Source organism: Calonectris borealis, chromosome 2, assembly GCF_964195595.1.
Source record: "Calonectris borealis chromosome 2, bCalBor7.hap1.2, whole genome shotgun sequence".
NCBI classification, from domain to species: Eukaryota; Metazoa; Chordata; class Aves; order Procellariiformes; family Procellariidae; genus Calonectris; species Calonectris borealis.
Genome location: NC_134313.1, coordinates 9,135,214 through 9,279,392, shown reverse-complemented (window position 1 = coordinate 9,279,392; position 144,179 = coordinate 9,135,214). Strand labels below are relative to the sequence as shown.

The 144,179-nt window shown below is 44.8% G+C and overlaps 1 protein-coding gene across 5 annotated transcripts; it reads right to left on the bottom strand.

Annotated features, from left to right (window-relative positions):
• Positions 1-35,239: 35,239 nt before the first annotated feature.
• Positions 35,240-116,712, bottom strand: ST3GAL1 (ST3 beta-galactoside alpha-2,3-sialyltransferase 1). Of its 5 annotated transcripts, XM_075141131.1 has the most exons (8): positions 116,486-116,543; positions 99,602-99,831; positions 61,406-62,241; positions 48,721-48,917; positions 45,387-45,566; positions 40,875-40,920; positions 38,242-38,361; positions 35,240-36,369 (listed from the first exon to the last, which is right to left on the bottom strand). In XM_075141131.1, the coding sequence occupies exons 3-8, from the start codon at positions 61,715-61,717 to the stop codon at positions 36,196-36,198; spliced, it is 1,029 nt and encodes a 342-aa protein (XP_074997232.1). In that variant the 5' UTR covers positions 61,718-62,241; positions 99,602-99,831; positions 116,486-116,543; the 3' UTR covers positions 35,240-36,195. The 5 variants fall into 5 exon arrangements, with proteins under 5 accessions (XP_074997232.1, XP_074997230.1, XP_074997234.1 ...); XM_075141129.1 differs by lacking the exon at positions 99,602-99,831 and having other exon boundaries at positions 116,486-116,712; XM_075141133.1 differs by lacking the exons at positions 99,602-99,831; positions 116,486-116,543 and adding an exon at positions 112,256-112,532.
• Positions 116,713-144,179: the final 27,467 nt, after the last annotated feature.

Here is a 144,179-nt window from a genome sequence, read left to right as displayed (position 1 = left end):
TCCTTTAGCCACTCTCAGAGCACATATAATGCAGCAAGTCTCCCACCAAATACGATTGGGGATACCCTTCTTGGTGGGGGTGGTGTCTTCATTTTCACCAGAACAGTGAATAATCCCTTTTGTTGGAGTGCATTGACCACATGAGTTAGACGTGCTCCTGGCACTCTGTCCTGTGACATTAGGACTCTGTCTCGATGTGTTGTCCCATGTTGTCTTGGCATTTGCTGGCTTGAACCATCCAAGGTCAAGCCTCAGTGGGGACTTGTGAGCCCCCATTTCTTGGGCAAATGCTTTAACCATTGAGTGTTATGTACAAGGTGGACACGAAGAGCATCAGTAATCACTTTTTAAAAGGAGTGGCCATACTTTGATTTTGAGAGGGGCCTGATTTTTCCAGGATGATGAAGGTGTAGCCTGGCACACAAAGTGGAGCAGGACCCTCAGGGAACTGAGCTGGTGCCCAACATAGTTTCAAGACTGAGCGAAGGTGGGGGAATAGGTACCTGATTGCTTGGGCAGGGCAGCTGAGCTGAGCGCATGTGCAGAAGCTGATCGGTACACTGTTTAACTGAGTGGTGCTCAAGGATTATTGAACTTCTACAGTTACTGAAGTCCTGGTTTATATGCCTTGATCCTTTTTTGCCAAAGGGTCATGCAAAAATTTTAGGGGCAGTGTTTTGAGTGTATCCATGAAGCAGTCCAAGCCTAAAAGGAGAGTATGGCAGAGCTTAAGGCCAGAATTGATTGACCAGGACACGCAAAAATAATTCATTTGGGTGTCTGAATGCTGCACAAAAATACAAGGAGTAAACAATTTGCACTGGAAGATTAAGATGACCCAAGGCTCCAATAAATGCCTGACAAGATTAGGTTTGATTTTTCTTTCCTGAGGTCAAGCTGTTCTTTGTTCTGGCAAATTTATGTAACCATATTAACCTCCTCAGAGATATATTTTATGTACAGTTCCCATACACTGCAGCTAAGCCCTGGTCATCCTTTAATATTGTATCATGAATGAATCTCCTTGTTTGACCAGTGAGTGACTTCCCACTCCACCCCAAATAAGTATGAAGTTTTCATCTCTGTGGCAGAAGTTACTATTATTAGTGCCTTAAAAGTATTGCTTTTGTTGTATATTTACATAGGGGTATAGGCAGAAGGGTGTGAGCAGGTATGTGTGCGTACACATGTGTGTGCATGCAAGAGAATTCTGTTAAAATTAATTGCCTTGGCTCACAAACCCTTCTGGATCTGTTTACATTCCTGAGGCAAATTCCTTAATATATCTGTACTTAAACTGTTCCACGGCCTCTAAATGCACGGCTTTGGTATGCTACCCACCTTCCCTGCGCAGGGAATCACTGAGAACATTTAGTGCCTGCTGAGAATAAACGTGCCCCTGATACAAACACAGCAGCAAGGTGTTAATATGCACTGCTAATGCTACTTAATCCTGAGGATAATGTGCTGGATTTTCTGTATATGATCTTAATATAGCATGGGAACGGGAAATTGCTTGGTTTGGAGGGTGGAGAGGTGTGCAGGAGGAGGAGGAGGAGGAGGAGAAGGAGAAGGAGGAGGAGGAGGAGGAGAAGGAGAAGGAGGAGGAGGAGGGAACAGCGTGGAAAGTGTTTAAATAGCTTCAGTAATGACCTCGGTGCTGATGGGGGACTCCCACTCACATGAGGAGTTATGTCGAGTGTTTGAATTGAGCAAGATTTGGCCCAGCGTGTCAGATAATTTGCGTTATGGACTGGGCAGTGCTCATTCAAATTAGCGGTAAGAAGCGGTTGCACTCCTACAGAACAGATGGGAGGTTCCTTCTCCAGCTTTGAGGCCATATCAGTGCCATTCCCAGGGACCTTTCAAGGCCAAAAGTATTAGCTGAAATATAAAGGTTTGGAAAATAGCAACCAGCCTTGCTCATGCATCCCCAACTTTCTCCCAGCAACCTGAGAGCTGACCCTCTTCCACATGGGTTTGCAAATCAGGACAGGGCAGTCCCATGGGGGCCATGCTCTCCTACGGCCTTAGATAACTGAAATGGGGACCTCCATCTGCATGGCTGGTATGTGTGCAGCACAGGGCAAAGGTGCTTATGGGTTCTCCTGGCTCTGCTGTATAAGAAAAAAAGAAAGGTCTGGAGAAGATGAAGGAGAAGCAGATCTACAGAAGAAGAGAGCTCCAAACACAGTGGCTCAAAGAAAACGCAGGAGACAGATGCTTTTGGGCAGAGTGCTGGGCTGGAAGTGCAAACACAGGTCTGCACCCCTTCTTTTCTGACTTCTCTTACTTTGATATGTAGGATCACCTCTGAGGAATACCTTGTTCCATCATCAATGTGATGGAGCACATCCCCCATTTGGCCAAACCTCTCAGGTAAAACCAGCAGCAACATGTTACAGCCTCTCAACAGAATATATGTATATATCTGTTTTCTTTTCCAAAATAATCCCATCAAAAGTCAGTTATGCAAGAGATATTTTAAATGGAGTAGCAAGGTACTGCTGCAAATTATCTTATTCAACTTACCAGGCTTCCTGGTGTTGGAGGCTAGTATCTGGGAATGTGATGTTCACCAAGATGGTGAGTCACTGGAGTTTATGCAAGTGCTTTACATAACGCCTTGCCTGTTTTTTTTAATGCAAGGTAAAGAAACGAAGCAATTGCTTCAGCATTATGGAAGTATATATTTGTTTTGGGAGAAAAGTTCACTTATATCTGGGGTTCTTTTTGTTTTGAGCATTTGTAAGACTAAACACTTTTTTACTTGGTGTTGGTTATTTTTGTACTGGCAGAGCTCAGAAGCTCCCATGCTGCTGAGGGCTCCAGGGCGCAGACTGCAGGGAGGGCTCTACAGTATCTCTCCACTCCTTTCTGGTTGCTCCACTCATCATTGCAAATCCATAGTCCCATCTTCACAAGCAGCAGCAGCCACTGGGGCTTTCACATATGGTTACAGCTCCAGTCTGCTTCCAGCAGCTCCCCATGCCTCCTTGACCCCAGCCTGGTGCTCCTTCCACTGCATCATGATGAAAATGAAGACAGATTGAACATTACGTGTTTACGGTGATCGCAGCTTGGAATAGCACCATAGGGAGAGTGGTGAGTCATAGAAAAAATGCCACACAAGGAAAACAAGACACCTGGCCTTCATCAATGATGAAAATCAACAGAACTGATGGACCCTAAATGTATCCCATGCATATAGGGGAGGAAAGCTTCTCTTTCACAAGATGTATGTTTGTAGCCACAACTCAAAGGACCTGAGCAAAAGGAATAGGAGTTGACTGAGATCATGAACAAACCTGTGAAGGAGACAATGCTAACTACAGACTTGAGCCTCCTCCTTTTGGGACCAATGTCTGCTGAATTGACCTTGCACATCTCCAGAATTAGAGCTGCCATCTTCATACCAACCAGGAGGCAAACTACTGTTCCTGCTACTGTTCAGGAGACACTGTTTACTAGCACACTTGGACTCACTTTCTTGCATGTGTTTATTCAGAACAGTCATGTGCTTGAGCAAAGATCAGTAATGATTTGTGATGTCTGCTGAAAGCCCCTTGAAAATCAGTTATTGATTAAATTCTCATTATCGTTTGTAATAGATTACTGTGCTATGGGACCTCTCGGGTACACTCGATGCGATTTGCCTGGGGATATGGCAAAGCTTGGTCAACACCATCCTGAAGTTAAGTACTGCTTTATTGTACTTTGCTTTCTGCTCAGCAGGGGTTTGTGAGAGTTCAAAATGTAAACATGAAAATTTGACTTCAGATAAGAAGATCTATCCAGAAATACGTGATAACTACTCAGCCGTTTGTGTGCATCTGCCGTCCTGTTCCTTTGACACTTTGAAACATAGATCTTTATCTCTCCTTTATGTTTTAATAGTGGCCATAATAGTAACCACACAGCTTTCTGCAAATAGCTGTGTGCAGGGAGCACGTTGTTCAGTGCTGAAACACACCTGGTTGTGCAACTGCAACACTGAGAAGGATGAACAAGATAGCAGAACATTAAAAATGGAGGATGGATTTAAATTGCCACAACTCAGCTGCCGGTCCTGCAACTTGGCCCTATCACCCCAGGACCCAAGCTGGAAAGGGGCAAGGGAGAAAACAAGGTCAGATGGACTCCAATCCGAGCAGAAGCTAGGTTTGCATTGGTCAGTGTCCCTGCCCCAATGCAAACAAATATCAGCCTGTAGTCGAAAGCTCGCATCGCTTACCCAACCAAACTGCTCAACTGCACCCTTTACTGGGCCAGTGCTGCCTCCGGGGGCTCCACCGTCCTGTCCAAACTGTCAAAGATAACCTTTCCTGAAGGACAGTAGTGTTTTGAAACTTCAGACAGCTGCTTGGTCTGCCTGCTGACCTTTGCTGAGGGGTCTGTTGAGAACGGGGACACATTTATTGGGACCTTGCACTGCATTTCTCAGAAGCTGAAATGTCCTGTAACACGATTCACCATTCTTTTAAAAAAGCTGCCTCAGGCTGCCTCAGTTAAGGGGAAGTATTACTTCCCCCATGTTATTTTTAACCAAAACAATGAACATTATTGTGCCCTTTGTTGGGTCTGGTAAGTGTAAGCGGGAGAAAGCAAGTCACAAGTTTTACTTACTAGAACGGATTGTTTGATTGTCTCTTAAAAACACCCCTAAAGGTAGGACAGCAAAGCTGCAGCCACAGCTGTCTTTCAAGTTTTGCATTCCTCCAGAAGAGGAATTATCACTTGCACTGATGGACAGATGGATGGGTCATCCCTGGGTCCTGGAGGAAACCCCTTTTGCCTTGTTTCCCACAAAGGCACAGGACCAGCAGTATGCTTTATGTTTTAAAGTATGCCTCTGCCATTTGATTTTTCAGGAATATGTTAGAGTTTAGAAAGACAAAAATAAATAAATGAATAAATAAATAAATAAAAACAGAATGGGGGAAGCAAACAAACCAGCTGAAGACTTCACATGTGGCCATGCTGCAGTGTTCATTGCTAGGTAAAGAATGTGCTTTTAGGAATTTCTGTGGCTACAAATGTCAGAATGTCATTTCAGAAATGACGTGACATTCGTGCAGGTCTTTGAACATGAGTGAGACAAAGTCTGTATGAAGAGGTAATATTTCCACCTGCTGCAGTTGGGTAAACCATACCACCCTGGAGAAGGGCTTGCAGTCCAGAAGCACCCTCTGCCTTTTCCAGCTGCGTTAACTAACCTGATAAAGGCCATGTCCTCTTATATTCTTATCTCATAGCCTAGTTGTGTTGTTCCAGCATCCTTTAAACACAGCTGCAAGGCTGATCTTCTCTGTATCCTGATCCCTGTCCTGCCTGCCCTTTCCCACCATCTCTCATCCCATCTTCATGCTTCTACCCAGAGATGTCCTGCTCCACAGGGCAGGGTGCTCCACCAGAGGCAGTCCTGACTCTGCTCCTCCTCCAGCTCCACACCAATTGCCTGTTCACTCATGCTTGTCCCACATTAACTGCAAAACGCTTCCCTTCCTCTCCTTTCTGACACAGTTTCCACTCAGAGGTCCCCCAGGTTGGAAAGTCCCTGCTAAAGTCTCAGTGCCAAGACATCGGTTAAAATTCAGCAGGGGAAAAGGACCCTGAGACCTGGGTCTCTTGATCTTTGAGGGCTGCTTCCTGGGATGCACAAAGCAACCCCAGCTCCACCAAACAACTCTGAATTATGAAAGAAAAGGCAATTTGGAACTGGGTATCCTGATTTTTTTATTGGAAAAGCAAACAAAACTTCTCATTTGAGGTGATGTTTAAGGCTTTTTTTCTTGGCACTTCTGTCTGAAATGACAAATTCTTTAATCACTCTTTCCTAGGATACATTTTGAATTTATTTGCATCTGCATTTTCCCATGAAAGATGAAGATTTCTCAGAAGATTACCAGCAGGCTGTAATCACAACCACACAGTACTTGAGGTCTGTTGCATGTGCAGAGACACAGCGTGTGTACAGACACACACACACTACCCTCTCCACCACCACCACTCCAAAAAGGATATTTCTCCTATAGACTGCAAAGAAAGAGATTATCAATATTAATTTATTATTAATTAACAAGAATTAATATTTAATGCCATGTCCTTGGTAGACTGCTTGTGGTAGGCTGGATTAGGAGTCTATGCTAGCGGACACATCCCACCCTAACGGGATTCATGGGGAGCAGTCACTGGAGGGAGGCATTACCCTCGGTAAATGGCACCAGCAGCATCTTCCTGGCTGCTCTCAAAGAGCAGGAAATCCCAGATCAGGTGTGGGAGGAGAGCACTGGCTCCTCCCTACAGATACCATGCCAGATAACACTGGAATCCTTTACATATTCAAGCAGGACGGACCCCAGGATAAGTTTGATCCACCCAACAAGTATTTCAGGAATGCACTTGGGATCCTGCAGGGAATAGCCCAGCCCTCAGCAGGTGAGGCCCAACCTGCTTTTAATGGGAAAAATCCTGAGACAGAGTCCCTGGGTGGGAGGCCAAGGCGCTGGAGCCTGAAGAAAACATTGCCCTGAATTGCAAAGGATTGCTCTCGGCAAATAAATCCTCTAAGGTCTGATGGAAAATTATAGACCTGAAAGGAGGTTTTGAAATGTCTTCTAGGAATTTACCATCTTGCTATATATTTCACGAAAAGCTGGATAAGGTACTGCATTCTTGCCTTGTTGCAGAGAACCAAAAGCTCTTGAAGTCTCTTGGATTTTTGTCAGGAAGGGTGAAAAGACAGAATTTCATATCACAGCATCATTTTTAGTGCAGTATGCAGTGTCCCCAGAAGTGACTTGTTCCATCACAGGTGGGGATGGTTGGATGCTCCATGCTAGAAGAGGTGGTAGGACCTGCTTGGCTGAACTCAGCACCCACAGTGCATGGTGCTGAGCTGGACGGGGATGTGGAGGACTCCCAAGAGCCTGGATGGAAGGCAATCCTGCAGAGAAGGGTGGGGAAGAAGGATTTCTTCTTCTCCTGACACAGCTTTTCAGTTTCTTCGGGTGGAGCTCTTAGGAGGGATGAAAACAGCATGGCTGCCAGAAAACTTGTGAGAAAGCCTGCTGTAGGCTAGATTTATTTGCTAGATAACATCTAGTGCAGGTAACCTGCAGCCTTCCTTACACTGAAGGTTAAACTTTGCTCTGTCACTGAAATTCAATTTACAGGAACGCTAATTAATCCTAGCTGGGACTTTCAATGCAAACTGAGAGACTTGGGGCCATATTTTATATCTTTCATCCTCCCAGAGATTATTTACATTGCAAAAAGGTCAGGCTTCTAACAACTAACACTGGGAAGCTTTGCATTTCTGAAGGATTTGAATAGTGCTATTCTAGCCCATTTGCTGCAGGTTTTGTTTCCACAAAAATGACATAATCATCATAAATAGCGTTTTTTGTATGGTATTGTGCATGCCGTGGATTCATATGGTAATTCTCTGAAGCATCTGTTCCTCCATATTCATAGGTCCTTTACAGGATCCCAGTCTACATTATAGATTTTTGCATCCTAATATTTCCTGAATTCTGCCATAGATGAAGAGTATATTTCTCATATGCATGTAGGTGAAATATGGAATATATTAAAGACACCTCAGCTAGACATTCTCTGAAAGATCTTCCTAATTCTGTCCTCTTGAAAGGACTTTTTGGAGGACGGGGTAGAAGGAGTAAAGTACTTTGTAAGGAGCTAGGTGGTATTAAGTCTGCAGCTGTCTTGGGAAAATCTGGCATCCAGAAGCAGGGTTGGCAATGCTGACATAGAGTGATGCTCTCCAAAACCTGGTTAAGTGTTTTTCCCCTCCAACAAACCTTTTTCAGGCATAATTTAGACTGAAATTACTCGCATATTTAAAAGAAATCAGACTGCTGTGTAACAGTGCCTTTTCCGACACCGGCTTCCAGAGCAACTGCTGATTTACAGCCTTTGGTGGGGTTTGTCTGGTCGGGGAGCCGGTCTGAGCTGGGCTCTGCAGTGCTTTAGCGAAGAAACAAAAGGAAAGAAAACACTTGGCAACTGATAAGCTCCTCAGACATCAGTTGTTAAAACAGAAGTTTTATGCCAATAGCTGAACTAATACAATCTGTTGTCCTGGGCTTTACTGAGCTTAGCTCTTCTTCAATGGAGTTGGTGCTATATTTATGTGTTTGGGCACTTGTATATCAAAGGGGAAAGCTGGGCTTCAGCCTGGGCTCCACTGACTGCTATTCAGTTTTATATTGTCATTTCTGAATTGCAGTAACATCCAGTTACTCAACGAGTCTGGTCACAAGGCCAAGACTTCCCATCCCAACTCACACAGGACCTCTGCTTTTCAGTAAAAAAGATTTTTAGTGCAGGCCAGCAGCAAGAGTGGTAATAACATGAGTTTCACCTGGAGAACATCTGTTTTCCTTTCAGCATACAAAGATGTAGAGCTGGAGATGTGAGAACAGACACATCCTCTTGCTCCATGTCTGGAGCGTCAATAATTTTGTTATGCTCTGTTTAGGGATGGAGCATATTTGAGATTTGGAGAAGCTGAGAAGACATTTTCTTGGTATGGGGAATCACAGCTGATCCACTCCAAACTCAGAGAGCCCCACTCAATCTAAAATCAAATCTACAATGTGTTACTAATTCCTCAAGCTCTTCAGAAATCCCTTACTCCTCTGCAATACTCAGTCTCCCTGCTGCTAAAGCAAGACCCTCCTCCTAGTTACGACCCATCAGAAAGCACTGTCTGGGTGGGGGTTTCATGTCTTCCCTCACCATTATCTTCTGTTTGCTGTTCTGTGAAGATGGTGCCAAACAGAACATTTCAGGTTATTCAGTTTTGCTCAACTGTTTTTCTACCAAGTGATCAACCGTAATTCTTTGATGTGAACCCACAGCAGGGATTTCCCCTTCAAATCCTGGGCAGGTCCAAGCTTAGCTTCTAATAGCAAGAGTGTTCAGACCATTAAAGATAAGCTTTTCTTTCATTTTTTGGATGTTATAAATAGCAGCAAAAGAGGAGATGGTACTACTTATGTGTGAAGGGTGGTACTCTGTTTGCTACTGGCACCTGTACAATCCCTATGTGGCTAAGAGCCTATATCCTGGTCCACACTCATTTCCTTAAGAAGATCATCACCTCTGTTCCCCTTTGTGATGTGCTCAGACAGATTTTTTTTTTCTCCTGACCCCAAGCCTGCAGACTTCAAGGAAGGGATTTTCAGAAGTGACTTAAAAGAGTTTATGTCTTGAATAATCCCAGCTCTCTTAATCTCTTAGCTCTGAATTGTGGCGTGCTGTGCTGTTTTGAGTATCGGTATCTGTGCACCACATAGATTATAGGCATGGTTCTGGTATGAGGAAGCTGATGTGTAAATTAAGATTTTTCTCCGTAGCCACCCTTGACGACAAAAGAGTGTCTCGCCTTAGCTAGAGGAGCAAGGTGAGTCATCGAATGTGATGACTTCATTCTACCCACACACGAGGCAGTGTGAAGTTATCACATGCCTTTTCCTTTCCTTGTGTGCTGGAAGGCAGTTTGGAGAGTGAAAGATCTCCCACATGAGTTCAGGAGAGTACAGGAGTTTTAAAACAGAAGAGAGAAGGAACCTACAGAGATTCATAGGAACCACTTAGCAGGAGGGGGAAGAGATGGACATTGCTTTGTCAAGACGAAGAACTAATATTAGAGAAAGTGAAAGGCACCTGGGAATTCAGAGAACTGTCATGGAGGACATGACCTGAAGCCCCCCCCAAGTTTTTATTTCCTTTGGGTCTTAGTTTGTGGTTTTCATCATACTGATACATGAGGAGAAGCAATGACTTAGAAACCTAGTGTGAAAGCCCTGTGTGTTGATGCGTGTCCATGTGTGTGTTGCATGCTCCCCCTGTGCACCTCCCGGAATGGCAATGGTGGTAAAAGCTATACTGATGTACAGGGCAATCTGAGGGCTCCTCACCAGGCACAGGACATGGTGTATGTACAACTACCAAGATTATATTAGGCCTTTGCAAGTGTGCTTTGAGTCCAAGGCAAGGCTAACGCTGAATTTCTGCCGAGAATCCACTTTGGCTTAAATCAAACTGAGGCTTGGGGGTGCCTGGGGTCTTGTGGGTGTCTGATCTGGGGAAGAGGATGAAAACTGGACGTAGAAATGCCCTTCAGGTGGTTATCAGGAGCAGTCATCTCCTGCTTTTGGACTCCTAGTCTTTGTAGGTGTAAACACACAGTTGGGAAGTTCCGTGTCTGGCATTGTCAGGAACTGGAAACTTGTTGCTTGACTGGTCAGTTTTCCCCACATCTGGTTTCAGCTTTCCAGAAATAAAGCAATGATTAGTAGCACAGGAAAGGAAGCAAGGAGAAAAGTGCAGGCAAAGTTGAAGGTTAGCAGATTATAAACCTTGCTAGGCTTGGTGAGGTCCAGGCTAAGCTGTGTAGTGTTAGGAAAGTAAAGTAAAATTTTAACCCAGACAAAAATCCCAGTGGTGAATCAGCAACCGATTCTCTAAAATCACGTCCCTGCAAGCACGTCCATCTAAAATGTCCCTGCAAGCACGTCCATCATGTCTCAGAAGAGTGGGTAATACCCTTTCCTGGGACACACACCTTTCATGTGATGTTTCCAGGTTCATTGCTAAAAGAAGAACAATGCTGCCTGGCGTGTTTTGACCTGCAGCAGCTCTGAGCACATCATTGCCTCTGAAGAACTGTTCTCTTTCATCCTCCCTCTTCCCTTCTTGTTTTTGAGAACTAAGGTCTATGGCCATAAAAAGCGTGATTTGTTTCCATGCGAACATATTCATATGTTCCTGGAAGAGAATGCCTTTTCTTGAAATACACATAAAAAGAACACCTATTTTCAGGCAAGGCAAGCTATGAAGCAAAACTTCCCAAACACAGCAGATTAGCTTTCCTGATTTGCAGGTAATGTGTGCTTATAACACCTGTTTCTGCCATAAACACTGTTTATCAGAACATGTTACAGTGTAAGGACATCTATTTGGGAAAACTTAGGGGGAAATTAGTGGGAAACTAAGCCACATGGAATTTACTGTCTTAACCCTTGGCTGTTGCAGCCATCCAGCCATTCTCCTACCTCCACTGACAGCGTACGGTCTGTATGTGCTTATCTCACACGCGATCACTTAACTGAAGGTACCCACCAGAAATAATGACATATCAGCAGTTGAGGAGAAAAGATGAATTGGTTGCACAAGCACTAGCTGAATATGGATAGAAACGTACAAAGTCATTACTAGCTTGTTAACGATCACTAAATAGGGCAACATGTTGATGGTTTAACCATTAGCCTTTCCCAGCCATCAGCAAGGCTGATGCTACCTGCTGTGGGTCTGGGCATCTGGAGGGTCCCCATAGTTACAGCCTGGAGTTTCTCTGTGCCTCAGGCCAGGTTGTCCCCTCACTGCTGCTCCTCTCATTTTCTCCTGAAGGTTTTACTATGGGAAAGGAGAATGAGTGATCGGTTCTCCACCATCCCTGCACAGAAATGCAGCCTCCCCTTCTCCATCCAAGCCCCTGAGGAGCAAGTAAACTGCAGGACTGTGAGGGTGGCTTGTGCACCACCACCCTCTCTTCAGATGCTCTGCAGATTTCCTTGCAGTGATCTCTAGCTTGGAAAAGGGCAGACCTGGGAGCCTCCATAGCAAACACACCACCAGCAGCAGCCGCTTGGGATGTGGGCTGCAAGCAGCCTATATTGGGGTGTAGGCAGGCACCTGTGACTTCCTGAGAGCCTCAGCTTCTGCTGCCAAACAACTTCTGTTGTCGCAGGAATGAGGTGACTGACCCAAACAGGTCAGTGGGCTACCTCCCAGCCTACTCCCAGGAGTGCTTGTTGGCCTTTGGTCCTGTCTTGCATTCACCACACCTCATTTTCCAGGGGCCAGTCCAAAGTGGCAGGCAGTCACTTGCACCACCATAGTGAGGCAAGAGATCTGCTTTTCGGCGTGTTTTTGGACACATGCAAACAATAAGGTAATTGCCAATTCAAGCCTGGATGCCTCAGTTCAGTGAGGTGCCACCTGGGTATAGAATTAGAAAACAGAGTTGAGCTATGTAAGAAACTTTGTGGTGCTGTCAATGCAAAATACTGCACTTTGGCTAAATGTGCATGCACTCATTGTTGTCTCTTACCACAATAAATTCAAATCTGTTGGTAAATATGTGAAGACAGAGCAAAGTTTTTAAGATTTAACACTTTGGAGAGCCCATGCAGAGTTTTACACCTGGATGATGCCTCAGCAGAGACTACGGTGTTTTACAGTTGAGCACTTTGCACCTGCCGAAGGCTGGCTCCCTTGATTGCCTGACCCTTAGGGAAAATGCGGAAGAAAACTTTGCATCCAGGGATGACTTTGGCTTTCACATGAAGCTTGTTTTTTCTGAGACCAAAGCTCTTCAGCCTGACCAGTGACTTTGTACGGCATTTGGGGGCTCAACAGGAGACACGCTAAGGAAGATCAATCCATGCAACACAATTAGCCTCTCACTGTGGTCAAAGGTTTTCTTGGCACATTCTGTGGAGACTGATTTCTGTTCATGCTGCAGAGCATGGACCTTTGCTTATTCTTTATTGTTCTGTTGTCTGTGACCAAGTTACTACTCTACCTCCAGCAAATGACAAATGGAAATTCCTGACCTCCCTTTTTGGTGGGATCTCTCCCTCTTGGTTACTCTTTCCTTTTGCCTCCTTCACCTCACTGCATATAACTGATAGAGTTAATAAAAAAATGATAACATATAACAATATTGTTCCCTTTTGTCTCACTGAGGAGCTGGGGCTTTTCAGGCAGCTTAGTAAATAGTACTATGAACCTAGGGCTGTTTTTGCAATAGGTGGCTTTAATTAGTGTTTAATTTAGGCTGGAAAGAGAGAGGGAAATTTCAGAATCAATGCTAGGAAGAGAATAACATCACTGCCAGGTCAAGAGAGTTTCTTCTCTCAAAAGCAACCATGAAATTTGCCCTGCAGAGTTCCAGATTTGTTGTTTCTGGCTGTCTGTGGTCAGATTTTTTCAGTTTACAGGAAGAATATGTCTGTCAATCCATCCTTCCTTTCCCAGTACCACTCCTTTAAACTCTGCCTGGGCTTTTGGATCCAGCTGTGTGCTTTCAGGCTCAGCCAACATCACCAGGAGTAAAGACTGCAGAAGCATTGCTGCCCTCATTTACTTTTATGCCCCTGGCTTTTATTTTGAGTATGCTCAGGCCCATGTTCACAGCCTACTTCTCTGCTGGAGGCGATGCGGGTGAGTGGGGGCTTTGGGGCAACGACAGCCCTAACCAGGAAGATGGAAGTTAAAGAGAGCAGCTGTAGCACTTCTGCTGGGCAAAAAGGAGTTAAACCTGGTAAAACATGTCATTATCAGTAGCGAGAAGAGTGGATTATGAATATGCATGGAGCTTTGACACCATGAACTTTTTTAATAGTTGCTTTAAGAGCTGTATTTTGAACTCACACAGAGAAAAGCAACAAAACACAGTGAGGACTGGGGGAGAAATGAAATACAAGGAGGAATCAGAGCAATAGGGTGGGAAGGGACACATAGAGGTCAGCACATCCCTTGTACAAGAAGAATTGCATAAAAAGATAGTAATATTTTATATTGCCTTAATAACACTTTTTTATAGATGTCCAAAAAGTTAATACTCAGCTGATTTACCATTGCGGTGCTCACAGACCACATTGCTTCAGGTTACACGTGAACAGGCAGAGTTGTTGACTCGCTCACGTTCACACAGGTAGCAATGACAAAACTGGGAACAACAGCCCTGAGTCCTTCCCTATAGAACGTACTTAATCCAAAATTCACTCTACAACAAGATTTGTTCACCTCCTGCTCCTCTCCCAATAAATGGAAGCACTGGCGTAGAGCAGAGGGAAAATATATGGACTAAACCTCCAGAGATCCCTCTGCTCCAAATTTTTCTGTGGTTCTATGTGAACAGGAGGGAGGGAAGGGACAACAGGAGCTGTTGAGAGAGCATACAAGGGGCAAAGTCATACCAGGGTGTACATGGAGACACGTGCCTGCAGAACAGCACTGAAGCTGGGAACATGCCAGACTAGGCTGTGGGAGTGACCAGTCTGTACTGAAGGGCCTGAATTCTTTTTCTGTAGAAATATTTGAATTTTCCTTTCTATGTGTCAATGAATGTGGGATACAGCTACTTACAGTCAAAATGGCCACCATTGAAAAGTTCCAATATGTTGAGAGAACAGGTGTATTTAATCCCCTTCCCAGTAGTTACTCATTAAATGAAGGTAAAAAAAAAAAACAAACAGGCAGGTATTGCAAGGGAGGAATAAATAGTTAAACATGCAGGTGATAGACATCTGAGTTACTGATTAACTCCTGGCTTTTGTAACACCAGCAGTTCTTAAGTTGGTTTACTAGGAGACCAAAACACAGACCTGTGCCAAAAAGGCCTCAACCTTTAATAACAAATATTACACTTTATCTCTCCTTGTAACACGTGTCCCTGGGCTGTGACAGTGAGGACAGCACTGCCCTCTATTGATGGGAAGAATTCAGACCTGTTTCAATACCTGCAACGTTGAAGTATAAAGTCAAAAAAGCAAGAGAAATCCATGTAGGACAGGGCGGATTGAAATATAAGCTCTTCCTTGGTGTGTCGACTGCCAGAGGTTGAGAGAGAAGAGAAGGGATAATGGACTTGCTCTGTGTGCAGATCCTCAAGGATCTTCTCCAGGACATTCATTACAGATGGGATGCCGGGGCAGCTGAGCCTTCGGTCCAACCCACTATGGCCGGGTTTATGATCTCAGAGTAAAATCTGGGCTGGAAAGGAAAGGGGAGACTTAGATGTTTCAGGAGCAATCACAGTTAGTGAAAGCAACGCAGCATGCTTGACAGGATGGAAAACAGGCTGATGCTCATCTGTGAGTAAGAAAAGGGTGATTTCACATGTTGTCTTCGGCTTCTTCCAGCTGGAACAGCTTGCTTGCCCTCCTGCACCCAACCAGCTCCCTCCAGTCTGGATTGTCGCCTCAAGCAATATCTCTCCCTCACTGTCGTTCTTGGTGGTGTCACTTGTTATTGCAGCCTGTCACTTGGTTTAACTGAGAACATGCTGGTTGCCACCTGCAGGAAAGTAAGGTGGCAATATCACTGCAATTAGGGGTTCAGCTGAGCCACCTCAGAAGCTGGTTCTCCCTTATGATGGCTGACTGGAGCATCCTGAGCTCTTGCAGGGATGTGAGGAAACCCCTGAAGATGTGTGCTCCTGAAGAGGGACAGCTCTGCCTTGTGGTGCAGAGGAAGTCTTTGAAAAGTTTAATAACTGTGTTTTTAACTAATATAGCTTGCGCTTAAGCAAAGTTACTCTGGCAAGGAACTGATCTTGCAACACCCCGATCTTTGCTTCACTCAGAGAAGGTAAATTTGAAGAAATGAGCAGAAGCCCTCAGCACCATCAGTATGGATGGACCCAGGCTCGCTGGATGAGCAGGATGCCCAGCGCTGGTGGGTGCCAGGGGCCCAGCAGACTGGAAGTGGATGATAGACCAGGGTGATCTGGGCCAAGGAGGGCCTAACTGTGTCTCTGGGGATAAAGGCTGCCCTGTGAATGGAGCCTGAAAGGATGCAAGTCTTGTTTGGGATTTGTCTTTTGTTCAGTCTCTAATAATACCCCTCATTACTAAGCCAAAAACAACAGCCATTAAAAAATACCAACTCTTGTTCATCACCATCAGCTGTCACAGAAGGCAAAAAATGCCCATTTGCTGGAACCAGCTCATTCTGCTGCTTGACCTGCCTTTGCTATGCTCAGCTTTAATTTTTTTCTTTAACAATTTCACAGTAAGGCTCTATTTTCCAGGTCCCAAACAAACAGCAGGGTGCACGCTGAACAATAGTGAAGAGTTTGGCAGCATGCAGGTTCCTCGTCTGTGCCAGAAAAGCTTCTCTGATGGCCCTGAGTTCCTCTTTACCCCCCTCTGCCAGGGGCTGACATCAGGGAAAGAGAAAATACAATTGAAAGCCATCAAGAGTAATGTCCTGTTTATTTTCCTGCTAACAGAATTATTTTCAGGACATCTCAGAAATCAGAAACGGGAGTGAGGGGAGGGGCGGGAAAATCAGAATGAGCACACATTGGGACTTGGTTAGCTGTTAGCAGAGAAGAGGCTAGAATCAGGACCAAAATGCAGGTCAGGGACAGGATAAATGAAGCTGTACATATGCCATGTGTCCTTGTTTACCCTTCTGGGAGAAGACTATAAAGAGCTGGAGAGTTTTCTGTGCCAGAAGCAGGACGATGTAATCTGTTAATTATGTTTGTGACCATACTCCAGTTGAGTTATTGCTGGCCCCTATAGCTGCATGGGATGGCCACTCCAGAGCAGCGCGAGCCCCAGCATGGATTTACCAGGGAAAAAAAGGAGATTTAGGCTCCTCATGAGCAGTGGCCGCTGCTGTTTGCCCTTCTGTCAAACGGTGTGGTTGTGCAGCTGCACAGCCTCTTCCTTGCTATTAGGGTGAAGTTACAGAAAATGGGGGAGCCACTCTGGCATCTCCTGGCTGCTGAAAGAGGCAGGTCTCGCTCCCTCTCTTTTCACCTCTCCTCCTTCCCTGCCCATCGTTGCAGCAGTGCAGTCCTGCTCTCTTGCACCAGCTCTGCCTCCGCTTGCATGTGAAGAGGCAAAAATAAGCCTCAGTGCAATCTCTAATGAGGGCTCTACCAGCTTCTGTAAAAAAAATTTCTTTTTTTGTTCAGTAAGACTTCTGGGTTTAAACCTGCTTCTTTAGCTCTTAACAGTGAGGATCCTAGACTGTTCTTGTTCAGTAAAACTGTTTGGACTTAAAATCTGCTTCTTTACTCCTTAAAAGAGAGGATCTTAGGATGCTGAGCTTTCTTATCCAGCACAGAGCAGCAGGACACATGGACTACCCAGCTCATCTCAGGGTTACTGAGGTGCACTCTGTGACACGGTCTTCTTGTGTTAGCAAGGTCTTCTTGTCCAAATGCTATGTGGCTGTCAGAGATGCTCAGTCCTGCCTTCCAGGCTTTTGGTCAGTCCTCGGGAGTTCAAGGGTTCTCTCTGTTTTGTGCTGGCCAGGAGAAATGAGACGGGACACCCATGTGCTGAGGTGCGGGGGAAGAAAATGGGTGGCCTCTGTCCAGGCATGCTTGCGAAGTGGAAATCAGAGGCCAAGTATGCTGCTGCTGACCATGCAGTCTCTGGACCACCTCTGCCCACTCCTGCGTGGGAGACGTGCCTCTTCTGGTAACCACCACCCCAGGGTAGCAGGTTACGCTGTTCCCACTGCTCTAATTGCAACTCCCATCTCTGCAATTACAACTGCTGTAAGTGACGTGGATCAATAACAAACTGATGAGCAAGAGCCTTTCCTGAGGCTATGGCATGGAGCAGGGATAAGGAACGGAGCAGGGGGCTTTCCAGCTTTTCAGCTTTTCCTCCTATCTAGCCAAAGTCAGTGAAGACCCAAAATCAGACACAGCCAAGGGCTGACTCAGCTGGGATCTCAGCTCAGGGACCTCCTGCTAGGGTTGCTGCCTGCTTCCCTCTGAGCCTGGCAGATGATGGGGAAGAGAAGATATGGGGAGGGGATGGTGGACCTGTCACCTCCTCCTGATGTCAGGCCGATAATGGCCATGGACTTAATTGGGGGTGGGGTCATGGATAGGGTGGGGGACTTGACCTCTCTCTCTCCCTTCCCCAGAGCAGTTCAGGGATGTCTTACCACAGCTAAACGTGCTACGAAATGAACAGACAATTTTCCGAGAGAAGTAGTCCTTTCCATAGCGAAGAGTGAATGAAGCCAGGAAATGTAATTTCTGTCCTTTAATACAGCATCAAGACCCACACCTCAACTAACCTTTTAACCCAGACAAGTTACTTTACTAATCTGTGTACTGTGAACTCCCTTCCCTTACCCATTCCCATTTTGGTAGCGACTGTATTTGTGGTATCTTTTTCTTTCTACAACTATTTTCCAGCATAAACCAGTTTCCATTGTTCCAATCCAACCACCCAGTGGAAAAGCAAACATGCATGGGCTTTGATTTTCATCTCTCTTGCTGGTGAAGGAGAAATGCAAAACCTGGTCTCTGAGCCAAAGCTAACAGTAGATGGCCAACACCTGCTCTGCAGCGGGGAGGAATGGTGATGGTGATGGCAAAGAACATGGGGGAGGCTTTACCTGCCCCTGGCAGAGTGGCCTTTCCCACTGCGCAGGAGTACATTGGTGGGATTTGGGTTTGAGCTGCCTCAGGTTGGGCCCATACTGATAAATAAAACAAAGGACAGACTGAAACCCTGTCCCACAGTTGTCCCTTCTGCTTAGTTGCTTGCACATTTGCTGGCCTGGTTTTGGGGGCCATTCCCGTGAGGCAACATGTGGTACGCAGCTGGCTGGGTGGATGTGAGCTGTCTCGTAGCACCAACACCAGAGAAAGGTCCGTGACTTCTGTTCTCTGGCATGGACATCACCTGCAGTGCTAATCCAAACCCACTAAAGAAAATGGAAAATCTCCCAGTGACTTCAGTAGTCTCTGTGTCATGACCTAAACTGGGTTCAGGCCAACACGGGATCAGACCAACTTCACATAAGGAGCTTTAGACTGATGCCAGCAGAGCTCTTGATATGAATTTTCAATAGCGGGGTTAGTGTTGCGGGGTGAGGGCTTCCTGAAAGCCAAGTCTACACGTCTTATGTCAGGTATACGAATTTATAACTGAGCGAATTTATAACAGCCCAGTCAAGGTAAGTTTTAGAAATGTGGCCTGGATAATGGTTAATGACTGACCTACAGAGCAAGAATAAATTATTGTAGCGTGAAATCTGTTAACCCCATGCTTAAAGCACCTTTGCTGTTCTCTCCCTCCGCAGATGAGGATTTTTTCAAAAGGGAATGAGACTTCATAAATCATTAATTTGTCCAAGGAAAATTTTCACTTTGATCCAGTGCTTTTTGCTACATTGTAAAAGCAGGTGCTTCTTATTTTTCTCCAACTTTCAAAATTCTTCCACAACTCCTAAAAATTTGGAAGGGGGAAAAAAAGATTGTGACAACGTATTAAAAAAAAAAAATTCAAGCCCAAAGGATAGGTGGACATTTACGTGTAAATACATGTATATGTCTATATGTCTCACTCTATATATACATATACATTAGGTGTAAGATAACTTTGGAAATTATCTTGTCATAAATGCCATTTCTTGATTGTTCTTGGTAACGCAGTGGCCATATTAAATACTTACCTACCCTGTATATCTTGGGGATAGGAATCATTTTTTGTTCTGAGTTTGTACATCTGGTACTGAGGGCAGACACTATATTACTGAAGCTCCTGGACACTTGGGCTACAGCAACAAAGACTCACCATGTCACTACCATTTTAGTGACAACTTGTGACCCTGCTGGACGGTATTAAGTGATTTTTAGGAACCTGTTGAGATGCAGCAAAAAGTTTTACCGGCAGACAGGTTTTTTTTGCTGGGCATTTTTTTTTCATGGCTACTGAGCAGACCAAAAATCTCTGATCAAAGCCCAGACCCTCCTGTGCTAAGCACTATACAGAGGTGTGACAAAAGACAAGCTCAAAGCGTTGAAGGGAAAGGATGCCAGGGTATGGCATATCTATAAATGCCATATGTCATTTCCATAAATCCAAAACATAAGATCCAGGAAGTTAAATTCACAGAGAGAGTGTTCAGGTGATGACAAAAATGGCAATTTTTTTTTTTTTTCCTTTTTTTTTTCTTCTGGGATGTAATGGAAAATCCTGCTGACTGGTGTAAATTGATATAGCTTTGACCCCTGGGAAGTGGAGCTGATCTACATCCACTAAGAACAGGGCCAAGTAATAACATGCTGCCTTGAGCTCTGCACTAAGCAGGTTTGCAGAGCTGATGAGTTTGGTTTGTTTAGGGAGTTGGTTTGGGTGTGCTGTATGATTGCACAGGAGAGGAGGGTCTGAAGGGCACTGGTACCAAAGGAAGCAAATACCTGAAACACAAAGAGCTAAAGCTGTTCTCTACCAGCCATGAGGCAAACCCTTGCTGTTGTAAGCACAGTAACATTTCTGTCCTTCCTGCAAAATACAGCCTCTCCCAAAACAGCTGGATGCCAGGGAATCTTTGCTGATGGGTTTAAAGAAATCTTTCTGTCTTCTTTTCAAAACTCTGCAATTTCAGCTGGTTCACCAGAGCCATTCCACTCCCAGAGAGACACGCTGCCCAGACATAACCCCAGCCTTGCAAATCAACAGAAAATATGCTGCAGATCTGCAGTTCACCAGAGATTCCTAGAAGCTTTGGCTGAAAGGGCTCTCTGAAGGTCTCAATTCAAGTGGGAAGCCCCAGTGCTGGATCAGATCAGCCATGGCTTTGTCTAGCCAAGTCTTGACGTCTTCCAAGGACAGAGGTCCCACTTCTTCTCTTGGCTGATTTATCATCTTCTCACCCTCCTAGTGAGAAAGACATTTTTCTTAATGTCCAGTCTGAACCTCCTAAGCTGCAGTGCATGGCCATTGTTGCTTCTACTGCCATTTGGCACTGCTGAAATGAGCTTGTCTTGGCCATCTTCACCTCTCCTTGACACAAGGGCAAGGACATCAAAGCCAGACAAGTACATCTCAGCATCTTTATACATTGCTTGCTCTTATTGTAGAAAAGAAGGCACAGGGTATACATGCAGTCTAGGGACTAACTACAACCAAGCTGTGTCCTGAGATCGTCCATACTGTTTAGTCCGTAGTCTGTTCCCTGGCACTGTTTTAGCCCATGGCTTCTCATCGCCTCCCAGAGAATGCCCAGGCTCAGCCTGGGGCACAGCATGAGCCAAGGACTGTTCCCAAAAGGCAGTATAGATGAAGCCATCCAGTATTTTTAAGACATGGAGGTTTAGATGTACAGGCATACATCTGTGCCCTCGGTCACAAGAATGGGACTTGACCTATTTTATTATATCCTATTTATTTTTATGTTTATATATGTAGATATATACACATCTCTCAAAACACGCCTATTTTTAAATGCCAGCTGCCAGCTCACCCTTTGCACTCTCCAGCACTCCCTTCATGCCACCTCTGGGAACGCAACAGAAACATTCAGTTTTGTGTCATAGAAATCCCACTCTGATGGGATAAATAAAAACTCCACAGCTTGAAATGATGAGTGGACTATGGAAGTAATCAGCAGAAGAGGTGAAGTAGAACAATTGTTCACTATACTGATATCACAGTATTGAAAACCCAGGGGCCTAATGAAGTATTTGGTTAGGAAATTTAAAACTGAAGGCAGTAGCTGTTCAAATAGCACAATTTTAAAGTGGGGGGTTACTGCCACAGGCCCCGGGAAGGGCCCAGCATCGCCATGGGAGGTACATCTTTCCCATGCGGGCTGAGTGCGCTGCAGCAGGTCGGTCTGGTTTGTGGGTCTCTCGGGATCGGCACAAGCATCTCCTCCCATGAGGTGGGTGGGAGGCAGCTCTGCATCCATGTCAGGGGGTACGATGGGCGATGCCAGTGCACCCCAGCCAGCGCCAACCCTGGGACTGCCCGGGATGGGTGCCCTTTCCCCTGCAGCAGACAGGCAATGGGACGTGGTGTCACCCAGCAGAGCCATCCCGGAGCCCAAGGCAGGAGCCAGGACCCTGGGGTCCCTGCCCAGCGTTTGCCAAGTGCTCCCCACTGGTCCCCCTGGGACCTCTGCCTCGGCTGTGAGGCACAGCTGAGTCATGAGCATACGCACTGCTGGCAGTCAGCAGCCAGAGAGGGCTTCTGCTTTCATTGAACCCTGCTAATTAATTTGCAGCATTGATTGCTTTTTACAATATATCTGCCCCTCATTTAACATCTGGGTGCTACAGCTGAGAACAAACAAATCCAAAACTATACAAGTTGATTATATTGGTAGCATAACATACAAGTCCTGTTAGAAACAACTGAGTTGCCTTTATGGTCCACAAAGGACATTTTGATCTGCTATAACTAAAGCCTTTTACATCCCCAACTAAAAAGATTTGAGCATTACCACATAGCCAGGAGTCCCAAATATTTGTCCCTGGTCAGGGAATTAAGTTTCAAAGGAAGAATAACATAATAATATTCTTTTTTCTTTTTTTTTTTTTTTTTTCTTTTTTCAATTATGAGCATTTTTAAAGGGTCTGTACAAAAGACAACACACACATATCTGGGAGCGTCATCCCCTTTCAAAGCAGGAAAGGAAAACTGCACGGGTAACAGCACTGATGTAAACCCTCAGGGTGTGAAGCTTTGCAGGACTTTTCCTATCTCATGCTCCCCCATCCCTTTCATGGCCAGCGGGCTCCTGCATTCAGCTCTCATCCAGAGGCCAAAATACATAGATTTAGCAAATAAATCCCAAGCCTTATAGCTGTGAAGATAGAAATGTCAGGAGGGAACGAGCTCTGAACCCATGCTGTGACACACACTGGTGTGAGAGCTGTGTGCTCCAGAAGCCACCGGATAACTCATGGGAATGGGAAAAGAGCACGCTCTAGTGGGGAAATTATTAAAACCTATTAGAAAACAAATCACTGCACTGAATGCTCCATGTGAAAGCAACTGTTGCTTCGTATCTCTGTCCAGTGTTTCTTCTCCCTTCCCTCTGCATCTCCGGTCACTTGTTGCCCCTCATACCCATTAGCCCGGGGAGGGGGACGGTACCTCCAAGGCTGTCCCATACAGCCTGGACTGATTTCTTTTTCAGGAGCCAGAGCTGGGTCCTCTCCCTCTGGCTTGCTGAGTCGCTCGACACATCACACATGTGCCCATGCCAAGGTGGCAGGGCCAGTTACAAGGGGGCAGGGAGGACAGTCGGGTCAGTGATGGCGATGGCGAGGTGCCCTGTTAGCACAATAATTAGAGGGCTCCTTCCCTCTCTCTCCCTTTCACCATCACCCAGTGGAAAACTCCGTCTCCATTAAGAAGGAGAACTCATTACTGGTGAAAAGAGACACTAATCAGGTATTAGTTGTAACCATTAATGAAAAAGCTAATGAGGTGCTGAGATCCCCAGCGCTGACTGAAATGAGTTAATCACATCTCACTGCTCAGAGACCCATTAATCTGCGTGCATGCTGATGGTTCCCATTCCTTTGTTTATTGTAGGAAATAAAAACATCGTTCCAGCTTCGTTTACTTGCGTCTGCTGGATCTCTCTGCTAAGCTGTGAAGTCATGTAGCTGTGAGCCAGACTTGCAACGGGTGACAAGCAGCGAAGTTTCCTTGGCCCCTCAGGAAGCCACCACGGAGAGGACTATCGCTGGTGGAATGGCCCACACCTTCAGGGAAGGAAGCTGACCCAGGGAGGGAAGCAAACACCATGCACACAGCCACATAAAACAGTGATTTCTCATTGCCCCTGGCTGTTGGTTTAAAATATTATTCCAGGTCCTACAGAAACAAGAATTGAACTGCCACCCGTGCCCCTGGCTGCACTCCTCCTGAAGCAGCTCCTAGTTTTTTCAGTTTGGATCATGTCATTCCTGCTAGTGGTGAGTAGCAAACTCACCTGATTCCAGTGGGTTATCTGTGGGATGGGTGAGTAATTGGGGACAACTAGTAACTGAGGTAGTTTGGTGTAAATTTGACCTGAAGTTTTATCTCAGGTGTTGTTGGAATTACCTTCTCGCAGACTTCAGGAAAGGTCTTAGCACCCTCTGAATCCATAGGCTTGTTTAAGTCTCTAGTTTATTTTAGTTAACTTTCTTCGTAGCAGCCCATATAGTGGTGTCTTTTGGATTGGTGGCTAAAACACTGTTGATAACACACCAAAATTTTGGCTGTTGCTGAACAGTGTTTGCACGGTGTCAAGGCCTTCTCTGTTTCTCACTCTGCCCCCCCAGCAACTCAGCTGGGGTGAACAAGGGGTTAGGAGGGGACACAACCAGGACAGCTGACCCGAATTGCCCAGAGGGTTATTCCATCCCATGTAACGTCAGCCTTGGAAATAAACTGGGATGGAGGGAGAAGGAGATGGGGGGTTGTCTTCCAAAGTAGCAGTTGCTCAGACACTGGCTGGGCATTGGTCTGCTGGTGGGAGGTGGTGAGTGACTGATTGCCTTTACATAGCTTGTTTTTTCTTCTTCCTTTACTGATGAAACTGTATCTCGACCCACGAGTTTTCTTGCTTTTGCTCTGTCCCGTGGAGGGGAGCAGGGGGGCAGTGAGCGAGCGGCTGTGTGGGTGCTTGGCTGCTGGCCGGGGTCAAATTGCAACAGCATTGCCCAAAAGCATCACCAGCCTAATTCACTCCTGGCCCACCTACTTTGACGGACCAAACAAATGGTTAAAACACTACTTTGTTTCCAAAGGTTTTCTAGAAGCTCTATTGACTTTATTTTTATTTAGCCTGTCTTGCCTTTACTTCTGTTTATTTGTTTCCTTACCTACGTATTCAAATCAAACCCTCAAATGACAGAGCCTGTCAGCTTGCAGAACTTCTCCCCACAGCCAACTCCTTGATGTCCCCAGCGATGAACGATGCATCATCAGTTGCCCCCATGACTCTGCCTGTGACTCCACCACTACAGGCAGAAGCTCGGTGCCTCATCAGCGTCTTGGGGAACTCGTTCACACATACCCACCCTGAATGTGAGGATGTGTAATACAAAATCCTCCAACACTCAAAGGAGAAATAGGAGTGGAAATCACTCTTTCCATTATTTTCTACCATACGAAACCCACTCAGGCATGTGCGCAGGCTGAAAACATGATGTGGCTGCAAACTGGACGTGCTTCAAAGCACAGCTCAAGTCCGAACACCCAGCCCCAGACTGCGGGTTTGGGCTGGGACTGGGGGAGCAATGTGCAGCTCCCCTGGATGGTGACAGCTCTTTGGGGCCAGCCCCAGGAAAGCAAGGAGGGGAAAACACAAATCCACATGGGGAGAAACCACCGTAAGGGGCTCCTTGATGTAACGCTTGATTTGGAGGCTTGGTTGGGGCATGCTTGGAGGAACATCATGGTGCTGCAGGATGCAGCTTTAGTGCCATAGGCCAGGGTGCTTTTTGGACTGATTTAGTGTCCGGGTGGACAGGGAGGCAGCTGGTAGTTGCTGTGTAACTCTGGAGTCTCTGATTATGTGGAAAAAATAACTATTCTGGGAAATGTCCTGTCTTAGTAGGAGTGTGAATGTAACAGGTCCAAACAAATTCCTATATGGATATATTTATATTCTGCCAGCCAAAGGTTACCTTAGAAACTAAGGAGTAAAGCAACATGGTGAATTTCCTGTAGGAGAAAATTAAACGGAAAACACAGAGATTTACCTCTGCATAAAAGTACCTAACCTTGGAGAACTTTTCACTGTGAACCACATTTTATTTCACATTGCCTGAAGATAGCAAAATGTAATGAGATCTGCTCCCTGAAAGTCTGTAGGAAAGACAAGTGAAAACAGAGATTTTTAAAGGTGGCAAGGGACTCCCTTGCCTTTTCATTTGTTGGGTTTAATTGCTATCCTGAATGTGAGCCATCAAAGGAACCCATGCCATGAACTGAAGCCATATTGTTCCCTTATGGGTACTTTCTTTCTTCATTTGATGGTATAAGCAAAGTCCTTTGTCCAACTCCTGTGGTCGGTCCATCTGTCTGGATGTTGCTGTTGTCGCTGCTGCATGTCTTACTGGTCTCAGGGGGTCTTCAGATGGTAATTTTATGCAAAATACTTTCCTAACAAAATAATTTCAGACCTGGAAGCATGTTCTTCTTGTGAGTGGACATGAAGCAAAATGCAAAATGATTTTCAAGAGCAAGCTGTTCCCCAGTATTATTTTGCTTTGCTGAGGACAACAGAGGAGCAAATGCTTTGCATCTCCTCTGCACAGTGGCAAGTATGAAGATACAGAGCCACTGTGAAGGACAGTCCAGTTTGATAGCCATCCCAGGTTAACACTCCTACTTCCTCTGTTTGGAACAGCCCTGTGACCAGACTGGTTATAGAAGCTCTGGGCAGAAACCAGGCTTCAGGACCTGAAGTGACTGGGATAGCTCCTCAGACTTCTGTGCCTCTACTTCCCACTCATTTTCAACACGTGTGATGCTGGCTGGGCTGTATCCATTAACGGTGGTTAATATCTCACTCATGCAGCGTGTCTAGAGCCTGGGTTGAAAAGCAAAATGTGAAGCAGCTCCCAAGAACTTGGTCCTCTGAAGGTTCCACTGGAAAGCAGCTCTTACTGTGACCGTCAGACACTGCCTATATCTGAACAGGAGCTTCCTGAGCTGCCCTGTGATGACTTCTTGAGCTTCTACCACTGAGCAACCAGGTTGACTGCATTTCAGTGGGCAACTTGCATCGCTGCTGGGCCATCTACCCTACTCACTCCCTTAAACAATGAATGGAAATGGTGCACAAGGAAACTGAGCGGCTTATGAGGTCCACAAGAAATAGTTAATGTGGAGTCTCCCCGTGTAAAGCCATGGTCATGCAGATGAGGTGGTGTAGCATGCTGAAGTGATACCTGATCAAAGATGTCCATCTCCTAGATGGGATTTTTCTAATAGATAGCCTAGGCCATCCATGACTAAAGTGCTTGTGTGATCATAGCAGCTAAATTAGGCACTTAAAATAGGGACCGGGGGTGGATCCTCAGCATCTCTCCTATGGAGGGAGCCAGGTCTGTCAGCCCCAGAAAACAGGTGAGTTGAATCTCTTCTCAAGTCACTGATTTCTGAATCTACCTTAATTTCCCTTATTTATTTCCTAAATACAGGATAGATCCATCAGGAGACCACAGGCATATACAGTTTGTTTTTTCCCCAGAGCGGTCTAGCGCTGCCATAAGCTGAGCAGTGTGATGCTCACGACCACAAGCTTTCCGGCAGCCTGAAGCATGCATTCCTCTGCCGATGTCACCCGAGGGATGGGTGGGAGGGAAGTAGAATAAGGCTTCATTACACTGTTATGTGACAGAGGAGGGTCTAGGAACTAATGGAAATATTGTGGGAAGAAGAAGAGTGCATAGAGAGAAACACTTTTGATTTGATTACAATAAAAAATTTATTTTGATTCATATCATACTGAAAAATTAAATAAATAAAATGTCAAAGAATGATTGAGTGAGACTCCCCACCATCAGAGAAAAAAAAATATTGTTATCATAATCGATCATGTAGTCAAAGAAAAATAGGAAGAAAATCTGGGCATGGGAGAAAAAAAGTGCTCAAGAGATTTGGCTTTGGTAAAAAACATAACACACACTTAAGGAGTGCTTCAGAGACTTTGCAGTGGTGGCAAAAACAGTCCAAAAGTTTGAAGCCTTGACATGTTGCTAAATGTTTTCCTTTGTTGTTCTTTTAAACAAAATAAACCCAGAACACTTCTAGCAGGAACACAGACAGTCTTCGACATTGGCAGTGGGAATTAATTCTTCCCTCAACATCATCTCCTTATTCTGAAGGCATTTGAAAGAGCAGGAAAATTGTGGAGAAACTGAGACACAACAGTCAGTTGCCTAAAAGACTCTAGAAAAAGTTCCTCTGGAATAGAAATGTGATGGCACAGACTATCCCTCATCCTACAGCTAGAAAGGTCCACTCTCTGCTCTCCTCATGCCCTGAAAAAAGAACATCAGTGGTACACAGTTACTGCTTGCTGTCGGCAAGAAAATTAAATGGGAATTGCAGCTTGTTCCATGATGAAGACACTAATCAATCCACAATAGTATGAGCCACGATGTTTCATATGTGCTGTCAGAGGCAGAATATTCAGGGGAAATTTGGAAATTTAGTTTGGACAGCAAAGGGAAACTTTCAGAACAACACAGACTAGAAGACAGCTGATTTTTTTTTACCACTTTCTTTGATCTCAAACTGCCACCTGTGATAAAAAAAATCAAGGGGAATTGAGTACCAAACCACCATGAGTTTTCTTCCAAGTCTTTCTAAAAATGACTGAAACAGCAATGAAGGGTTTCTAAATTACTGACATCTGCCCATGAGAAAAAATAATTAAAATATTTGAAGTTCATGATGAAAAAAGTATCTCCAAAATCCAGCCACAGGGTGAAGATACCATTGGGGTGTTCCATGGAGTCTTTTTCCTCTTAAAGTTGCTTTGCTTGTATTACTGTGACATCTCACCAGAAGCATATTGTTTAACAACAATTTAAACAGTGGGAATGCTTAAAACAAACAAACATGGTTCAGATAGAAATGTTCCATACTTTTACAAAGGACATGTAGAAGACAGTAAGCCCATTGAACATTGCGCCTGTGACATGCAGGTGAGTTTTGCTGGCCACCATGCTAGGATGGCCACCATCTATAAGGATCATGAACAGGTCTCAGCATGAGAATTTGAAAATCCTGCCCTTTCCATATTGTTAAACTGAAGGGTCATGTGTGTACAGCAAAGGGAGCTCCTTCCCCGCACAGACGTTTGGCATCCTTGTCTCTTTATACACTGTCAGTCCAGTAACACTCATGTGGGTAAAGCAGTTCATGCTGGCAAGTGGTGCTGTGGCCCAAAATACGTACATCCCAGCTGACCGTGCCGCTGTGCTGTGAATTGCTGCCTTGGAGGGGAGCTCACTGTTAACAACTGGCACGGAAAGACAAGGGGATAAATCTTGGACTGAAGCACATCACTGGTCGAAGGGCTAGGCTTTGGCTGCGATCACATACTCATCCTCTTGGACAAGCTGCCACAACTGGTGCATGAAAGGTGAGTCATTTAGACGATTTCTAAATTGCCACAAACCCCAACCATCATAATCCATTAAAAAATATGCCATTTTTTCCAAGCCTGATCTAAAGTCCCTTGAAGTCTGTGGCAAGAAGTCCACTGGCTTCACCAGAGCTGAAAATGGGTCAATAATCCATGAATCCTATTTTCATGATATCGGGAAGAAAAAAAACACTGTTTCCCATTCTTCACTACCTGAACTTTATTCTTGGATTCATACTTTATCTGTTCTTGAGGATTAAACGCGTTGATTCCAGCAAAAATCTGTGGATATAAAATATCCACTGTCACTTCCCTCCTTTCACTGTCTAGAGGTACTGACATTAATACACTCATTCCTCCAAAGATGCACATGATTTTGACTCTGGCCTCTGTTTAGCTGTCAGTAAGGCCGTTGTGTCACAGACTGGAGCTCAGTGAAGCCTCATGGAAGACTAGAAAGCTGAACTTTGGGGGTGATTCCCAGGGATCTGGTGCTTGGGATCTGCCCAGACAAATCTAACCTGCTACTTTAATCCACAACCTTTTCTTTTGGGTGAAATGTGTCTTCTTTGTTATTATTCTCATTGCTCTCCTGCGCATGCAGTTCCCCATGGCTGACCAGGCTGGACCTGGTGGAGGATCCCATATTCCCCTTTGCAAGAGCTTGTCTGTGACCCAAGGCCGGTGTCAGTGGTTCACCTCCTTCGGTTATTCCTCCACTCCCGTCACCCTCACTACCTGTTAGGTTTCACGGTCCTCCTTGGCTGATGGTCATCACTTCAAATTCAGTTAACATGGTGCTTACAGAACACAACATCATGTGTAAGCATGACATACACGGTGTGTCCCACCAGAGGTTGTGCAACATAATGCCCAACAGCAGACCTTGAGGGAAGGTGAGTGCTCTGTATCTCCAGAACTTAGGTCTCTATAGGATGTTTCTCTACTTTTCACAAAGAAACAAAAATCAGTCATCTTTTTTATTCTAGCTTACAATATGAGGCATTTACTTCTTTCCCCTGCCTGCAAAGAGGGGAGGTTTTCTTATTCCTATTTTACAGCCACATAAGTACAATAAAGCCCTGGTATCACTAGCCTAAGACACAGACGGTAAGAACCTCCTCCAGCTTCTCAGCGGGCTCTTGAGTTTCAGCTTGCCAGCAGTGTCGTGCTTACAGCTCTGCAGTGTACCAGTTCAAATGCAAGCCTGGCTGGGAGAGCTGTAAGCCCCCAAACATGTCTGCCTGGGCTTCTTTCATGATTTGCTTGACTCCTCTTTGTCTGTCATCTCGGGAGGGCCGCACGAGGGTGTGGAATGGAAAGCCAGGCAGATGTTAAGGTATAGCAATGCAAGAAATTACTCTCAGGAAAAGATAAATTAGAGGACACCACATTCCCACCCTGCTCTTGGTGCTGCCAGAGGTCAGGTCTACACCAGAAAAGGTTTGTGAGGACACTTGAACTGGGGTAGTTGGTCCAGCCAGACCCTTCTACACAAATCAGCTTGTACTAGTGAAGAAGCACTCCTATTGCTCATGAGACTCCAAAAAAAAGGTCCTTTTCATCTATGATAGTGGTGCTTTTGCCAGTATGGAAATGTTTCAAGAAATCCAGATTCCCCAAGTGACATTGGTTTCGTCACAGCCCCTGAGTCAACAGGGAATGCTGTCCTGGAAGAGTCCTGCTCTACATCCGCAGCCGTTCCTTGGCCGGCTGAGGCTTAGCTTTCCAGCACACCGTCTCTTTCCTGCCCCCGCTTCCTCCTCCCCTCTGCAGCTGCTTGTTCTGTTCTCTTTAACCCCTAATTATTTATCTCCACTTTATCCCATTTCTTCACACCGTCCACATTCATTTCACACAACTTTTCTCCCCATCTTCAAGCTGAGCCTCTGATGCAAAGCCAACAGCTGGGGTGCCTTGCAAAGTCCCAGCAAGGTACCCCTCTTCTCTCCAGGTGACTGGCACTTAGCAAGGAATCCAGTCCCTGCTCATTTTGGCTTCTGTGCTGTGATGCTCTCCTTAACTGCAGCACAGCCTAAGAGAAATTTTTTACCCGCTGTGCTTTGCAATTGCACTGTTGCGTGTCGTTGTGCTGCTGCTGCGGGGAACATGGAGATATTCCATTTTCATTTTTCATGAAATTTACTTCACAGTTTATGATGACTTTGAATAGAAAAATAAAATAAAGAGAGAAAAAAACCCTCAAAATTCATATAGTGTTTATATTGTTAAAAGGTGCTTGGGGAGTCGGTTTAGTGCTAATTAAAAGAATGGAGTTCTGCAGAAAGGGGCCGATTCTTTGCCCCGGAGAGCAACATTTAAGGGTAGTAGATACAATCTAATGGTAAGAGTATAGGGGAAAAAATAAACAAATTAAAACTGCACTGCAGTCGTGCCTGAGACACAACATGGTTAATTCCCACTCAGCATTTTCACCCATCCTCCACAGTAAATAGGTCTGTGGACAAAAGTGTGCTGAGATACAAAAACCTACGTCACAGCTGACATCAAAAGAAAAGCCTTTTTTTGCCTAATACATTGGTAAATACGTTGTTTGAGAACAATTCATCCAAGTGAAATTCTGACCGCTTGTATCACAGCCAGATCAGGAAGGCTTCTTGCAACTGGCCAAGAAAGTGTCTGGCCCTGGAAGCAGCCTGAAGTTCTGTTTTGAGTACTTTGAAAGAAAATAGAGGGTCAAACAGAGCAGAGGTCTCCTCCCACTGAAACCCGCAGCAAAGATCTCTCTGACTTCAAGTCGAAGTCTTCCCTGATGAGAGGAGTGGACAGGGAAGGGCAAAACAAATGTGCTGGCACTGCAAGGCCACCCAGCCCCAGCCTTAAAAAGGGGGGATGATGCACAGCTGAGCCTGGCCCATGGCTAGTTTAGAAATAACTGGGGCATAACTCCAAACCCCCATCACCGTGTGGGCTGCAGGGCAGACAGAACCAGGGCGAGAGGGAAAAACATCAAATATCAGATCACAATATTTGATAACTAACGTGGGTGTTCGCTTCTTGCAACAGGAAGGACCAGAGGTCCGCAGGGCAAGGAGAGAGGGACAGATGTCCACATGCAGGGAATGAGTGGGGGATTCCTTCACAGCATCAGCCAGCTGGAGGGGAGGAGGAGGAGGAGCAGGGCTAGGGTTACGCAGGGTGCTCAGTCCAACACAGCCGTGCCCAGCAGGACGGACGCTCCCTCTGTCAGGGCAAGTCTCCCTCCGAGGGTGTGCATCACACAGCCAAGTCAGAGACTCAGTGCAAGTGAAATGTTGCTACGATTACACAGGGAGATATAAGGACTTGGGAGTGGGGTCCAAAATGGCAAATCTCACGCCATTGCAACAAACCAGGCCAACCAGAGCAGTGACAAACATTCCTTAGCTGCCTCCCAAGATGAGAACCAGAAGACCAACCACCTCGAGTGTATGTATACCAATGCAGGCAGCCTGGGGAACAAACAGGAGGAACTGGAGCTCCGTGCCCAGTCAGAAAGTTATGATATCATAGGAATAACTGAAACACGGTGGGACTGCTCACATGACTGGAGGATCACGATGGATGGCTATAGGCTGTTTTGTAAAGACAGGCAGGGAAGAAGAGGAGGAGGAGTCGTGCTCTATGTTAAGGAGAACATTGAATGTATAGAAGTCAACTACAGCGATTGTGGAAGCCCTATCGAATGCCTCTGGGTCAAGATCAGAGGGGCTGTCTCCAACGGGGATTTTACCGTAGGCATCTGCTACTGACTTCCAAACCAAGACAATAAGGCCAACGAAGCAATATTTGGGTCACTTAAGCAAGCTTTGGGTCAACAGAACCTGATTCTTATGGGTAACTTCAACTACCCAGACATTTGTTGGAAGAACAATACAGCAGCTCACATGTCATCCATCAAGTTCCTGGAAGGCATAGAGGACTGCTTTCTCAGACAAATGTTAGATGTGCCAACCAGGAATGAGGCCCTGCTGGGCTTGCTACTCACAAACCAAGAAAACCTGCTTTGTAATGTTCGCGGTTAGCGATAGGCTTGGCTGCAGTGATCACAATATTGTGGAGTTTGGGATCCTGCTGAGCACGCTGAAAGTTAGTACTAAGACAAAGGTTTTAGATTTTAGAAGAGCAAACTTCAGCTCGCTCAGAGCTCAGTTGGGAGGGATTCCATGGGAAACTTCCATGGAGGATAAAAGAGCTAGCGAATGCTGGGAGTTTTTTGAGAATGCTCTCCTGGAAGCCCCAAACCAGTTCATCCCCTTTAAAAGTAAGGGAAGTAGACGGAGCAGGAGACCCCCTTTGCTTAACTGTGAGCTTCTGAGTCTCCTCAAAACCAAAAGAGAAGCGCACCAGAGATGGAAAAGCGGACAAATACCTGTTGAGAACTACAAGGGCATTGCCAGGGCGTGCAGAGATGCAGTTAGAAAAGCAAAAGCTCAGTTTGAATTGAAATTGGCCAGAGGTGTCAAAAACTACAAGAAAGGGTTCTTCAGGTATGGAAACAACAAGCAGAAACAGAAGGAAAATATTGGCCCACTGTTAAACAGGAGAGGTGAATCAGTCGCCAACAGCGCTGAAAAGGCAGAGGTTCTCAACACTTTCTTCACCTCTGTCTTTACCAACACTGTTGGGGCCCAGGCCTTGGGAACAAAAATCCAGGTTGATGCAAACCCAGACCCACCGTCAGTGAAGGAAGAGTTGGTATGTGAACTATTACAGCAGCTTGACCCCTACAAATCGATGGGCCCTGACAATATCCAGCCGAGGGTGTTAAGAGAGCTGGCTGACGTCATTGCGAGGCCGCTCTCCACAATCTTTGAGAAGTCATGGTGATCAGGGGACATCCCAGAAGACTGGAAGAAGGCTAATGTCACCCCCATCTACAAGAAGGGCTTAAAGGAGGATCCAGGAAACTATAGGCCCACCAGTCTTACTTCAGTCCCTGGGGAAGTTATGGAACGAATCCTCCTGGGGGCTATCGCAAGTCAAATGAAGCACGTGATTGGGAAAAGCCAGCACAGATTCACCAAGGCCAAATCGTGCCTGACAAACCTGATCACCTTCTACAACAAAGTAACCTGCTCGGTTGATGTGGGGCAAGCAGTGGATGTTGTCTACCTGGATCTCTTCAAGGCTTTCGATACGGTTTCCCACAGCCTTCTCCTAGAGAAACTGATGTGTTACGGTCTAGACAAGTGGTGTGTGCAGTGGGTGGGGAACTGGCTGACAGGCCGCTCCCAGAGGGTGTGGTAAATAGCTTCTTTTCAAATTGGCAACCTGTCATAAGTGGATCGATATTGGGCCCAATGCTGTTTAATATCTTAAGTGATCTGGATGATGGAATCAAGTGTACCCTGATGAAGTTTGCTGATGGGGGAAGTGGACACTTAAGACTGAGTGGGGAAATGGACACTTTGGAAGGGAGAGCCACCCTGCAGGAAGACCTGGATAGGCTGGAAGAGTGGGCTAACAAGAACCTTATGAAGTTCAATAAAGACAAATGTAAGGTCTTTCAAGACAAATGTAAGGGAAAGCATAATCCAGGAATGCAGCAGAGGCTGGGATCTACCCGGCTGTGGAGCAGCTCTGTGGAAAGGGACCTGGGGGTCCTGGTGGACAAGCAGCTCAATAAGAGTGAACAGCGTGCTGCTGCGGCAAAGAAAGCCAACAGGATGCTGGGCTGCATCAACAAGGGCATCACCAGCAGAAATAAAGAAATCATTATCCCATTCTGCTCAGAGCTTGCAGGCCACACCTGGAATACTGTGTTCAGTTTTGGTCCCTGGTGTGCAAAAAAGATGTGGACAGGCTGGAGAGGGTCCAAAGAACGGCCACAAAGATGATCAAAGGACTGGGAAGCCTGCCACGTGAGGAAAGGCTGAGAGAACTGGGTTTGTTCAGCCTTGAGAAAAGAAGGCTTAGGGGAGACCTTATCACCTGTTCCAGTATTTAAAGGGTGGCTACAAAGAAGATGGAGACTCCCTTTTTACAAGGAGTCACATGGAAAAGACAAGGGGTAATGGGTACAAGTTACTCCTGGGGAGATTCCGATTGGACACAAGAGAAAAATTTTTCACAATGAGATCAGCCATTGGAATAATCTCCCCAGGGAAGTGGTGGATTCCCCAACATTGGACACTTTTAAGATTCAGCTGGACAGGGTGCTGGGCCGTCTTGTCTAGACCATGCTTTTGCCAGGAAGGGTTGGACCAGATGATCCTTGAGGTCCCTTCCAACCTGGTATTCTATGATTCTATGATCCCCTTGCGTAGATTGTGTCCTTGTAGATGCTGCTACAGGGCAAAGGATTCTTCTTGTATTACTGGCTGATATCCCAATCCATGATATTTCTTCCATTTCAAAAAGAGACCTTGCAAAGAGGTTTGTAAAAAAATAAGAGGAAAAGTTTCCTTGGAACTTTTGGATATTTTCCCATAAAAAAGGTAAAAGCTACCTTTAAAAATTAGTGTTGCTTGTGTTTGCTCAAATACAACGTAGGAGCTGTTATTATTGTTTCTGACTACAAAAGTATACCACATGGAGGCTAGACTTTGGTTAATTTTTCCCCGTTTTATAAAAACGTTTAATTTAGCGTTTGTCATCTTTTTAAAAAAAAAAATCACATCTGTTGCACAATTATAAAAGGCACATATAAAAGACTGAAAGAAAAAAGTCCACTTTCCAACCTTAAACTGATTAAATAAAAATGAGCATTCCAGAGTATTTTCCACCAAAAAAAAAGAAATAAAAATTATATATAACCATAGAGACAAACATACAAGTGGCTAAAAAGGCCATTTTTTTTTTTGCTGGAGTTTTCAGTATTGTTTTCTCTCTCGTTATGGCTGTATAGGAAGCAATATTAAATAATATATGATCAGAGATGATTTGATCCATATTTTCTAGATGCTATCAATACAGAATGAGGCAATGGCTGAAAAATTTACTACTCCAGGCAACTTCATCATGTTTTTGCTTAATACAGCATGAAACCAGAAGTAATAGAGGAAACAGAAGACAGAGTTCAAAAAGATGATCAGCAGAAGTGAATTCATTTCTTTGAGGTAATCCTTACTATGATGTTCACAGCTGCCCTAGCAGGTCTCAAGTCCCAGAAGTCGTTTTCACTCTTCTTCAAGGATCTCCTGCCTTACTCGAGGAAAGAATGGACACACAAACAGCAGTTCCTGTGCCCAGGTTTCCCCTAATTGCAACAGGCAGATCTTTCATCAGTAATTCAAGAATCAAGCCGTAGAGCCTAAGCAGAGATTCATTCATTCCCACAACTGATTGGTAGTTCCCAGCTATCTGTAGATAGGAAATCATGTGCAGCGTGGAAGCCGGTCCTCGGCCGAGCTCCCTGCGGTGAGCATTGCAGCAGTGAGACGCTCCGAATCCACCGCAGATTCATGCATTAAAACCTGGCTGGCGCCCAGATCATCTTCACTGAGCTTTGTTCTGCTGCATGTTGGAAATTGCAGCCCCCACTTCTCCCCGTGGCCAGGGTCATCTGCCCTTGAAAAAATTTATTTTTTCAATGGAGGCAAGAGTCAAAGTTACATTGAACTCAAAATCCCCGTCATGGACACCTGTCTTCCGGAAAGCCCCAGCTGAAGCGTTGTTTTCCCAGTAGTGATGCCAGTGTCCTTTGCTGTTTGCTCCAAAACCGTACACATTCACCTAGGAAATAAGAAAGAACTAGTGTTATGGCCTGGAAAGCTTTGAAATGTTGAAGGAACTCTCTTGATTCTCAGTTTATCTATAGGCAGCAGCACCTGAGGACCTCGGTGGTGTACCAAGCTATTGTACTGCATGAGACGATGCAATCACAGAATAACAGCCCAAGGCCTGCTCAAGGGATGTTATGTCCTAAGCTATGCTGAGACCACCACCATACCTGAACCCAGACAGAAGAGGGAATTTCTATCCATGAATTCTTGTTTAGCAATATGAAAAACACATTCCTGTCCCCTAAGCATGATGTTTGATCTCAGGAGGTCCGTGGCTTGGGAGGGGAATCTCCTCTTTAGCTGATTAAGGCCACGAAGAGTGGAAAAATTTTGGTTTTGCTCCTAGTCTTCCAAATGATGACCCATGTCGACCCCCACTTATACGCTTAATTATATGACATTTGCAGTCCCTTCAGAGGCAGATGGACATTATGTTCTTTGTGTGTGTATACGCCTATGGCCTTTCCTCTCCCAACTGCTCATTCATCAATGGCTATGCCTGTCTCCTCTGGTGGTAAAAGTCCAAACATCACAGCTAACTTCTATTTAAACTGAGACTGGCTTTATGGCTGGATTTGAATGGGTCATAGCCCACAAAACAAGTGCCCTAACCCACCCACACCTGGACCCACCCAAATACAAGTTGGTTTTAAGTTATTTTTGGTAATGTTGGAGCCTTGCTCACTGCCTGCTTACTAGAAAACAGGCTCCACCCAAACCGCCCATCCTATCGGCCTTGACTATGGTACAGTTTCTGCCAGTATCATTATAAGTATTTCTATCACCTCTCCAAGCAGCACAGGCCTAGGTGACAAAAGCTCTCTTTCATCAGCAGATCTGTGTCCGGGCCAGGGATTTTGCCAGCACAGTGATTTTTATCCCCATACTGACAAGCCCATAGTTGCAGGATTTTGTAGAGCTGACCTGGCCTTACACTAACTAGCTAAGTCTCCAAACACCTAGGAGCACCTCACATCACTCAAGCCAGGGAATTCCCTCAAGTAACTGCTGGAGCAGAGGCATTTACCATAACCTACTGTATAAACCCACAGCTTGGTTTTGAAAATAGACCATCTGCATTCCCCAAATTGGCTTATGTAAGAGCTAGTCATCGAAGTTCTTCAGGTGGGATTATGTTTAAGATTTAGATATCCAAATGGAGGTGCCTGAGCATCCACTACAGTCAGTGGCGATTCAGGCAGCACAGTTACTGGAAACTAGGGAGCGATCCTGCTCCCTTAATGTCTTACCAGGGGGTTGGTTTGCTGAATTAGCCTCTTGGCTCCACTGATTTATACAGATAAGACCTCAATGCAGTTGCCCAAACTTAAGTGCCACTTGAGATGTCCTCGGGTACTCAATACATCTACTCAAGGCGGGCAGATGTCACACAAGGCCATGAGACTCGTACTTTTCTGGCCTGGCAGCTGGAGGCAGAGGGCATGCCCAGGGCAACACCAATGGCTCTAGGTGCCTAAACAGTAAAACACAATGTAATTTGGGCTTCCACTAGCGAAATGGGCATGGACACCGTCCATATTTAGATGTCTTTTAATGCCAAGTGGAATCCCACTATTTATGTTTAATTATATTCCCCTGGAATGCATCTTAAACCCTACCACTTGCTGACATTAAAAAAATCAGTCACTGTCAGTTGAGTATATCTGCATGATACTGAGGTCTCTGCATCTGTTTGAAGAAGCAAATGGCAGAGAAGATGGAGAGGGAGAAATAAAGGCTGAGTGAGTGGCCAGGGCATGTTCCTGGCACTTCAGTGTGAAATGTCCTGATTTTTTATCCATATAACCAAACACAGCCAGACCTCATCGCATACGTGGAGTGCAAATATCAAAGACAGAAGGCCTGTGGAGGGGTATCTCCCATGATTCTGGAGCCAGTTTTCATAGACGTATTTCATAAAAGCTGGATTATAAACCAGGATCTAGGCAAAATTGGAGAGAAAGACTCATTAGTAAAATACCCTGGGAAAAAAACAACGGTAGCATATCATCCCTAAAGGACACTGGGGTAGGGGAGTGGGGCAGAAAGGAATAAGAGTTATTCCCTGAGGGCAGGTGAAAGGGAAAAATAAAGTCCCATAGTTAAGCGCATTCAAGAATATTTCCTATGTGCAATTAGACATGAATATTCCTTCCTTGGCCTGATACCCCGCCTGCTTATACTAATGTAAATCCTGGGTGATTCCTACTGAAACCAATGGGTATGAAATGGTACAAGTGAGAAGAAAATTAGGCATTCAACTCTCCCTGCAGCGTCCTGCTGTAACGCAGGTGAGCTCTGGGGAGTTGGAGGCCTAAGCAAGGCAAGTGTAAGGTGCCATGCCAGATTTAATAGAATCATGGAGTCATAGAATCATTTAGCTTAGAAAAGACCCTTAAGATCATTGAGTCCAACCATAATTTGGGTGGGAACGTAGGAGCAACCGCATCTTCTGCACAATATGCCAACCATGTCTTGATATCTCTATAGGTACAGATCTAAGGAAACCAGGAGTCGGGTGTAAACTATCAGGAAGCCTATCAGGTTGTATCAGCTGCATTTCTTTTGTTTCCCAAACATGCTATTTTTCTATGCTTTTTTTTTTTTACAAGACATAAATTGCACTTGGTTATCTCCTGGGGAAATTATGAAGCTATCTAATGGAGACAGAGCACTTCAGATCTGAATGTACAGTAAATCCAAGGACTGGTGGGAGCCCCTGATTTCAACCCCCTTCCCTGAATCAGGCAAAAAGAGGCTTTTCCCTCCATGCTGCATTCGTAATTAAAAGTGACAGCATTTCAGTGCTATCTGGTTAGCTGCAAGGCTTTTCCTTTTACAAAGTCAGAGGTTAATTGCTGATATTGTATCTGTGTGTAATCGCTTCTCACAGGGTGTTTTGCATTGCGCGGTGTGGGAAGAAATACAAGCTTCTCATCTCCCTGCTCAGGAAGCTGCTGCGTATCACCAGCCATACCCTGGGATGATGCTACTCAACTGTGACGTGAGTTTAACAACCTGCTGTAGTGCATCTCAGAGGAGTTTTGCAGAGGTTGATGTGTTCCTCACGAAAGGTAGGGAGGAGCTATTTAATACCCCCAGAGGTCCACAGTTTGAAGCACAGGGATATAAACTGGTACTGGTTAAAGGTCTCATCTGAAGCCTTTGGCAAAACCTGGCCTCCTTGAATGAAGGACATGTTCTTTAATCTGCAATTTTAATGCTCTGGGGCTTTACCAGCCCTCGAGACATTAGGAGCCTGAGCTTCTCTGAAAATCAGCCTCTCCAAAGGCTGAGAGAATGAGACTTTTATTTTGCTGGAAGGTCTGAGGAAGAGGAAACGTCTTTTACGTCTCCCTACACAGCCTGCCTTGGTTATGTCCTCAAACCATGCAACTACAACAACAAAAGTCTTTGCATGGTGCCTAAAGGTCCAACATGGGAATGACCATCCTGCCCCATGGGAAATCTTGCCTCCAGCAGTAGGGCATGTTTAGTAAACCACAACATACTTGGGCAACGAGTCAGTATGCATGGGATGGACTCTCTACTGACTGCTGTAGGGTCGGCACCAGTTTGTCCATCTTTCTTTGACCTTCCCAGAGAAGCGAGGTCCCCTGACTGATTGCCTTCTACACATCCACAGCATGAAATAAAATGGGTCAGAGGTGTTTTGTTAGCCTTAAGGGAAGTGGCATGGCACAGATTGTACCCACATTGCTCAATTCTGTCCCTGTGCAAAATACGGAATATTCCTGGTCTGCACTACCCTCCAAACCTCCAGGGAGAGTATTAATACACTTGGGACAAAACCAGCATGGACTTGGCCTGAGCCCAGTTTCCAGGCTTGTTTAATTGGGTACAGGCAGTTATTACAGCTGTGGGCTAAGAGCCTTCCCCAAGAGCCATTGATACCATCTTGAATTCTCCACTGACTTGGAGAACACACAGCTTTATTTGTTCAGAGTTCACTTAGCTCTTTATTACAAGGAACTGACCCGGGAGTGAGAAACATCCTTGGCATTCAAATAGTCAAATTATTTTTAAAAAACTCCAAAGGCTTTCCACAGCTCAAAGTGCCATTACATCCAAATGACTGCAACGGGTGGGAACAGAGCAACTGCTGTGGAGGGCAAGCACAGTTGGCCAACGGTGCACCTTAAATCTCCCTGAGCAGTATCAGAGGAAGCAACGCAGCCTTCAGAACAGCAGTAATGCAATGGCATAGTCACAAGAGCAGTTTCTTTCCAACCTCAGTTATTTAGTGGTTGATCTATGGCCTGAATGGCACACAGGAGCTAAACCTTTAGCTTAGCTGAGCTTTGTAAAATGTGTGTATTCTGGTTGCAGTTTTTATGAATGGCAAGGGGTTCCTTGGATTCTTGCAGTCTCCCAAAAAGGCAAAAGACCTATAAGTAGATTAGCAGAAGAAATTCACAAATCAGCATTGCTCACCTTTTCTTTTTTGACTTTGATTTTCCGTGGAACTGGAACATATGTGCTGTTAGAAGAAAAAAACACCACCAAGATTAGTAAAAGGCCAACATGTTAATATTTTCATGTATTTCCAAAGAAAGAATATTCTTCATATACAGGAATAAATTCAAATTATATGAAAGCAATAAATTCAAGAAATTGTTGGAAAATGAGGCTGCAATTAAGTAATACAGCATGAAAAGAACTGAGGTGTCACTGAAGCAAGTTTATAAGAAGCTATTACATTTTTAAATTTTCAAGTTAATTATTGACAGTAGGACACCAAAGATTTAGTTGACAATATTTTGTGAAGTCAATACTATCTGGAGCCCATGACTTCTAATTCTTGGCCCATGACTGTTGCAGTCTTTGCACTTTGATGACGGAAAGGGCTTTCCATTTAATTTCAAGGCAGAAAAACCTTTTCCCACCAGGGGGAGACTTTTCCCCTCCTAATACTTGCAGCTACTGCATGATTTTCAGAGTCGGTGGTAGTAGAGTTCATAATTTCTGTGGTTATGTGCAACTCTGGCATTCCCAGTACACAGTCCCTGACCAGCAAGCTATTCCTCTCCTCCCCAGGGGGATGCTGAAGGCTTCCTGCAGTTCCCAGCATAAAACTTCCAAGTCATACCTTATGACTGGGTTGAAATCACGAGTCATGTCTTGAAAACAAAAAAATCTTTTCTTCCCCATATCTCATGCACAGTGCATGCTGGCATTGCACAGCTCATCACAAGTGGTGTAAAAAAAATCTCCCTCAGTTTGTTTCAAGTGAGAAAATTCTGAACTGGCCTTGTAACTGGACTATATCCCAAAATATACCCTGCATGCTTTTTAGTTGGGTTGCGATAGATCACCAAAACCTTCCATTAGTTCAATCTAAATGTTTTTGCTTGATTTTTGGTAACAACAAGGTTCCTGTGATTAACGTTTTATTTCTCATTGAACCATGGATCATCGGCACTTTGAAACATTAGTCTAAGTCTTCCCAAACCAGTGGTGACCTGGCAATGTCCTCGTCTCCTTAGGTACTTTTGGGCATCCCTGACCTTAAATCCCTGCCCCAGGCTGGGTGCAGTGGAAGATGTGATGGGCTCCAGCCCCCCGAGATGTGACACGAGATGCTAATGGGGAAAGGGACACCCATGCAGACTTCTTAATCTGCCCTCAGCAAATCTGCCCTTGCATCTGCTTCCTACGCCTGACCTTGGTTAGCAAAGTCAGTAGAACTAGGCTTGGTGATCCCATGTCCTTTTTGTGGTTATGAAGACATAAAGGGCTTCTTTGGTGGTAAAATCTCCTCGTTATTATATAAATAAACAGCCAGTCTTTTCTGAAAAGGTGATGTGGAGGAAACAAGAGAGCCATATTTCATGGACATCTATCCAGGTACGGTAAAAGACCAAAGTGAAGGGTGTGCAATATTCAAGACAGTATTTGCAGAGAGCTCTAATCCAACCAGGAGACTACTGTAGCTCTTGTCAGATGACATTAGTTTAGTCATTTTAATCATGGGACATTTCATTTTTTCAGAAGCAATACCCAAGTCCTGTTGTCATCTGGCTGCAGAATTTCATACAACTGCACAGAAAGTATTGGAACGCTGATTAAGACCAAATGGAGACCTATGCCATTATAATCACGTAAAAACTGGGCTGCATAGCAGCCAGGGAGTTAGTGACCCAGTAAATAACACACAGGAGCGGGACAAAGAGTGAAGCCTATGATGAAGGTGGCTACAGGTGAAATTCATATAATCTGGAAAACATCTTCTATGAGCCACTTGGCAGGGCTCTAGTGAAGTCTGCCGGCATCACTGGCCACCTTGTACAGGACATTTACTGTACTGTTGACTCAAGTGGAAGATGTGGAACATTTTAAGGAATACAAAATTGCTCTTTGCCAACCCAAGTGGAGATACATGGAGCTCTTTGCACTATGGAAATTCCTAGAAGACTTGCAGAAGGCAAGTTAAGGCAACTAGGCTAAATATATGACTGATGAGGGCCTAAAGGTTTACTGTCCCAGAAGGCTTTTCTTGGTCTTTTCTGGGACAATGCTCAGTCTTAGAGAGCCACTTTGAAATGGGATCTCCATCAATCAAATGGGACATGTCTGAAAGAATCATTCAGCTATCAATTCAATCTAATACTAAGGCCATCTGCAGTTTGGCTTTTGTTTTGAACCATAGAGGATGCATATCTTTTTTAACTATGAGTGCACTAAGGTAAGTATTTCTTCTCTTCTGAAATACTGAATTTCAGAGGGGTTTTATTTTTATTTGATGCCTTCTCCCCTTTACAAATGTACAGTCAACAATTTCCTTATACATTGTGTCTGACATTGTGCGTTTAATGCATGTTCATAGGTTTATTCTGCTAGCCTAAAATTATGTTAAATGTATTATTATTATTTGTGTGCTTATGATTTTTTGGTTTTATTGCTCCAGTATGTGACCGCTTATTAATTATGCAATTTCCCTGCTTTGAGTACAGCAAAAATCTTAAAATACTGCTATTTCTTCCATGGGGTTAAATACTCACACACTAATTTATACCAGATGCTTACCAAGCCCATGTATACAATCTAATTATAAATATATAATATATCCTGTAATTTATTAAGCAAAGATGTTTTTCCTTTCATGTGCTGTGACTGCTTTGTAGTAAACCAGTTATATCTTCCTGACAGGCTAAGGGCTCACTCAACTTTACCGCTGCAACCCACTTGCTGCCACTTCTGAAGGTAAATACTCGACAAAAAATAGGGAACGGCTTTGTAATCTGGGCACAGAGCACTGACAGTAATGGAAACACGGATGGGTGACAATGGCAGCAACTGGCCCTCTGTGGGTGCCTTTTCCTAGCGCAGGTGTGGATTTGACAGAGATGCAGCAAGGGGCTTCATTCAAAGGCCACTGAAGGCAGCTGGGAGCTTTCCATTGCTTCTGATAGGGTTTGGATCCAGGCTTAAGGGCAGAGGTTCTCAACCTTTTTCATCAATACAGCTTCTGAATGAAATAAAACTAACCTTGCAAAAAAGGCAATATTTTTAAGCCAATTTTCTAAGTAGGCTGATTTTTCCGAGATACGAGTGTGTCCTGAAGATGGATTTTTTTCAAGGCAACTTATGACTGTATATACTAAGAGCTGATGGCAAAAAAGGTAGACTAAACCAGATTTGTTACAAGCTAAGAGAATCTTAATAAGAAGTGAAAAGAATCTAAAATGCATTTGCAAAGAGAGAAAAGAAAAAGAAAAGAAGAAATAAATAATGTTGTCCCATCAAAAAGTTTTCCTTAAAAATGTGAAGAGGGTCCTATCCCCCGGTCAACAGGGACATACTTTCACAAGTTTTTAATCTGAAATTGGGAAAAAAGTTGAAATGTCTTGAAATACTTGTCTCTCGAATAATAATCTGATCTACTGTTGTTGTCAATGTGTATCAGGGCACCACCGAGCAATCCCACCAGGCTTTGGCTTTCCATCCAGCAGATAACCTCACACACAGTACAAATGTCATGTATTTCATCCTCTGGATTAGGAAAAGCCAGCTTACAGGAAGGGAGAGAATCTGCTAGCAGGCATCCAGAAGAATGCATTTTGTTCACATTTCTAATTTTAGTGCTGCCATAAATGTATTAAGCAGGACAATATTTACTTCTGAAAGCACAAAGAAGTGGAGAATAAATACCAGCGTGGCACATTATTGCTAGGTAAAACATGTTAATTTAAAGCTAAGGCACACAGGCGACACATGAAACAACCGTGTCTCCTCTGCACGCCTCTCAAACACCTTCCACCAGGAAAGACAGACAGAACTCCTGACCAGTCTGTCCAGGGGAGGATGCTGTGGATGGGGGACTAAGTGTCCCAGTCTGCTTCTGCTCGCACTGCCTTCTATGAGCAGCCTGCACATCCCTCTCTGCCTCCCTGTCCTCCTCTGCAAGTGGGATAATATATGTTGGAGGACCACTTGGCCACCCAAATGTCTCAGGGGGGATAATCCAAGTGTCCAGGACCACTGCTGAATGAATAACCTGCCAAACACCTGATTCTGCAGATGGCTTTCTGATGGGTACATCTGGGTATGGGCATGCTGGCTGCACCCACTGTACTCCCAAGGGACTGGAGAGAAGGAGGGATGAGCAGAAGCCCAAAATGAGGCACTGAACCCTAAAACCCAGGAAGCCACTGTTCAAACTCGACGCCTCCAGCAGCAAAAAAATCCCCCTTTCATTTCTCTGAGACCATGTGTGGGGCTGCGAAGAGTTGGATCTGGATCTTCACCTCAAAGACTGCACCATAATATTACACTTCTCCTAGAAAGCAAGTGTTCAGGACTGAACCCTGACTTGAGAGGGTCTGTAAAGCTCCCCTAGGCCTTATCGGAAACGGGGATTTGCCCAGCATGGGCTTTTCTGTCCTACAGCCACATGTGGGAGCTCCCACCCCTTTAGCCTGGCCACTCGGGGCCACCCTTACTCACAAGTTGATGGTGCCTGTGGTGAGAGCGGTGACAACCCAGCGCAGGTCCAGGGTTTTGAAGGGGATCAGGATCATGCTCACATTTTCTGCCAGCTCTTTGTAGCTCTCGGGGTAAACGAAGTGGTGAGTGGTCTTGCTCCCAACATCTGATTCGTAGCCAGTGGTGGGGGCACGGTTCATTCTGCAGCCCAAAAGTAAGAAGTGAGAGAGTGAGGAAGCAGGAGAGGAATTAGGTAGGTATAAACAGGTGTGATTCTTCCCCAAATCATTTGCTTGAGGTGGCAGGAAAATGTTCCCATGGCTAAGGAGAGTGCTGTATGCAGGCTTTTCAGACAGCCTTGACAGGGTGCAGTGGTCCTCACGCAGGCTGAAATGACCATCACCCATAGTGGAAAAAATTAAAAGTAAATGAAAGCTCAGCTCTAGTGTGGGATTCCTTGGACTGAATGGGAGTTTCTGCCAAGCAAGTGTATCTCTGAGCACATCCCTGGGTTCCCTTTACAGTCAGCGGAGAGCTGGTCAAAGGAGCAATGGGTCCATGAGGACACATCTCCTTTCATCCTAAAGCTGAAGCCTCCAGTAGGTGAGAAAAATATTGCCCTGAAGTCCATCAGTTCTTGCAGTTTCATTCCCCCCATCTGTACAGGTGTATTTGGATGTCTAGGGTCAAGGTAACAAACCATGTTATGTGTGATAAGAAGCAGCAAATATTTCTTATGGCCCTTCCATGAAAAGGCACCAAAGCCATAGTGGCCAATCCAGGACCTACTGCTGACACTTCATGTACTCAAACCTTACTTTGTCGTATGTCCCCAACTTCGATACGTCTACTTAGGATCGCTCTGCGCGCACGTGGTGTGATTTCAGTAACCCTGGGGTCAGCGCATGGAGATCTGCCCAGGGCCCACCAGGGCTCCGTTAAAATGTGTTGGCCAAACAGGGCTACCTTACGTTGGGTGTATCAGGGAACAGGGAACAGAGGGGGTTCTGAACTCAGGACTGCAGAAACATCTCTACGCATGTGTTCCCTCCTAAAAGCAAATCTGGGACACATCAGCAATTCCCTCCCTGATGCATTAGCTCACTGCTAGTAGAGATTTGCATGTTTCTGTGGTGCAGCGTAATGCAGATTGGAGATCCCCAAAGCGGCTCTGACCGACCTTGCATGAATCCATGGTGCTGTGCAACACCATGGAGAAACCCCCAAGCTGTCTCTGAGCAGAATGGGGTTTCTCTGCAGCCCAGTGGAGTCTCCTACAGAGACATTAGCTCAGCTCCTGGCAGAAGTGCAGGGAGTACAAGGAAGGATGTAGCTGACGAGATGATGAAGAGCATCGTACATTGCCAGATAATGTGATGCCCTGGTCACTGACAATGGGGGAGGTAAAATCTGTTTATAAAGTCTATGCCAAGTTATGTTACTGCAGTGCTCCCCCAGGTGAATTAGTTAAGTTTAACTCCCCCAAAGGGGGTTACTAGCATAGGCAGACTATCCTGCCAGCCTGTGAGGACTTGTTATTGAGTTAGCCTCTTTGCTGCCAGCGACCCACATTGCACTGTGTAGAAATACTCAGTAAAGCATGAGATTTACTATGTTTTATCTTGAGATTAGTCAGTCTGAGGTATAAAATATGGGGTTTTCTTTCTGTCAGGACAAAGCCAAGGGTGGCATCTTAGTGGTGCTCACACCCTGCCATCTGTGGTGGGGCTCCTGCGCAGCATGGCAGAAGGCAGCGTTGACACCCAGTCTGAGCATGAAGGACCAAGCAGAAATTTCCTTCCGTCATGAAAGTAGATAGTCAAACAAATAAAAGTGGGCTGGAACACAGTGTTTGGAAGGAAAGGTGTCCCCTCAGACTCCCTGCCTCTTCCCCATGCTTGGCTGTATTGCCAGAGCACGTGCAAGTGAGTATCAGGTCACCAGAGATTTTGTTTGTTGGATTAACACACGAAGGAGTCACCTTCTCTGCACAAGTTTCCACACTGAATCCTAAAACCTTGTGCCATCACTTCAGATCTGGTTTGAGATCCCTAAAGTAGAAATCAGAGCCTGAAAGGTTCAATTTCAAACCATTGAGTTTCTCCCTTGCCAGGGATGCATGGCTATGGGAAGGGCTAGGCCTCAGAGCAGAAACCCGCATCCGAGCGCATTACTCTTTAGTTACTACTCAAAAAAATAGCTTTTGAGTCCAGCAAAGCCTTTTCTGCATGAATCTGGAAATGTCGGCCAGGCAAGATAAGAAAGTCCACACAGGAATGAGGCTGTCTCCATAGCGAGGGACACAGAGTTAAGCATATATGCACCTCAGCTGCCTCACATTTGCAACCTGCAGGATTAATGTCAAGGGCTCTTCACTTCCCCTCATGTATCTGAAGACCAAGTCGGCTGCCTCTGCCTTTGGGAAGGTACTTTTGGCAGAGGGCAAGGCATGCAGCTGAAGGAAGCAACTCCTGAAATGATTTATCGTGAACATTTAGATGTCATCTAAAGACTCTACAGTGTGTCCAAGCCACATTGGAAGCCAAGTGGCCTAAGGTGGCTTAACAGTTCAAGTAGTGCTCATCTTCTGCTGATTCACTCTTGACTTCAGTGCACAGTTTCCTGCTAAAGGTTATGTTGTTTCTGGGATTATAATCCCACATATGGTATTTTCAACAGCAATCCCTTCCTTCCAGGCCCTCTGACCTGCCCTGCCTTGCTCCCCAAATTGTGCTGTACTGGCATCTGCGGTGTGAAAGCTGGACAACGCCTTGAAGGTGAACTTAGTCAGCCCAGATCTCTTGGCTGCCCTCTGGGTGATTAACCCTGCTTCCCGCTTGCGTTTCAGTAGGACAAAATAGTGGGACCTTCACTGCCTCAAAAGGAAGAGGCGATGCAACCCTTTACAAAGAAGCTGCAGCCAACCAGTTGTCTCCTGCCCATTGCAAAGAGACTTTGGCTTTCCCACCCCACCGTTACTTAAGAATGAACCAGTGCAAGAAAAGTCGAATCTGATACAGCTAATTAAGTGTGTAAAAGACCACTTGTGAGTACTAGCTGCAGAAATAACTTTGACTCAAAACTGCATGGTTTTTCAGCTATATTTTTTAACACAGGCAATTATGGATAGTGCAGAACAAGCTACAGTATCAACACCTATTCATGTTTTTTTTCCAAGCTAAAACACGAGGTCCTCTGTCCAACACACATAGTTTACATCCCTGGAACTTAGATTTGTCCTAAGTACCAGATTTCACTAGATAGCCCCTGAAATCTTGTTTGCTCACTTGTCCCCAAAAATACCAGTGAATCTTAAACAACAAGGACATCTGGAGCCGAAGTGGTGCCTACTCACCTGAGCACAAAGTCATGGGAGTCAATATCTTGGCCATACTGAGACTGTCGGAGGTTCCCAGAGTTGCCCACGACGGCACACCGTCTGCATGTGTAAGTGCCTCGCTCCTGCAGTGGATCCCCATCCCCGGGAATGATCCCAAACAATTCCTTGAGAGTAGCATTAATATTCTTCGGAGTTTTCTCTCCTTGCAATTTCTGTTAGGGAGAAAAATCACCCCAGGTTACCAATATAGCTAGCTTTTCTGTGAGCAAGGTGTAGCTTCAAATGTCTTCTCAAAGACCATTCTTGCATCTACCTGCAGACGCGGTGTCCTGCAGTGCACATTCCAAGGCTTCAGGTTGGGAGCAGAAGTGTGAAAAAAAAGAAGTGGAAAATCCCTTCCCATTAACTTTTTAAACTTGGTTCCCCTTTTCCCTTCCTTTTCCTCGATTCTCTCACCTCCTCAGTCTCTACCTAGCCATGGTGGAACAGATCATGCATTCTCCCCAAAGCTGACCTTAGCAGAATAAATGTTCCTCTGGTGTCTATAAAACCAATCCCACCTTGGGCAGATATCTTCTGTTAGGATACGTGTAAAATTTCTTTTAACCATCTTAGGAAGGACAGAAGAGTCTCAGGGAACCTGATGGAGCACAGAAGTGTCTGACACCCCTTCCACAAATTTTGGCATATGCCAGCAGTGGGAGATCTTATTGCTGCTGTTCTGGACTGTGGAGGAACCAGCTGCTTGTGCAATAGGAAACTATGGTAGAGTTAGCCCTGAGGGTTGGAGATGTAAAATCATCTAAAAAATTCTCCAGGATGAAGAAAACCACCCGGACCTTGGTCATTGTGTCTGTTGCCATGGAGGGGATCTCTTTTGTGGAAGCTCTGTGGTGCATGGTGGAAACAATGGCTGGATTGGGAAGGTACAGGCAAGTTGCAGGGCAGGTGATGGTCAGACACTCCCTTTCTGGGGTTCTGCTCTCTGAGGGCTACTAAGGAGGTTGGGAGTGCTGGCAGGCTCACAAAAAGCATTGCCCATCCTTGTGGTGCCGCTTGCTTGCAAGTTCACAACGGGAGTACAGCTCCTAACACAAAATCTGCCAAAAGACTCTGCCCTTGCTCTGCCAGCCCAGGGCAAGGAGAGACAGGGAGGGAGGGAGGAGAAACGCCTTTTGCCACGACTCCCAGCAATGGCCTGGGGTAATTTGGCTTTAGTTTCTGATGCGTTTCCCTCGACTTCACTAGGAACTGTTAATTTGTCCTGCTATCACTTTCTCTCATACATAAACACAAACAGCTGTATCACTGTAATTTTTGTTTAAATTTCGTGTTGTCTCTTTGCAGACCTATGTAAAGCAACTTTATTTGCACTGAATTGAACAGGTCTGTGGAGCTCAGAGCTACAACACAACATTGGGTCCAAGAACTTTAAACAAAAAAAAAAAAGAAATGTTGCATACATAGACTTAATCTTCCTGCTAATCCTTGCTAGCCTATATACTCATATTTGGACTGCACAAGGTGATTAAGATGCAAGGTAATTAGGATGCCCAGGCAAGCACTGTCATTATTACCACATATGTCACTATTCAGTGGATGGCTCAATTATTTAAGTGAAAAAGGTTATCTTCTTCTAAATTTGTGTGTGATGAAACACATGTTCATGTAGCTAAACTCTTGTGTATTCTTTATGAGTCCAATCTAACCTGTTTTTACTCTCAATATATGAAAAACACTTAATGTTAGAAAGCCTGCAGCCTTCAAAATAAATAGACTTCACAGATGTCTTAGAGTGTAGTATCAGATGTATAATGTAGAAAAATCCAACTTTTTTTTAAAAAGGAACGTATTTTGAGTTTTTTGAACATGTATGTGCATACACCCATGTATACTCTCTCTCTGTAAAGGTGAACTGACTTTAACTGTCTTTTAAAAATGAAAGGGAAAACCACCAAACATGCACCAAAACATTTTTAAGAACATAAACATAGGTGGGTTTTTTTTTTTTTTTTGGGGGGGGGGCGGAAATTTGTTCTTGAACTGATTTTGCCTGAGAAAATTCAGATGAGGAAGGTAATTTTCAGAAAATTTGAAGTACTTGAGCCCCCTTTTTAAGTTAAATTGCCTTTTCAGCCAGAATGATAGCATCCGTAAAGGAAAGGACCTGGAGTATTGACTTCTGTTTGATGCATTAAAATGGTAAGAAACATTATCGTGGGTAGGCACCTCCATTTATCCGGAACAGGGATCTGCCTTTTCTTTCTCTTATGCTGCTATCAGTCTAGAGTAACTCCATTGCAAAGAAGTCAAAACATGAGCATCAACACCAGCCAGAAAGCAGGACACCATTGTCTTACAATCCCTCAGTTGTACACAATTTCCACAGCAGAGATTATTACTTACGTTAGAGATTCCCTCAATGACCTTAAATAGGATGATGACCTTATTGCACTATGTGCTGAACATCCATACAATAAGACATCCACCCTTAACTCATTAAATAAGTGTTTTGTTTTAATTTCCTCAGTGATTATCTGATTGGATGTCCTGGTTTCGGCTGGGATAGAGTTAAATTTCTTCTAGTGCTGTGTTTTGGATTTAGTATGAGAAGAATGTTGATAACACACTGATGTTTTCAGTTGTTGCTAAGTATCCTACTGGTCAAGGACTTTTGGCTTCCATGTTCTAAGTGCATAAGAGGCTTGGAGGGAGCATAGCCATACCATGTGATGTCATGCTCAGTATATGAATGGTAGGCGTGTTCCAGGAAGTGGTGATCACTACTTGGTTATCGGTCAGCGTGGGTGGTGAGCAATTGCATTGTGCATCACTCATTTCGTATATTCTATGATTATTATTATTATTTTCCCTTTTCTGTTCTATTAAACTGTCTTTAGCTCAACCCACGAGTTTTTTCACTCTTACCCTTCCGATTCTCTCGCTGTCCCATGGTGGTCGGGGAGAGTGAGCGAGCGGCTGCGTGGTGTTTGGCTGGCTGCTGGGTTAAACCACGACAGTCGTTTTTGGCGCCCAACGTGGGGCTCGAAGGGTTGAGATAACGACACATCTAACCCGAGCGGGTTAAAACAAATTGTTACAAGCATTCATTATATCAGTTTAGTAGTTGCTGGTCATAATATTGGTTTATTTGCTCTCAGAGTTGTCAGCTGTACTTGAAGTTTTGGTATGTAACACCTTACTGGCTGTATATACTGCTGTTTGTTAGTATTTATGTGGGGATTGTCATCTACGGGAGGTGGAGTAAGGTTATCGTTTTTCAACACTATGTAACACTGCCTTATGGTATGATAAAAGTATTGGTCATGGGTTTGTACTCAGCACTGCTGTCATTCCCCTTGCTCACTGCCCCCCCGCAGTGGGATGGGGAGAAAATCAGAAGGGTAAGAGTGAGAAAACTCGTGGGTTGAGATAAAGACAGTTTAATAGAACAGAAAAGGAAGGGAAAATAATAATAATAATAATAGTAGTAGTAGTAGTAGTAGTAGTAATAGTAATAGTAATAGTAATAATGATAGATTATGCAAAATGAGTGATGCACAACGCAATTGCTCACCACCCGCACTGACCGATAACCAAGTAGCGATCGCCACTTCCTGGAACATGCCTACCGTTCATATACTGAGCATGACGTCACATGGTATGGCTATGCTCCCTCCAAGCCTCTTTTGCACTTGGCACAGCATGGAAGCCAAAAGTCCTTGACCAGTAGGATACTTAGCAACAATTGAAAACATCAGTGTGTTATCAACATTCTTCTCATACTAAATCCAAAACACAGCACTAGAAGAAATTTAACTCTATCCCAGCCAAAACCAGGACATCGGACTACACTTTTCAGGCCTAATCTTCAAGCAGCACTGGTTAATCTTTGACATTTTAGCAAAACAGAGCAGAACAGGAAATGGAGCTGGTTAACACCAAGGCAGATAGTTTTTAAAAGTTCAGACTTAATGTGCAGCCAGATCCTTATTGCAAAATGTTTACTTGACTTCTTGAAAAAGACCATTTTAATAGCATTACAATTACAAGCCAATTATAGTTCACTTTCCCACACCAAATTTTTGTCCTTTTTTTTGAGTAATGTTGTCTTTTTTTTTTTTTTAACAAGCTCCACCAGTCTGGCCTTTCCCATAAATCAACAGAAGCACTGGGTGAAAGTTAGTCCGTGCCGTGCAAGGCAGAGCCATGTCAGTGCCATGTGGCTCTGCTGGGACAGCATCCTCCCTCCAAGTGCCATAGATGTGTGCCAGGGATATGTGTATGGATATAGCTGCTAGAAGTGGGCTTAAATACACTGAAATACCTGACCCCTGTGTCCTGAGTGAAGTGGCTGCTTTTCTCAGAAGTTTGTGCAAGCAACAGCCGTGTCTAATGATGCAGCTTAACCTCTTGCCCAAGTCCAAAATGCATCTTATCCCACCTTGTGTCCACATATATAATATCATTAGGTCACTTAACACTCCAGTTCCCCTCCATAAAATATTTGTCTGGCACTTGAGAGTCAACTCTTCACCCCAGGTTGTTAAAAACTATAATTAGAAGTCCAGATTGAGAAGTTTCCTAATCATCTTCACAGGGAAGACAAACTACCCTGTTCTCGCAGCCTTAGAAACTCCCCACTTCACATACAGAAGTCTACTAGCTGGTTCTGCATCATCTTATTTAAAAAAAGGAAGCAAAAAGAACCCTCAAAGTTTATGCACTTCCTTTCTTTATGGCTTTCCGAGGAAAAGCCTGTTGCTTCTTCTCACACCATAGTGTGCACACCTCCATTAAGGATGACAAGGGACTTTGCTGCTTTTATAAACTTCTCGGAAGGCTTCCCTGGGCTCTCCGGTACCATCACATCGCCAGCGATAGCCAAGAAGCAATACCCAAAACTCAGTTAAGGGGATGCAAGGGGAGGATGTGAATTCAGCCAAGCCTGCTCAGAGCTAATAACCTGGAGTGGTGAGGACACAATTACAGTCAGGAGAGCCTCAGAGGAAAGCTCTCCTGGTGCAAGTGCATCCCACATCCTTGGACAAGTTTGACAGCATACTAAATACACTTTCAAAATCCCAGCTTATTAGCAGGTAGAAAATATCCTTCTTAAGCTGTAATCACTGATGTGATATGGATGCAGATGGAGCATGGATCAAGACACAACCCTTGTGATGGACAGGCAGGTATAGGTGTAGGTTGGCAGCAGCCAGCACTGCCGGGGCAGCCCTCCTGCAAGCACATGGCCAGGCAGCCTGGGGAAGCTGGTGTAGCAGTACTGTTTTTCATGGCTTTTCTAATTTTTTTTAACTGGTTTTAAAAGATAAAGAGGGAATAAAGCCCCATGAGAATCTCTTTTGCATAGCTACTAATTGCCTCGCTGCAGCAGTTTGGAGACATTAATACTCCTGCAGAGCTTCCCAGCTATAAGACATTGTACAAAGATTAATCCTAGCAACAGCCTGGTGGGGCAAATCCAGGTAATCTCCATTTTGCAGACTGAAGGAGAGGTTAAAAGGAAACTATCAATTTTAAAAATGCCTTCTTGGTCTGTAAAATATGGCATTATTATTATTGTATTTAATGTCCTGCGATTACTATGCATCAAAGAGATTAAGGGGAAGACTATAGGGGCTTTCAAGAGTTCAGGCTTTGTTTAATGATTTGTGTCTGTCAAAAAATATGCATTCTCAAATATGAATGTAATGTGCATATATTATGTAAATAACACACAATAATATGCACATGCCAAATTGTATGATTTCTGATTTCCATGGCTGGTGCAGGTCACCTCCACCGCTACCCTCAGGAGCAAGACGCTGTCTCCAGTAGCTCTGTGTGCCCTCGTTTCTGGCTGCAGGATGCTTGCAGCTCGGCAGAGCACATCGCAGTGCTTAGAGGGACCCATGAGCTTGGACCACCTTCAGATCCATCTGTCCTCACTATAGGAGACCCTGGAGCTGCAGCCCAGCTGGATGTACGTGGGGGCTGCCAGCAGAGATAAGGGATAGCCCAGGGTCAGGTTCTCTCTCCCACTATGTCCAAGGCTGGTCTAAATGTCGCGCTTGCACCCAAGCAGTACATCACCAGGTGGGACTGGGCATGTAGTAGGCACTGGGACTAAAGCCTGGGACCTGGGCTGGATTTGGTACCACCTTCTGCTGTGAACACGCTACCTTCAGAGGGCTGAGCCCTTTGTATTGCTTTCAAAATATCACAGACAGTGTCCCAGTTTTAAAGACTTCTGGTGATCAAAGTATTTGGGCAAATTTTCTACAAAGGGCATTCAAAATGCGTGACGCAGGTGCCAAGTAGCTCTGCTGCTGTCTTAAAAATAAGTGCAGCTTCCACAACTTCCCCAGCGCATGTGTTGGGGATGCCCTTTTGTTTGTTGTCTGGTTAGCAAATCTTTAAGCCATATATTACATTTTTTCCTACAAACATAAGGACTAAAAGCTAACATTTCATTTTAGATACGTTAATCACATGGCCCCAAGAGCTGAGCTTTCTTCCAAAAAAAAAGAAAGCAAAACCCTCGAATATCATAAGACTCGAGATAAAAATTGTTATAACATGGGAGGTTATGAAAAATGTGCTACAGATAAGATTGCCAGGGAACTCTGAGCTTGATTTTACTTATCACAGCTTTAATCCGTCAACCTCAACAGGGTTATTTTGGATTTAGAACAACAGGTTCTGATCTCGTACTTTTTATACTTTCTTATCACCAAAAACAATGCCAAAATATCCTGAGAATAAAAAAAGAAAGCTATAAATAAATGCTATGCTGTGTTACAGCATATAATTCTTGCCCTGTTTCCTTATATACAGATTACTAAATTTAGTGGAAATATCCACAGCATTTGTGTCATGGAACAACAATGAAAAAGTTGCAGGTGAACCAGTGCAGGGAAAGAAAATATAAATAGAAAGAAATGCTTCACGTAACACAAAGTGCCAACTTCCAAAACACTGAGACTCTCACAGTCCCTGAGCGTAAGATGAGGGAAGGCAGAAGGACGGACAGACAGAGAGACACACAGGTAGAGGAGAAGAGAAAGAGAGAGAGGAGGAGGAAGGAAGGCAGGGAGGAGCAGAGGAAGGAAGGAAGGAAGGAACGAATGAATGAACGAACGAACTTAAAGGGGGCTTATAAGAAAGATGGAGACAAACTTTTTAGCAGGGCCTATTGTGACAGGACAAGGGGGAATGGTTTTAAACTAAAAGAGGGTAGATTCAGACTAGATATAAGGAAGAAATTTTTCACTATGAGGGTGGTGAAACCCTGGACCAGGTTGCCCAGAGAGGTGGTAGATGCCCCATCCCTGGGAACCTTCAAGGTCAGGTTGGATGCGGCTCTGAGCAACCTGATCTAGTTGAAGATGTCCCTACCCATGGCAGGGGGGTTGGACAGATGACCTTTAAAGGTCCCTTCCAACCCAAACTATTCTATGATTCTATAATTTCTAACAAGCTGGTTACAGTCCAGGTTATTATTAATGCCAGATCATCTCCGAGAGGAGGACTCCAATTCAACTTTAAGTCACAAAAAGCACAGAGCAGCCACAGGGTTGCAGGAAGGAGGAACATTTGGGCCATTATTTGTTACCTGAGTAAAGTAGCCATGGGAGACTTTATCAGCTGCGTAGATTTGAGCAAATGAAAAGCAAGTAACAGCCCTGACAACAGCCCTCTTGTTTCCATGAACACCGAAGCAGCCAGGTACATTTTCAGGTGCCTTCTGCAGAAGCAGCCCTGCCCCGTGCAGCAGGACGAGCCGCTGTGGGGATGGTGGCACTGCCCTTCTCTTCCCTGCTCCTTCCCACCCGCACAGGCGGTACCGCTAACCCCAGTATGGACAATGCAATTTTATTCACAGCAGCTGGGAATATTTCCTTCCGAAAGGCCACATCCTACCAAGCTGGAAGAGTTTAAACCATATATTCTCCAAGTAAACCATGAAGCAGCCTGGCAGCCATTTGAAGAGCTGCAAGCAAGTGAAAACACCCCATCCTTTGCCCCAAAATGACACTTCATCTCAAATACTGGTCATTAGGCTCTGAAACCAGTCCTCGCTTTCCTAGAAGTGGAGGGATACTAATGCTGCGGGACTATTTGGATGAATAATCCTTATTCACATATACAGCAACAGGCATAATGGGAAGGGAGGGCAGACTGAGCTTAGTAGACAGACGGCTCTCCGGCAAGGGCTCTGCCTATGTTTAGTCCAAGCACATCACATGAGTCTCCCTGTGACAGGAAAGTCACAGCCTTACAATAAATAGCTCCAGTGCAGTCATCATCGTCTCAGTTACAGCATAAAAAAACCACAACGCTGTCTGAAGTCAGTTCCTGAGAGCGAACGCACAGCCTTTTCTCCCCTGAAATGGAGTTTAAGCAATCTCAGGTCTCCTCATACCCCATTTTTAAGTGCAAATATAGTAAAAAGTCACAAATTATTGAGCTGGCAAAGTAAGGGACAGTAAAACATGGCCATGAGCAATGTTTTCTTTGAGACTGGCAGAAATCTCAGAAGCACTTTGAAGAGGAGCCTGAAAATGAGCAGCAAAAAGGGAGGGCAGTCAGGATGCACCTGGGAATTACGTACTGTAGAAATGACACTGACTGTCTCGGAAAGGCTTACCCAAAGCAACATGTATATAGGAAATAGGTTGCAATGAGGACTTGAGGCCACATCATGCCTGGGTTTACCCAGAAGCATCTTTCAGAGGAGTCAGGGCACCTTCTCCACCTACTATAGATTAGGATAAGTATTTTCAGTAAGCAACTGATTTCCAATAAACAATGCAGTTTTGGGGGACACCAAAATATTTCACATTTTCTAGGTGAAGGTAAGTTCTTGCTGAAAAAAAATATGGTGGAAAAAGTGTAGAAATCTTAGAAGATTTTTTTTTACTGTCTAAGAAAAAGCTGCTTTGATTTTGTGTTCTAAAGTGGTGTATTCCCTTTGAACTTGACCTGAATTCAAAAAATGAATGAAAACACTAAAAATAGGTTAGACAGCCCTGAAAATTAATGGACAGCTTTCATTTGGGCTGGAGGAGGGGGCCGGGGAGAAAAAAAAGACTTTTAGCTGTCCTGAAAGTCACTATTTTTTAATTTGGCTGAAAAAGAAACAACCCTCCCCCAAAAAAATCTGTTTCAGGTTGAGCTGAAGTGAGATATTTATGCTTTTTTTTTTTTCAGTTTCACTACAAGAAGAAGAATCAGAAATTCAGACTTCTGTACTTAAAGTCCCAAGCTTTTTCTTCCTTTTTAATTTTTTTTTTTTAAAGATAATGCATTGAAACCTCATGTTTAAATCAGAGTGGGGTCTGAGTGCAGAATGCAGCACGGCTTTGCTCGGGGGCGATGCGCAAGCCCTCGGGGACAGACCCCCCTTAGCAGAGGCACCCTGCCCGCCCAGCCGTGTCTCACAGGACTCCTCCTCAGCCTGGGTGCTGCAGGAGTGCAGCCCCCACACCGATGCCAGGATTTAGGATTGATATCCCACCCTTTCCTCAGCACCTCCTCGAGGTGCTGAGTGCTCCCAATTTTTATATTCAAATGCAGTCGGGAGGCACTTCACAACCAGCCTTAACACTCATGGTGTCCATGAACAACCTCATCCTCTCATCTATTGAGCTTGATTTGGGGTATCTCCCCTCCTCCGAAAACTGCCAGTTGTTAGATCAGCTCAGCTCCCTGGTGAAGCCTCACCCCAGGGCAAGGGGAATGTCCTGGTTTCAGCTGGGATAGAGTTAATTTTCTTTCTAGTAGCTGGCATAATGCTGTGTTTTGGATTTAGTATGAGCAGAATGTTGATAACACACGGATGTTTTAGTTGTTGCTAAGTAGTGTTTACAGTAGTCAAGGACTTTTCAGCTTCCCATGCTCTGCCAGGTGCACAAGAAGCTGGGAGGGAGCATAGCCAGGACAGCTGACTCAAACTGGCCAACGGGGAATTCCATATCATATGATGTCATGCTCAGTATATAAACTGGGGGGAGTTGGCTGGGGGGCAGCAATTGCTGCTCGGGGACTGGTTGGACATCGGTCGGTGGGTGGTGAACAATTGCATTGTGCATCACTTATTTTGTATATTCTACCATTATTATTATTATTATTATTATTACTACTACTACTACTACTACTACTACTACTACTACTACTACTACTATTATTTTCCCTTCCTTTTCTGTTCTATTAAACTGTCTTTATTTCAGTCCACAAATTTTACTTTTTTTTTTTCCGATTCTTTCCTCCATCCCACTGGGGTGGGAGAAGTGAGTGAGCGCCTGTGTGGTGCCTTGGCTGCCTGCCGGGTTAAACCACAACAGTCCTTTTTGGCACCCAACGTGGGGCACGAAGGATTGAGATAACGACAGATCTCACCCGAGCGTGTTAAGGCAAATTTGTTATAAGCATTTATTATATTGGTTTAATAGTTGCTAGTCACAATGTTGATGTATTGGCTCTCAAAGTTGTCATGCTGGCTCTCAATGTTGGGTTATGTAATACCTTACTTGCAGTATGTATTCCATGTTGTGCTGCTTATCACTGCTCGGAACTGGGTCAAGGTTATCATTTTGCTGCACTGTGTAACACTGTTTTATGATATGATAAAATTATTGGTCGTGAGTCTAATCTGGTATTTGTACTCAGCATTGCTGTCATCTCTGTACCTCGGGAGCCACCTCTTGTAAACTATTAATAATTACACTCTTTTCTCCTTGGAGAATTAATCTATGGGGGAGACGGGGGGGGCACTCTTTCCCCCACTCCTTCACCTTCCCTTTCATATCTCCAGAAACTCCTTTTTCTTCTGTCCTCTTCATGAAGCCCTCCACAATAGCTCTTGAGTATTTTGAATATCCTTGGGATGTTCAAACAAGCATGTTCCTATTGCTATGTCTCCTGAATGTGGTTCAGGTCTTGTTTAGGGTCAAACAACTATTTAGGAATACCGTCAACGCCAGCGACAGGCATTGTGGCTACTCCAACCCCTGCAACAGGCACTGTGGCTACTCAAATCCCAGCGACAGTTACTGTGGCTGAACCAGAATGCGCCGGTATCAGTCGCCCCTATACACAAGAAGAAATACACAAGAAGAAATACACAAGAAAATCAGCTCATTTAGTAAGGGGTGGAGTTGAACCAGGGCTATCACGAGAACAGGAGGAGGAAGAGGCAGAACCCATAAATGAGATGGTAACCGCCCGATCGCTATCCCTGAGTGAGCTGCGAGATATGTGGAAAGATGTCAGTCATTGTCCAGGCGAGCACATTGTCACCTGGCTGCTCCAATGCTGGGATAATGGGGCCAGCAGCCTGGAATTAGAGTGTAGGGGGGCATTGACAAATGCTCAGGACCTGAGTTTGCCATCGTCCTTTCTCATGGCTCCAGCAAAGCCCAGCTAGGAAATGTGGGCACCAGAAGGAAAAGTGCCTGGGGGCTGCAAGAAAAAACATAAGCAATGGGAAATCAGAGTCATGGCCAAGGGACAGGTGAGAGGATGCAACGCCTGGAATATGTGAGACTCATAGCAAAAAGAAGGGTTTCATCATAAAATGAGGATATCATTTATGCAACATCGGAGTTCAGTGGCATCTCTTTTTCACCAGTAAATGCAACAGCCGGCAGAGTGAGAAGTGATAAATCAGATACAGCCTCATTCCCACAGCACTCGACACCTCCTCCGAAACCTGAATGCCCCCACTGCAAAAGTGGGAGCCTGCCAGAGCGGCCTCCCCAGGGCACCAGGGAATGGCTGAAAGCCCCAAATTGAGCATCAAGGATTGTGCTTACTGCACAACACCAAGTTGCAGGTGGCTGTGTGTTCAAAGAAAGGCACAGTGAGACTTATTTTTTCTGCAGAGGGGGAAAGCAACTCATGATGAAACTGCGATTTGACTGGGGCGCAGCAGCCAGAACGTGCGCTTTGGCAGCTTGGCGGTGCAGGCCATGAGCAATTCATTTAATCAATGTCTTGTTACAAGAGAACATAAAAAGGGCTTTAATTAGGCAAAACATCAGGATACGCCTTCTTCCCTTCTGTGCTTTTTGAACATCGCTAGCTTTCCCAATGCTTGGATCGGGCTCTTTGGACCACCCTACTCAGAGGATACACAAAGGCTGCTCCTTCCCAGTGACCCATGGCCGCCCGTGTGCTTTACAGACCAGTTTTACATCAGCGGCCACAATGGAGACTGTTCTTATACATGTGAAATTAAGAATTTTCCGTTTAATCCTGCTAATTATTTAACATGTCTTACAGTAGGGAGATCCCCAGGGGAATTACACACTTCACGATGAGTTTTCTTTTCTACCTCGATGGATGGCAAAAGCCCTTTTTACCATCTGAAGTGAAATAAGCCGGCTCATGAAGCCTAGGCTTTCGAAGACTAGGGAGAAAAGAGGCAGTATTGACATTTGCAAATTCTGGATTCACCACCTAACTCTGCCAGGGACTTTTCTAGCTCTAGCTCGGAGCAAGTGAACGTGCGCTCTGAGTGCCTGCGAGCTAAACAGCAGCACAAACGCCCACTTTCTTCCACCTCTGCCTGCCTCGTCAGCTGAGACGGCAAATGCTTTTGGCAGGAACCGTCTCTTGCTATCTGCTCGTCATCGCTCGAATCCTGACACCGCAACCATCGCACGAACGCCGGGCTGTATCCACACCTCCCACTTACCAGCCACCACCTGTAGCTGTCTTCTGGGATCAAGGCATTTTGTGAGGTCAGGAAAGGTTGCATAGTTGTATTAAATCTCTGATCAAACCAGAGGGAATGTCCCAGCTCAGAAATGCACGTGCGACAGCTGCACGGTCTCCTGGGGTGCTTGAAGAGTTTTTGGACTTGCTCTGAAAACTGCATGATGAGGTGTCTCAGATCCCAGGTGGTCGTGGTCACCTGGTGCGTGTAGTTCAGCAGAAACGATGTTACCGTGATGAGCAAAAAGGCGAAGGTAAACACTTTCACGTTCCTCCTCCTTACGACAACCATCTTTCCCACTCGGGTTCTGCCGCCGCCGCTGACCAAGTACAATGTAGGGTCCAAAGTAAGGCAAGAAGGAAAGGGTGCTGCAGGCGCCTGCCCGTTACCACCCCGGGCTTAGGCTGAACATACCGACTCCACTACCTCCATCCATAAGGGAAGAAGCTTCGTTTCCCCTAAATGGACTTAAAAAAGGCAAAGCTGGGTATTTCCTTTCACCTTCTCACCGTGCTTCCAAGTCTCTTCCACCTCTCCGTGACCTGCTGCTAACCTCTCCCACCGAGGATTCAATGAAGATGGACCGTTGCTCTTCCACATACAAGATTTAGAGGGGAGCAATATCAGCATTAAAATTTAGGTTTTCTGTGTGGGAGGAAGCTATAAATCAAAGCAAGCAAATTGTAGAAAGAAGAGGGTGGTTATTTTTTTTGCTTGGAAGTTAGTTCACGAAGGATCAGATCATCCGGGGATGTACATTCCAGCAGAGAGACGTGCTTTGATATCCATTTAAGCCATGGAGAGCAGTTTGCAGCCTGGAGACACACACACAGAAAAAAAAGAAAGAAAAATTATTGTCAGAAAGTTTTTTGCATTCCTCCCAACCTAATTTCTCTGCTTTTCTCTGCCCATCCCAAAACTTCTGATCAGCTCGGAGCCCTTGACACAGCAGCACCGGCTGTAATTTCTGCTGCGGTATTTGCATACTGAGAAGTTTCAGGGTGAAATTTCCGAAAGGGCAGAGCATCGACCTGTGGACATTGAGTCCTTTTGTATTGAATCAGCCCTGGCGCTCTGGCCTTATTTGAATTACAGTTTGGAGCCATTTGAATGGCAATGACTCACCTCCTTCCCTTAGGCTGACCTTGATAGCCACAAGACAGGCAGCAAAGTATTCATAACTCAAAGCAGCTGAACAAAAAGAACCCGGCACAGGAGGGAGGAGCAGGACAGGGAGGAAGAGGAATTGGTTCCTTTCTCTTCCTCCCCTCAACCGGCTTAATTTTTTAAGGATCGGGGCTAGACTCGTGATTTGGAGAAAGCCAAGCAATAACAGCTCATACGTCCTGGGACAGACAGGGGAAATCAAAGTATAAATGGCCTCTGTTTCGTGTGGATTACTGCTCTTTTTCCTGCCAAGGAAGGATAGGTGGGGGCAGCCTGTGACCTCAGAGAGTTCCTGTGAGATCCCGAGCCGGCGGAGAGGCAGGGAGCTGCTTTGCCTCGGCGAGTCGGGGGATACAGAGGGACCCGAGCTGCTTTCTGCTCCCCTCCTGGTGCCCCCTGCCTGGCAGCAGTGATTTAAATGAGTTTTTAAAAGCCAAAAAATGGATCCCTTCCTCCCACGATGCCATTGTTTTGTGGGAAGAAAAAAAGTGTTGTGGTTTTTAAAACTTCGGATGTTTGCAAAAAGCCCCCAAAGTGTCATTGCTTAAATAACACTCTTTTGATTAAGAAAAAAAAAAAAAAAAAAAAAAGAAGAAAAAAATCAGAGAAGCATCTCTGTCAGAATATGTGCAATTTATGAACGAGCAAAAGCCCAGCAAGAGAAGTCTCATTTGCTACTCAGCTGCAGGCTTCGGGCCAGCAAACAAGGAGTAAAACTGCAACTGTTACCTGTCAAACCCCCTCATTTTAACCCATTCTGTGCACCACATTGATGCAGGATCCCCTCATTTCATCCCCCAAAGCCGAGGGGAAGAGGGGGGAAGTGCATCTGGTGGCCACAGGTCTGCTGCTGGCTTTTCTCCTGGGGATCCACGAGGAGCTGCCCAAGGCCAAACCGCTTTTCCAAGGGCTTTGACATGGTGTCTTGGAGACAGCACAGGCCTGTTTTTTAGAGGCGGCGTGTAAATATTTACTGAGTCCCGTAAAGTCAAATCCAAAGGCAGGAGCCTCAGACCACGGTCTTAAGCCTTTGCTCCGCTTCAGGTTTCTCATCGGCAGCACGTGATGGGTAGCGTGTGCCGTTCATTTAGCTGCTGTTTGCCAAATGCCTCGAGATTTATTTTAAGTTTGGCCCCTACAAATGCATTTACAGGAGCTCAAGGGCTGACAAGTGGGTCAGGCTGGATAACAAAAGGCTTTATTAACCCCGGCTGCTCGGGCTCGCCTGCACCAGTAAAACAGCACCCGGGAACAATCCTGTGCTCGCTTTAACTTTTTAGAGGGAAGTTTTGGGGCTAAGCAGAAATCTTCGAAACTATTCCCGGGTACAATTCAGAAATTGCAACCCAAAAGGCAGTGGAGATGTTGCCGCTGTGCCTTGGAGAGTTAGAAAGGGAGCTTAAGAGCACGGCCCCCGTGCACGGCCCCGTCCACGCCAGCTGGCCTCTGCGCCGGAGAGCGGCCCCAAACACATTTGCTTTACTAGCCTGGAGGTAGTTGTTAGTCTAAACAAAACCACAGCCTCTAAACCCCCCAAAAATATGCCAGATCCCAGAAGCAGATTGATTCTCCATTTATGGACCGGGTAATTCAAGCACTACAATGCTGGCGGGTTGAACCCCTACTGCTGTTAACGCTCGGCCAATTCGGTATTTGTAAACACAATTCCTGCTCTTCTATTATTTTTTTAAGTTGAGGAGGGAGGGGGATTATCCAGTCTTTCTTGGAAAAGTCTATAAAATGGAGTATTGTTCATAAAAGAAACAGTTCTGGCCTCCAAAACAAACACACATTTCACCAGAATTTTTTTTTTTTTTTTTTGTAACTGAGCTAAGGTTAAACTTATATTTAGAATTTGAAAAAAAAACCAAACCAAACCAGTGTTTATGCAGTGGACTGCAGTGCCTCCAAACTCCTAATCATCCTGTCTTTTATAGCACGTGATGGGAAGGTGAGAAACCAGAACTCCTCCCATGGCCCTTTTCCAGTCTTACTCTATTTTAATTCTCTCTATTTACAATTTCCTATGAATGCTCATGTTTCTTATGGATACCCATGATAGAAAAAAAAATATATATTTAACCTGACAGAAAGGCTCCGGGGACTATAAATGTGATTTAGGGCCTGAGGAGAAGGAAGACTGAAATGAACTGAAAACGTTTTCATTGAATTCACTGTGACTTGCACTGGCCCATTATTTTTCCTTTCTTAAAACACAAGTTAGATCCAGCCCAGACATCAGTACTTTCACTCTTCCCAGCATCTTGCACCGCATCTCAGACCATCCCGGCATCTCCCTCTGCTCACATAAATCTTTGCAAAAGGGTTTCCATAGGATTCGCCGAGATGTCGGGAAGCGGGAAAGGCAGGGACGATGCCAAAGCAGCAGCTGGTGTGGGAAACCACGCAGGGCTGCCAACCCCAGCCGTTGGGAATGTGCTTTACCTCCTGATAATATTTGCAATACTTAATTTAAGTCACTACAAGTAAGTACTGTGATACCAGCCATGGTCCTTATCAACATACCTCGGCGTGACCTTGGCATTAGTACATCTGCGAACAGGCTATTTTGGCCTCAGACCCAGAAACAATTTCTGGGGACTTCAGGTATGGAGATTTAAATTACGTGCCCAGCTACGGTTTCCTGAGAGTTAAACAGAGTTTAAGTACAGCCTGCGTGCGGCTGTGCCTGCGGGCAGCTGTCCCAGCTCAGCTCATGCAAGCAGGAGGTTAAGCTACCTTAAGTGATTGGGTGCTTAAGGTCTTATTTGTGGTCTGGATTTCTCCTGCTACCTTCCCACCTCCTCCCCCTTCCTACATATACTCTTGTCCCCATACACCCCTGTATACCCCGGGATAATTTATTTATGCTGCCAACACCCAGTGACGTGCAATGCAGGGAAAATGTGAAATGACCTGTCCCAGGCACGAGCAGAGAGGGGCAGGTTCAGAAGAAGGGGCAGGTTCAGAAGAAGGGGCAGGTTCCTCCAAGCTCTGTCCTGAGCATAGGAGCAGGTCCAGTATGATTAAATTGTCGTAAAGGAGAGCAGAGCTTAATCTTTTGTCTACATTTTATATTATAAAATAAAATATCAGGATCAATCGATTGTGATTGTTTGTCTTCATTGTCTTCTCGCGTTTTAGAATGAAGAACCAAGTTGGCAATCAACAGACAAGGATAGAAACACATCAGTTCAATGGACTAATATAAAGCAATTCTTAACACCTTCAGCAAATATTTTTTTGACAAATCCACCCACAAATGCAATGCATTCTCACTGCATTTGTCAGGTTATGTGATAAAAGCTCATCTGCACACCCACAAAGGAGCACAGAGAGACAAGGCAGGAGGGGAAGCCCAAATAATACCCCGCCCCAGGGTGTGCTTCCAGGCCCATCCCAGGAGCCATCAGCCCATCAAAGGCCCATCTGCACCAGCCCAGAGGAGCACAGGGGCACAATGGCAGGTGGGAACCTGAAATAAGGACTCAGAGGAAGGGACTCCCTCTCTGGGTCCCTCCCAGGGCTGGCCCAGGACAGCCTCAGCCCCAGGCATAAAACCCACCCAGATGAGTCAACACCAGAGCACCTCTGGGACTGAGACGGGTTGCTGCCGGGGGGGCATGGGACACCTTACTGGGTGCAAGGGAAGAGCATTTGGGGATTGCACAAGATCTGTGTGGTTGGCCACACAATATTAGCAGAATGCTTCATTTCTTGATTTTTTTTTAAAAGATGGGTCTTAAAAAAAAACGTAGAAAAAAACAAGGAAAAAACATTGAGAAAGAGAATCACTGCACTTCTCATCCCACTACACTAAAGTAGAGTTTGACCCCTTTTTGATGCCTACTTTGCTAGCAAAGAAGTACTTAGTACCAGCACCACTTTGAAGAGATCTTTGTTAGCTTGTGTTAGATGCTGAGGGTTCAGGATCCAGCTTTTGCCTTCTGGTCCGTAACTCACATTAAAACCCTGTTGTGAAATGCACTTCTATAGTTTGAAGTTGCCAGCATTTTCCAGACGCAGCGTGTCGGGCAGAACAGCACAAAGGCAACAGGGAACAGCATCCCTGTACAGAGATATTTCCAGCTTTCCATTCACTGCTTGAATAGCTCAAAGGTCTTGAAGTCCTTTAGACTCAAAACCCACATACCCACCCACCCCGGCGAAAGATGGGGAAAGACAACGCGACCTGCTGCGGCTCTCTCATGACTGATGGTGGCCGTCATACAACCCTTCTACAACCCACAGTATTTCATAGCTGGAATATGTATACTTCAAGGAGTAGAGATTTGCTGCAGTTGGACTTCAAGAGACCGTGTTGTGCTAGAAAGGTCTCGGCGGCAGAACTGCAAGTGCCCATTTTCAGAAGCACAGCTCAGATCCCCGCCTTGCAAAACCTCCAAAGATGAATTAGTTTCCCAGCTAAGCCACTGACAGCTATATTGTTATAAAGCCTTTTGGCAACACAAACAGTATGTCCTCAAGCATCCTTCCTGCTGTTTTGGAACTTTCTTCCCATCCACACTCCTTGTGAGTAACTGCTTGAGCAACCCTCGGTCTCCAAGCCCTGGCCTGGGAGAGGATGGAAGGTTAAATCCTGCTTTACTGCACCCACGAAGGCCCAGAGCAGTCTCAGAAGGTGTCATCCCAGGGCAGCAAAAAGCCTGTCCCTGGAAAAATATACATAAATTTCTGCCTCAGGTCTGTGCTTGGGCCTGGAGAGGAACAACGGAGGGGACTGTTTCACTCCAAACCACAGGCTTGTCTGCCCTGCCCCAGCTCATCGTTGGCTACCTCCCACTGCCAGGAGCTGGCTGACATTTAGAAAGAAACACTTCATTGGTCTGACACCTTGCCAGAGACATCTGAGCATGAGGCTTTTGCTACGTGAGATAGATTGTGCAATTAAGAGACAGCCTGGCAGCCTGGCAGTTAAACACAGGGCAGAAGCCTGATTCTCCCTTAACCAGATGTGCTGGGAGCCCGTGCAAGACCTCTGGTCCATCTCCTCCAGCTCCAGGAGATCAGTCTCACCAAGCATTGAAGGCCACACGAGGGTTGGAGTCATGAGGGTGCTTCCTGTGCCCCAGCACAGCCTCTGCGGCTTCAGCCTCTTCGTGGTGTGACTTGCCACGTGCCGCTGGCCCCACGGCACTGGCAGGCAAAGGGGAGCCCCCTTCTTCTCAGACACCAAAAGTCACCACAGGATGCAATTTTGGAAAAGCACCAGCTGCCACATGACTTTCCCCTTTTCCATCCGTAACTTAATTAAAATCAGACTGTGTTTTGTTTCTCAGAGCTAACTGGCTCCTCTCTCCTGTCCATCTTTACATCCTCACAGGGATGACATAGATGCTGCTGTCCCGTGTGCCCGCAGCCATGGAAAAGCAGCCTCAAGTCCCACCTGCCATTTAATCAGGGAGAAAATGATCTGTAACTCTTCTGCCCCATCCCTGACCATGCTGTGAAGCATAAATCCGTTTGACTGCCACTTGTCAAATGGGGTCACAGCTTCAAAGTCGGGCAAGGCGGTCGGTATACCGCTCTTGGATTTATTAAAATGCTCACCCCAAGCAACTCCAAGTAATCATATCAACACTGCCTAGAAAACAAAATCATTCATGAACACTTAAGCCGTGAGAAAAAGTAGCTTTAGACACATTTGAAGGCAGCAGCTGCTCCATGCTTCTTGAATTTGGAGCCAGCTATTGGGCAGTGTTTCATCCATCACAGTGAATAGAAGAAAACGTGGAGGTGGTTTACGGAGCGTAACTGCATGGCATTTTAGGTGTCAGTGATCTGAAGAAAAATCATTATGTACTTATGTCTTATCAGTGAGCGGGTTTGCTGGCAGGCTCGGGCTGGCCAGGTAGATAGGAGATCTCCCTGCTACTCTAACACAGCCTGCCCTGCCTCCGTGCATCACAGGTCTGTGCAGTCAAGAGTAAGCAAACAGCTTTTTGTGCAAGATCTGTATAAGATTAACAGAAGCTCGGGTGGGAAAGTTGCATTCTGTTGCCTCAAAATAAATCTTTATCTTGGCAGACTTTATCAGGCATGTTGCTGAGTGGTCTGGAAATGAAAACTCCCTCGCAATGCTTGAGGAAAGGGCTGGAGGCTCTGGCTCAGAAAGGGTCATGATCCTGCCCATACCCTTGGGCGCTGAGAGCCGCCATCCCTGCCTCCTCCTCCGGGGTGAAGACATTTTGTCCTCCACCACTGCAGAGGGGTTTGTAGCAGCAAAAGCTTCCTCCTCCCTCGCATACCAAGAGTTGATTCCTGCAAGGGATGTTTGGTCTAGAGAAATTGCAGTGTTAATATCCAGGATTAATTGTGCTGTCCTCCATGGGCTACGGTTCCTACTCATGTCTTCAGGCCAAGTGGGAATTTTTGCTTTGAATGGGGCTGGAAGTGCCATGAAAGATGGTCTGGCTCCAAAATCTCTGCCCTTGCCTCTCCACCACGTCTATGGCAGAAGCTACCTTAGGAGCTGAGCATGGAGAAGGGTGGATGCTCCAACCACCTCTTCTGTGGGGCTACAGGACAACTTCACTCCGCTCCTGGGGAGACGGTGCAGCCACAAATGGGTCTGAAACAAAGTTTGCTCTGACCAATGAAGCTTGCATTATGCTCTAGATGAAGAACTGCCCAGTAAAAAGTGACAACCTGGGCTTAAGTCTTTGTTCTCCTCGTTGATCCCAAAGCTGTCTTTGATGAATTGTCCAGATGGACACCAGTGACAAGTGGTGTCCTTCAGGGGTCCATATTGGGACCAGTACTGCTTAATATCTTCATCAATGACATAGTGGGATTGAGTGCACCCTCAGCAAGTTTGCAGATGACACCAAGCTGAGTGGTGCAGGCAACATGCCTGAGGGACGGGATGCCATCCAGAGGGACCTGGACAAGCTTGAAAAGTGGGCTCGTGTGAACCTCATGAGGTTCAAAAAGGCCAAGTGCAAGGTCCTGCACCTGGGTTGGGGCAACCCCCGGTATCAATACAGGCTAGGAGATGAAGGGATTGAGACCAGCCCTGCCGAGAAGGACCTGGGGGTACTGGTGGACAAAAAATGGGACATGAGCCGGCAATGTGCACTCACAACCTAGAAAGCCAACTGTATCTTGGGCTGCATCAAAAGAAGCGTGGCCAGCAGGTCAAGAGAGGTGATTCTGCCCCTCTACCCCGCTTGCAGTGCTGCGTCCAGCTCTGGAGTCCTAAGCACAAGAAAGACATGGACCTGTTGGAGTGGGTCCAGAGCAGGGCCACAAAGATGATCAGGGGGATGGAACACCTCTCCTATGAAGAAAGGCTGAGAGAGTTGGGGTTATTCAGCCTGGAGAAGAGAAGGCTCCGGAGTGACCTTATTGCAGCCTTTCAGTACTTAAAGGGGGCTTATAAGAAAGATGGGGACAAACTTTTTAGCAGGGCCTGCTGCAACAGGATAAGGGGGAATGGTTTTAAACTAAAAGAGGGTAGATTTAGACTAGATATAAGGAAGAAATTTTTTACAGTGAGGGTGGTGAAACACTGGCACAGGTTGCCCAGAGAGGTGGTAGATGCCCCATCCCTGGAAACATTCAAGGTCAGGTTGGATGGGGCTCTGAGCAACCTGACCTAGTTGAAGATGTCCCTGCTTATTGTGGAGGGGGTTGGACTAGATGACCTTTAAAGGTCCCTTCCAACCAAACCATTCTATGATTCTATGATTCTATGAATAAAAATGCTGATGCTGCAAATTCATTCCAGAGTCCCAATCAAACTGCCACCTTTTTGATAGACGCTGTGTCCCCTGCTGCCATCTCTTCATACAGCACCTGATCTTCAGACTTGAGAGAGGAGCAAAACTGCGTTTGGGGTGAAGGGCAAAGGCTGTGGGGAGCCTGGCTCCCTCCCCTGGTGGCATCAGCTATGCAAGGATGACATTCATCTGGGTACAACTTATCACTGGGAAACACATGGATGATTGTGACTGTGGAGATAAACTCATGATCAATTTATTTCCAATGGGAGCTGTAATGTAAATAAGTCACTGTTCATATATTAGCCTTTTGTTACTGTGGCCAGGCTTGGTATTATGCCAGGCTTGGTGAAAAAGCCCACTGATAATATACCAAAACTTGCCAATGTAAGCCTAGTCTTAACTTTTCCAGGTTATTTTGGTGCCAAGGGAGCACTCAGCCTCATTTGCAGACCATGAAGCAACCACCGCTTGCAAGTTGGTCCCTCGGTGTCTTCTTCATGGGATAAACTGGGAAAGGCCATTGAAAAGGGTGATTAATTCAAACTTAACAGGCAGCTCCACTGCTGACCTGTTTACGGTCCGTTGCTTTGACTCAACACTCAGCTCAAGTATTTTCAGGACAAAATAGAAGCACCAGAAAAAGAGCATTGTCCAGCCAAGCTGTGAACCATAGTGATTACAGCCGAGAGGCTGGAGGCTGCCAGGTCTCACCAGGGGTGTGCTGAAAACCAACAGTGGAAATATAAGCTGCTGGTAGTAACATCTTCCACAGCCTCTGTCTTGCTAGAAAGTGATTTTGGAGGAGCCCTACCTCTTTATACACACTCTATTAACCAAGAAATGGCACCTCTGCTTCCCTGGTGGTACTTCATTTTCTTTCATATATTTCCCGCTTCCATATAATCCCCGCTTAGGCACATGGTGTAGTGGGCATGGTGGTATTGGGTTGACAGTTGGCCTCGATGATCTTAGAGGTCTTTTCCAACCTTAATCATTCTATGATTCTATGATTCCAATCCCTTTCCCCACAGACACATTGATGTTTTAAATAGCAAATATTTCACTACAAGCTCTTAAAAACCATTCTTTTCCTTCCTAATCCTGCAGTTTGCAATGCTGGACAGACACATAGGTTAAACCTGCTGGACTATGAGAGCTTTTCTGTGGTGGGCCAACATCCACCGATGGGATGGGACTTTTTCTGTTGTCTTTATATAGGCCGGCACGCTGAGAGCCCAAAGCTGGGGCAATGAAAACAATAACTCCACGGTGAAAATCCTACACTAAAATCCACTTACTCACTAAAATTCATTCACTCTGACTCTGTGAATCGCTCTACTTCGAAGAGTTCTTTAAAAACATCCAAGCAGACAACTGGATACATAAAAATTGCTGTTTGATTCCTGTTGACAACCTTTGATGGCAGAGAGTCCATGGAGGACAGAGTGCCCTTGTACTCTCAAATCCTTCCCGTGCCATTAGGTGATTTGTAGGCTGGGATCAAAGCTCTGCTACCCTTTGCTTGGGAAAAAAAGAGCTATCAAAAGGATTTCCAGGACACCCATGTGTGTTTCCACCTAGCATAATTCTTTAACGATTCATGATAACGATTCCCTAGAGCTGGAGCTGGCAAGGAGTTTTTCAAGAACAGTTTATTTTTATTTCTTTTTTTTTTTTAATCAGTTTGTCAAAATTAAACCTTTCTGTGGATAAAATTGTTTTCCATCTTGATTTTCTGTTTCAAGAAACTTTCAAAAAAAGACAGATCTCTGACATTTTAAATGAAAAATTCTAGTTTTCATTTTGCAAAAAAACTTTGTCTAGAAAATATGTAATTTGTGGCAATCAAAGGAAAGCAAAACATTTAGAAGTTCAAAATGAAAAAACCAAAAAGCTCTATTTTCACTCCTGTTAGGAGAAGGGTGAAAAAAAATTATCATCTCTTCTTTTTGGTTTTACTTCATATTGGGCTGACTATGTTTTTTTTTTTTAAGTCTTGCCAATTCTCCCAAGACAGTAAGAATGCTACTTTCAGGTAGTTCAAATACAGAAAGACAAATTAACGGTGACAACAGCAGTAGTAGAAATAGAGGCAAGCTAAAAGTATTGTAGAAGTGAATTCCTGTACATGCATTAGTTTCAGTTTTATAGGATTACAGGAGAGGATATAGGATTATTTCAGATTATAGGACACTCTAAACTAAAGGTGGGACTCAGTCATATTGACAGCAGGTGTTTTGCCAGCCTGCCTATGAGTATGCAGCTCAAAAACATTCACCAGTCTATTTCTTGGTTAAAACTGTAGGGAAATGTATATGACTAAATACAGTTGGTCACGTGGAACAGACTTCAAAGAATACGTTGTGAGGAACCCTGATTTCTGATATTAAGAGAGTGATTAACACACCACATGGCATTATAATTCTAAATGCAGAGAAAGATTAGATGATAATGATAATATTGACAGTATTGTCAACAGTCCCTAAAATCTAGGAAACTTGTTTCCCTGCCCATGTGAGCATCTCTGACTCTCTTCGCTGGGATTCCTGCCCTGAAGCAATACCAAGCAGTTGTTGGCACTGTGAGGTTGTTAACTTGTGTTCACACCGATGGGCTCCTTGTTAAACCAACAACGTTTCTCTTACAATCGATGACACCAACCGATACAGCTCTGCATTAAACTTTTATTCATCAGACAGACTGAATTCACTCTGGAGAAGGTTTTAATGACACCACAGGGATTTTCTCCTTCATTAACCTGGGATTTATGTTAGTCTTTCTTGTGCTATAAAGGTGTCAAATTGCCCACAATTAAATTCAGAGATGTTTTAGCATCGGTGCATAGTCTGGACCTGGCAATCAGTGCAAGCTATGGCAAGTACAAAATAATACTTCGAGTTTTCTATTTACTGTGCACACTTCTGAGAGTTTGGCAGTCACAGTAAGTTTATAAGGAGTCAATAAATAATACACTAAAAATATATCACAGATATAAGTAACACATTTGATAATTAATATACTGTGTTACAAGCCAGAATTACAAAGCCATTAGGTAGCTACTTTAATTGATCAATCATTTATACATCCTTAATACGAGCACTTGTCCTATTTGGATCCAAATGCACTGTGTCCTCTTGCTCCCAGCCCGGGCATCATCCAGCCTCTGTCCATATGGTGACGGTCCCATTCCAGCTTTTACCCTATATCTACCATGGCATTGACAGGAAAGAAAGAAATGAATGATCCAGACTGCCTTTTATCCAGAGGAATGCCAGACCTTAGGTCATCTCTAATACCTCATGGATAGAAGTAGCTGCCCAGAGCAGGCAATATGAATATGGCCCTTTGGTGCTCCATCGGTGGAAGCTTTGCTTTGGACTATGTGGTAGCCAGGGTACAGAAAAACCACAGGATTTCAGTGAAGAAGAAATTTTGTCTTTTTGTCTGGACTTTTGAAATGTTTTGAGAGAAATAAAGATTAGCATACATCATCAGAGTGGCACAGAAAAGGCTTCCCATAATCCTGAATATGAAAATATGTCAAGAGCTGCATGCAAAATGGATTTGCATACATCAGAGCTGCACATACAGCCGCTTGACTGGGCATCCTGAAGTGCATTAAAAATGTTAATACTGAATTATGTGGATGCTGATAATTGAATGCTGGAGAAACACACACAGACATGCACAAACTATAGCATCTTTTCCACTTGTCTGTCTTAGATGGTTAAAATATAAAAAGGGAGACTACTAAGGTAGCCAGCCATCCTTGAATATTTAAGGCCTTTCTGTTTCAAAGAGAAATTCAAAGTATCACTTATCCATCCAGAAAAAATTAGCAGAGGAAGATTCAATTTATTTAGTATTAAAATTTTCAATTCTAAAATGGCACCATACTATCATCCATCGATTCTGTAAAAGCAGAAATTTTAACACAAGAAAGCGATGATCAATTCAATATTGCTTTGGTCTCGCCCTCTGCAGTGCTGCCAGCCACATCCTACCTAGAAATCAAGCCGTAGCAGGCCAGATGCTGGAAACATTAGCCTGGATTTACTCTTTTACCTGTGACAAAGAGTGGAAGAGGAAAGATCTCTGTCCTTGGGCTGTGATCGTCGAGCCAGGATGGGGAAGCCCCTGCTGCTTACTTTTCCCCAACAATAATTTCCAACATCTGCCCAGTTGGTGGTGCATTAGAAAACCAAGAACTTTTTCTCCTGCATCTAGGAAAGATAAACACCAGCCCTACACGGGCTGGTTTGGTGCTGGTCAGAAATCCCAGCTTCATTGGGATCACTATCCTTAAGTGACCATAACTGTATCAGCACTACGTCAGCACAAACCCCACAGAGGAACAACATCTAAAGCTAAATCCTGTCTTCGGGTTCAAGATCACGTCTCCCATTGAAACACCGAGAACGGGATCCCACATTCATTGCAATATCCTTTCCCTAAGACATTCCTTCATTTTCAGTGGGACAGGGAAGCTTTTTCTTTCCGTTGCAAGCTTTTGTGCATATTACTATTGCAATGAACATGGGATCTCGTTCTCACTCTGATGAAAAGTTTCACGGTAACTTTTAAAATGGGGCTTACAAAAATGTCACCGCTTACTCTAGCAATAAAGCTCCTGGCAAGTTTTAATGGGCACAGTGTTAAAAACTAACAGTCCCCAATGACCGCAGGCAGCAGAGCCCTGGGGCTTTGGGTCTTCTTTTAAATGAGCCACCAATTTGTGTCAAAAAGTTTGCTTTGCAAGTGGGGGCTACAGGATTTTTATTTGTGTTTTGCCTTTATTAAGCAAAGGAAAAAGAAAAGTCATGTCACCTTTAATTAAAACCTCTCAAGGATTTGCCGGGAACTGTATACCAAGAAACTCTTGAAAATACGCTGTTCTACTTGGGTAGGTTTTAAACAGAGTAAGATGAGGTTTTAATCTCTTTTATTACTCTCTTGCTCAAAAAAAAAAAAAGTGAATGCTGAAAAATAATGACTGCATCCAAAGGGAAGTCATTATAAATAGAGCTTAAACGTCCCCAGAGGAGAACTGACCTATGACTTCTTATGGAGATGTAGCATCGGCTGAAAGGCATTGTTGTTTTTAAGTTACTCTAAAAGGAGACAAGAGTCCCCAGCCCCAGAAGCGTTGTCACACTCAGCTACAAGGGGTTGATCCAGTACGTGGTAGTTGTTGTCGCTGGGGTGTTCCCATCCTTAGGAAAAGATAGGGGATACCAGGGGATCCTGTGCCTCAACAGATTGCTGGATCGCTCCGAGATCTTTGTTTAAAAGATGAAGTTGCCAGTGACCAGCATCACTGCTGCAGAGATGTTTCCAAACTTGCAGCTATGGAAATTGTTCTCATTTTACAGCCTCCTGTATTTCTTACTTCTGAATTTCATTGACCCTGCTCTGATTTACGTGCACAGCAGATTTGGTGCATCGCTGATTTGTATGAGAATCAGTGAGGAAAGTGTGGGAGACAGACGGCAACAGGGCTCACAGTGACAGCACATGGCATACGGAGGCAAAATGATCTCACCTGAGTTTTACAAATATATGCAGTCATTTCTGTTCACGGAGCTATCAGCTAGAAAGGCAACCGAGCAGAGGACTGCTTGCCCCTCGCAGCCACTCAGCGAGATGGAGCTCCTGGCTGACACCCGAAACTGAGAGGGTTTGGCTTTAATTCTGGACATTTGTTCATAGACTCATAGGAAGCTCAGCTGGGTGAGGTGCTGAGCGGTTTCCTCCTGTGGAAAGGCAGCACAAAACGGTTACACGTACTATTTTAATAGAAGTTTCTCTAACTCCTTCTGAAAACAGCCCGTAGAGGAAATTCTCCAACTTCTCCGAGCAATTTGTTATCAGTACAAGACCGTCCCTGGCTCAGACAATAGCAAAAAAGCCCTTCCCCAAACTCCCATTTGAGTTAACAGTCTTAAAGAAAGAAAGTGAAACAAGCCCAGCCTTCAGATGAAACGTTACGCTGCGAAACTTTCAGCCCTGAATCAAAACCAAACTCTTTGAGAAGACCACAGAGCAACGCCCTGTAGCATCTACGAGCATCCACCTGCTGCTGAAGCTGCAGCCCGGCTTGCACAGCCACGCAGGGGGGCAAGAATCGCAGAATCACAGAATCATTAAGGTTGGAAAAGACCCTTAAGATCATCAAGTCCAACCATAAACCAAGTCCACGACTAAACCATTCCTCCAAGCGCCACGTCTATGCATCTTTTAAATACCTCCAGGGATGACTCAACCACTTCCCTGGGCAGCCTGTTCCAGTGCTTTACAACCCTTCTGGTGAAGAAATTTCTCCTAATGTCCAATCTAAACCTTCCCTGGCACAACTTGAGGCCATTTCCTCTCGTCCTATCGCTTGTTACTTGGGAGAAGAGACCAACACCCACCTCGCTACAACCTCCTTTCAGGTAGTTGTAGAGCGCAATAAGGTCTCCCCTCAGCCTTTTCTTCTCCAGACTAAACAAGCCCAGGAGGAATGTCCCCCTGCTTCCAGATACAGTCCTGGGAAACAGCTTCAGCATGTGATCCCATCCCTCATTTACAGGACATAACACTATGCTGGGAACGATAGGAAAAGTCCTGGGATGTCCTGGGTCAGGTGGCCGAGTGGGGAGGAGCGCGTAGGCTGAGCAGGCTGTGCATAGCTGCATGCATGTAGCCCATAGGGACAGCGGGGACTATGCTTTACCGGGGGGAGACTGATTTTTCTTCCATGCACGTACCAAAATGGTTAAAGCGTCCTTTCATAACTTTCCTTTGGTCCCACCTTTTTACTCCAAGGTAGTGGAAGAAAGAGGAGAAGGTACGAGGAAAGAGGATTTGCCTGGATTAGCTGGGAGCAGGAAGGGTCTGGGAGCAGGTTTACTGCCCGGCTGACAGGGCTTACAGCTGGAATTAACCCTTATATGGGTCATACCACTGCGTGCAAGGGGGGTGGGGGGCACGCAAGGATCTAGCCACTGTCCAAATTTCTGGTGGTCTGAACCAAACCAACCTTTCACCATGATAAAACCCCTTTTCTCTAGCAAGGGCTGAAACAATTAAGAGGGACATCGCCCCTCTTCCTCCCCATGGCTTGTATTAGAATCATAGAATCATAGAACAGTTTGGGTTGGAAGGGACCTTTAAAGGTCATCTGGTCCAACCCCCCTGCCGTGGGCAAGGACATCGTCAACTAGATCAGGGTGCTCAGAGCCCCATCCAACCTGACCTTGAATGTTTCCAGGGATGGGGCATCTACCACCTCTCTGGGCAACCTGTGCCAGGGTTTCACCATCCTCATCGTAAAAAATTTCTTCCTTATATCTAGTCTGAATCTCCCTTCTTTTAGTTTAAAACCATTCCCCCTTGTCCTATCATTACAAGCCCTAGGGTATTACTGGTACCCTCTCCAACTCACCCTCTGCAAAGCCGATCTGGGGCTGCAAAGCATCCATGAGGTGAAACATGTATTACAGCTCAACCTGCTCAACACAGGCAGGAAAAAAATGGGATTTGCTTTCAAAAACAGCTTTACAAAAACATGGAGGTGAGCTGCATGTTTGGTGACCGGGCTCCACAGCATTGTCACAGCAGACAGAGGGAATGAAGAAGTTTTTGCAGCCCCACCAGTGCTACTGAGGAGGAATAAAGCCCCTTTGTTGCCCAGATGCCCGTCAGCAATGTTCCCCCGCGTGCAGGTGAGGTTCCTGTGGGCGATACCTGCCCCAGGTCCAGACAATTTGTGAGAGCGCATGTGGCATGTACGTCTTCTCCCAACTCCAGGCTAACTAGCCCTGATGTGTAAAGCCCTTGGCTTGACAGGTGTTGCGAGTTACTTCATGTTGGCCAGACATCTTTAAATGACTGTAGAAATACCAAGCTAATTAAGAAATGAAAATAGAGCTCCTGATGAGCAAGCGGAAAAAGAAAAACCGTAATAGTCCTAGACAGAAAAAAAAAAAAACAAAAATCCCTGGTAATGCCAGACTTGAAGTGACAAAATCCAGGTGGCATTTGTCGCGCATGATGACAAACAAGTATCGGCCAAAGCACTCACTGCTTTCATTTGAGGTACTCCACTTGAGACGTTTGGGCTGAGTTTCCAGAGATGCTGAGCATCCACCCCTCGCTGGTTTCCACAATTTTAGCCACTTGACACCCCCAAGAAGCCACAGCAGAATCCCTCAGGATTGCTGTTCCTCAAACTGAGAAACCCCCAATTTACCCCTGTTTTCAGCAACATCCAGGTTTGGTCTGACAGCATCTCTTCCCACGCTCACGCTCAGACGTCGCACACACGCTAGCTGAGACAGGGCTTCGCTACTGGTTTCGAAGCGCATTGGAAAGGTGTCACAAAAAAGGACTTATCATCTCTGTTTTCATTTCCCGACCCACCGAGGCTGGTTTGCTGTGGGAGGATTAACCTGGGGCCAAACCCTCGGAGGGGGAGGTGGCACACAATGAGCCAGTTATTCAACTCCCATGACAACTCTTCACCACAAGCCTTTTTTTCCGTAATCCCTCCAAATACTGCTGTGCACAAGACATGCTGTTGCCAACTCTGCTTTACAGATGGGGAAGGGGTAAGCGAGACTGCGGGCATCCATCTTATTCTCACCCTTACAGAGCTCGAGGCAGAAGTGCAATATCCATCCCCAGCTCCCGACTCTGCTCCTGACTCCGCTCCTTCCCACTGCCGCTCAGCGTTTTGAAGGTAAATCATTAAGGAGCGGGAAGCTGGAGCAGTAACAGGGACCTGGACAGGCTGGATCGATGGGCTGAGGCCAACTGTATGAGGTTCAACAAGGCCAAGTGCCGGGTCCTGCACTTCGGCCACAACAACCCCAGGCAACGCTACAGGCTTGGGGAAGAGTGGTTGGAAAGCTGCCCGGAGGAAAAGGACCTGGGGGTGCTGGTTGACAGCCGGCTGAACATGAGCCGGCAGTGTGCCCAGGTGGCCAAGAAGGCCAACGGCATCCTGGCCTCTATCAGAACTAGTGTGGCCAGCAGGAGCAGGGAGGTGATCGTGCCCCTGTACTCGGCACTGGTGAGGCCGCACCTCGAATCCTGTGTTCAGTTTTGGGCCCCTCACTACAAGAAGGACATGGAGGTGCTGGAGCGTGTCCAGAGGAGGGCAACGAAGCTGGTGAAGGGCCTGGAGCACAAGTCTTGTGAGGAGCGGCTGAGGGAACTGGGACTGTTTAGTCTGGAGAAGAGGAGGCTGAGGGGAGACCTCATCGTGCTCTACAACTACCTGAAAGGAGGTTGTAGCGAGGTGGGTGTTGGTCTCTTCTCCCAAGTAACAAGCGATAGGACGAGAGGAAATGGCCTCAAGTTGCGCCAAGGGAGGTTTAGATTGGACATTAGGAGAAATTTCTTTACTGAAAGAGTGGTCAGGCCTTGGAACAGGCTGCCCAGGGAAGTGGTGGAGTCACCATCCCTGGAGGTATTTAAAAGACGTGTAGATGAGGCGCTTAGGGACATGGTGTAGTGGGCATGGTAGTGTTGGGTTGACGGTTGGACTCAGTGATCTTAGAGGTCTTTTCCAACCTTAATGATTCTATGATTCTATGATAACAGAAATGTTACTTTGCCCTGTGTAACCCCCTTCACACCTCCGACCTGCAACTTCTTCAGGGCTGTGTTTCAGCCTGGGTCCTCCGAGCACTTGTTAGGCAGCCGCCCCTGGCAGGGGTAAAAATTAGTTTAAGATGGAGTTGGCTGCTGTTCCCATCGCTCTTTGCCAAGTCTGATGCCACCCTCAGCAAATTTTCTGGCATAATGGGCTGCAGTTGGACTGAAAAAGAAGCACAAGCCATGCAAGGGCTACTGATAAGAAAATTTAGATTGCAAATGCAGTCTAACCAAGAAGGTAATAGAGATTCAAAGTATAAAAATGTATTTTAAGGCTTCTTTGGTCCAATTCACATCCTTGTGCATGTGTTTGTAGTGACTCAAGCTGAGTTTTGTTCATCGTACTGGGAGTGCTGCATCCCATCGGCACTGCCGGCAGTGCACAACCTGCAGTGACAGCGATCATCCTCTGCCGTTAATGATGGGAGTTTGGGGATCCACCGGAGAGCCTGTGCCCCCCCTGTCCCCAGCTGTGTTGGGACATTAAGCCCTACTGTCACTTCCAAAGGCGCTCATTTTGCAGTGCCTACAACAGCTCCTGCTGCAGAGCTTTCCCATTCCCACCCATCTTTGCTGACACCAACGGAGCTGCTAATTTGAGTTGCTGCCCCTTGCCCCCCATACGATAATCCCCATCTATACAAACACTAGAGTTAAGGGGTCACATGCTGCTTTTTATAACTTTACCACCAACTCCGTTTTTAAGAGCCTTTTCTTCCACTGTTCTGGACAAGATTAACCACTGCAACTTGATTGTGTTGCCATGGCAGTAATAAGAAAAAAAGTAATTTCTTTTTCTTAAAAAAAAAAAAAAATCAATAATTGGTATTACTGTGTAAGGTCCCTGACATTAATTATAAATAAATGTTAGACCTACTAAAATAAGAAAGTGAATTTACGGCAGCAGGCTGCATGCTACTGCTGAAGCCTTCGTGGCTGCCACGATACAGATACAAAATATAAAAAGTATTGGGGACTGCAGTTTGCATTTTATCGCCTAGGAAAATGAATGTGTAAATAGCAATAAAATGCACAATTATTTAGCACAAAGCCAAAATACTCTGCAGCATTTATAGGCTGATGGATGGTTTGCCTGCCTGCTCTAATTTACCATAAAACAAGGAAGACAAGGACGGAGGAAAATAAACAATGGCTGCTGTCAATATGATTAGCTGCGAGAGGCCAGGTGAGAGCAGCCGGTCTCCGAAGAGGGTAACACTGCGCCGCTTCGGCTGCTTTTTGCTTCGGTAATCCAGCCCCGATTGCCGTGCTGCTTGGCAAAGGCAGCTGAGCGGGGAGGCAGGGATTGCTGCTCCCAGGGTCTTTATGGGCCCCATCCCTGATGCCTCCGGCAGAAGGGTGGAACAGCCCTCGGAGGGTGAGGGCTTTGAGCCTGCAGCAGGAGGAGGGGGTTATTAGGCAGCCTTGTAACAGATGGGTTTCTGGGCAAGAAAAAAAGTTTCTGGCAGAGAAGTCAGCGGTCAGCTGTCAGGGGCATCACCCGTGACGTGACGAGAGGCAGGGAGAGCCTCAAAAAGACTGGGGGAAAAAAAAAGGTAAAAGTCCTGCAATGCCACCTGTTAAAAAGCGAGGAGAGAGAGAGAAAGAAAAAAAGCATTTGAAATACTTTATGGGATAAAGTAAACTGCAGACAGAGAGAGTGCTACCAGCTGGCTCGCTGGCTGCGATTCAGCAACCCGCAGCGATGCCTGCAAAGGAGCTGCAGGGTCCCAGGCTGGGTCCTGGTGGCAGGAGCCGGTTTGCACAGCACCGGCCACCGCAGTCATCTGCTGCCTCCACCTGCATCTAGAAGACAGCGTGCTATTGTCACCCACCCTATTCAAGAGCATTTCTGAGTGTGACATGGGTACATATTATCAGCTCAAGGTTTTTATTTGTTTGTTTTTTAGCTATCTATCTCCACGTAGGCATACAAGCCCGAATTTCACATACTGCCTTTCTCTGGGGCAGAGAAGCCACGTGCATCTACTCACATTTGCACAACCCCTTTTAGGTCACTGAGGTTGCAGAGACATGAATCTGGTGTTCAGCGTGATATTACCCGCAGGTTCCTTATGCAGAAAGCGGTGCTCCTGCAGAGGGTAATATAAGTCACTTAGAGATGCAGGAGCAGGTGAATGGAGGTGGGTAAGCTCTTGGGTTGCTCCCCACGAAGAGCCGGGATGAGAGCCAGGACGTGCAGCTCCAGCCTGGCGCTGGGACGCACGCCTCGACCTCACACTTTCAACTCACGCTTGTAATTTCAAAGTTAAATTCCTCCACTGAGCGACCACGGCGCAGGGGCTCGCTCCCTCCGTTGGCAACGTGGGGAGCCTCGCCTTCTCATTTACTGGGCTCCTAATTTAGACATTAAAATTAAGTGCCTAAGGAGAGGCAGGGTGAATAACCCAGAGTGCAGGGGAAAGATACATTAGCTGACAACAAACACAGAGATTTTTTTCACTGCTGGATTTGTCAGTGTATTTGGGGCCTGCTCCAAGTTCACGTAAAGCCAGCTGAGTCGTCCAAATAATTTCCACCAGCCATTTTATCCAAAGTCCCTTTTTTAAAAATTCAGGATGAATTTTAAGATTGCTCCTATTTTACAACAGTGGACAGGACAGCTCCTAGATTCAACAGAATCAGGACAAAAAAATATGAAGTAACAGAATGGGGACAGGCGCTTTGTATCCAGATCTACTCCATTCACTTCACGAGAACTCCAGAAGCAGGTCCTGCAAGAAGGATCTTACTCTAGCTACAGCAAGGGTTTTGTGAAGGACTCCTGACGTGGCTTGTCAGACCTGGTTCAAAGCACAAAGCCAACAGAAAAGCTTCTAGCAACGTATGCCAAGATCTTTCATCAATTACCAAGCTGCAATGTAGAATCAAAAGTAGAATGCTAAATACCAAGCTCTGCCCTTTTCCACACATTTCCCTTCATAAGAGAAAAAAAATCAGTAATCATCAGTATGACTGCCTACTTGGATTTGAAAGTAGATAATAAATAGTACATCTGTCTTTTAGTTATTAACATAACTAAGCTTATTGCATAATATCTGTTTCTTTTTGGAAAGCAGCCCTTTCTACCTGTCCCAACAGCACATTACTGAGTTGGCAAGAGGCAGGAGCTTTTGAGTGAATAAGGGAATTGCTTCAGATCAGTCTCATTTGCCAAAAATTTTGTCTCGAAAGTCTGGGTCACCAATTATGCAACTTTTTGAAAACAGAAAGTCCCCTTGACTTAAAAGTCCCCTTGACCAGCTTCGCCGTAGCTTCCATTTCATTTGGCTGTGTGTGATGCATGCAGTTTATTTATCTCACAAATGATTACAAAGAAAATTTTGGTAGAGAGGACTCCTCTGCCAGATCACACACTCAGAGTGCTGAGATGACACATCTCCTCCCACCTTTCTTTGCTCAGGACAAAGCCTGTTTCTCCAATCCTCTAATCCCCCTCCACGGGGGTTAGACTCTTAGAAAATGGTCCACGATGGCTATCATCCTGCACCCAGTGCCGGTTCTGCTCCCTGGAGCTGGAGGCTTGATCCTGGACTGTGCAGAGGATGAACCCCCCAGAATACCCTGATTGGGCTTGAGCCCCAGGACATCTCATCCCTGCACCACCGACAGACCTGCAACAGCTGAGGACTTCCTGCAGTGTTTGGATGGCTTCTCTCTGCTGTTCTGTGCCAGCTCTCAATACCTGAACAGACCGGTGGTATAGTCTGGATAGCCAGTCCCACTGTGCCTGTCATCCAGTGTTTATATTCCTAGTTCAAGCCCAATTGCTGGTGTTGGAACAATAAATCAGCATCTCAGAATTTACTCTCGCTTCCATGCAGTGCTATCAATCACATCCAATACATATTTTATAGTGCTTCCCTTTGACTTAACCTTACCATTGTACAAAGCATATTGTTGGGGGGGGAGAACAACCAGCACGTATCTGAATACGAAAAACTACAGGATTTTAAGAGTTTAGGGTGTTGTGCTGGATCTGTATCTCTGAGTAGACTTGTCAAATTTTTATGAAGACAACAAAGCCCCTGCTCCATGCCTTGGGATCCCTTAGCCTTCTTGTGCTCATAAAGCTGATAGAAAGAAAAAGATCAAACACATTAACCTTTCTGACTCTGCTTAGTCTAGTTGTGTCCTAGCAAGGGAGAGTCAACACTGCAGGAATACATTAGCACAACAAATAAGGCACTAGTTGGCACTTTAAGTGGCTCCTAATGTCCCTCCACAACAGTGCAATGTGCTGTCATCATGACAAGCCAGGCACCAGATGCCTTTATTTTTAATTGCACTGAAGAGACATCGGTCTTATAGCAGGCTCTGCCCAAAGGCAAGACTGGTCACAGCCCCTCCCCAGGCAAGTGCTGCTCCGAGATGTCCTTTTCCTGCACACTGAAAAATGTTTCTAGTTCATAAATTCATGGCGTGGGTTCAAATGTCTCCCAGAAGCTCTTTCAACCACAGACACAAATATGGTTTCACTCTTCAAATGCTGCATTGGCAGCAAAATCAAAGCTTCGCCACTGTTCGGCCGTTCCAGTTTGGAAACAAATTTTTTGGCTAAGATTTCTCCAGTCAACCTAATTCCCACTAGCCATCGATCGCAACGGTCTACTCAGATGAAGGCAATAGTCTGAATGCTTTGTCTACAGAGAATCAACCCTTTGATTTTGGTGCTCCTGTGAGCTTTTCCTCAAAGGTGAATTTCTCTACGTGAATCATTTAGACAGAACCATTCTCTCTCCTGGCTTGCTATTGAACTCTCTAGGAAACAGCATTTAATGCAAGAAGGCAAAACAATAGTATTGACTGTCCTTTGTCCGGGTTTGTTTAATTCTGTAAAGCAAACAGTTTGTGTGAAATGCATTCCTGGTAATAAAATCGTATTGCACATTTGCTTATAGAGGGTCACCAGGGAGAGCAAATGCGCCTGTACTCAGCAATAAATGTTTGATTCCGTGTTGCACAGCAATTATTCAAAGTGAGAGGGACTATTGGATCCAAGACTGCTGCCCTTTAGGACTCAGCCTGTCAAGTTGCATTGCTCTGTACTTTTTATCCAAGCGGATTTCATCTCCACACTGTTATTGCTGGGTGATAGTCAAGTCTTTAAGTCCAAGTTGCACTGAGCTTGAAAAACAACATTTGACTTCCAGGCTGCCCTTTCTTTGTTAAAAGGAGCATTGCTTTTTTTATTATTATTATTATTTATCAATATGCCATAGAGTATTAAAGCAGTAAAACTTAAAAAGCATGGATGGCTTATTCTGAGGACAGGGAAAGACAGAGATTTCAATTTAATCACCCCTAAAATTGCTTCTTCCCTAGTTTTAAAAATACTGTAGCTTTAGTCATCAAGAGGAAATTACATTGCTATCCTATATTATTTTCTCAGATTTTTGTACATACTTTGGAAATTTATCAGGTATCGGGTATTTTTCACTCTTCTAAAATTAAACAAGGAGTCATTAATATATTTTATACATACATCTCTCTATAGATACTTTCTCGACATTTACTACCTATCTAGCCTTGCACTTGACAGACTTTTACATATTGCTCAGCGAAGAGAAATATAAAGAAATTCCACAGAGCTTAAGCGCACGCAGAGATCTGTGCCGCTTCCCCTTAAAGTAAGATTTAATCAACACAGTGCCACCTCAACCCTGACCAGATGATCAGTCAACGCAGCTCTGAGTAATATCTTGGAAAGTCTGAGCCTACAGACAATTACAGACCACTTAATCACAAAATTTAATCAAGATAATAATTAGGCACTGCATCCTGTTTAATGCACAAGGATGTGCTCCTGCTGCCAGATCGGAACTGAACACAGGAATGGAGGAAAGAATCAGCAAAGTCAACAGAATATATCCTTGACGATAGATGAAAAACTAAACTCAAACAGCTTGCCAAATCCTTAAGAAGAACTCCAGCACTTTATGCCAGTCGAAAACCCAACCCTACGAGATTCTTTCAAAGATCTATTTCTTCAAAAGACCAGCTTATTATTTTTTATTTGACCACACTTGAGAGATAAAGCTCAAGGTCCTGGCACAGTAGGTGCTCTGCTGATGCCTAGTAAGCATTTTTTGCTCAGATAAATCTTGCCCTGCAGAATGGAAAAGGGTGGAAAGGAAAAGCTCTATTAAGTGACTTTTCCAACATCAAAATGAAGAATATAAATCTGTCAGTTATCTTAGCCACTGTACCACACTGCCTCTGTTGGGTCAGCTTTGTAGGTCTAAGCAAAGAGTTACAAGACTCTGTAGTTAATAAATTTTTTTAAGTAAGTACCTCATATTTACTGTAAGCTAAGCAAAGTGACTTTCTGGGATAGATGCTATTAAGAGGATTTTTCCATATTTTCCACCAACTTCAAAGTGCCATGTGAGTCTCCTTGTTAGAGCCGAGTGACATCCACACATCACTGAGCTGAGGAAATAGTGGCAGCAGCAACGCATTTGTAAACATTAAAAAGCCCAGAAACATGGAGGCTTGGAAGAAAGAGCGGTGGGTGTAAAAAATGGACTCGACAACCCAGTAGATCACTTCCATTTCTAGATTCTACAAACCCTCTTGTTGTCCGAAAAGCGGATTCGTGCCCGGCGTGCAAGTAGCCAATTCCACACGCTCAGGAGAGATATTGTTTTATTCAGGCCTGGGTGCTCGGTGGGCTTGCCACAAATCAAGCACACCTGGTCTAATCACCTTTCTGTTTATATCCATGCTTCTCATACATATTTTAAATTTTTCTTTTACATATTCATTACATTTCTGAGAACTAATTATAATATTACATCATCTTAAACACAGGCGCACCAAAGCCTTTAGGGTCTCCTTGAGGGTCTCGGGTGGTCTCTGGTGATCGGCAGGCTAGTGAACTCTTCATGAACTTACTTCCTCTTTACCTTATAGGATGGCAATTTGTCCCTGAGCCATGCTTGGACCACGTTTGTTTATAGTTTCCAAGGTTATTCTTCACTAGAGCCTAACGATGCTTCCAGGATACACAATTTAAACTAGTTACAATTCTACACACCTGCAAACACAACACCTGCTAGTTACCTAACTTCTAAGCAACAAGTCTTCATTGTTTAGAATTACAGAAGCGAACAGCAGAATTACAGAAGCAAGCAGTATGGAATAGTAGATACTGTACCTACTACATCACTCTGGGATAAAAATAGGATGAAAAGTAGATTTTTTTTTCTCTAAACCAGTGCTATGTTATAGGTTGAGAGGGTCACGAGTAATTAGAGGGTCACAAGTGACTATATACGCTCTGTCTGTGCAGAAAGAATGCATCTGGGATAGGGTGCTAAACACTGCTTTGTCTTCAGGGCAAAGATGGGCATGTTTTAAAAGATCTGTTGGGTGGCTTTATTTATATTAAAGATCGTGTTAGTCACAGTGGTTGGAAATCAGGTGCCAAGTCATTTGTAACAACATCCCAATGTTACCTGCATGCTGTCTTTTCCACTGTCTACACATGGTTTGCTGTGAAAGGAAGCTCTGAAAGAAAAACCTACAAAAGGTGCAGACCTTCATCGCACCGAGACTCCACCTCTCCCATTGTGGTGCTGGGACCAGTTTGCGCCAGCTGGGGATACTGGCTAATATTTTAAAATCAAAAAGTGAGTAGCTTCTCAGAGGGGCCAGCAGAAAACCAACTCTACAGGGGAAGCGAAATCCTTTCTTTACACACATGAGACTTTAAAAAAAAAAAAAAAAAAAAGAAAAGAAAAAGTAGAGCTGAATGATGGTAACATTTCAATCTTCAGAGCCACTGTTAGCTGCGATGAATCCCTTTTGTAAATTCAGCATCTTGAGCCGCAAATACTTATCAAGAGTGTTATTATCAGCCATTGTAAGCCTGCAAACAAGAATTCCCACTGTACTTTAATGGCTGCTGGCCATATCCATCAAAAAGGGGACTCAAACAGACATACAGTTATCATTGTTCAAATTTTAATGAATATATGGCATTCCCATTCATTATTTAAGTGACATTCAGATGCAGTTTCAGTCAAAGCTGCCTCTTCATAAATGTTATTAGCTACAAATGTGCCTTTAATAAAATATTACACTGTGCAAAAATAAAGTGTTGTACTGATAATCAAAGGAAAATGAATGGAAGGAACTAAAATCCACAGCGATACAGTCTGAACTCCTTATTCACTCAAAAACCTCTTTGATTTTAATGGGCAATTTCTCAGAGCCCAGCACAGGAACACAGAGTCAGGCCCACCAGGCACACACAAAGACACAAGAAACACCTCCTCCAAACTCTTGTGGCTCACACGCAGACTGCTACCCAATTATTTGAGTCAGAACAGGCCTATCTGTGGTCAGTTTGACCACAACTCAATAATACTGCCTGCAAATCCAATATACATAGCCCTCTGGACAGCTTTACATTCATTATCCAACTCTTTGGACTGCACACTTTGGAAAACACTCTGTAAATTAGCGTTCGGGCTGTTGAGTGTGGTTCAATGCGGTTAAGGCTCTGCTTTTCTCACGGGTGCTTATATTTTTTGATAAACTTGTGTGCTGAGGTATCTCAAGTTAGGCACTTAGAACTGAAACATCCTAAATCTAATCAGGTTGCAAACGCTGGCCCCAGACTGCTTGCTATCCAAGCCAGGAAGCAGCTATTTATTTTCTCTAAATTAATCCCAGCTCAGCAAGACACTTAAGCGCACATCTAGCTTTATAAAGACAGAGTGGGTTTCCCACTCACTTAAATAATGCAGATGCAAATGCTCTGCTGAATCAGGTCTATAAAAATCCAATAGCAGTCAGTAATAAATACTGTGACATAGAAGAGCAATCTCTGCTCCGCAGCCAGGAGGTTGGAGCGCGCTGCTGGGATCTGTAATGCAGCGTCCTCGCTAGCGCCGTGGGATTGCCTCCGCTTCCCCGCATCCCGCTCTATTCCCCAGGGCCGAGAGCCACACACACTCCTCCTCCTCTCTCTGTCTGGGAATAAGATGTGTCTCTGTATAGAAGCTATCTATTATGCAAGATTTATCTTGGGTTTCCCTGCCCCGCTCTTCTAACCACGCATTTGAGATGAAAATACTGTCAGCGCCTAGGCTGGGTGCCTGGAGCGGGAGGGGCAGAAGCAGAGGTGGTTTATTTGCCGGAGCAGGCGGCTTTTCTTCTGCAGTAAATTTGTATTAAATCGGTTTTATTTCTACCTGGATGAAAGAGGAAACCGACACTTCACCGGAGTTGGAAACCTGCCCCCACTAACAGTATACATGGAGCGTGATGAAGACGAAGGCAAAACCAGTCTCTGCTAAACCTGGTCAGCCCTGATAGACTCTGCTCCGGGAAAGGGACTTAGAGACAACAACAAGAGACTAAAAAGGATGCCTGAGTGCAAACTTGCATATTTAACCCCTTCTGGTTAGCAGTCTTCTTCCCAGATTGGCACCTAAACCCTGCAGGGACTTTGTCTTAAAGGAAAAAAATTAATGATAATAATAATAATAGTAGTAGTAGTAGTGGTGGTGGTGGTGGTGGTAATACTGTTCCCAGAGGTACCTGGGGTGATGTCCCTGTACATTGCATCTTGGCAAGAGTATTTGCCATCTGTCTCAAGGCTGCGCACAACAGGCACCCAAAAATCAGGCATTCTTCTGCCCGTGCTTCCTCGGGGTGTCCATAGTGTATGTGTTGTGCCCAACACATGTGAGCAAGACGGGCTTTTGCAGAAAAGTCAGCCACAAGCATCAGCTTTGTTGAGAAGGAGACTGAGGGACATCTTCTCTTCCCACCGCCGAGTGCTCTGCTCAGGATCTCACCTGCAGGATTAATAACCTGTGCCCTGAAAGATGACAGCCAGTACTGCTTGTTGGGTTTTTTTATTTGGGGGGGAAGAAGAGCTTGGGAGGTACTTTTGGGTGAAGGTTCAAGGTGAAGGATCTGGAGCACAAGAAAGGTAGCCTCCTTGTAGCCTTGAATAAGGCCTTCAAAAAGGCATGACTTCATGCACATACAGGTCCTGTGGAGGATCTGGCCCTGACTGATGTACGATATATAAATGATACTTAGTCGCTGGAGGAAAAAACCCAAAACAACCCCTGAACGTTAGCCAATTTAATAGCTTTAGGAGATGGACCATCAGCAGCAAGACAGACGGGGCCATGGAGAGATGATCCAGGGCAGAGCGCAGTTTCATCAAAGTAAATCTGGATTAATTCAGCCGTTTTTGATGTATATTCATCCCAGAGAAGCACACCAGTTTCTCTGTGCATCAATAATGATTTTTTTTCCTAAACTTCGGGTAAGTCCTTCACAGATACCCACCATTTGATCCTGAAGGTTCGACTTCGTACAAAAGTTGCCATGGGAGGTGGTTATCCTCCAGCCTGGTGGAATCTGTCACTGTTGTCATTTTAAAAGGCATGAGAAGGCATCTCACCTGGGCTGCAAGAAGCAGCATCTTAATCTTGAAACTCTTTCTGTTCTGCAGTATTATTTCAATGGAACTGGAGGTAAGAAACACCCTCTCCACTTCTGCTCCTCGGGTAGAGTTAAAGTGCTCTCCAAATCATACATATATAAGCAAGGTAATTTCTCAGTGCCTCTGCTTTCAGTTTCTCAGGCTTTAGAAACTAAAATTAAAGCATTATTAGGGGTAAGGGTCAGCCATATACCCAGCCAACTAGCTGGCAAAGACTCCACCTGGAACAAAGAGATTCTAAAATAAACTTTTTTAATGAGAAGTATGGCAAAAAGCCAAGCAGAAGTTGCAGAGGATACCTCATTAAAGACATTGATAAGCCTAAGTCAGGTCAATCTGTTTAAGTAACTCAATGGCTTCAGTCAGATAGGAATAGATCTGTTTAATTTGCCTTCAGAAAAACAGCAGCAGAGTGGGAGCGGAGGAGGAGACCTCGCAGGGAGCCATAAGCTTTCCATAAAAGTTGGTAATCATGCGGGAAGTCGCATCTGTGGTTTACTCACTTGGAAGAGAGACATCTCACACAAAAGTGAGCTGAAACAGTTGTAGGCAGAGAGAGCAGCCACACACGAGGAGTGGATCTGCATTCGGCAGCGTGTGCTAATACCGTGGGATCTTCCCTGCACGGCCACAGCCCGTACGGGGAACACAGGGCCAACCGAAAGAGCCGATCTGGCAAATGCAAAAAATTAAATTTAAGGCGTGAGCCAGAACCTGATTTCTTTTTGCACCTTTGCAGCACTAGCAGAGCTTCAGCAGGAACAAGCAAGCTGAATTTCTGCTGGAACAAAAGGCTCAGAATATGGTTCTTGTTTTGAAAGTCGAGCCCAGGGGCCCCAAATGGGAAAAGAAATTCTTGCAGTTCAAAAAGATTGCGCTGTGAACTAAACAGCACTGCCTGCCCTCCGTCAGGATGTCCGCTCTGTTTGCGCTCGCCCGTGCTGACGGCAGGGTTATCATTTACTTCAGGATTTCCGTAACGCTGAGAACAGCACAGCCGCCAGCGTGCTGGGCATCCAGGCTGGAAACCGCCAGCAGCCAAACAGCATCTTGCTGATTGCTGCTTACAGGGTACCGGATCAGCAGTAATTAGCAAACTGCTGCTAAGCTCAGAGACCTCATTTACAGGTATCCGGGTGACCCCACTGATATGACTTTGGGGCTTATTTCGTCATTGAGCAGAAAAATAATGTCTTTAAGTAATTGCATGGTGTGGTAATAGGTAAATAAGAACTTTGCTTCAAAAAAATTAAAATAAACCTAACGCCGGTTTTATTGGGCAGATCTCAGCAGCAACCCAATAGGAGGTTTTGTCATGCTTGGACTTAATCTACCTTTTAAAGATGGTGTATAATGAATTATCATAATGATTAAGAGCCAAACACAGCGTAAATGGAGTCCCTGTCACCCAGGCTTCAAGCAAACATTAAGCTTTATAATGTATGAGTGTACACAGTAATGAATAAGTATGTCTCTCGCAGGCTTTTGTTCCCTGCAGGCATACTCTGAGGGGTTTGGTGCATGTCAGCAGCTCCAACCATTAAACACCCTTCAGTCAGGCCTCAGAAATCATGAGGTTCTGAATTCTTTGAATAGACCTTCTGGTCTCAGCACTGGGAATCACACCTCAAAGTTTCTCCTGCTAATAGGAATTGAGAAAACAACTTAAAATACGAAGGGAGAGATTCCCACATTCCTACCCAACCTGAAAAGGGGGCATTTTGATGAAACACCATTAAGATAACCACTACAACATCATTAATCTTATCAACACAGCAACAATCCACAAGACTAAAGCCTGCAGCTCCAATGTCAAAGTGAAACTCAATCGTCGGGAACTGAGTATTTTTTACCCTGGGAAAAGGTACTACATCCTGATTGAGGGTTCCCCTGATTTTCCTAAAGGGGCCATGTTAGGCAGGTACTTCACCAGGGATGTGGGGATCCCAGGGGTCCTGGCCACTTCTTGCTGCACCAACATCCCCTGCCCTACTCATGGCACAGAATCACAGAATCATAGAATGGTTTGGGTTGAAAGGGACCTTCAAGATCATTCAGTTCCAAGCCCCCTGCCACAGGTACACCTTCCACTAGATCAGGTTGCTCAAAGCCCCATCCAACCTGGCCTTGAACACATAACAAGGACCCTCCAATGTCCCACCGCACACACAAAACTGTCCCCTTTCGGATGAAAGGAGGCAAACCCAGAAGATACACAGGTTGGAGGGATGAGGATATTATAGCCAGGATTTTGGCTAGATGATTACTATAGACCATTAAGCTGTTCTCCTCTGGCCGGACTTATTGTTGACTCAACAAAAGAAAGCGCAGAGAGCTGAGTACCTGCCAAGCCTGTACAGAGCAGTTGTGCCAAATGGAAAAAAAAAAAAGTCAGTGCAAAATCAGAAGGAAGCCACAAACACTTGTTTTCTCTTACATCTGCAAAACCAAAGCTAACTTCCCTTTGGAAAACCTGCAAATGCAGAGCCTTGGGAGAAAACCACCCCTTGCACTGTGAATACTTAAAGTGGATGTTTAAAAATCCCATCCCTACCCCAAACTTCAGTTCCTGAAGCTGAGCATATTTTATTCCATCTTCTCCTCCCAGTTCTTCTTCTAGGCGATATGAATGGTAAAGCAATGAGAAGGGGGAAAAGCAAACCTGACAAATGCCCATGTCCCTGAGACAACCAGCTCCGAGCAGGTGGACGCAGCAGGAATCACTTGCGCCTCAAGAGCGGAGAGGGATGGGTGATCTGGATCTGCAGAAAGCCTGGGTTAGTCAAATGACTTTTTAGGGCTTTGTGCCAGAATGAAGCAGAATGAAACAGAGATAATCTGCTGAAAGAATTCCCCATCCAGCAGGGGAACAGCCAGATGCTTCCTGTGCATGAGATTTCAGGGTAGCATAGGATACATATCGGGACACAGGTTCAGCGTGGTCAGCAGCAGCAGGTTGGGGGGAGGGAAAAAAATTAGAATATGGCAATGCAAAAGCAGAACTCCAGGACAAATGCTTTGTGCTGGGAAGTTGTCATTCTCTGAGGTCTGGCATTAAGAAATGGCAGCGGCCAGAGCACCAGAGAGCCATCCCAGCGCAAAGCTGCACGCGGGCGGATAGTAATTTGGGGGACTGTGAGAAACCAGATATTCATGAATGGTTCAGCACAAACCTTGGAAATTAGGAAAGCATCACTGTGAAGCAGACGTAGCATTCCCAGCAGCCTGAAATGCAACTTTTGATTTAAAAGCTACCAAAATTTAAAAAAAAAAAAAAAGAAAATTCGTTTGCTAAAATGGCAGATAGTAGAGGTTTGTTTGTTTGTTTGTTTTTCTGGAAGCATCTGTATTTTGAAAGTCTAAGGATCATTCATCACTGTCATTTTAGACCTCAAAAAAACTGCCCACAACTTAGTTGTTTGGGTTTTTTTACATAGTTCCTTAAATGTCCAAACTTAGGTAATTAAGCAAATAGTGCCTCTAGCAGACATTTGGGCTTTCTGCGGTCAGACTTTCCAGTTACATCATGTGCTCTTTAGCAACATCTATCCTTGCCTCCAAGTATTTCAGTGTCTCAGAGGATTTTAGACCACATCACATCTAAGGCTATAGCTGTCCAGCTAGTCACAAATACTCAAAATATTATGAGCTGAACACACAGAGAGACACAGAGCGGAGTGCCGGGCGGCAGAGGTGTGATGCTGAATTACAATCCAAAATCTTCTGAACGCGAATCATGTTTTCACATTCCACAGCTGCATTTGCAAGGCAGCGGTCCTTCCACTTCTCTACAGAATGATCAATATTTTTAGCTTTATTCTTTTACATATTTAGTTATTAGCAGAGAGCAGAAATGATGTTTCTCTGCTAAAGAAATTTCACTTCTGCATCCCCCATCCCTTCCTGAGAAAAGCTAATAAAAGCACTTTTTTGCAATGACAGTGAACAAGTGTGAGAGCAATGGGGCTATCAAATTAAAGGCAAATGTGTTATAATATCAACGGTGACTTGCGTACACAGCAGAACTATGCTACTGAAAAAAGAGTTCATGAATGCTCTGCTAAAAAACATTGGAAAAAAGCATCTGAACAGTGTGAACAAAGGGAAATTACCGCAGAAATTACAACTGATCAGACATTTGTGCAGGAAATTCCTTCCCCAGATTCTCAGCAGCAATTAGTGCTTCAGAAGACCACCAGAAATTTGTGAAAGGCTCTTTAAGATAGCAAAAGCCATCTCCTCCTCAACGTTTTGGAGACAATACGGCTCAAAGCATGAGATCCAATGTCTGGCATATCAGAAACCCTGCTTTTCTGCTTTACTCAGAACTGTAGCGCAGTGGCAAGTTTCAGGGTCAACTAGACTTTGACAAAGCAGCAATGCCTCACTGGAACTTAAAAGTTGCTATTCTTTCATTTCAGAAAGAAAATGCTCACGTTTGCCCTGTGGCAGAGGGCTCGCAGCATTCTTTCAAGCAGGGGACAAGGCCAAGTATTAAATACTTGAGGAAGTTGTTTTCTCATGTGGAAAACAAACACTTTGCAAAAGGCTTCACTCATTGCACGCGTGGGCGCCTGGCATCGGGTCAGTCTGGACCTCTCGTCTATGAGAGGGTACAAGGAGGGTCACTCAGTGGGAAGACACCGGCTGGGTTAGTTTTCAGCTAAGCCATGCATTTTAGCATGATTGATTATTTGGGTTTTGACTCTTTGTTTATATGTAGTAAGCTTTTATGAAAAAGAGTCTGGGGCCTGGGGCCTGCAGGGCAGCTCTGAATCAATCAGGCCAGTAATATTTTTCTTCCTTCCCACAGAAAAAAAGCAGATCCTGTTAATTTTGGACCATAAAGAAGCTTCTCCATCTCTTTCACACTCATCTACAAGGGACAACATCTATGTGCTGGGTGTTTTTTTAATAGATAACACCAAAATATATATATGGGGTTTTTTAAATGGCATGAAAGAAGCAGGTAGGCACAGCTCTCACTGACTTTCAGCAGGGTGCAGACAGCTCAGTGCTGTTTGGGCTCTGAAAGCCCTTACCTGATGGACACAGCCTTAGGGCCTCAATTCTCCACAGAAGAAGAAAACCACAAAACCAGCGTTAGCTCCCTTGGTTTAGATGCCCCAGTCTCTACCCTACGGCACTTGCATCCCTAGCGAAGAGGTTAATGGGATCTAACGCCCAGCCAGGCCAGAGCAGGACCCATCTGATCTAACTTTACATCTCAGCACCTGAGCAAGTCATCGAGGCTTCCTTAACTGTCAACAGGGATGAAGTCCCAGCTCCAGAGCCTGTTTTTAAGATGTTTCCTCTAGAATGAGACAAGTCACATGCTAAAGTACCTATTTCTCTTTGTGACCCATAAAAGGAGGACAGATAACCAGCTCTGACAGCAGCGCATGCGTTGCAGATGCTTGCACTTAGTCAGATGCATCCCACACCGATCTTCTGCGCTCTAAGCAAAGTCCCAAGACAGGAAAACACTCTCTGCTCCAGTCGGAGCATGAACTGCTTCTCCTCTCCCCGGGCCTGTCTTCCGTGCGCTCCCTTTCATTTCATAAGGCGAGCAGTTTTCTCCCAATTAAAAGAAAGAGGAGTATTCTTAAAAGAAAATGAAGCTCCAATTCCCTTGGCGACGCCGGAGAACATACTTCCTTCTGCAAGGTCATTTCTAAATTACGAGGTCGCAGCAGCATATTATTCCCAGTATCGATTCTGCCAATAGGGCTGTCAGCCAGCAGCACTGAGAGGGGGCAGATGGAGCAGGAGTCTTGCCCATGAGAGCCACACGTGTGCTAGACCTGGAGAGAGACGTGGAAACCAAGCCCTACCCTCAGCGCTGAAGGGCAGGGCTTGTCGCCAAACACAAGCATGGTTTTCCTTCATATCTTAGTCATCCCACATGTTTTTATGCCCTGTTATACTTCCTCAGGAAATGAGTCCCAGAAGCCAGGCTTTTTTTCTATCCGTTTTCTCGGCTCCTCTGAGCACCGACTCTGCTTAACAGCTTCTCCTCGCCCCTTTTTGTCCTCACCGCCAGCCCAGAACACCCAGGAGGACAGCGCTCTCACTGCTGCCTTGCGTGAAAAGCCACAGAAATGAAGAATAAAGACATGCCTGGGAACAAAATGTACTGGAGCTGCCACAGATGGGAAGCCCTGCGAACCCAAAACCACCTTCCGTAGCACAGGTACAATCACCATATCTCCATCCCCCTTCCCAGTGCTGTGACCAAGAGGAGACAGAGATAACACTGTTCTAGGTTTCATCCTGCCAGAGAAGAAAAGACGAGTGTTGTGGCAGTGGCTCCCTCCACTCTCCATCACTGCATGTCAAGTAAAGTATGAGAGTAACATCTCTGAGTAGGTACCAGAGTAATTGCAGTCCATACGGCACCTCAGATTACAGAGTTGCCAGGGCAGCAGCAATTCCTCCACCCACCAAGGTTTTCTGCCCGAAAGGTTGACACCTTGGCAGCTTCTTTGGGCCTGGCAGCCCTCCAAATTATGATCCCATGGGGCACTAATGGACTGATCCATTCCCCTACCCATGTACCCTTTACTGCTCAAGGGTCATCGTGGCTGGATTTCACCTCTGTTTTCACAGGCAGGCAGCCAGCAGCATCCCACTTTGATACCTTCTCCAAGAATGTTCTACCTCTTTGCCAAGCAGGGCCACCAAATCCTGCTGAGGGACACCTACTCTCCACATACTGCCAACAACACGCTGCCATTTGCAACCATGTCTACTACCTATCAAGAGCTATTGATGAGCCACATTCATTCTTCTCATCTTGTATATTAAGGGTTACAAGGTTGTAGCTTACAAAACCAAAACCATTTAGTTAATACTCTTATACATTGAGAACTCAGGTGCCATAAAATACTTGTCCAGCAAAAGGAAGCACACTTTTATTTTATAAATAGGTATATTTAGGATCAAATAAGCATTAAATTCTCCTTTCCCCATCCACAACAGTGGAGTCTCTAGGAATATTACTCTGGCACATTTTAACATCTCATCAGTCATGTTTGCACAACATGGGATATGGAGAACCCTTAAAGAGAGAAAAAGAGCCCATAGTGTTATTTATGCTACCAGAATCTCCTTATACTGCAAATTCAAAGGTTCCCCTTATGTCTTCATTACTTTAAACTTCTGGCATCTGTGACTATCCCACGGAATAAGCCATCTGCATTTCAACTCTTCAACGGTAGATGCCTGACTGTCAATATTTCAGTATACTGTGAAGACCCATACAGCTCCGTTCCAAAAATTTTTAGTGTGATAGCACATTTTAAAAAGGGATAGAAAAGAAATATTAATTAAAACCAGGCAAGCTCTGAAAGAGGTGCAAAGTAGCAGTTATAGTCTATAGCTGGCAAAACCACACCAGTCAAAGTGGAGTTCCCAGCTCTTGTACGGCAGAGATAGAAACGAAACTGTCTCTCCAATCCAGTGTCCTATCCAAAGTCTGTCCCCTTTTGCTTACTTTAAAAACAAGCAGAATCTCTATTTACCTAATCTCTACGAACAGGACCCCTTCAAAGGCTGGGATCAGAGATCATGTTACAGATTTTTGTTGGAACAAAGATAAAGTAAATGTTATCCTGTTTCCCTGAAACTGTAGGTCACCAGTGCTCCGCCTGTGATTATACAGTAGTTAAGAACAAGCTCAGATCAATATTGTCACTGAAACTCATCTTTTCAAAGCTGTGGCTCTAGCAGCACTGCAGGTAGAGGGGCCAAGTATTACCAGATGTTGTTGGACAGTGCAGTTGGGAGGCTCGTGATTCAGGCTCGTATCAGCAAAATGTGTTACAGACATAGTCTGGATATTTCACAAATAACAGACTTCCCTTGATCAAGGATGGGTAGTTGTACATATACATCTCCTCACCTGCTCCAAGGGAGCTTCCTTGTGTAGGGAAAATCTGTGTTCAGCTTGCCCAAATGCTCCACCTAAACCTGCCTCTATTTTTCTTTCCCGTACATTAGAAGGCAAGAAAGGTGCTTCCATTTTTCTTGTTGTAGTTTGGGACCTCACAATGTAGACCTTGCTAGCTTTTATTATTCCCACATGTGGCATAGTTCCCCTTCCCGTTGTTATCCACTGACACATTGTCACTGCAGGGGAAAAAGGAAGAAGAAGGTAATGACATGAAACACAAGGTTTTAACCTGAAGTTTATTCCTCTTTGGCTGTCTAAGGCTGCTTGAAGCATGAATCTGGTTCTGCTGTTTAAAAAAAGGAATTACCCAAGTGACTCACCTCTTGCTGAGAGAGAGAGACCGCTGGCTTGTTCATCATGAGCCAGCGTTCAGAGCACGCCATTTCTCCGTGCTTACAGCAAGAACTGCAATTTATTCCTGGGTCTACCACGGATTGCATGGCTTTGGGGAAATGGCAATAAAAACTGGACTACTTGACAATTTTAAACTGATGCTTCCCTTCCCAACAGACTCTTCCTGTACAGACTTGTTTAAGTTCAAATGCTGAAGTTGAGGTTTTAAACTTGCGCTTACATTTTAAGTCTCGTTCACATAGTCATTAGCAGCATTAAATTGGAGGAGAATCTGCTATGAAATTTAGTCATCTGGTACCATGAAAAAGTGCTGCCATGGTTTTTTGATGTTCTGAGAGAGGCTGGTGTTCCAAACCTGGAGAGACTAGAGCTTTTCAAGTCCTGTTCATTGTTTGCTTTGCAATGTCACAGGAAACAGTAAGGGCTTTAATCTGTAAATACTCTTTTCTTCAGGGATCTGGGAATAATCTACAGGACATAGTTGCATTTTTTTTCCCCTCCATTAAATGCTTCATTAAAGTACTGCTCACTTAATAACAAGATTGAGGAGGAAAAAAAAAGAAAAAAAAAAAGAAAAATAAGTGATGCGTTTTTATGCAAAGCCAAAACTCCGGCATCTCTGCTCCCGTTGTGCAGCAAACAGCTTGCTTGAGTTGCAGGAAATTTGGCTTTGCATAAGAATGCTTCACAGAACAAGAGGGAAAAACTTAAACACAAGGGAAGAATTAATAGGAAAAATGCAAGATAAGACGGCTGATGAGCAGTTAAAGGCTCCAACACCTTGATCTCGGCACATCAAATAGAATACATCTACTTACATGCAGACTGTGCCCTTCTCCTAGAAGTACACCCCTCCCTCGGTGCACAGATATCCAACTTCAGATCAAAGCCTTCTCAAGGATTTTTTTCTTTCAGTTACTTCCAGTCACTCCCTCCAGTCACCCTCGCTCCTTCCTACACCCCTTGATACATCGGATACTGGGCAGCACTTCGGATGCGAGTTTTAATGCTGTACATCACTGTGATTGATCGGGCTTCAGCAAAAAGACTGTGTAATGGTAATTTCAGAAAGAGGGAGGATTAATTTTGGTGTGATACTACTAATCAATCTCCATTTTAGAGTAATTAATTCCAGCAGCTACAAGACTGGCAACACAGATGCTACTGCTGCAGGTACCCAGTAACAGTACAGCCCAGGTACCCTGCAGCAATGCCAGCTACGGGCTTTGTAACTAAGATTTATGATGGGACTCCTTCTGCCCAGTAACCCCCACTGGTGAGACAGTACTACTGCAACAGAGAGGTGGTAGATGCCCCATCCCTGGAAACATTCAAGGTCAGGTTGGACGGGGCTCTGAGCAACCTGATCTAGTTGAAGATGTCCCTGCCCATGGGGGGATTGGACTAAATGACCTTTAAAGGTCCCTTCCAACCCAAACTATTCTGATTCTTCTACTCTGCCAGCCTAGCCCCAAGATCAGAAGCAGAGGACTATGCTTGCAGGTTAGAGGAGCAGCAGATATAAGAAACAGCTAAGGGAGCCACACTGCTTGTCCAGGCAAAACAGGCCACAGCGAATTTGGTAAAAGCTGCAGGCAGAGGAAAAAACTCAGTCTGATTTGCGGTGCCTGGTTATATTAAGGATACTGGAAGATGCATTGATGATCCTGGCTTAATAATTAAGAGCATGAAACTAAAACTTTGGGCCAAATTATGATCCCATTTTAGTTCATTTAGATCTGTGAAAATGAATTGAATTACTCAAGATCTTCACCTACGTAATAAAGCTGGTCATTTTGGCATCGCAGCCTGTGGCTACTCATTACAGAAGCTAAACCACAGGCTCGCTCCAGATGGCTTGTCTCTACAACACAGCATACATCCAAGGCACTTCACAAACTAATCACCTACTGATCATATCCCTTCAATTAAAAATTACTCAATATTTCCAAGTGCTGGCATCCATTTTAGAAATACCAGAAAATTATGAAGTGCTTGGCCAATAATACGCAGCTTTTTCTACATTACAGAATTGTCAGCTAAACAGCATTAACCAGTTCGGTAAGGCAGTATAGTTTATATCTGGCACATGGTGTATTTGGAATTTTCTCCACCTCTACATCTGCTGTGGCAACGGCCTTAGTGGGACCAGCTGAGAGGAGAGACAAATAGGGAAAAAAAATCTCTTATCTACAGTGGGGATACAGATGTAGAGAATTTTTAGAGCAATTTGATTCAATCAAATGGCAAAAGCTCCAAAGGAAGCTCCAGCATCACTCCTTTTCGATGAAGCGGACCCAGGTTGATGCACGTGTTGCCACAGAGGAGAGGATGCAGGAGGGGAGAGCTTTGCTGAGCAGTGCAGAAACCAGGAGGTTTCATTCCCCCACTAAATTGTACATTTGCTTATGTGGCTGTGCCACTTATTCTGTTTTATATCAGGTGAATCCTAGAATCATAGAATCATTTAGGTTGGAAAAGACCTTTAAGATCATCGAGTCCAACCATAAACCTAACACTGCCAAGTCCACCACTAAACCATGTCCCTAAGTGACACGACTACACGTCTTTTAAATACTTCCAGGGATGGTGACTCAACCACTTCCCTGGGCAGCCTGTTCCAGTGCTTGAGAACCTTTTCAGTGAAGAAATTTTTCCTAATATACAACATAAACCTGCTTTCAGGTAGTTGTAGAGGGCATTAAGTTCTCCCCTCAGCCTCCTTTTCTCCGGACTAAACAACCCCAGTTCCCTCAGCCGCTCCTCATAAGATTTGTGCTCCAGGCCCTTCACCAGCTTCATTGCCCTCCTCTGGACACGCTCCAGCACCTCCATGTCCTTCTTGTAGTGAGAGGCCCAAAACTGAACACAGGATTCGAGGTGCGGCCTCACCAGTGCCGAGTACAGGGGCACGATCACCTCCCTGCTCCTGCTGGCCACACTATTTCTGACACAGGCCAGGATGCCGTTGGCCTTCTTGGCCACCTGGGCACACTGCCGGCTCATGTTCAGCCGGCTGTCAACCAGCACCCCCAGGTCCTTTTCCTCTGGGCAGCTTTCCAGCCACTCTTCCCCAAGCCTGTAGCGTTGCCTGGGGTTGTTGTGGCCAAAGTGCAGGACCCGGCACTTGGCCTTGTTGAACCTCATACAGTTGGCCTTGGCCCATGGATCCAGCCTGTCCAGGTCCCTCTGCAGAGCCTTCCTACCCTCCAGCAGATCAACACTCCCGCCCAGCTTGGTGTCATCTGCAAACTTACTGAGGGAGCACTCGATCCCCTCATCCAGATCATTGATGGAGAATATAGAAAAGTAAAGAGGCATGGACCTGTGAAGACGATGATGATGGGTTTTTTGTGGAAAACAGAAAAATACTGAAAGTTCACTACGTGATTTTCTGGATTCCTTATACAAAACCAACCAGGTTTTTATTCTTAATGCAAACTCTTCAGAGCATCGCTCACCAGCTATTTCAGTTTGAATCAATGAAGTCTGTTCTCCAGGAATACACTCATTAGCTCCTCCAGTCTCTGCTGATAAGACAGACAGGGCTTACATTAGTCATGGCTAACAACTTGGAGCAACTAGCAATAAAGCTAAATTACGCCTTTGATGAAGCAGCAGACTTCCTTACTCATTGTAAAGAAAATTAAGGGTATTCTCCAGTCAAACGACTGTGCATGTCAAATTTGGTTCAATATACTCAACGTCGTAGCCACGCTTTCAGCCAGGAAAAGGTGGCTCAGCTCCACCGCAGGAGCAGATGTTTGTATGGGATAACTGAACCAGTGTGAGTAAAATCTTCCTGCACTGCGCCTTTTGGACAAGTGTCCCAGAATTCCGTGTTTTTCACTACGCTGGGTGAATTATGGGCTGTAGGTATGCTATGGTCCATAAAGACAGGACCCTCCGCAGTCATCTAAACAACCTTGTATGTGCCTTGTCATTTCCCTTTGCGAATACACCCTGCTAGTCTGCCGAGACAGTCATTTACCATCTCTTCCCAAAGACAGTAATTAAGACATTTGATTCACTTACTCATGTCCCCCATGCTTTTAGTGTTTATAAATATTAACGACCCTGATTGCTATATAGCACTGCTGTAGTTGAAAGATTGCAGCATCTCAAACAGTCATGGCAAAGAGACAGTTATTGGGAAATCAAAGCTGACAACAGAATTCGAGAATAAAATTTTCAAAAGGAATAAGGCAGGCCATCGCATGAGGCCACCCGTCTTGCTCCCTGGCATTATATGGCCGCGTTTAGGTAGTTCAAACATTGTGCAAGTGTGTCACTACATCAAAATTGTGCTTTGCAGCAATGAGAAATGCGACTTGTTCATTTGAGAATATGCACGGGTATATAATAACACGCTAGTTTCCTTTAGAGCAGCCCTATGAAAAGGTGTATTCCACTTTCCTTTTATCATGATACAGACAGGTATGATATAAACACAGCCTTAAAAATGAGCACATAGACAATCAAAATCTAAACAAAAAGTGTATCAATTTGGGGCTGTAAAGGAGTTGGCCATGACGCTCTAAAAGTAACTTGTGCTTTCGCACCCCAAAACTGTACGTTTGCCTTTAGTACTTGTCTCAGTGAACACTAGCTGAACTTGTGCTAATAAAGATCAATTTTCTTCACAGCAGATAGATAGGTCGTAGTCTTTATTCCAGAAATCCCAGTATTTTCAGCTAACAGCTTCACCCTGTTCTAGGTTGCAAACCTTTTCTTACAGATGCCACTCAGGACCAGAGACCTAGTGTACTAGCTTATTTTTACTACACTGCTAGTAACTAGTCACTGCAGGTCATTAAAGAGACTTGTCTGACTGAACAGCTTCCAGAATTGCAATGAAGTAGTTATTTAATATCCTCGGACGAAAGGTACTATGCAAATAAAGGGCACTGTGTTGTACCAAAGAGGGTCCCCTGATTACCATCTCTTATTCGTCCAGTAGAGGTAAATGAATTCTAGCCTGAGTTTCTACAATAGAGTTTCCTGGATAAAGAGTCTTTAGTTTAAAATAAACTCTTCTAAACAAGCTATAGTCCACTTAGCTTGACAAATTTAAACAATTAACCTGCAGGAAGCCAAGCTGCTTTTTCATATTTGCAGGTCAGCTGCCTTGAGACAATGTCTGAAGAACAAATAGGCTTTCAGGGCCAGACTCTGATTTCATTCAGCATGGTGTAAATCAGGCATAATCCCTTTAGAGATTAGTAGGAGCGAGATCAGATTCAGGCTCTTGGAAATAAGCACAAACCATGTGCTTGCTGGGCTTATTCTAATTCTGCTAAGCACAAAGCAATTCTCCTTCAGCATGTCCCTCTCCCGTTCTGCCTAAAGCACTCTGAGCTGAGGAGTGAAGGAAATGCTGCTGACAACACTCAACAGAAGACGTTTGTCTTTGCAAAATAGTTTTGCTTACAAAGTTATTTAATAAGCTTTGCAATTAAAAAAAAAGAAAAAAAAACTTCAAATTACACAGCCTGAGCAAAGTTGTGTTTAAAGATCCCTCCTGACCCCCGAACCTTAAAATGAACTACAGTAACCACCTTTTACCAAAAAACAACACATTTAATTACTTTGATTTACAGCATCTGGCTCTGGGCATACATCAAAAGAAAAAATAAGCAGAGCTTTTGCCAGATGCGTGTAACATCCTTAGGAAGCATCTCAACAGGAATTCCAGCATTGCTACGAATGAATGAAATGTCATCTGAAAGTCACTTGTATCCTTCCCCTGCCACCATCTCCTTTGAAGGTTCAGGCAATAAAAAGACAAACATGCCAGTGACCTTGCTTATTTTCAGGTAAGATCGAAAACCTTGATAAAACCATGCCTCACTGTGCAACTATACCAAAAGGATACAAGTTTTGCTATTCACTGTGCTTGTGGTACATCCCTGCTAACACACCGGTTTGAGTGCACCTAGAGAATCCTGGTGAAAGAGGCTAAGATATAAATCTCCATCCTATTTAGATCAAGATACAAATCTCACAAGTGATGGGGAATTATGAAGTTACCCACTGAGAAGGATAGCATGAGCCTGCATAAATACTATTCTTATTTGATGTGGAGTAGTTTAGTTTCTCTGCCATGATGCTTACACTGTTTGTGCCTCCCAAAATAGCCTACTGAGCAGACTGAATGACACCTTTAATAATAGATGCCAACTGTGTTGCTTTGTTCTGCACCTCCTGAAAAAAAAAAACCAATTTTAACTCTCCCAACACTCAAGTCACTCTGCAGGTTCCCACTGCATGCCTTAAGATCTGAAATCTTTTACCATGCACTGTTGACAAGGATCCCTTACCCATGGCCTTTGAGGAGAAAAAAGGCTTGTAACAATCTGTCCCAACAACTTTGGACAGAAAGTTGAATTTCAGTAGGAGTTATAAGTGGACTGTCAAGGGCTGTCACACCTATGAAAGAATTTTCTTTGGGAAGGAGAGGGTAACTTTGTAAGAAAGAAAATTTTATCTTCATTTACCTTCAACCGGACTCTTGGACAGTGATGACCCATGGCTCTAAGGAAAGTACCCTGCTATACAGATTGAAAAGAGTCCTGATGCCTTTGGGTAAGGAAACCACCACGCACAAGCCCGTTCATACAAGTGCCATGTGTTTTAAAGATTATGAGAAGTCACGAGCTTTGTAAGTCTCATTAAGTGGATGACAGCTTCAGCAATCAATTTGAACACACGTGCTGAGCAACATTCCTGTGCTGACTCAGAGGGAAGCATGCTACCCACCCTGTCTCCGTGAGATATTTTGGTCTTGCCTTTAACAGTCTCCAGGTAATGAGCAGATCAAGCCCTAATGAGCTCATTAGATATGAGAAGTCTATACTCAAGGTTACTGTGCACAGCCCTAATCTCTCTTGGAGAAAGGTGAAACCGTCATGCAGCATTTGTTACGGATGGAAGAGAAAATGAAAAACAAAACACAGCACTTGGTCCGAGATGCAGAATCACCTTAATTTCCTTGGAAGTCAACATTGTTGGTGCCAGCCAAAGCAATGCTGCCACGTACCTGCTCGGGAGTAGCAATCGGCTCAGAAGAGAGCATGGCAGCTGGAAGGGGAGACCGGAAAGATTGATTCTGACAGCTATAAAAGCAAGAGGGTTTTTAATATTCAGAAAAGTGTCAGTGCCCTAATAACAGAATTTCCGTCTCTAAGAGCTACACTTGTCAAATGAAACCTGATTAGATACAAAAGTAAAAAAGGCATCCGGACTTTGACAAATTCGGAACGGTTCCCTTTGTAGAGGTGAGGGACTGTGAAGGAGATGCTTTTCAAAACGAGCAAATCTCAGCTGGTTTTACCCTCAGCTCGACCCGCGGGCACCGAGGCAGAATGCCAGATTTCACAATTTAAGCGAGGAGGCTGTCAGCAGGAACGGGTGGCACCAAGTTTCACCCTGTGGAAGAGCTGTCTTGAAAAGCCAGGTGGTTTCTTCTGAGAGTGGGAAAGGTTATGCACCACCCTGGTGATCCCACCCTCGGTGCGTGCACCTCTGCCAAGCAAGCCTGCAACTCCCGTAGGAAGGGCAGCAGGTTGTCTCGGGGTGTCTTGTTCCACCTCCAGCCTGTTCCATGAGAAGCTCTTCACTGAGGACACACACCGATATCTTCTGCGTATCACAGCCAGTAAATTTCTAAGCAAGACAGTAAGCGCGTAAAATTTTTACTGGCAGACAACAGCTAGACTCATAATATTATCTTCCAAATTCAGAGACATGCCAAAAGTGTGGTTAGTGGCTCTGAGAACAACCTCGGGGAGAATTACACCTTGATGAACTGCAGTTTTCCAAAAGGAAGCTGTGCTGGGTTTTTTTTTCATAAAACACAGAGAACCTCTAAGTTTGCGTGTGGTAAGATAAATCAGGGAAATGACATTTTGAGCAAAGCTTCTTTCAGAAATTCATACACAGACGAAAGAAGAAAACCGGGATGTGTGGGTCCCCGATAGCTCGCCTGAGGAGGATCACAGGATTCCTTTCTGCTGCACTAACATCTAACTCTTGGTTGGGCTTGTTCCCATAGGACAACTGTGCTTTTTCCAAAATAATAACTTTAAATGGGGCAAATTTTTTAGGACTGTTTGTCAATTAGTGTGACGACAGTCCCCACTGACAGGTCTTGGGTATTTTAAGCCACAGGGACAAAGGGCTACTATCGAAACTAGGGTGGGGGAAGCTCGTCTCCAAGAAACAATAGAGGCAGTGACCGCACTGAGAACTTCTGGCTTAATCTGGTAAAATTTTAGCTTTAAATAGCATTCTTCATCCAGAGTTTTTACCAGTAAAGGAAAAGCATATGTCCTCCTTTTAAGCCAGCAGAAACAAAGCACAACAAACGAGCCCCTTTCCTACGCCGGCAGCGGGTCAGACGGCAGCAGAGGAAGAAACGAGCAGCCTCTTCTCCCGGTGCTGTGTGAAACAGAGACATCCCCCTCCGAACGAGCTGGGATGGTAATTCTAACCTCTCAATTCTTTTCCATCCAAACCTCCAATTTTTCCCCTATTAAAAATATCTCCAAATGAATTGCAGTTACATCCTCTGCCAATACTTACACTCAACTCGGTATCAACAGGAGACCCTCGCCTTGCAGAGAGGCAACTTATTCTAAACTCCTTTGTTTCATTGCTACCAGCAAACGTTTTAGCCACTTCGGCAATTACTGTATCACCCTGTCATTTTTAACAACCTTGTATTTTTTCCAACAGCCAGCATTCATCTCCTGCTCCTTCGCTCTTTGGCCTCACGACCACTTATGTAGTTGCTCGAGGCTTATTTCTGTTTGAAGCATTGGCCATTTTACATGCCAGAGTTACGGTGCTTTAGGGGAAGCCCAGGTAGGGCACAAATCAGTATCTTAACTGGGCATGTACACCCAACTCTTGTTGGTGTAATTTAACTGTCTGAATTGTGAACATTATGTCAAATCACAGCAACACTTGGAGGACCAACATATACATTGATCAATATATATGTTTTATTTTTCTGAAAACTTCCATGATTTTAAAGGACCATTTAAAAAAAAAAAAAGAAGTAGGTGTCTCAATTTCTATCACATTTATTTCCTGTAACTTGAGTGAAATTCCCACTTGTACGAGACATAAATCACCCCATTTTTCCTCAGTCTGGAATATGTATCACAGTTCTCCCGTGTCCTGAGAGACAGTGCACATATCCTACAGGTGAATGAAACACTTGCAGTTTCTCAAAGGGGCCAAAAAGCACAGGAATATTGCACACAACTATGTATATACTTAAACAAGTCCTATCAAACCTAATCTTGTGGCCTGGGGCAAAGTCTGTCTGTGATCAGCACGCTTTTTAATGGGTTTGCTTTATTAGGTTGTCTCTCAAACTGCACGTACATCTCGCTGCCTTAGCAAGCTAATAAAGTGGTCATCTGAGATGGCAGGACGGCTATGCTCCAGCTTCCCAGCTGCTGCTATTTCATGCATCCTGCTACCACGATAGAGGAAAAGCCTGTATCATTTCTGGTCTGAAGCAGTTCTTAATTTTCCATATCTATTTTTGCATATTTTTGCAATATTCACAGAAAATGTGCTGCGACAGCCACAGTGAGTCAATGACACTTTATGTTTCTCTCTAAGCTCTCAGGAACCAGGCAAGCAAAAGCAGCGCACCAACAGCCACATGGAAAAAGCACTAAATTGCTCAATCCTTGTACCACTACGGCGATAACCTCATTGTAGCAGACAAAGCAGAAATATAGGTGATTTTTGTTGCATCGGCAGTGCTTTTGCACATCTCTGATGACAGCACTACTCAATGGAGTGGCAGACAGCAAATCGCTGAAGCCAACGTCCCATCTCTAAAGCTCTTCTGTCCATGCAGTTGAAGATTTCCTTTTACTTTCCCAATTCAAAATCAAGCTGTTGGTCAAAAGGGCAATGTTTATATCTTTACTGGAGTCTCTACGCATTTTACAGGCTGAACTCAACCTCCAGGAAACCGAAACGCTGTCATTTACAGCTGGCAAGACTGGAGCAGAGAGCTGAGATGGGATGGGGCTCAGCAATCCAAGCCAACTCCAGGTTCTCAGTCACAACAGTGTCCTCAGATGCAAAGTTCAAGTGTCCCCAGCTCTCCCAATGTCTTGGTTCGCTTTGACCTCGGCACGCAGAGAACAAAGCATGGCAGAGGAAGGGGAATGGTGGGAGCCGCAGAAATAGTCTGTTCTCTTCTAGCAAGGAGCAGTTGTGGAAAGGGGACTGATGAGAGGAAGAACACATGCAAAAAAGGGACAAAAACCACAGAAGGGTACCAGAACAGCAGGACTGAAGGATATTTCGGTGTCTACTCAGGAAGGAGAGAAATGAAGATGAAACTAGGAAAACTCTCCCTGAAGGTCTGAAGAAGCTCTCATATCTCACACACACTTTGTATTTCTATGGGCACCTCACGTCACCACATTGCAGCCACCAGAAAAACGTCAGTGGAGGTAAGTTTTTCACCTGGAGATGAGATCTTGAAGCAAAGCTGTATCCTCTGGACCCACAGCTGTGCCTCCTGCCCAGACTTACAGAGTCCCCAGTTACATGGGTAAGACACACCATAGGCATTTCTGGCAGCCCAAAAGAAAGGACCTGCCTTTTGCCAAATGTATAAAGCATGTCCACACTACCCTTCCAAACTGTTTTCTTCCTCTTTGCACCATAAAAGAGGACTTTGATTTCCATATGATATCTTATAAAAGCCAGTTTACATTTGAATATTGCCTTCCTAAGCAAGAGAAGTTTTTGCAAGGGTCTGTTTAACTACTAACCTTTTAGAAAGGCTAATGCAATTTTTCCTTACATTTCCGTGTAAGGATAATCTCCAGAGCATGACAGATAACTTCATCATAACTTGCATAACTTCATTGCAAAGGTTATGGCATTCTCAGCTGCTGAATTGTATGAGCCTCCTTAGTATCTACCTGCTTTGTGTTTCCACCAGTGCTACTGCTTGATCACCTGGAGATATTAGGTAGCCCTCAGCATTAACATTTGAAGTTTGATGCCAAACTTTTGTTAACGGGATACAGGGCAAGCAAAAGTTCAGTTTTACTTTTCAGGATGAATCATACAGTCAGGTCTCTGATCATACAGTCATCGCTTCTCAACAAGAGCAAATTTTATCTGAAGGGGAAAAGCAGAGGATGTGGGAGGGGGAAAGAGAAGAGAGAGATCAAGAAGGAAGATTTCTAATTCTTCTAATAAGCATTAGACCGAGAAGCGGGAGAGATCCTTTCTTTACTTGAAATGCACAGAATTGCTCCTGAAGAAAAAAGCTGGGTGAACCTTCTGAAGAATAATAACTTCAATACAAAAATAGTTTCAAAGAGCCAAGAAACAAAAACCCAAATTCAGGTATAATATCAGTATTGTCATTGGCCGACATAAACTGTGTCAATGCAGGTCACATCAAATTCAGAGGAATCATTCTGACATTTCTGAAGGCAAGCCTTCTTCTTGGCTCTTTCAAAATGAGTAATTTTGACTACCTGAGAGTTTGAGATGGACCTGGAATTAAGATTAAGCAAACCAAAAAGCAAGAATGCCTCACTTGGTCAAAACCATAATTACCTTGACCTGTCTTTCTTTAATTAAGGTTTGCTTTGTTCAATGTGAACCAATATTTTTCTCAGTTTTGTCACCAAAATATTTAAGTCAGATCATCTGCACAAACTGATTTAAATCAGTATCTATTAAAAGAAAGCATGGAGCAATAGTTAGCACTAATGCAGGCTGCAGCCGGTATACCTGGGCAGGTCATGTAAAAGGCATCACCATATCCCATCAGACTAAAGGAATTTAAGATATAGGCATGGATGCCCTTATCGCACCCTGACAGCTTCGGAGGCACTGTAGGGTGTCGTAAAAGAGACAAATACTGTAAGGTCAGCTCCGATTCAAGTGGCACGTAGCCCTAGACCATGTTCTCTATATGACTTTGTAGAAGTCTCAGGATGAAGTAACACAGGTCTCTGCTTCAAGACTAATCCCAAATGACTGTCTGTAGGACTCAAACCAATATGTTTCAACCCAAATATTCAGACGACATCTTCCAATTTGATCTACGGTTTTGCATGCCAGGATATAAGCAGGTACCTTAAAAAAAAAATCCAAATCTGGCCACGTGTAGTGTGCATTGAATTTAAGCTGCAGATAGGGAACCTGATTCCTACCTAAAAAAACTGGAGGTGACGCCTCATGCTTCCCTAGCAGGGTCATATTAACTGAGCTGGCAGGTGTGATAGAATGAGATTTCTTTGTCGAGCTGTGATGTGTCAGCACACATAACATTTCAGATATGTAAGATTAAGTCATTGATTGAAGATCCAGCCTCCAGAAATAATGTAGTGTCCTTTAAAATGAACAACCTTTGTTTTGTGTTGATGTACCACAGCAAAAAAAAAAAAAAAAAAAAAAAAACAAAAAACAAAACACACTACTAAAAAAGCCACCGATCCTGGGAAAATGTCAGTAGCAATTATCTAGTCCAGAGACATTTTAAAATTGCATCCAATTTAATACCTCAGCTTCACTGTACCAGTTTTTGCTCTGCAGAATGATCCTTCAAAGGGATAGGTAAGGACTGATCTGGCTCGGGGGAGCTTTAGGGATACCCAGAGTATGTGTGGTCACCTCCATGCCAGCAGCAGTCCTGTGTTAGGAACCAGTAAGGTGGGGAAGGTGATGTTTGGACCCTGTGGGCTCCAACCACAGCCACTCACTCCTCCTGCACTCAAACCCTTTGGGGCAGAAAGCTATGGAGGGCTGAGTCTGCATCGAAAACTACTGCTGGGAGAAAGGACTTCCAAAGAAATGGAAAAGCTACTACAAAAAACAAAGGCTCTATTAGGATGATGTCCTCAGAGTAAGAAAGTTACACTTCAAACTCTTGTCACCAGACGCAGGGTACAACCATTTACGTTGTGCCTCTTTTGCACTCAGCAAAACCTCGCGATCGGCCGACAGAAACAGCTGTGGGTTTATGAAGTTTACAGATTTCCTGAAATAATACACCCCCTCTCTGCCCAAAGGCTTTGTCGTCTCGTACGCAGGGTGTAAGTCGTCTTCTCCCAGAGGAAGGACACGCACGTCAGTCCAGATGACGCAACTTAATCGAGAACACTTCAAAGCGCAGCAGAGCCAGGAACGAATTGCTTTCCACCCTCCTTTCCCCCCAGAATTGCATTTTAACAATTACTACAGTCTTTACAATTGACGACATCCCTAATCTTAACTCACGCTTCAGAGCAAGCTTCTACCAATGGTATTGGGAGTTTCTTTTAAAAAGAGCTCCCTGTCCCCCAGGGTCCCCCATTTTCCACACTCCACGGCTATTTCACAGCTGTGGGTGTTGTGCAGCCCTGACTTACAAGAGCTTTTCAAAGCCTCACAGGACATTTTCTGCGAAGTGACTTGAGTTTGCTACTTACAAACCAGAGCATGGGATGCTCAGCACTGGTAGAAAGAGGAGGTTGGGGTAACAGTGGGAAAGATGACCAGAAGGGTCCTCTGTGGCTGCTGTTAAGGAGTGCCAGGGTGGCCCAGAGCCCTTATCAGAACAAGACTCACATGAGGTAGGAGACAACTCCACTCTAACGAACTTCCCTCTTAAACAGATGCCACATGTTGATAACGTTATCTATTTCATAAGTTAAAGGTTAGTGCCCAGAAAGCACATCTAGCTCTCACAGGGTCAATTCAGTTGCCAAACACAGGTTTTGGATACCACTGGAGATGCCCTAGACATCTAAGCCACCTTCCCGGGGTCACAAATATGACACAAGGAGTCAGAGACTCACATCTTTCTGGACCAGCTCCAGGCCAGGACAGGTAGTTCAGGGCAGTACAACTGGCACTAAGTGATTGTGGTTAAGAAGCAAAGATCCCCGAGGCCAGGTAGGTGATTCACAGCTCCCTGGAGCAGACACCTGCTGGGCAACACAGAACAGATACCTCCTGGGCAATGAGTTGAATCAATCTTCAAACACCAGGCTAGTCCAGAGAGGGATGCAGACCTGCTTTGGATGGGCTGCAAAGGCATTTATCCATCTCACCGGTGGGACCAGGCGTACCGTGCCTGCCGGGACTCGAGAGGCAGATAGGAGCTACCACCTTCCTAGGCTAGCCGAAGCCTGTTAGTCTGTTGTCTGCTGACAGAGGCACTATGGCAATAAGAGCAATACAAACACAACAGCAATTTGTCTGGAAATTTGTGTCTTTTGCATTAGTCACACTGCTCAGGAAACATCTGTATGGGGCAAGGAAGTTCCTCACTGTTGTAAGTAATTCTACTCTGAGGTGGGAGCTGACAGATAGTCCTAAAGTTATTTTTAACGTGCATACCTCTGACTTACTCAGATTTTCATTTAACAGCTAATAGGCATAACAAAGATGATAGACAGGCTTTGATGCAGTTAGGCAGAACTACATACTTCAGAGAGGGGCACGTCTCTCTGCCGCACTTTGCCTTATTCAGTGGAATTTACACCCATGTTTTAACCTATATCAATAATCTCAGGTCAGTCAAAAACGTGTCTGCTTCTCTTCTCCTTGCAAGCTTGATTGTACACAGGCTGTTTAGTAAATATTTTATAGCAATATTTATATCAAATTATTAGAACAAAGCTAACTGAGCTTGTACTGAAAGGTTTCATCAGAGCATCTTGGAAAAGGGGCTGGCTATTAAAAGTAATTCTTCCATTTCTTAGGTGCTTCTAGGTGAAAACAAATAGCTTCTGGATGCCCAGGTTACAGTCATGTTCTATGCCAGCAGCATACTGCCTTTGGGAAAAAAAAAAAAAAAAAAAAAGAAAAAAAGAAAGAAAAAAGTGTGCTGCAAGGGAAAGACAAGGACAGGAAGGAAGACATTTATCTCCTACTTCACTGATTCACCTACCTACAGAGGAGTGCTGTTTCAGATGAGACACTGATAGTCCTATGCTGCCTTCTGCAAAGTATAGAATATATAGAAGATACAGAAAATTAATTAAGTCTGGTATGAGAAAGAAAAAAGTTAAAGAAACTCTACATGTAGCATCTGACAGTGTTGAAACAAGACAAAAAAATGCATCCTTAGTCAGAGTTCCCTCAGCTGGTGCCATGAAAAGCTCCACCAGGTGGTGGGATTAACAGCACTTTAAATTTACTATGGAGCTGGATTTGCTCTTACTCCTTTGCTTTTTGAAGCACATTTCTGTTTCACCACACTTTTGAAAATACTTCTCAAAGAAGCTCCTCATAAAAACGTATTACTGCTATCATTTAACAGCAGCATTTGCAATGCACTTGGCATAAAAGATGCCGTTATAACCTAGAAGATGGAACTGCCATCTGCATGACCCAAATTACTCCCAGTTTTACATAAACAAAAAAGCAAACTGATAAGCAGATACAAAGTCTTATATAAAATAATGTTTATTTTTAAAAGCTACCTATCTCAATTGAGATGCCATCACCATTATTAATCTCACCAAGTTTGGAAGAAAAACTGCAAACAAGGCTGCAAGTTCCTTTCTGGCTGGGATCTGTGAAAAATTCATACAAACAGGGCAACTCGCTGTCTGCACTGCACAATCAGACTGTGCACCAAGTTAGAGAGCCAAAAGAATAAGGAATCAGATTTTTCTCTTCTTTTGCTCTTTCAGAGACTATGCTCTTACACGCTACTAGCAGAAAGGTAAAATAAATGTATATTAGTACTTGGACAGACGAGTACTTCAAAAATCTAGTGGTAGTTTTAAAGCTGGTTTGGCAGGACCGTAGAGCAGGACTTTGTCTTTGTGAGGCACAGGATTTAAACCTGCTGCCGCTGAAACGTTATCCTACAGCAGCGCCAAAATAGAGTAAATGAAGTGAGAAATTGGCGGAGGAACAGAGCACCAAGTTCACCATAAACCTACGCAGGGGTTTTGTTGTTTCCAGGATAATCAGGAAAACAAGTACCTTTAACTAATAAACAAATTCACCTTTTTTATTCACATCCAACCATTCCCTCCTCCACCCCCTGCCACCTCCTGAACATGTGTTCAAACAGATTAAAAACTGTCAGGTTCCCAAGTGAGCCCAGAAAGGACCTCAAGCGCAGCCGTGCCCTGCAGATAACCGTCGTGCCGTTGCCAAAAGCAGGAAAGAGGACCTGGGGCCAACCCCAACTTCTAACATGAGAGCAGCTCTGTCGAGGCATTATGAACAGTGGGCAGAGCACCGCTGGCTTTGAATCGAGCTGTAAAAATTGAGGAGGGGTGAACATATCGGCTGTAGAAGGCACTGGCTGGCATGGATCGCACGGGACACTATGGATGTAGCAATCCAAATATTTCAAAGCAGATGCCACCCCTCCAGCTAAAACCGTGTAAATAATATACAGGAGGAGTGTGCTGCTAATTGAGTATCTTCTGAACTGCCAAGAGGCAGGAAGACTCCAGTTAAAGGCAACTCTTCATTTTAACTTATGTCACTGAAGAGCACCAATGTAAATGAACTCCTGAGGACAGGATCAAAGTAGAACAGGGACTTTCTTTTTTATATCCTTGAATTTCCTGTCCTTTTTCCACACTGAAATTTAATTTCCTTTCCAAAGAGAGCTTTTGGAGCTTATGAAAATTGACCCAAAAGATTACAAGAGCTTTGTCACCCTTCCAATCTCTCTGAAAGATCCTTAATCAGGGAGGTTTTTCCTTTAACATGTGTGCCCAGCAGGCAAATATATAATTCAGACTTACAATTATATATGTAATGAGTTATTTCAGTGTATTGGATATATACAAGCCCAACCGTTACAAAGAGTTGAAAAATCTTGTGTCTCTCAAATAAGTAAATATGCATCAAGGCATTTTTTTACCGGTTTGTTTTCATTTATGCCAAGACTAAAATCAATCACAGCAAGGACCTGGGATGTATGATTGCTATAGAGATAAATATATCAAGTGTAATAAAAACACACCTAACAACCAAACTGCTGACCTCGAAGATTAGTTATTTATACTCCACTGGAAATTAATTCTGCAAGCGGGTACCTAAGACAGCTAGTCTGCTTTTTCCCCTCTAACGGAGTAGTACTGGCTTTCCTCTCTCGCCACGCAGCCTACCCAAGGGAACAAAAATAAATATAATAAAAAAAAAAAATCAGGGTGCAGGACTCCGCCAGGCTGGTCCCTCCCGCTGCTCCCCTCCTGCCAGCGCCCAGCCTGCAGCAGAGCTGCTCGGCCACGCAGGGCACGGGGCAGGACCGATCCCCCGTGGACCGGGGGATGCCGTGGGGCAGCCTGCCGGGGGAGGTCCCCCCGCCGCCCAGCGCACGGTGCTGCACGGGCATCGCCCGAAGATGTGCCTTGCTCCGGAGCCCACCTCTGCACCCGGGAAATCCCGGCTGGATGGGGCGAAGCTTACCCGCTCCGGAGTGCCGGGGCACCCGCCGGAGGATGCTGCAAGCTCCGCCAGCGCCGGGGCCACCCCCTGCTTCTAAATAATAATAATAATAATAATAAAGAAAAAACCCAACAACTTAACAGCCGAATGAGGAGCTGGAAGAGAGGGGGAGGCTCCCGCCGCGCCTTTTGCAGCAGGGGAAGCGGGAGGATTTGCAGGTAAGCGGGGAGGAAGGGGGAGGAAGGCGGAGGAGGAGGGCGGCGGGGGATGGGGGGGTGTCCCGCGGTACTCACGGCGGGGCGCGGGGGGCCGGCGGGCCGGCAAGCCCCATGGCCAGGGAAGGGCTGTCGGGCGGGCGGTCGGTCGGTCGGTCGCTGCTGCTGCTGCTGCCGCCGCCGCCGCTGCTGCTGCTGCTGCTGCTGCTGCTGCCGCTGCCGCCTCGCTGCCTGCCTGCGCTGCCCGCGGAGCCGCTCCGGGCGCCCCGTCCCTCCCCTTCCCTCCCCGGCAGGGCTTCCTGCCCGCTCATATAGCGCGCCCCCGGCCACGTGGACGGCGCCGGGAGCCCCGGCGGCTCCTCCTCGGAGCCGGGCAGGGCGGTGCCGGGGCGGCCCCCCCCGTCCTCCCTTCCCCTTCCACCCCTCCGGGCCCTTGCGCGGGGCTGCGCGCCCGCGGGGGCTGCGCGGCGGAGAGGCGCGCGGCGCGCCCGTCGGGGCTGCGGCCGTCCCCGGGGGCGGGGGACGGGCGAGGGGCTCACGGCGGCCAACCCAAACTTCCCCCCTGAGCTGCGGCTCGAGGGTCAGCACCCTCCCTAGAGGGTCACCACCCAGAAATACCTGTGTTCTCACCGCTACCCTGAAACTCCTGTGCCTGAAATACGGATCCCAGAGGTGATCACAGCAGGGAAAGTGAAAAGAAATTCAGTGCTTCTCAGAGGAGAAAACATACTTTGCATCATTAATAGTAATAAAAAATAGTACATATCTACTTTCAGTCCAGCATCAGACATTTTTAAGGTGACTATAAAATGCTGTAGAATTAAAAAGACTACAGCATCATTAAAGAATCCCCCAGACAGATACATTCAACTGATAAAGTGTCTGCTAAACTATTTAAGAACATAATGCTGGCTTTTTTAGTGTCGATGTGTAAAGACTGGAGCCAAGATGAGAAGTGGGGAGATTATAGCACCTCCAAAGAAGCAAATGATCTCTCTGTTTTTCTCTCCAGTCCCCCCGTAGGCAGTGTAACGTGCACAGTGAACATCCACAGCACATGTCAGAGGGAAAAACCTACTCCTGAGCTCTGAAAAAATATGTTCCTTAACGCTGGACAGCCGGTGCATAACTCCCTTTATGAAGCAGATGAGTTTATAGGTTATTAATCTCCTTACTGAAACTGCCCACGTTGTTGGTTTATTACATCCAGCACAACATACTTCCACTGGAAACTGTAATGCGCTACGTAGGAGCTGTAAGTCATCAATCATCACTGAGCTTGTTTCCATAGAGTTATATTAGTAAAAGCTTAAGTGTGAATTTAGACCGGTGTCACATCGTGCACCGCGCTGTGCAGATATTTGCATTCGGGTGTGAGTACCTGCGACAGGCTGAGCTTTCTGCTTAGGAGCGTAAGCCCGTACAAAACCTTTAAGGGACTCACCCCATCACTAAATCCTGCCCCTGGATACTGCAGAGCAACAAAGTATTATGTCCTTCATAAACAGGGCTTGGAAGGGATTTAATCTAAAGTAATGAGGGTAAAAAAATAATAGGCTTCTTTTACAAGGAATGTATCAACACAAGGAATTACTGTGTGGGGGAAACAGTGTATTAAATAGCTCTTCACTGCTTTTTCCCAGGAGCTGCTTGCCACTTTGCTGGAGGTGGGATAGGGCCCTTGAGGAGCTCCGATTTGATCACCTGTGACAGCTTCTGTAACCCTCTCGACTTAATGGTCTCATACCTTGAGGCAAATTAGTTGAATTTGCTGCTTCATTTCCTTCCTGATGATTGTGGGTGAGTGGGTCTGTTTATGAAAAAATCACTGGGGAACAGCTCACCAGCAAAAAGGCTGTGCATCAGGTTTGGGGATCTCTCCCAAACATTTTTGAGATGATGGAGGGAATGAGAGGATGATGAGGGTTCCAAAGAATATCCTATGAAAGCAACAGTGCCAAGGGAAGGAAGAGTCTGAGCACTCTGCATTTCACTACCTCTTGTACCACACCTGCTCTGTCCATGAGTTTAAGAGAGAAAAAGAATGATTCTAGTAAAATAGGTGATTTCTTATCATACAGTGTATGAAGTTTTACTACTGTGTCTACAGGTTGTATCAAGGAAAGCACAAAGTCAAGATTGTCCTAATTAATGACGGTTTATTAGGATGACACTGGAACAGGTTGCCCAGAAAATTTGTGGATGCCCCCTCCGTGGAAGTGTTCAAGGCCAGGTTGGATGGGGCTTTGCGCAACCTGGTCTAGTGGAAGGTGTCCCTGCCCATGGCAGGGGGGTTGGAACTGGATGATCTCTAAGGTCCCTTCCAACCCAAAACATTCTATGATTCTATGATTCTATGATTCTATGATTCTATGACTGAAGAAAGGGAGCAGGGGGTAACATGAAGTTTTTTCTGTGTTCTCAGTCCTATCTCTGCATCATTTCTCTGGAGTATGCAAGAGGTAAGACATGGTGCTCCCCTCCGAGCAGCCATACCAGCTTTGGTTACAAGTTGCAAGGAGGAGATATGGAAGAGAGCTCTGCAGTGGCTGGTTTTGGTCAGAAAAGCTCCTTTTTGTAGAACAAGGCAGAATAAGAAGGTGTTTGCCCCGGGAGTGCCTCGGGGAGGCGTGACACAGCAATATGGGTGAAGCATGGAGAAGTTCCTCAGGTCTCTGCCAGTGCTTGGCTGAACCAGGAACAGAGAACAAGGCCAAATCCTCCTGAAACTGCAAGTGTGGAACCTATTTCTCTTTGTTATACCAGTGTTACACTCAGTTAACTCCTTTGGATGCTCTCAGATTCACCGATGCACCCCAATGAGCGTGCAGGTAGCAAGTGCTCTCCAATAATACCACAGCAATTACAGCAGGGTCCAACCTGGAGGGTTGGATCCGCTCCCCTTTATACAGTAGCATTTCCCTAGCGAGTGTCATTTAGATGTTTTTGGGAAAGAATCCAGGATTTGTTTCACAGACAGTATTTCCTCAACAGCTCAGTGAATATGAAATAGTTTGAACTAACCATGCAAATCTCACTTGTCTTCTTATGTAGAGAAACGATATCTATTCTAAACTCCGGGCCAGAGCTTTCAGCTGCTGATGGGGAATAGCTATGCAGACATCAAAGGAGCTGTATCAGCTTTCACCAAGTGGGGATCCAACCCTTTATTCATACTTTAAAATTCAGAAACTGTGTCTAAGTAAAGGATTTTTCTCTATATTTTTAAGTAGCCAGTATTTTATTTTATGGCTGTTCCCTCACTGGTAGGATTGTTTCTCGTAGTCAATGTTTAAAGGCCCTTCAAGGCTGAAGGAATTAAAAATGAATAATTTAAAGCTGGTCTATGATGCAGAATTTTTAACATATGTTTTACAGACCATGTAGAGCAATTTTTTTTGTCTTGTCAGTAGATATTTTACAAACATGCTGTGCTGGAACCAAAACCCTTTTTTATTTAAGACTCAGATTTGAGGCCTCCTATGCATCAACACAGTGGTGTGCTGGAGTCTACAAGCCATTACAAGGAAATCATTATCACCAGCACTGATCAGAAAAAAGGAGGAATGAAGCAATTTCACTGCTTTTTCCTCTTACATACCGCTGGTCAACCAGATGTGGGCAGAACTGTGGCTTTTCCATCTCAGAAAGCCTCATCCCAAGGTAGAGACAGAGGAGCTGTAATTTGTTTAACCTAAGGCTACAAAAGGGCTGGACCCAGGTGACATTGGAGAAGGAGGCGTGAGACTGTGATGCTCACAACATGTTGGCTTTTGGCTATTTTTTGAAAGTTGGCTGGAGTATTTTTTTGCCAATCTCCTGTTTACTTCCTAAACAATGTAGTGCTAGGAACACTGGCTTAGTCACTCTTGGCAGTTTTAATAGGCAATGCTAATTGCTGGTAAATAACCAATGATTCACCTTTTATGGATTTCATTTCTTGTCCTTTCCTAACTCTTTGTAACAGCAAAGGGAGGAGGCATCTAATCTGCGGATGCTCAAAATCAGCCCGGGTTTCAGCCTTAGGGACTGGTTTCCACGCTCTTCCTTGTTTTCCTGGATTGTCTAGCTTTTCATTTCTATTTTATAGTTACTCCAAATTTGCAATTAAAAAGAAATCATTTTGATTATTCTAAAAGCTCTTTGGGCGCCAAACCAATTTCAAGTATTTCAGCAAGACGTAAGGTTAGACACTGCACTGGGAAGGTGCAGATCCGGGCTTGTGTTTGCTCTCTCCTCATTTGCTCTCCCTTCAGTAGGTAATCTGTCATCTTTCAAACAAGCCAATTGCCATTGTGTCTAGGCCAAGAAGAAGAAGTTAAAATAGAAAATCAGCATTTGGTGTGTACGCGGTTGCCAAGAAGTTATTTCTCCTCGCCTGTGTAAATAAATTGTCATTCAGAAATGGTTGGCTTGCTCTAAAAGACGTGCTAAGTGCTACCGCTGCACTGTGCTCCCAAGGGGAGGAAAGAGGATCCAGGAGTGTGGCCAACTAATGCCCCATTCCCAGTTTCCCCCACTGGTTCTGTCGAAGGGGACCATTCTTTCCACAGGCCAAAATGTTGTTGGGTAATTGCTGTCACAATTAACATAGCGGGAGTGATTACTGACGTTGCCAGTTATGTCCCCACTCCAGGACCAAGCTCCATGCAGGCGGATCCCTTTACAAGGCAAAGCAATTTATTTGTAAATCTAAATATTTTTATGTAGCTAATCATTCACATTTTGTACAGAGACATGTCTGTTGATTGGCACGACTAGCTGTGAAAGAGATTATATACTTCGAACTGTCCTGGTTTCAGCTGGGATAAAGTTAATTTTCTTCCTAATAGTTGGTATAGTGCTGGGTTTTGGATTTAGTGTGAGAAGAATGTGATAACACACTGATGTTTTAATTGTTGCTGAGCAGTGTTTCTACTAAGTCAAGGACTTTTCAGCTTCCCATGTGCAGGTGCACAAGAAGCTGGGAGGGAGCATAGCCAGGACAGCTGACCCAAACTGGCCAACGGGATATTCCATACCATATGAAGTCATGCTCAGTATATAAGCTGGGGGGAGTTGGTTGGGCGACAGGTATGGCTGCATGGGGACTGACTGGGCATTGGTCGGTGGGTGGTGAGCGGTTGCATCACTTGTTTTTCCTGAGTTTTATCTCTCTCTCTTTTTGTTATTTTCGTTTTCATTACAATTTTTATTATTAGTGGTGGTGGTTTTGGGTTTGGTTTTTGTTTTTTGGTTTTTTTTTTTAATGTCAATTATTAAGCAGTTCTTATCTCAACCCCTAAGTTGTACTCACTTGTACTCTTCCAATTCTCTCCCCCATCCCACCGGGGGGAATGAGCGAGCGGCTGTGTGGTGCCGGCTAGGGTTAAACCACTAACAAAACTTTGTAAACGTGAAGCTAAGAATATTGACCACAAATGGACTCTACACAATTTGTTTAGTCTGATTGGTAAGAAAGACAGATGGTCTACATATATCTTATCTCCACTAAGAGATAAAGTTCTGTATTTGAACATGTAAGAGGCATTGCCCATATTTTATATAACTTGCTACAGTAGTGCATTGTACACAGTGAGAATAAACTTTATAATGCTATCCAACGGCGATTGACTTTGCCATAATTGATAAAGTTTTATCTTGTTTGGTTTGGTCTTCTTGGTTTTTTTTTTTTGCAAACAACACCCTGCACTTCCGACAGATGTTGCGGAACTGTGATAGCCTCCCCTGATCCAAAGCCTACTGAGGGCAACTGGTAAGAGCTCAGAGGTTTAAAATGGCTTTTAGATCATGTCCTCAGCCTCCATACTTCACAGAATCAGGCTCTGGCACTAAGGTGTGTTAAAAGAGAAAAGAAACAAAAAAGCATCCAACATCCTTCCCTGGTTGCTCTTGGAGTTCAAATGGCGAGGAGCTGCAAGAGCTCGGTGGTACTGACATTCGGCTGGTGCTCTCAGCATCTGCTTCGCAGCACCTAGGTGCAGGACTGCATCTGAGATGGCTTTGATATCAGAGCAGGATTTCTTTTGAGGCCAAACTATTACACAGAGACATGTTTTTACCTTCTAGGACTTATTAGTGTTGTATACGGGAGCGCCTGCTGTGGGTAAAGGTTGTGATATGGCACAACCTGCCCTCAATAAATATCTGAGAAAGTCAGAAAAACCTTTCAGTATTGCGGCACATAAAAACACACAGTAAACACCAAAAGCTCCATTTGCAGAAATATTCAGCAAATCTGGAGCTCAAGTAAATGCACATAAAAACCAATCCTATCTATGAAATACTTCTTTGCTTTTGTACTCTTAGATAAATGCAATTTTTGCTCTAAGAATAATATAAAGCCTAAGAGGAATAATAAACACTAAATAAGAATAAAACACTGTGAGGATATTAAAATAGACAAAACTGTAGCACCTCTGTCAGGATACAGGAAGTTAAATTCATGTAGAAACATTCATTGGTCATCAATTATTTACTGCAGAACAAACGAAAGGCATAAGGACATAAAATGAGGATAAAGGTGGGTAACTATATGGCAAAGAGAGACAGATATGGTATACTTTTCAGGTGTTTCATACACATGTAGCATGTTCAATTTCCCTGACCTAAATGACCCTTCTTGTCAATTCAGGTGTCACCTATGGAAAGTCACAACAGTAAAATTCACCTGATTTACTTTCGTGGATCTTGATCCCATAGTGCCTTGACTACCATCTATTCCCAGCTACTTCAGTTGAAAATCCTCAGCTTTTCCCAAACAAAAACTTGAAAATATATGCATTAACTGATTGTTAAGTTATTAACATCATTTCATTTCGTTTCATTTCAGCTATCCCCCAGGATAGTCAGGAATAAACCAGAAGGTGAAATTAGACTGAGACTCAGAAAATAAACATTGTTGATTAGGTTGAAGTGTCTATTAGGCTTGTGTTTGAGTTTCGAGCCCACAAGAAGAACGGCAAGCCAAGCCTGTTGAAGAAACGTTTTGAAAAGAATGCATTTTTCTGTGGCTCAAACAAAATAAATATAGTAACGCAGAAGAACCTTTTCAAAGTCAGGCTTATGTGCTTCTCTGATCAGCACCAGCTAACCGTTTCATCTCTCTTGAATGTCACAGAAGCACACAAGCTGTGCCACCGTGCAGTTTTCAAGATAAATGTTTTTCCTCAAAGGACATCGCACACATACTAAGGGCTGTACATGCTGCATTAAGTTAAACACACTAACAAAACAAAACACTAATTTCATGTGGAAGTCATCCCTTAGGAAAATTATGAGTAAAACAATGAACCACACCTGGCAGATGTTAGTCACATAGCTTGATTTCGTATGGAAAGCATTTCTACTGAAGCAATATAATAAGCTAGATAGGGTAGAAAAGGTTTTTTCTTGCCAGATATATAGGTTAAAATAACATTTTGCAGTCCCTTCCAGCTGGTGGGATGGGCTGGGCAGGGGTAAATGGTGTGGGCAGAATCCCTCCAGGGAGGGCTGGTTGTGCTGGGGTAGTGCTGAAGATCTGCTGTTAACCCACAGCTTGCAGCTCGGTGTAGGACAGAGTATCTGAGATGTTACTAGAGACAAAAATAGGTCTAGAAATAAATTTCCCAGATGTAGACTGGAAAATACTTAGGTCGCGTTATTTCTGTGTGCAAAAGCTAGCAGAATTTTTCACTAAAGCAGCACTAAGTCAGCTGTGACGCTGTTTTAGATCCGGTATTAACAAATCAGTTATTAGAGAAGAGCTTGTCATCAAAGATGGCTTTGGAGTAACTGATCATGACTTTTTCCCACTTAAGTTGCATGGCAGAGGCGCTCAGCTCCAGTGCAGGTGTGTTCCGCAGCGGAGCGCGGTATTGCGGCGTACAGGGGGGTTTCCACTCCCACCCCCCACTCCCACAAAAGGCAGCCCCAGGGAGCGCAGGCAGAGCACAGGTGACCAGGAGCACTGCCAACAGGATGGGCAGCCAGGGCGTGGCGCGGCATCAGCCAGGGCATGGCGTGGCATCAGCCAGGGTGTGGTGTGGCATCAGCCAGGGCGTGGCGCGGCATCAGCCAGGGCGTGGCGCGGCATCAGCCAGGGCGTGGCGCAGCAGTTCACGCGGGAGGGCACGCAAGGAGGGCGCCTTTTCGAAAGAGGGGCATTCCACGGGCCGAGTGAGAGACTTGGCGAACACATAACCCAGGAACTGGGCACCGTTCTGTGGCCATCGGCCCAGGGCAAGGGCACTCACCCTACCTGACCCTCGAGGCAAAATGGCGGGCACTAGTCTGAGAGCAAAGGCCGCAGCTCCGGCTGGGGGGTCTGCCCAGCGGTGGCCGATGCCTCCATGCAGACGGAGCTGCTGAAGGGAGAGGCTGCAGCGCAGACCTGCAGGAAGGGCCTAGACCTCTCCCCTGGGGCAGGGACAGGTGACAGACCCAAGGGGAGGACCTGCTGCAGCAGGCGGCTGAGCTGCGGGAGGCGGTGAGAAGGCTGCGTAACATCAGGGCGGCTGAGGAGGAGATAGATAGCTGGTTCCAAGCACAGTCTGCAGTGGACCCACAGCCAAACAACCAAAAATTCCCCCACCAGCACACACAGAAGGGAGGGAGGCCAATAATGCAGAAGAATGGACGGTTGCAACGGCAAGGACCAACAGGAGGAAGAGCCTTCCCGAAGCCTGAGGTGCCCTTGCAGAACCTCTTCACCGCTCTGCGGGCTGAAGAGGAAAGTCCCGTCACACCAGGAGAGACGCAGGAGCTGATTGAGGCAGCCCGACCTGCCCCCATATAACAACCAGCGCAACTCAGAAAAGGCGACGGGTGATCGTGGTAGGTGACTCTCTTCTGAGAGGTGCGGAGGCACCCATCTGCCAGCCGGACACACTCTCTGGAGAGGTGTGCTGCTTACCGGGGGCTCATTACAGGGACGTCACCGAGAGACTACCAAGCCTTGTACAATCCACTGACCATTATCCGCTGCTGCTGTTTCACGTGGGCACCAGTGATGCAGCCAGGAGCAGCCTGAGGAGTATCAAGAAGGATTACAGAGCCCTGGGAGCGGTGGTAAGGGACTCTGGAACGCAGGTAGCTTTTTCATCAATCCTCCCGGTCAAAGGGAAAGGGTTTGAAAGGGCCAGTCGAATCTGGCAAATCAACAAATGGTTATGGGACTGGTACCACAGCCAGGGGTCCGGTTATTTAGACCATGAGACTCGCTTTGAGAAACCTGGTCTACTGGGGGCTGATGAGGTCCATCTGTCAGAGAAGAGGAAGAGCATCTTCAGTTATAGGCTTGCCAAGCAGGTGAAGAGGGCTTTAAACTAACGTTGCCGGGGAGGGGAACCTCAATCCATCCCACTCCTACCAGTTTGATGCCAGGGCCAGCAATAGATGCCCAGAGCCTGGAGAAGGATCACAGGTCAGCAGGAGAGCACGTGAAGAGTGACACACTCTAAGACAGCTTCATCGGGGGCCCACCTTAATTGCTTCTATGCAAATGCACATAGCATGGCGAATAAACAAGAGGAGTTAGAAACGTGTGCACACCTGCAGGGCTACAATCTTATTGGCATCATGGAGACGTGGTGGGATGGGTCCTATGACGGGAGCGTTGGAATGGAAGGATACAGACTCTTTAGGAAGGACAGGCAGGGGAGATGAGGAGGGAGTGTCACCCTCTATGTCAATGACCAGCTGGAGTGCATGGAGCTCTGCCTGGGGATGGATAAGGAGATGACCGAGAGCTTTTGGGTCAGGATTAAAGCGAGAGCAGGGACAGGTGACATTACGGTGTGGGCCTGCTACAGGTCACCCGACCAGGAAGACTGGAAGAGCGGAAAAGGCCCTCTATAGACAGACAGGAGCAGCCTCACGTTCACAAGCCCTGGTCCTCATGGGGAACTTCAACCACCTCTTTATCTGTTGGAGGGACAACACGGCAGGGCATAAGCAATCTGGGAGGTTCCTGGAATGTGTTGATGATAACATCCTTCTCCAAGTGATAGAGGAGCCAATGAGGAGAGGTGCTATGCTGGACCTTGTTCTCACCAACAAGGAGGGGCTGGTGGAGAATGTGAAGCTCAAGGGCAGCCTTGGCTGCAGTGACCATGAAATGGTGGAGTTCAAGATCCTTAAGGCACCGAGGAGGGCGCACAGCAAGCTCACTACCCTGGACTTCAGGAGAGCAGACTTTGGCCTCTTCAGGGATCTGCTTGGTAGAGTGCCATGGGATAAAGCCCTGCAGGGAAGAGGGGCCCAGGAAAGCTGGCTAATATTCAAGGATCATCTCCTCCAAGTTCTTAGAGTAAATTTAGAAGGAAAAAATAATTCAAGATCTGGAGATAAATACAAAATGGGATAAAAAGCAAACCTCTGTTTACCAGGGAGACATTAAACAAGATTAATTTGTGAATTTATTTGAGACAAGAAGTGATTCTCAGGAAAAGATTAATGTAGTAGATTGTGTTTACCTGGTCTTTGATGAAGCAGATGAAACGGTGCTACTCAGACAGTTGGCTGTTTTCTTGAAAGCTAAGAGTGGAACAAGACTGGTGGTCCAAAGCCATGTGTGCTGAGCATGAACTATTAGAAATTACAGAGAGCGCCTTTGGTGATTTATGTAAAAGTGGATTCAAAATAGCTTCTTAAGAAGATATGGGAACCTTTGCACTTTTCCCAATCTCCTATCATCTCATTAGACGTCCCGGTTTTGCCTGGTGTTGAGGTGCTCATCTTCATCACTGCAACAGCTCAACTGATCTACAAGGCTCTGCACGCAGCCAGGGTGCAGAAACGGGTCTCTCCCCCACCCATGGAGCAGGGTGCATGTCCAGTGTAGTTTAAAACACTGCATAGCACATCTCCATGCTATCACAGAGGCAGAAGGGTGTCTTGTCTTCTAAGTCAAGCTAAAAGATAAACCACTCGGGAAGGGAGTAGCCAGCTAAAGCACAACTCTTGGCTGTGTAGGCAGAGTTATCTGGGCTGGGGTGTTACCTGCTTCACAGCTGGAAAGCAGTCTGCAAATTTGAGGGAGTTGTCAAGGTGCACTTTAAATCAAGGTAAGTGAGGTGAACCTCACCCTTAGGAATGAATAAAACCATCTGCCTTGAGATAAGAGCTCTTTACTTGCTTCCAGTTAAGGAGGGAAAAGACTGTGGTGTACAAGATGACTCTAAGCTGCCAGCAGGATGAAGCCATGAAATGGGCAAATGAGATTTGCTCAGCCTTGCAAAATGAAAGCTGAGGGGGAATCCAATTGCTGTCGATTGATTGGGAAGTAAATGTCAGGGAAGGGGGGAATGTATAGCAGCTAAAGGAGGAATGAGTATCAGCTGCAGGTAGATGTATTTGGGCTGCAAATTAAAATAACGTTACTAACTATCATACAAAAAGACAAAAAGATGCAAGAAAACCTCCAGTAGAGAAGGGAGAACAAATTCTCCGATGTTTACATATGGGGCTTGATGCATTCCTGGGGAATATTTTATATGGTTTCCTGTATGAGAAAACAACCTGCCTTAATGGATTAGACCTACACCTCCTTATATAAGGAAATGTAGCTTGATGTTCCATATGCTCAAAGATATACATCTCTAGCAGGTGGCACCAGTTATATTGCACTAAAAGGAGTCAGAAACAAAGACATTAAACAGCCTGGCAGAGATTCTGCTGGCAAAGGTCACGATTCAGGACCTGTTCCTAACCTCTCTGATGGGCAAAGGGATGCCTGGTTTGCTCCTATAAGAGCGGTGAGGTTATGACCAGCCCAAGAAGGCTGAAAATAGGGAGCTGCTTGTCATGGGAAGCACTGTTGAGATCCAGTATTATTAATATGTTCACACAGTCAGTCACATACTATGCAACATTAAAGTTCCCCATAGATAAATTGTTCCAAAATGCCATTTCTAAAGGTTTACATTTGGGCGGAGGAAGTATTTTTTGTTAAAAAAAGGATGCTAACATGTACAGGACAGTAGTTTTTCCCCAGCATAACATGAGCTACAGTTCCGTTTCCTCTGTAACTGCTAGTTTGTGTCACCAAATATACTTTTTATTTTTTTCGTTACTTAGACTGTACTTTAAGCATTTTGAGAAATCAAAATAAGTTTTGGTCGAGATACAGGGTGGGAAAAAACCTGCTGCAGTACAGGCTGACATTCCAGTTTCATCACTGTTAATTAAAAAAGGATGTGTTTCAAAGTCAGCTTCATGAATTCATACAAGGCTGCAATGCCTTTGCAATTGTTCCAGTCTTCTACTATTCCTCCGAGAGGACATTTTTCCCTGGTTGAGGACTCTCCCACACTGTGCGTCTGAGTATTGAAACTTGATCTATCAATAACTTCAGACACAAGGACTCCATTCTCAGCTAGTATAAATCAGCTTTTTGGTGCCTTCCATAGATCTATGATGATTTGTCTCATCCAGGGATCTCCTTCACCTTTTATTTTGTAGGACACTCATTATGTCTTTCCTTTCTTCTACCATTCACATCATTAATAGTTCCACCCAAGTATTAACCCTGTGTAAAGTACGCATCATAAGAACGCAGATCATAGGCTAGGAGCTGAAAATACACAGTTGTCTAAGAAATAAAACACTGGGCTGTTACATTCCCTTTTTTCCCATGGTATCTTCATAGATCTTCTCAGTGATATAACCTGCCTCTCTTTACTTCAGAAATACACCCATCCTAAAGCATATAAAGTGCTCTTTCTCTGTTATTCCACTTCCCTTCTCTATACCGTATTAAAGCCTATGTATCATCATCATCGGACGATACCTGTGTCATTTACGGTGTCATCATTCCTAGCAGTCCCCATCAAGGGTCAAGGACCTATTTAGTACAAACACACATTTCCTACTGCAAATGGCTTATACTCCAGCTACTCCTCCCCGAAGAGCAGTTGCATTAGGAGCTGAGATACCATCCTTATGGGATGCTCTTACGTCTCTGAGGACTGAGAGGAGAAATGCAGTTTCACACAAAACTATTTCTTGTTTTACACCAAGAAAAATGAGCAAAGCAGGAAACAATTTGTATAAAGACACCAGCACAGAGCGCAGTGCATACATCACCTCCCAGCTGCCCCCATGATACATTAACTCTGCTCCACAAAAGGGGTTGGCAGCAGTTCACATGAAGCAGTAGAACATGTTCTACTGAATTCTCTAAGATCTGAATTGAGCCTGAAATGCAAAGCTCGGGGCAAATATGTCTCTTTATCTCAGAAACTAGAATGTTATGAACACTGGTACCACCTGAAAGGGGCTGAATAAACTCAATCCCTCTTATCTCTATTTGTCACTTGAAGGAGGTATAAGACCGAAGAACCATTGCTTCTCAGCAACGGGGCAGCAACTCAGAAGACTTGTCCTATTTTGCTTGGAAAATTGTTCCTATCTGTGCAGACCAAATCCCTGAGATCATTCCCATGACTGTGTAGAATGTAGTTATGTACAGAAAGGATTAGCTCTCTGTTTTAGCAAACAAAATAACCTGCTGTATTTTTTTATTTATTTATTTATTTCCCCTGCAGAACAGAGGAGAATGTGGACTTTAAGGTATAGAAAAATACGGGAGCTTTAAAATAAATTTAGGACAGGGATCAGCCAGAAGATCTGGACAAATCGTCTGATCTGAGCTTTTATTCAGTTAACCCTTATTAAGTGGAACAAGGAGCATTGGTCTGAACAGATGTTTCAGAAAGACATCAGAGGCTCCCAGAGACCACGAAGCCACCTCTTCTCTTGCTACTGTTTGACAATGGTTTGTTTCACTTATTGTACAAAAAATCTCACTTTGTATTTTCTTTGCATGTATCTGGCTTCAGCCTGCAGCTGTTAATTCTTGTTTCTCTCTGTTGGATAACAATGCCCGTTGGAAACAGAATTGCCTTCGTTTGAAGGTCCTCCATGCTATAATCAAGTTAGCACTGTGATCTGTTTCTGATGAATTAAGTAGATTGAGCTTTTTTAATTTCTCACGTGGGATATATCTGACCAGATGTGAACTTCTACCCAACAGATGGCTATACAGCACTAGTCACCATCATCTCCCTTTGGAGGCAGCACAGAGAAATGAGCCCTTCCAGAGTGAAGTTCATCTCATCTTAAAGTGGATGTTTAAAACAGACCAGATAAATGTCCCTTCCAGCATTCCTATTTCTCTCTAGCAACAATCAAGGAAGCCTGTGCTGACTAGCTCTCATGTCACTGCCTGCATTATAGACCTCTGTATTTAGGCAAGATGATTCTGACTCTCTGGCTAAGTCATTTTCCCACCTTTGAATCAATTCCTTGGCTTTCTCCTCTGCACATCACACTGATGATGTGCAGCATCTCCAGCAGATGCATGACTTTCACGCCTATGTATGAGGAGGCCTCACTCTTAAGTGCTAGGAGTGCACACTGGGGCAGTTCACTGAAAATCTGGTTAGGAAGATATAGCTGGATTTCAATATGTATGTTGTCCATAGTCTGTACTTTCTATTGATTGTACCTTTTTAATGAGATACATGTGAGATACTGATGAGAAAATACCTTAATAATTATGGTCCTCCTGGAAAAAGACCACATTATGAAACTATTAATCTTGATATTTTTGTTCCATATCTGTTTTCCATTTTTCTGGTACTAACATCCGCTGCAGCATCACAGGCTTCAGCTCCTTCCATCCAGCTTGGTTTTCTAGCATTAGCCATTCAGCTGTGTCTAATCATACCAGGCTCAGCCACTAGCCCAGCCAGACAGCTGCCAGATGTTTTATTTTTAAATTAATACTTACATCTGTCGAGTTATAAAGCAGAGAGCAATGAATCCATTCTTGATGGCTTTTTTTTTCTCTGCCACTTGAGGAAGGCAAGCTAAGAATTACACAATCTCTGCAACAAAAAGCAAAAGATTCATGTATCTGGGCAGGATCGCTTTAATTTATACAAAGCGTGTTTAAGTGCTGGTGTGTTAACCATCACTCTATAGTGGTTTATTAGTTCTGAAGGAAAAATGCTGAATGAAAATCCTGTCTCTTGCTCAACCCCTTATCCCTATTTTAAGCATGGCTGGTTGTAATGCTTTCATGTAATAGCAAGCAGAGTCCTGCTATTCCCTTTGGGGGTCTTCTACCACAAACTGTAGGAACAGCTCAGACGTGCCCTGTCCCTGTCTGTCCCTCTCTGCCCTCTGTCTTGCCCACTCTCGAGCAAATGTTGCCATTTTTTCTTACCCGTGGCTGTCCCCCCACAGGTGTACAGCCAATGTCACAGCACCAAGTTTCAGCCTAAACTTGCCGTGTCATCTCACATCGACCTTATCTTTACCTATAAACTGGTCCAATACAGATAATGAAGGCAGATTGTACTGGCTGTTTATGATGTTGCCTTCTCGCATGGCTTTCTTTTTGGGAAAGCAAGAATGAATCATGGTAAAGAAGAGATTCCTGCAAAGAATTGATTTTTCTTGTTAAATTTTGCTGCACACTATTGCGGTCAGTGAGCAGAGACGATTCAGGTGAGACCACAAAACTCCCCCGCAGCTCCCTCCACATTGCTCTAAAAGTGATTTGTATCCATTTAGTTTTGGTTGGTAGGGATCAACTTAAGTCAAATCAATATGTTGTGGGCTTCCATTGATTTGAGAAGGTTCACACAGTGGATTGTGCTGGTTTAAATAATAATTTTCAAAATATTTTGTACCTTTAGTTAAAAAAACTGGCACATAAGCCAGTTTGAGAGCTACAGATAAAACAAGTATTTTAGTGGTGGTAGTAAAGACTAGGCAAAAGTGAAAATCTTGTGGGATAAATGTGGAAGTGTTAGAAGCAAGAAATAATTCAGTAAGAATTCAAACCATGTCTGGTATTTTGAAACTAATCTTTACTTAGCTAATATAATCCTGCATTTAAAAAAAAAATAAAATGTAGGGTGTTCATTTCTTCCCTTATTTTTCTGCTATTTTTATCAGAAGATTTTTATAATAATCTGTTCACAATATCACACAAACAACCCTGTGACAATTGGAATAATGTTTCCTAGAGGATTAGGGGAATTTGTAGAAAGAATCATTGGTTCATGTGGGAACAATCAAATACTCATTGCAGGCATCTTTGTTCCTTAATTTCTTTGTGTGGATACCTTGATTTGTTTCTCAAATTTTACAAAGAAGGGTACAAAGCCACTAAAAATCTAAAATTACAATGTAACCATATGGAAATATTAAGTTTAGGAAGTCTAAGCACTTAAACCAACTGTTCAGGGTATTTTCCCCTTAATGTGCTTACATAAATCACATTAGTTTTTATGAGAGTTATTTTTCAAATTTATAGACTTTTTCAGATGGATCTTCAACTCCCAAGGTAGCATATGCAGAGACTGAGTGTGTTTCTGCAAATTAAAGACTATGGAATTCAAATTTTAACTGTGACACCGGATTTCTGGATGTCATTGCATACACCGGTTATGACCGGACTTTTGGAAGTAGATTTTACTTTTTAATGCTCAGATTTAGAAAGCTGAATGGTCATTTCTGAACACCCAGCATTCAAATTACTGATGCAACATGCAATATTTGTGCAGCAGTTTCAGAACTGGTCTGTGCTATGGCTTTATCTATAATAAAATCTGAAGTGGAGAAAAATCACTGCCACTATTTGAGCAAACACAGTGCATAGAATTGCTGTCTATCTTGGGCTTCTCATCAATGCTTCACTGAAATCCCCCATTTCTGGAAATAGCTGATTTGCGGGTGTTGTGGTTTAACCCCGGTAGGCAGCTCAGCCCCTCACAGTGGGATGGGGGAGAGAATCGGAAGGGTAAAACTGTGAAAACTCGTGGGTTGAGATAAGAACAGTTTAATAGGCAAAGCAAAAGCCACGCATGCAAGCAAAGCAAAATAAGGAATTAAATCACTGGTTCCCATCGGCAGGCAGGTGTTCAGCCATCTCCAGGAAAGCAGGGCTCCATCACGATTTACTTGGGAAGACAAACGCCATCACTCTGACCGTCCCCCCTTCCTCCTTCTTTCCCCAGCTTTATATGCTGAGCATGACGTCATATGGTATGGAATATCCCTCTGGTCAGTTGGGGTCAGCTGTCCCAGCTGTATCCCCTCCCAACCCCTTGTGCACCCCCAGCCTCCTCGCTGGTGGGGTGGGGTGAGGAGCAGAAAAGGCCTTGGCTCTGTGTAAGCCCTGCTCAGCAGTAACGAAACCATCCCTGTGTTATCAACACTGTTTTCAGCACAAATCCAAAACATAGCACCATATGAGCTGCTATGAAGAAAATTAACACTATCCCAGCAAAAACCAGTTCAGGGAAATATCTCATAATTCAGAAAAATCATATTTCTAGCTTTGATGTTATATATACATAGTTATATAATATATAATATTGTACATATAGCTACATTAATATTTATGTATTTAAATTTTTATATTTATATAATAATACTTATACATAATGTAAATGTATATTAATTGTATTTTTATTTATATATACTATTTCTAGTTTTGATAAGAACATGTACTGAATGTGCCCTGAAGTTTCAGAAAGCAGAAGGTAAATCAAAACATTCCAACATTTATTACAATATTGAATGCAGAGTTATTTTAACATTGATTTGGACATTTTGGGATGACCTAGTTCACTCGTTTTGAATTTGGCATTATTGTGAAAATCAGTGAGAATCTCTTGAGTGCATTCGGCTACACTAAACCCAAGAGAAAAACCAACACACAGCAAAGCTTCCCCCCACCCCGCAGCAAGACTGCCCCAGTGCAGGTTGATTCCCAGCCCTCGCTACCAGTTTGCAGCCATGTGGGCTGGCTGGTAGCCCTGCACAGTGCTGCAGGGAGCTCATGTGGAGCGGGCAGTGCTCCGTGCCTGCAGATCACAGCACGCTGAGGGTCTAAGGAGAGATTTCAGATGCTCGGCTTGCAGTCGAGAAGCAGAAACCATGTCAGACAAAGCGCAGGGCTCGGAGTACCTCACACATCCTGCCAGCCAAACCAGATTTTGCCTTGGAGCTCTTGAATTCACCTTAACCCACCCTTTTTGCATCACTCCTTATGCAGGTATGGGTGTAGATTTTGAAGGCACTGCTCACCTTATACTTCCTTTGTGCAAACCCAACTTCATTGTACCAAGTGAGGTCCAGTGTCTGGAAAGTGAACCTAAACATATTTACAACATAAATAAAGTGAAAGCTTGTCAAAACAAGGCTATTGAGTACGTAGGACAAATCACAGAGGTATGCTGCTTGTGCCAAGAGGCGGTTAGTCCTAGTTAGGACATGAAAGCAGTGGGTTGAGAGGTTTTCCAGGCCAAAGTCAAGCCCACCTTCTAACATCTTGTCATGGTCTAATTCCAGTAGGCAACTAAGTACCACACAGCCACTCGCTCACTCCACCCCCCCACAGTGGGATGGGGGAGAGAATCAAAAAAAAAAGTCAAACCCGTGGGTTGAGATAAAAACAGTTTAATAGGAAAGCAAAGGAAGATAAAATAATAATAATGATAAAAGAATATACAAAACAAGTGATGCACAGTGCAATTGCTCACCACCCACTGACCGATGCCCAGACCATCCCCAAGCAGTGATTTCTGCTCCCCGGCCAACTCCACCCAGTTTATATACTGAGCATGACGTCATATGGTATGGAATATCCCGTTGGCCAGTTTGGGTCAGCTGTCCTGGCTATGCTCCCTCCCAGCTTCTTGTGCACCTGGCAGAGCATGGGAAGCTGAAAAGTCCTTGACTACTGTAAACACTACTTAACAACAACTAAAACATCCGTGTGTTATCAACACTATTCTCATACTAAAACCCAGCACTATACCAGCTATTAGGAAGAAAATTACCTCTATCTCAATCAAAACCAGGACACATCTCCTTCCTGAGGGCAGTGGGGTGTTATCCATCACTTGACATCTTTACCCAAGGTCTAGAGTTTAGGCTGGCTCTGTGCCATCCTAAAGACACTCATGGTCAGCTATGAGCCATGGGCTTGATGTGGGAAGCATTGGTGAAACACTGGTGTACACTATGCGGGAGTTCAGCAAAGATGACCATGGTGACTCCTGGTGGCCTTACTGCCACCACTACTCTGCTTTTTGCCCTGCATAATGCTTGCTACCAGCTATGTTTTCACTGGCTTAGGGCTCCTCAGACCTTCTTGGTTTCTTGAGCATCACAGTCCTATCAGCCTTGAGAAAGCCTTAGGACTGCTTGGATCTGGGTTTTAAATACTTTGCCTTCTATCTGTAGTCTAGTTCCTGCACCTCAAAAATGAGCATTTCCATTTAAGTTCAGGCTTTCATGGCTACGAAGTGTTTTGAATAACCAAACCCTCACTTTGGTTCTTCTCTGACGTGGGTGGGTTGGACCGGGCAGTGTACGTGAGGAGTCATAACTACCTAACTCACTGCATTAGAGATGTGAACTGGCAATTGTGCAGTTCAGACATGGACATACAGAGACAAAGGGAGAGGCATTGTGTGGTTACACAGGGTGGTTTTTTGCCTGGAAGTCCAGTCTTCTGCTTCTTATTTATATTGGGAGGCATTTTTTTTCTCTTTCTTTGCCTAAGCAGTTAAATACAGCAGTAACTCCTGATCTGCACTGTTGGGAGCAGGCAAGTACACCCTGAACTGGGCAGTTACCTGTATTACATTTTAGTGAGACAAAATTCACTGCTGTGTGCTAGGGAAAAGAGCAAATTCCTTTCCAGTTTTATTGGCAGGTGACACCTGTACTGCCAAACGGACTGTCCAATGAACTTTTAAAAATAATAACCTCATAGTGTAGTTCAGATCTCATTCCCATCTCCTTCTCGGTTTCTTTTGCTGCCAGGGGTGGGGGAGGGCTGTGCTGCACCAGGAGGGCAGCAGATTTACAGCACACAGTAACAGCCACCAGATTCCTTCAGCTTAAATGGCATTAAAATAAATTCTTTCATTGAAGGAAAAACAAAACAAAGAAGGATAAGAAGAAAGTCTGTGTGAGGGAGCACAGTATGTCAACCAGCTGGGTCTGTTCCATCCTGTGCAAGGGGAGGTTTCACGGGAGACAGTTCACTTCGAAATGCAGAGGTGTGACAGAGCCGAAAGCTCAGATACATCAGTGCATGTCCCAGCAGGCTTGTTGTTGCATGATCGCTGCACTTCTTTAGACTGGCTAAAACAATCTGTGAATTTATCCTAAAGTTGTTGGTTTGATGTTGCTGGAGAACTTGATCTGTTGAAGCCTCCCCTCTTTGCAGGCTTTCCACTTTCTTACCCCTGTCCGATCTCTCGGAAACACCTTTGAAACAGCTCAAGCTACTCATTCCTCTTCCTCCCCCTAACTGTGGATGAGCATTTTGTCACCCTCATGGGTCTTCACAGAGAATTGTCTCTGCAGCTTACAGCCTCCTCCACTCTCTGCGCCGAGTGTCAGAGAGCACCTGAAGAGCTTCAGACTTATTGGGAATTGGAAGAACATCCAAAGATATAACCCTCTATAGATAAAGACCTCAAATACATCAATAAATCTCAGCTGTGGTTTTCAAGGTTATTTAATACCTACAAATGCAGAAAGGAAGTGGGATTTCTAAGATTCCCATCTGCTTAGGCATCCAACTTCCATTGATCCCCCTAGTACCACTTTTTTTTTAATTTTCTTTTTTTTCCTAATTTTGGCAAGATTTCTGCATCTACAGACACTTTTCAAAATCTACCTATAAATATGTTTCTGCACTGGCTTCTGTATTGGTCTGACACTGATTAGTGCTCTAGGGAGCAGGTAAGTCAGAAGCAGATCTGCTAGGAAGACTCAACATCTCCCCATCACCACTACCATTACCCAGAACTATGCTTCTGCTTTTTTGCTTTTTTGCAACAGCAACCGTGCAATGGGCCCCACCTCTCTTTCCTACTCTGGGCAGCATACAGCTGCAGACAGAGCAGTTTGGGTAATGATAGGGAGCTTCTGCAAACAGCCTGCTGTGAAGCAACACATTCCTATCAGTGGAAAACTTTACAGATCTTCTCTAATCTCTGAAGAGAGTAAACATTTCTGTGCCACCCTAGCAGGGAGACTGTCTTTGTTATAGTATATCAGAGCAACTCTGTTCTTTTTCATAGTATGCTATGGCACAACTTTGTGTGCCACGGTGAGCTACACTAGGCAAGCAAATCTGCTGACTAAGCCATCAGTGGACACAAAGATTTATTTCTGAAGAAAAGGTTGAGCAAGATAAAATTGCCATTGCAATGTTCAGGTATCTGAGGCTCCAGAGATAATAAGCAAGCAGCAGGGTAAAGCCAGACACCATCAACAGCTGAGTGGCTAACTCACAGCAAATCATGGTTTTGATTAAGTTCACACTTTTCCTAGCCACAGACAAATCATTAAAGCTCTTGGAAGTTCTCTACTTGCTTATGGTAATTACAAATTGAGCCCTTTATGCAGAGGACCCGTAAAGTACTGTGTATCTGTTAAATCCCATGAAGACCTGGAGATAGAGAGTGTTCCAGCATCCAAGGTATTTCAGAGACTTTGAGGATCTTGTCACTGGGTGAATTCCACCTACTCTGAAGTCTTGCCCTTTGCAGTCAAGAGAATAACTCAGCAAAACGAAAGTCCCATACACTGCATGAGCAACGAGGCTGGGAGACATGGGTTCTGTCACTTCATAAAGATCACAGGTCATTTGTGCTTGTCCCCTATAGATATATGGAACATGTAGGTACATAGAGACACCCAAACAAGTCCATAGTTACTGAAGAGCAAATGTCTCTGTTTAAACTATATTCATATTCCCTGATCATCCAGCCATTCTTACTTGTGGGCTTGCAGTCTGGTTGTAGTCAGGAGCCAGCAAACTTCAGGCACAGCAAGAACCAGCTCACACATGAGTATGGATGTAGCCTAAGATAGTTAGGTAGCCCACATCACCATAGTAACTGCATGCTGTTGCATTAATTTCAGCAAAATAAATGAAGCTTGTAAGTTAAAGGGTATCTACGCAGAGCAGTGCAACAGCACATAAAGAAACTGCAACGGTTCTGAATGAGAGAGCCAGGCTTTCCTGTCAGGTTTATCCTGCTTTTCAGGAGGGCTAATTGCCTGGTTGGAACACTTCATTAGCATGGTTAACTTGCTTTCAATATCTGAGCTGGTGTGTTCAGATATGGCTTGGATGTATCTGCACAGCACTGCACTGAGCCATATAGGACCAACCAGAAGTATGAAAAAGCCTCTACAGTACTGGACAGATTTTCAAAAACTGTGATTGTGATAGAAGAATTTAACAGGTTTTAGTATTCCCCTTCTCATTGGTGAGGTTTGCTTAGCATCTTTTACATATTGATAAAGACAGGGTGAATTGTTCTTTTCAGGGAAAATGAGAAGTTAGCTAAGATGGGCTGGAATCCTCATTTTGCTGCTGTTGCCAAAATCCCACCCTTTTTTTTTAAGAAGTGAAACAAACATACTCACCAGGGGCAAACACAGGTACGAAATTCTGGTTCGTCTGAGCTGACTTAAAGGTAGCCTTGCTGGGAGGGGAGCAGGCAAGCACATGGCTTGTTGGCCACTTTAACTGTCAAAACGCATCAGTGTCTGGCAGCGTGTTGACTTCCCCTTTAGTCAGAAGTTTGCAGAAGTGTTATAAAAAGGAGAGTCTGACTAATCCAGGAACCTTGGTGTCAGAAGGAAGAACAGAAAAGCATTAAAAGGAAGGAAGAAGATGATGAATGAAAGAATTGGCATGAGGAACCCTCCGGTCCCTAGGGGTTGTCCTAGGAGAAGCTGAAGCTGGGGAAATTTACCTCATTTTGGAGACAGTCCAGTCTGGTCTGGAGCTGGGCAGAGGTAGGATTCACCTCACCTACATTAGTTATCTCCAGTGAGGTCATTCACATTGAACCAAAGTCTCTTTGTAGTTGATGGAGGCATCTGTAGAGGGCCATTCAGGCACAAAACTTGCTCAGACACAAACATCAGGAGGTGACAAATAGCTCCTCAGATGTTTCCTTTTCCCTCTTATTGACACTAAACGGGGTGTAGGTCCTTAGCTCAGATACATAGTTCTGCACTGTGGATATTTAGAGTGTAAATCAGCTCTAGATGAAGATACCTAAATTAGGTATCTACTTGTATGGTGGGTAATTAACTCCCTGTATTGGGTTTGCATGGCAAGGTTTTGGTAGTGGGGCACCTACAGGAGTGGCTCTGTGAGAAGATGCTAGAAGCTTCCCCTACGTCCGACAGAGCCAATGCCAGCTGGCTCCAAGACGAACCCACCCCTGACCAAGGCCGAGCCCATCAGCAACGGTGGTAGCGCCTCTGTGATAACGTATTTAAGAAGGGGAAAAAGTTACTGTGCAACAGCAATTGCAGCCGGAGAGAGGAGTGAGAATATGTGAGAGAAGCAGACACCAAGGTCAGTGAAGAAGGAGGGGAGGAGGTGCTCCAGGCACCAGAGCAGAGATTCCCCTGCAGCCCATGGTGAAAACCATGGTGAGGCAGGCTGTCCCCTGCAGCCCATGGAGGTTAATGGTGGAGCAGATATCCACCTGCAGCTTGTGGAGGACCCCACACCGGAGCAGGTGGATGTGCCCAAAGGAGGCTGTGATCCATGGGAAGCCCGCGCTGGAGCAGGTTCCTGGCAGGACCTGTGGACCCGTGGAGAGAGGAGGCCACACTAGATCAGGTTTGCTGGCAGGACTTGTGACCCTGTGGGGGACCCATGCTGGAGCAGTCTGTTCCTGAAGGACTGCACCCCATGGAAGGGTTGGAGCAGTTTATGAAGAACTGCAGCCCGTGGGAAGGACTTATGCTGGCAAAGTTCATGGAGGACTGTCTCCACGCTGGAGCAGGGGAAGAGCATGAAGAGTCCTCCCCCTGAAGAGGAAGGAGCGGCAGAGATAACGTGTGATGAACTGACCACAGCCCCCATTCCCCGTCCCCCTCTGCCGCTGGGGGAGGGGGAGGTAGAGAAAATCAGGAGTAAAGTTAAGCCCAGGAAGAAGGGAGGGGTGGGGGGAAGGTGTTTTTAAGATTTGGTTTTATTTCTCATGATAAGAGGGAACAAAGTCTCACCCAACTTTGCATATTGTAGCTACTCAATAGCCGGGCTATTCGATCACATGCTGTTGTGTACGCTGGCACAGTGAACGTCTACCTGAAGAGATAATCTATCTCTTCACGCCCATTTTGTATGACTGTTTTAGATTCCCCTGCAACCCCAAGGATTTAGCAGGCTTTTTTTTAGGCTGGTCTTCACAAAGGGGGAAAATAAAATTCAAGTTCTTCATAGAAACACCTTAAAGTAATGGTGTTTGGGGCAATTTTTACATGATCCATAAGTATGACAGAAGTTGTTAGCCATGTTAAATGTCTTTTTTAGTATAATTTTTGGTTGGTGTTGCCATGGGACTAAAATCTTGCTTCAAATATTACTTACTGTGATTTTTTGTGATTATCATCTTAAATTCTCTCCTTATTAAAAAAATATCAGGAGTGGTCATGGATACATCTGTCAGCACATAGACACAAGGGACTCACCTAATTAATAAGAAAACAGCTGTGTCCTTTCCTGTCTCTTCTTGATTTATTTTGCTTTCTCCAGATTTTGTGTCTTCTTCATTTAACAATATTTGGTATGTCACTAAAATGTCATCACCGTTCCTCCTCACAGCACAGCCGAATAATCTGGAAAACAGTCTCTTGCCTGTGGCAACAGGTAAGTATGGGTGATTCACGTGGTGTTGAAGGGTTTGTCCTGTGTTTCCAGGATGCTCCAGCAGCTGCCCCTCATGAACCCTTTCACTTTCCTCTCCTTAATTTTTTCTTCCCTTCTCACTTAGTATGAGGTTAACCAACCAAGTTGGTGAAGGATTTAAGAACAGGCTGACAATAGATGACCTGTAGTGATTTACTAGGACATAACCCCACCATGGAGTTCAAAATGCAGCACGCAGTGTGTGAGAAACTTCTTTGTGTCTCCGTTCTCTTTCTTTTCACACAACTGAGGAAGAAGGTAACATATTAACACTGCTTTTGGGGGTTTACAGGAGGGCCTGTCCAAATATTGACTTAGCTTCTGAGATATGTTTGGGTAAGGAGAGTATTATCAGCAGCAGCAAAATACTGTTTACATATTTTACAGTCTACCTACCTAATTTCTCCCCAGATAAATGAAGCAACATATTAACCATTTTTACCCATCAAGGGCATCAGTGGACATGTTCGATTTAGCAGATACCAACTTTTGCTTCCCACTGAGGGGGCCCAAATTGCCTTCTTTCATGGGTGTTTTTATCTCAGGGGACATATTCATAGAATCATAGAATCACAGAATAATTTAGGTTAGAAAAAACCTTTAAGATCATTGAGTTCAACTGTTAACCTAGCACTGCTAAGTCCACCACTAAACCATGTTCCTAAGCACCACATCTACATGTCTGTTAAATACCTCCAGGGATGGTGACTCAACCACTTCTCTGGGCAGCCTGGTCCAGTGCTTGACAACCCTTTCGGTGAAGAAATTTCTCCTAATGTCCAATCTAAACCTCCCTTGGCGCAACTTGAGGCCATTTCCTCTCATCCTATCACTAGTTACTTGAGAGAAGAGACCAACGCCTTGCTACAACCTCCTTTCAGGTAGTTGTAGAGCACGATGAGGTCTCCCCTCAGCCTCCTCTTCTCCAGGCTAAACAGTCCCAGTTCCCTCAGCCGCTCCTCATAAGACTTGTGCTCCAGGCCCTTCACCAGCTTCGTTGCCCTTCTTTGGACACGCTCCAGCACTCAATGTCCTTCTTGTAGTGAGGGGCCCAAAACTGAACACAGGATTCGAGGTGCGGCCTCACCAGTGCCAAGTACAGGGGCACGATCACCTCCCTGCTCCTGCTGGCCACACTATTTCTGATACAGGCCAGGATGCTTGTTCAGCATGGCTGTAGCTTGTGTTTGAGTCTCAGTTTGCCTTGTATCTGCAGTGAGCGAGTGAAAGCATGAATGTGGGTTGCAGGGAGCTGTCAGAAAAGCATCTCGATGTGTCTGTCTGGGAGAGATTCCCAGTCTACAACCTTCCTTTCCACCAGCATGGCCAGTGACCACTGATGGTCAGAAAAGGTACCCATGGGGTCCATCACAGAGACCTGACTCCATATGCTGTGGAGTACCCTGAATTTCCACATAGTCTGCACCCTAATGTAAGTCTACCAATCTACAGACAGCTGTGATATAAAAAGCCAATTTAAACAATGTTTTGGGTTTCACCTGCTTCTTGGATCACAGCTCCCAGGACACTGTAGATGCATCCTCAATCTGTTTTTGTCTTATTATTTTTCTTAATAATATTGTCCTTTGCACTGATTAAGTAATTATTCCCTGAGATAGAAAACAGGAGAAGAAGAAGCAAGAGAGGGATCAACAGTGTCAGATATTCAGAGACTCACCTGGAAGGTAAGCCATCTGGGTTCTTGCTGCTGTGCTAATAAAAATGTAAATGTTTTATACAAATTGGAACAAATTCAGCAAAACAGCAAATATAGAACTCTCTAAATTTACAGTGGGGGTGTTATTCTGGAGGATCTGAATTGAACTTAGTTATCCTACAGCTTGCAGGGCTGCCATAAGCTATGATTTATTAGACAAAAGGGCAACTTTCTTAGAGTAAATTATTTTATATATTTGTCGTGGTTTAACCTAGCAGGCAGCCAAATACCATGCAGCCGCTCGCTCACTGCCCCCACCCCCAGCAGGATGGGGAGAGAATCGGAAGGGTGAGAGTGAGAAAAACTTGTGGGTTGAGATAAAGACAGTTTAATAGAACAGAAAAGGGAAAATAATAATGATAATGATAGAATGTATAAAATGAGTGATGCACAATGCAATTGCTCACCACCCGCGCTGACCGATAACCAAGTAGCGATCGGTACTTCCTGGATCACGCCTACCATTCATATAATGAACATGACGTCACATGGTATGGAATACCCCATTGGCCAACTGAGCTAGCTGTCCTGGCTGTGCTCCCTCCCAACGCTTGTTTTGGGGTTGTTTTTTTTTTTTTTTTCTTGAACTGAATGTCCTTGACTAGGAGGGCACTTAGCAACAACTGAAAACATCAGCGTGTTATCAACATTCTTCTCATACTAAATCCAAAACACAGCACTAGGAAGAAATTTAACTCTATCCCAGCCAAAACCAGGACAATATTACATATATACATTTAAATACTTATATATATATATGGTCAACTGGAACTCTTTGCCGGATTTGACATGAAGCTATACACAAATAATCCAATTGCTGGAGGAGAAAAATCATCTTTCTGCCTTAGCTGCCATTCTAGTGTGCTGGCACTTCATTGGTTCTCTGTATTTGTGGATGGGATTTGGCTCAAATGTTTTCCCTAGATATAACAAATAGATTATAATGAGAAAAGACAGGGTAAAGGATGAGTGATGATGGAGTGTTTGGTACAGATGTTAGGCAGGGACATTTTTTTGAAAGAAGGTAGTGAAAGAAGGAAAAAGGGACTGAAATGCAGAGAGCCTTAAATTAGACTTAGTGGGGGAAGCGGATGGAGTTTTGAGTAACAGAGAAGAGCCAGGGGCTGCTGATGTATTAGGAACCAACAGGGAAACACCTGTGAAATGCCTCAAAGGAATTAGGGCTTGTTCCTTTAAAAAGGTGACATGGTCAATAGCCCAACTAGGTGCCTCTATACCCATGCATGCAGCATGGGCAACAAACAGGAGTTGGAAGCCATTGAGCAACTAGAAAGCTACGATCT

Bases quoted from the DNA above. Each gene is read 5' to 3' on its own strand.
- ST3GAL1 (XM_075141129.1), bottom strand. From the start codon at position 61,717: ATGGTTGTCGTAAGGAGGAGGAACGTGAAAGTGTTTACCTTCGCCTTT. The intron at 38,362-40,874 runs GTGAGCAATGCT...AATTTTGCCTAG, and splicing joins TCAAAGTCAAAAAAGAAAAG to ATCCTGGTTTATAATCCAGC. The intron at 36,370-38,241 runs GTCTGGCTGTGT...CTTATTTCCTAG, and splicing joins CACTCCACGTATGCGATGAG to GTGAATGTGTACGGTTTTGG.